Here is a 121,896-nt window from a genome sequence, read left to right as displayed (position 1 = left end):
GGACCCCATACTTCCATTGAAAGGGATAAGCGTGGTGTAATTCATTCCTGCAGCATATGAACAAGATTAATATGTTTTTGAATGTTGGAACCAACCTATTTTACACTTTTGTATACACCACATGAGCAGATAGCATCTCCCCATCTGAGTGAATATTTTTTCAGCAAAAACAAAAGCATTACTCATCTGCATTTACACAGCATGCATATCCAACCCTATACTTTGTAAATGCACAACGATGTTAGTCATATTTCTGCTTATCTCAGGTGTGTGACAGCTCACATTTTAGTATATAAACCAGCCCATTACTGCCTCTGTAAGTTATATGCAACAACACTGTTGAACCTGGAGCCAGCCAGCTGCTCGTATTAATCAAACAGCCCACTTCCATTTATGACACAAAGCAAATAGTCATAAATGCTTTTATCTGCCTTTCTAATAGTTTGGACGTTACAATCAGATTCATGGTGGCACAAACTATTACATTTCATCTTTATCATATCGAACAATCCTTCTTTATCATGAGCGTCGTTTATAACCGCCGGACAGCTTGTTGCGTAATGAAATTCAAAGCAGTCTATCGACTCTAGGGATCTCACGCTCTGTTTACTTATATTTACATATATTTATGTGGATTTTGTTGTTCCACAATAGGCAAACAGGCATGATGGATGTAGGGCTGTGGTCCCACTGGGACATGTGGCTCCCTGCAGAACTGATCTGTGGTCAGACAACATGCAGCTTCCCTGTGTAGTCTGGAGAACCTCAGTCTGGTTTTATTACAGTGAAGCCTCTTCATCATGTCAGCATATTGTACTGACAAATAATGACACAATATTTCCTCCACAGTAATGTAAATGAGACATTAATGTACAAATGATGTGTGTGAAAATATAGTATTATGTTACAAAATGAATATACTGAAAATAACTTTGTATTAATTTTATTTTAATATTCACAGTGAAAACTTCAGAATATATTTCACAAATATTTCAGTCAACAAGAAATTGTAGGATTTACGGGAAGCTGTCAGTTAGCAGTTCATTGTTTATTTTTGCATCCTGTGAAAAATGCTGCAGCATTCTTGAAAATCAAATGTGAGAGAAATGTGCTTTGTATACTCCCCCTTTAATTTGAAGCACTTTGATTAATCAATTAATATTCCTTTCTCAAGGTCTTTTTGTGAACCTCGTCATTAATAAAAGCAGACATTCAATTAGCAGCCAAATCTTGATTGCCAATTTTGTCATAACAGTCTCCCTTTCTATGCTTTTTTCTTTTCTTTTTTGTGGTTCGTTATAGTTGGGAGTATGGTGTGGGTAGGAAGAATTAACTAATTTCATTAATCTAATTGTCATGTCTTTCAACCATCCCACTAATAAGTACAAATTAATATGATTAATCAATTTGACGACATAAACTCATTCAATTACAGTTTTTCAAAGGCAAGTGGGTGTGTTGGGGTGATAGGGAGGTGGGCAGCCGAGCAGCTTGCTCTGTGAGGAGCCCAGCCCACAAAATTGAAGTCAAGTCAGGCAATTAGTCATTGTGAATGATAAATAAATAGTGATGAATTGTGGCGGGCTTATAACTGGGTTCCTATTTGATTCAGTGAAATGTGGTCCTTTTTATTCAGGAAACATAAAAACTATAGGCTTATAAATTATTACCTTTTTAGTTGTTCATACCAAACTATGCCATTGTTCTTTTATACCAAAACTAATGTGCTTTTAATATTAACACCATGGTGGTACAAAATTATATCTTTATAGATTTAATGTGTCTAACTCTATTCAAAATACATTTACAAATAACAACTGAGAAACTAAAACTATATTATGTGTTTTATTTTCTTTCCTTATTTGCTAAATCACCATTAGAGTTAGCTGTCATCGTCTAACTTAGAACCAGGGGCCACACAATATACATTAAAATGCAAGAAAAAACATAAACAATTTGTTATGCCGCAATGGACACACCATTTGTCTTTCCTATTTTATAGGAGTAGAGAATGCTGCTATTCAGCTAATGCTGACTATCATGTGCTGCATGCAGTGTATTATATTGCATTGTTATTCTTGGAGATCACAAAATGTTATTTGTGACATTTATCTCAAAACGCTTTATAGGTAAAACAACTGCACTAATAAATCTGTTTCTCTCTAATCCACTTAATTCAGTACTTAAAAAATAAAGATATTATAAGAATATTCTTCAGGTAATGGAAAATATGAACAATCTCTTTGTTGTCTAACAAGTACAATATATTGTCGTAAAGCCCAGTCCTTCTAATGATTGTAGAAAAGATGATGTTCAAAACAATAACTTTGGCTCTGTTTTATTAAAGTGTACCAGTAAGCCATGACAGTGTGACAGTGAGCCAGCATGTACCAGGACCCTGATCCTGAAGCAGCTAAATGAAACTCGGCTATTGTAAATGTTATTATATACACCTTTGCATTTTTATCTTTTTATGTGAAGGTGTTTCATGTGAAGAGGCTCCAGTATTTAGAAGACTGTTGATTATATTCTTAGCAACAATGTTACATAGAAAAACAATCACACATCTTAATACCAAACCTGATAACTACATGTTAGACATGACATACATAACCAGCATTTGAAGGTCATTGATTTAGATTTTTCCATTTGTGTTCCTCACTGTAATTGTCCTTATTTATATTAGGCTCATAACTAAGATTAAAATAGAATGAACCCCTGGATATTAACGAGTTTAGATTGACTTTGTATATTTCAGATCTACTGTACAGAGAGGAAGATGTGCTGGCTCAGCAGTTTCGGGTGATGCCCTTTAATGCGCTCTATCTTATCAGCCCAGAATCACCCTCTATTCAAACCAGTGTCTGATTGAGCTATGTGATTTTGTTTGGGTCTTACATTGGTAATAGTTTGTAGAGGCACCGTCTCTAATTTGTGAAGTGAGGTATTATAGAGGAGACAATTAGACCGAGATTCGATTGGCGTATGGAGGCTTGGATGCTGACAGTCAAGAGAAGGCTTTCAAATGTCATACCAATTAATCTATCCAGCCATCAAACAATATTCTGGAAACAAAGTCAGGGGGGGCGATCAATCCGCATCACTTTTCTCCTCACCGGGTTATGGGAAAATTGATTTGTCAAACAAAGCATTTTGGAAGCAGTGCATGGACTTGTTCGGGATCCATTAGCCTCCATTGAGCATTTTGTTTAACATAGGATTTTCATCACAGAGAAAATGCAGTGTCCTCAATACTGTGAGCTACAACTTTACGATTTCTGATTTCTTTGTTCTTGCTTAGAAAGCTTCAGAAAGTGCTGATGAGGATTGAAAAGGGCTCACTTCTAAAGCATTCAAGATACACTTGAAATTGTATTGTTATTAATTCACTACACAAATGAACAGTATAACAATCAGCCCTCTTCTCTCAAAAAAGCACCATGCATTAGTCCCAGTATCAGTGTTATTGTACATTGTGGGGCTATCCTGCCATCCTATACAGCGTGGCTGCCATAAGCTGTATCATGAATTCCCTGTGCAGTGTATTGTTCTAAGACAGAACTGTATCACATTGTGCCCGTCATGCTGTTTTAGAGGGGAGAGAGCTTCCTCTATGGGATTTCTCCCAGCCTCATCCCCTGATAATGTATCTCTCCCTAAAGGCTAGGCCTCCGTGACCTTGTCTTATTCATCGAGGGCGTCTTAAGCGAAAGAACTGAATCCTGAATGGGCCATTTCCCCTCTTTTAACACCCCTTTAATGTCATCAGTGAAATATGAAGTCATTAGGCGATATTAAAACACTGCTGACAAACTAATTAACGGGAGACATTAAACAGGACGGGCTTGATTAATCCGCTTTAACGATTCTTTTTAAGTGGTTCTGGTCAAAATTTATACAGATTTACTGGTGATCTTAAGAAAAAAATACTCTTATGTGTATCAGACCTCAAGGGCAACCTAAAGTTACTGGTCTTTTACCTCCCACTGCATGCCCTCCCACCCTACCCTCCCTGTTGCTAAACACAGTCTGAACTCACACAGTTGGTCTCTGACAACAAACTACTGGAGATTGTAATATCGTATTCATATGCATGCTGTAGGCCTAAAATAATTGTAATGATGTTTTCACTATTTTTCATAATGAATGTATTCTCTTCAGAGTAGTTACATTGTTGAAATCACGTTATTTACTTTCAATATAAGTCTGGCATTACCATTAAATTATTTTCAACAGTAGTAAATTCCAATAAACAAATAAAGTTATATATATTATTTCTAAGTTGTTTCACAGGAAGTATGGACCTTTACTGGGGTTTTTTTTATAGCCAAATGTTCCTTGCTGAGAAGAAATGTCTTTGAAAATGTCTCCCTCTTGTGGTAAAAGCACAATAGGCTTGTGCAGACGAGAACACCAAGTTGTGTATACTAAGAAGAATTCGTTTGACTAATAGTATACAATGATCACAACTATAAATTATTATAAATATAAAACATAATTCATCCTTTTTTTCTATTTTTGAGCGGAAATTAAAAAAAAAAGTCATTTTAATGTTATTTCATTTAAGAAACACGCTGATTATTTTAGCAAAACGATATGTGTTGTTTACATTTTCCATAATGTTAAGTCCATCGAACATTTGACAACATTTCATTGTATATTTGGAGCACTACCGGAAGTTGTTTTCTGATGACATGTGACGTATTTCCGTCATCAGTGAGTGCGCTGTAGCATCTCGTGTAGCATCAACCGCGGCTCAACGGTTTTGTAACTTAATTCACAAATATAGACGTGCTTATTACTTTTTCTAAATCATATAGTTTTTCTTGCTACAGCGCTGGCGTGTACACATTGTGTTTAATGCAGCCTAGGGTCGTCGAGAAAATAAAATGAAACGTTTTTTACCAGGTAGGTTAGCTTTTTTTTAGACACTGAGGACCTGCTGTGTGTGAGCACAAAGGCCGTGTTCATCGCCACGACTCAAAACAATGTATCCCTCCTGGGGTAATTATGGGGCACCCCAGTCGCAAAACTTTGCAGGGCCAGGGCCCAGTAAGCAGCCCGGTGGCGGAAACATCGGCCCTGTGGCACCAGGGTTCGGTGGCTACGAGGCCTCATCAGCCGGCTCCATGTTCTCCAGCCTCCAGGAGCAACACCTCCAGCAGATGCAGCAACTGCAGATGCTGCACCAGAAACAGCTCCAGTCAGTGCTTCATCACGGCAGTAATGCTAATGCCAATGCTTACAGTGGTAGTGGACAAAACGTTGGTTATTCAGGGTCATCGTGGCACCCGGAAGGTGCAGGACATTCAGACAGCAATGCTGGAGCTCAATCGTACTACCAACAGCACGAGGCGACCAGAGGTCCCAATGCACCTCAGCCGGGTCAGCCACAGCCTCCCCCACTGCCACCGCAACCCCATCCCAACGACACCAAACCGGTACCTCCCCCTCCAGAGCCACCGGAGAACATCGGTGCTCCCAAAGCAAAAGAGCCCATCAACAACGACCCACCCACACTAGAGGACGACAAATCTCTACCATTGCAGGTAATGCCTTGTGTTGTTGTTTTTTTGTAAACATGTTTTGTTGCAAAATCTCATTACTTTGGTGCCAGACTTCATGGCCTAAAGACACTGTAGCCACTGTTTCTGTTGATATTACTAGAAATGTGCCACCAATTTGTTGGCTGTCGGTCCACATGTCATCTTGTGGCATTTATCTAGCAGTAGACATTACATTTGTTGACTCTGTGACAGGATGTGTATTTCTTGTTGAAACTAATAAATCAATATATTGCATCCTAGCATCATACTTTACCTGTCAAATGTGGGAGATCAGTGAAAAAAACACTTACATGGAAATGCAGGCCACTTGACATTCATTGTGTTGCATTCAATAAAAGACAGAACCAGTACAACTAGTTTATTATTTTATATTTAAACCTGCCATTACAAGAGGGATGCCTGGCAAATTTGATGCAAGTTGTTAAATGTATTTAATGTTTGTTTAGACTTTAACATGTTGTGTTCTTTCTAATCAGAAACTACCAGCAGATAATTGTCAAAGCTCAAAGTATAACAAATGAAAGTACTTTGTTTGGCTGGATGAAAAGAATATGCATAATCCTCGATCCAGAAAACATTACTTTTCAGATATTTGAAATAACACAATTTAAAAAAAAATAGCTAGCGTCAAGGATTCAGAATATTAATCAGACAAACAATTGTCTGGCATATACATTTGATTCAGCAGTATAGCATGGTATTTAATGTGGTCAATATGAAAAGCTTTACGATTTGCAGTATTTGCATTGCCTCGACTCGTTTACTCTAATTTTAGTTTTAATAAAAGGGAACTATGGGCAATTAAACAGCATTTCATTATTTGAATGTTTTAAAGTGCATCCCAATGATTTAGGGCTTAACTAACAATTAATCTGAAGGCACTGTTTGTTTCAGGGTTTGCAAATACAATATGAAAATGTAATCCTGAGCGAGTTCCACACATATTTTCTGTGTCAAAGTGAGAACAAGGATACTTGTGTGCTTTCTGTGACATATGCGTTTGTTTCTTACAGGAGCAACAGCAACGTTGGTACAAACAGCATCTTCAAAATTTACAAAAGTTAAAACAAGAGAAAGCAAAGCAGAATCAGAAAGAGGGTGGTGGTCATGGCCCGCCACCCCCCTCTGGCCATGCAGTTCCTCCTCCTCCTCCATCAGAACCACCAAAAGGTGCACCTCCTCCACCCCCTCCTAAAGAGGAGCCTCCAGCACCCCCGCCACCGCCTGATGAGGCAAAGGTAAGCATCTTTATAATTTAGGGATAAAAAGATGGAACAATTCAAACCTTTCTTGGGTAAAGGGACACTCCCGACACTTCTTGCAATTCTACTCCGGTTTGGAGTACAAATGCAAAAGAAGTTGTCCCCTTTGCTGTTTCCTAATGAATGCACACAAGTAAATGTTTCAAATTGCAGTAACATTACACTCCATATGCAATACATACAAAAAAGATATAACCGTAGGAAAAATATTTTAAGATAACTTTGAAAAATTCTGCTGATGGATGTGGTTAGCATATCATAGCCAATCAAATTCATTAATCTATCCTTTCCATTATAAACTACCCTTAGATATGTTACAAATAGTCTTTGTGAGCTACATAAATACACTCAAATCTTGTTTTGTTTGTGTTTAAAGAGTGATGTTCCTAACGACCCAGAGGAGGCTGCCCGCCTCAAGGAGTTACAGGCTGCAGCTGCGCAGTGGCAAAAGGTGCAGCAAGAAAGAGCAGGCTTACAATACCAGGCTCTCATGCAACAACACGAAAAGCTTCAGCAGATCCTTGAAAAATACCAACAGCTGATTCAGCAACCTGCAAATCTAGCGGTAGGTAAATGGTGGTTTATTTGAAGCTACTATCCTTTTGAATATTTTCCACAGAAAAGGAAAGGTGAAGGTAATATTATGTAGGAACTCCAACAACTCTGTTCTGTTAGAAAAACAGGATCATCGTGGAGCCCAATTAGTTTACATCTAACATGTCATGACTCAGTTGTTTCTTTATTCTGTATGTACCAATAAGATAATTAACCGAAAAACTCAACCCCAAATATCCTTTGTTGCAGTCAATGTCTGCTGAAATGCAGCTCAGGCACTATGAAACGCAACGGCAGCAGTTCACCCCATTATTCCAAGAGTGGGATCACTCCTTCGTCCTGTGGTATGAACAGTTTAAGACCTATCCCCACAAAGATCAACTGCAGGACTATGAACGCCAATGGAAGCAGTGGCAGGAGCAGATGAACGCCACCAATGCCCACATTCAAGAAAGGGTGGCCACACTCACTGCCATGGTGCCATTCGCTTCAAGCCAGTATAGTAGTGGGATGATGGGACAGTTTGGTCATTACCCTGGACAAGACTTGCAAATGCAGCAGCACACCGCAATACCAGGTTTGCAGCATTCCCCAGCTGGTGTTGGTCCCAACTCTCAAGGGGCACATCCCACTGGCTTTATGCAACATTCAGAGTCACCTGCTGGACCCCCTGTAAGAGGCGCTTGCCCTGCTGGCATAGGAGTCAGACCCCCAGGTCCCACTGCTGTTCAGCCAACAAGCAACAACAGTGTCAGCGGTCCACGGTTAGTAAGGTTTGTTTTATAGTCTTGCAATTGGCTTTTTTTTTTGGGGTTAAATCCAGCCAAAATGTTTAATAAGATAATTTGATGATAATTAAATTTAATCGGACGATTTAAGTGTCCCCATGTTTATCAAGAATATGCTTGGATTTATTTTGTGAGGGTATCAGTGAATGTCTCTAAGAGAAAGAATTGTTAATAATAATGCGTTCTTGCTATTTCTGTAGTCCTGCTGTTCCCAGTGGAAACAACCCTAGATTTGACCAGCCACAGCACGGGTTTGATGGTCCTCCGAGATTTGACCAGCCAAACCGCTTTGATGGTCCCCCAAGGTTCGAACCACCGCAGCACCGCTTTGATGGTCCTCCAAGGTTCAACCAACCACAGCGGTTTGATGGCCCCCCAAGGTTCAACCAACAACAGCGGTTTGATGGCCCCCCAAGGTTCAACCAACAACAGCAGCGATTTGATGGCCCTCCTCGATTTGACCAGCAAAGACACCGCTTTGATGGTCCTCCAAGATTTGACCAACCACGGCAACGCTTTGATGGCCCCCCCAGATTTGGGCAGCCGTCTAGGTTTGACCAGCCCCAACGGCCTCCTGGCCCTACGCCTTTTGAACGCCCACCTGGGCCCCAGCAGCAGCAACAGCAAGTAGCCCAACCTAAGGGACAACCAGCCACCAAACCAGCTGCCTGTACAGACTTGAAGACTCCTGGAAAGACAGACGGGCAGTCACAGTCGGACAAAGAAAAAGGTAAATCAAAACCAGGTCATAAGGCCAATTCTGATGACTTGACAGATGACAACTTACTTGGAACTGAGGGCTTTTTTGTCCAGAATGACCCCATTCCTCAGACATTAAAAACCATCACAAAGCCTGATGAATCAGAGGACAAAAGCGAGAAACCCAAACCTGGTAACAGCAAACCTTCGGTAACTGATCCCTCTTCTTTCGCCTCAAAAATTCCTTCTGCACAAAGTTCGCTCAAACCAGATGGACCAGTGACAAAAACCGAAACCCCACAAGTTCCAAAGCCCTCAGGAATCCAACAGGAGCCTGGACAGATGCTGTCAAGACCAGATCAAGCAAGGCATCCCCCTGGAAGGGGACGAGGTCAGCCACCAGGAACTGTACAAGGTCGGGGACTCGGGCAAAGGGGCCGTGGAAATTTCAGGGGACCTAACTCTGTACCACTTGGGGGGGAAATTGAGGAAATGCCGTATGACTACATGACACTTGAAGAAAACTTGGGGATGCCAGAAGAACAAGAGGAGTATCATTGGCAAGATCCCTCATACGAGGAGTGTGGTGATGAGGAATCAGAGGAGCCCCCTGAAGAAATGTGGATGCAAGACGGATATCACTACCCAACAGAGGAAGAGTATTATGAAGAGCCAATTTGTGGACCCTCTATGGGGAGAGGAGGCCCGATGATGAGAGGAGGGCCCCATATGGGAAGAGGAGGACCGCCTATGGGGAGGGGAGGTCCACCTATGGGGAGGGGAGGTCCACCTATGGGGAGAGGGGGGCCGCCTATGGGGAGAGGGGGACCACCAATGGGAAGAGGGGGGCCACATATGGGGAGAGGAGGGCCACATATGGGTAGAATGGGACCGCCTTTCGGTAGAGGTGGACCGCCTTTTGGTAGAGGTGGACCGCCTTTTGGTAGAGGGGGACCCCCAATGGGTAGAGGTGGACCCCCGATGGGTAGAGGTGGACCCCATATGGGAAGAGGAGGGCCACCCATGGGAAGACGAGGACCAATGGACATGCACTGGGAAGACCCTGAGTCAGCAGAGTACTCTGAGGAAGGGGATCCTTACTGGGGAGAACGGAGACCTCCAATGAGAGGCATGAGACCCCCCTTTCCACCTGGCCGGGGCCGTCCCCCGCCTGGTCATCCCGGTTTCATGCACCAAGGACGAGGGCGCCCCCCTCATCCATCACATGGTCCAATGGATCATGAGGCGTTAGGCCAAGGACTAAACATGGATGATACCGAAATGGACCCAATGATGCCGCCCGGACATGACCCTCATAGCCACTCGATACATCCTGATGCAGGAAGAGGTAGGCATGGCGTGCCACCCCCACCTCACGAAGTGATTGATTCTATAGAGGACCCAATGTATAGTGAAGGCATGGAGAGAGATTTAGACTGGCAACCGCCTCATGGCAGAGGCCCTCCTCTGCCTCCACATGAGATCATTGATCCTGAAGGAATGAGGAGGAGATCTATGGGGAGAGGGATGGCCAGGGGCATGTGGCGGCCAGGTCCAGCACATGAGGAATATGAAGAGAGACATAAAGAGGGTTTTGTGGAGGATTATGGTCATGGTGAACACGGTCGCTGGCGTCCACCACAGGATCATCCTCCTGGCGACTATCGGCATGAGGCCAAGTACTATGAGTCTGAATGGGACAGAGACCGTGCTCCTCCTGAGAGGGATTATCCCCCCCGCATGCTACCAACAGAGCCCTACAGAGAAGAAAGAGAAAGAGGTCACCCACATTCTTATGATGAGCATGACAGGGGAAGAGGAGAACTTAGAATTCGGGAGTATCGAGATGAGCCAGCGTATCGCCAGGATGACCCACCATACCCGCCATCAGCTCCACCTTCAGAATGGGACAGGCCCTCAAGACTTCCTCCATCACCAGTGAGAGGGTATCCTGCTGAGTATGAGAATCGCAGAGCTCGCTATGAAGATCCCAGAGAAGAGACTCCCTTACCTGCTGCTGCACCCGTCACAAACTTGCCAGAGAGCTCAGTTGATCCGGATTCACAAGGATCGAGTGGATCAAATGTACTTGCCCTCTCCCAACGTCAACACGAGATCATCTTGAAAGCTGCTCAAGAGCTTAAACTTATAAGGTAGGCCTAATTTCTAGACCGTCATCATTAAATAATGCATTATGCTTCTTTTTATTTGCCTAAATATACACTTCTGAGTTTTCTGCCACCACACATAAACTGTGGAGGTGAACAGTATATGTTTAAAATCAAATCATTAAAATGTATTGTCAAGCTCGGCCAGCCTGCCTTTGCAAACTGCAGACCTCTGCCATTCAGTGTATTACCTCTGGACTTTGTGTTCAAATGGATTTAAGGGAGAACTTTTTGTTGAACTTAACTTATTTTGGGTCTACAGGGAATTGCAGGAGGGGAAGTCACCTGCTACTGCACCCCAGCCTGCATCGAGCGACATCACATCTGAGCTTCCTGCTGGACTTCTTGGTTTGGAGATCCCAGCAGACATCAGGAATGTTCTGAAGGTAATTTAATTCAACTAACACTTAACAATGGAAGCCCAAATCCAAAAAGTGCATTGCTGAAAAGATGTGGCATCACTGATTATGCAAGTTGGTTTAAACATTGTGGTCAAATGGCAAATCGGGAAAAGGGTTAGACCACTCGAAAGCGCAAATCTTTTAAATCATTTCTTATTGAATTGTTGGGTCTTTATCATGTTTAATCTTTTATCCTTAGGGCATGACTGCAGCCGCACAGACGACCTCAACCGAGCCTGTGTCTTGGGATAATAAACCTGCCACCACACGTTACCAGACATCTCTCTCCTCGGCCACACCTTCAGTGATTCCAAAGACTGTGGATTACGGGCATGGGCACGGTATGAGCAGCAAAGTTGAACATGTTTGCCCGTAAAAAGATAAAAGGTTACGTTTCAGTACTTTGTTGTTTACAAAAACACTCAAATGTTTCAGAGCCTGGAGCTACTGTCGAGCGGATCTCTTATGGTGAGAGGATTGTGTTGAGGCCTGACCCAGTTCTATCTGACCGGGGCTATGAAAAAGGTATGTCTCTTCAGGTTATCTTTCCCCACTTTTGGCTTTTGCAATGCTCTTACCACTGTTCATTGATAAACTCTTTCATTCTCCAAGAACCCCTTGGTCCCAGGGATCCTTACGGCAGAGATCCATATTATGATAGGAGATCAGACCCTTACATGGACCGCCGGGAGTACAGCAGAGAAAGGGAGTTATACAGAGAAAAGCTCCCATCTGAATATGAAAGAGAAAGATATGAGAGGGAGCGCTATCCACCACGAGAGAGAGATGACAGGTAACACATTTCCTCGTAGCGACAACAGCTCTTTTTACGAACTGTAGGGAAGTGAGCTGCTTCCGTACATATGTAATCATGTTTTGTATGTGTCTGCTCTGATTCAAGCACACAGTCGATGGTTGAAGAAAGGTACTATATCACATTGTTTCAATACATTGTGATTGGTAGTCAGTGTGTGTGCCTGTTTAGAGAAAGTCTGTTGACAAAACGTGCTCCTCCTCTGCGTAGATCCCCACTGGCACCTGCGTCCCGCTCAGGATACAGGGAGAGAGAGCGGGAACTTCGAGTGAGGGAGCGAAGTGACAGTCGAGACCGAGAGGAACATTACGGAAGGCCGGGCTATGACAGACCTCCATACGAGCGCAGCGGGCTCGACCGCGGAGGGCCAGAGCGTTACGGCCATAGTTCCTCACCATACGGTACGTTCAACCCTGCATCTGGTAACAGTAATCAATAATGGTTAAACAATTCCATTCAGAAATAACTTCAATTGAAATGACTGTCTTACAGGAGAAAGAAGAAGCTATCCAGAGGAAAGGGGGCCTCCCACTGCATCACCCCTCGCAGCTCCCCCACAGCCAGCCCCGCGCGTTGAGAAAAAGCCAGAAATCAAGAATATTGACGATATCCTCAAACCACCTGGCAGGTCATCTCGGCCTGAAAGGGTACTTATCAATGTCACAAAGCTTCCCGATGTACGATATCTCACCGTGTGATATCTAGTACTCATTTGTGTGAAATTCTTTTTAACAGATTGTCATCATAATGAGAGGGCTTCCAGGCAGCGGAAAAAGCCACGTGGCAAAGTTGATACGGGTGAGTAGTCATAACAGAAACTCATGTAATGTTATTCCTAATGTGATGTTATTTTAACGAAATGTAAATTAACCGCTAAACCACAATATCGGAATCAGAATACCTTTATTCGTCCCACAGGGGAAATGTGCATTTGTTACAGCAAGAAAAAGAGCCAAAAACAGCTTTATATTACCCAAGAAGCATGCATTAAAAAATGTAAATTAAAAAGAAAAAATGACACAATTTACAAAATACACATCCTGTAACAGTTCTGAGAATACTTGAAAAACCGGTTGATATGAATTTGCCATAAGATATTTAGTTTTACATAACCAATATTATTGCTTACTGCTCTTACAAACATTGCTATTTCATCTCGTAATGAAGGATAAAGAAGTGGACTGTGGCGGCGCACCTCCAAGAGTTCTCGTTTTGGACGATTATTTCATGACGGAGGTTGAGAAAGTAGAGAAAGACCCAGACACGGGGAGACGAGTGAAACGCAAGGTGAGTGCGACCTGCAGCGTAACCCCAGAGAACAGTATCGACCTGAAGACGTATTACAATCATCACTGTAAACATGAACTCTAATCCATCTAAATCTGTCTTGCAGATTCTTGAGTACGAATACGAGCCAGAGATGGAGGACACGTACCGGAACAGCATGCTGAAAACGTTTAAGAAAACTCTGGATGACGGCTTTTTCCCCTTCATCATTTTAGACACTATTAATGACAAGGTTAAACATTTTGATCAGTTCTGGAGCGCAGCCAAAACGAAAGGCTTTGAGGTGAGCTCTGTCGGTGAATTACTCGTTTTATTTGTTCCGTTTCGATCTGCCCTGTGCTGAAGAGGTTTTGTTTTTCCTATTTGAAGGTATACCTGGCTGAGATCACTACAGACACTCAGACTTGTGCAAAGAGAAACAACCATGGGCGCACACTAAAGGATATTTTGAAGGTCTGTGACATCAAATTACTTTTTAACACACGTTTTTAAACAAGAATAATGTCCACTGAGGGTCATGTAAATAGAGTACTCCTTTAAATAGATAATTCTGTACACAGATGTCCAACAACTGGGAGGCTTCACCCCGGCATATGGTGCGATTGGATGTCCGGTCCCTGCTTCAGGATGCAGCTATAGAGGAGGTGAGGTCTTCAAGACTTTGCTGTTCTAATGTTATAACCGCCTTTCTCATCAGCTGAGCTTAACTAACATGTGCTTGTGTTGTTAGGTCGAAATGGAAGACTTTAATCCCGATGACGAGCCCAAGGAGCCAAAGAGAGAGGAGGAAGAAGAGGGTGATAAGGTAGGACATGAAATCTTAAAACCTTTAGACACGTAGTTTTTAGAATCATTTTCACCTAATTGTATTCCCATCCACCACATAAGGTTAATCCAGTTATTTAACATGTAATGTAGCAGATATCAGGCTTTGGAAGGAAAACCAGAGAAAACTGTCAGATAAAATATAAGGAAGAGAGATATAGATACAGCCCCGGAAGAAATGAAGAGACCACTCAAAATCCATCTACATGTATGGCAGACAGTCCAGTGTCTGTTGAATTCCAACACCGATAAATGTTGTCAGTAGTTTATAGAATACAATATAAAAAATGTAACTCGTACAAACCTATAAATGAAACTGATAATGCTGCAGTGTTCCCTTAATTCTTTCGGGAGCTGTAAGTACCTCAAAGGAAATGGTGCAACAGTCCAATCACTACAGGAGCAGTTTCAGGGCCTCCTGTTCATTGATCAATATTTAGATTCATCCTTTTTATAAGTTACATTTGAAATAGTGCCACATTCATGCAAAACGGTTCGTTTAGTCTCTGTCAAATTGTAAGGCCGCTCTGCTTATCCAAGATTTTTATCGTGCAGAGAAACTTAAAACATTTTTGATCAACATTTCTTTATTTTTTTATTCAAAAATCAGAATTGAAAGAAAATGGACTAAAATCTTAAAATATCTTGTTGTGTGAAGGGTTCTAATAAATACAACTCAAACGACACAAATCAAATAATGACTGACATGTATGTGATTTTAATATGCATTTACAGAGATGACGTAAATGTTGCCTTAAATGTCGATGCATTCTAAAAGCAGACAAAAGTCGCTCTACAACTATTCTGGTAACGCTTAAACAAACTTTTTAAAAAACTCAAAATTAAGCCAGCCGTGCCCTCAGGCAGAGTCCTGCACGGGAGGCGGGTGCACGCATGTGTGAAAGCTACATCTACAGGGAAAATGAGTCTGCGTATGGGCTGAAAATAATTGCGGTAATGGTTGGTTACGTCCGGTTTGAAAAAAGTGCACATACCGTACTCTTCCATGAGGCATGATTTGATAGCATCACTAGCATGATATCCACTGGCATATAAAAACGCTGTAGTAACAAACAAAAATGTCTTCATAGACTATTTACTGTGAATATCACTTACTGAAGATCTGCACTGAATGTGCGTCTTCATGTTTAATGTATTTCTTTAAACCACTTTTTTAAACGTGTCCAGATTCCATACATTTACTTTGATTTGACTGTCATGTATGTAAATAACATTGTGTGGGATATAACAAGGCTTCATCTTTTTCAGATGTTCAAACATAAACAAACTTACTTGTGCAAAATAGAAAACGTAGGCTTATTAAAACAAGTATAATAATAGTAATTAGAGATATGTAGATATTGTCATTAAACAAACTTGAATTTGTGAATTTCACTACGTGAGGTGCTGACGTCTTGGTTTGACTGTTGATGCAGTTACAGTTAATTATATTCAAATAAATAGGTTTGATTAATAATGGTAATAACATTAATGTCCACAAAGCCCTGGTGAGGGCATTATACCAACAAAGTGTTTTCTTGTCTTGTGGTCTTTAATCAAAGTCAAGAAAAAGTCAAAAATATAAAACGTTCATTATTGAAACACTTGGTGATAATAGCTCGTGTTAGTTTTGGCTTCTCCTTTTGTTGTAAATCTTTCCTGCTGTCATAGATCAACTATTGTGACGGAAATTATGAAAATCTACAACAAAAGGACTCGCAGAAGTTACACTGATAAAATAGTGATCAAACGTGTCTCTGTGTCTCTACTGAAACTTCTATCACGTTTTCCCCAAAATGTTGTTTGTGATTCCCAAATGGATTTTTTGAATACAAAATCAATGTTGCTTGTTTTTCAGAAAGACACACAACATTTAGATTGATGCTTTTGGTGAGCATCAACTTATCGTATTGAGCTCAATCCAGTTAAAACAAGGAAGAATAGGTAACATTTCTTAAATCACTCAGCTTTATCCCTTTGTCTAAAGGGGCAAACATACCCTTGAGAACAAAGGGGTGCATGGTTGGTTTCCCCTGGACAAAGACTTGGTCTTCTAATTAGTTTTAGGTGACAAAATTTGCAAAAATTGCATTTTTATAGTTTTCTAATAATCCGACTACTTGAAGCCCTTTTACACCATATGTCAACGTTTACTCATCACGCACATCAACCGCTCTAACTCCTGAGCAAAGTCTCTAGGATTTCAACTCTTTATTTACTCCTGGATTCATATATCTATTGTCGTGTTATTATGGAAAAGTATTAAGTTATTCGTTATCAAGTTTATTATTATCATGAATAGATGAAAGGATCGCTTTTCAAATGGTCCTTCTCTTACATTCTTGTCTTGTTTTTAGTGGCTGGCGAAAATGTTAAAAATGCATTGGTTTTTTAAAGTAATTTATTTTGAGAGAATCCTTTTTTTAATTACGAACATGAGTCGTGATTAAAATGAACAGTCCATATTCATCGGCAATATTTTTTCCTACCATAAAGGTCACTAGTTGGTTTAGCCACTACACAAAACTAAAAATAGTACTTTCTAATTATTTTGTGAGCATCACAGTTGAATGTGGTCAGATATCGCTTGTTGCTAGGGATGCACCAATTTGACATTTTTCAGCCAATTCCGATGTTTACATTAACAATCTGCCTAAGTGTTACTGTTACTTAGAACAGTAGAGTAGTATATTGTGGACTAGGGCAGCCTATCCCTATAAGAGAGAGAGGGGGCGATATAAATATGTGGAATTTAAAGTTAAGGCAGAACCGCAGTCACTGTTCTAATCCTTCAAAATGATGTCCTGACTTCAGATTGTCCGTCAGATTTCGACTTCTCCCGGTCACCACCCCAAACATAAACATCGACCAAATTCACTGATGTTCCGACGGTGGTAAATAGGGCTAACATTGACCAATGCTGATGTCTTACCGGTGCATCCCTACTTGTTGCACCTGTGACCACATCCAACAGAGATGAAGTTTTGTGCTCTGAGGTACTCTACCGCCCGGTGTACAGCAGCAGCTTAATTTTATAACCGGGACATTGCACATCAATTAACATTTCAGTAAATGCGTGAGCTTTAGCCAAGAGGCTACATTTCATCTGTAGTCCCTGGACAGATATAAGTCACCCTGTTGGCAGTACAAGCTGGATATGCAGCCTGTTTCTAGGGGATTGTTTTAAGGGGGATATTGGAGTATGTTCCAGTAAAAGTCTGGAGAAGCAGTGGGTCTTCTTTATGCATAATTTATTCATGAATAGTTTTCTAAAGCTTCAATCAACAAGCTTTGGTTTGTCTTTTAATCTCTGAAAACTCAATCTCTGAGAGCGAAACTGCTGAGGATCAGTTTCCAGCAGCGTATTTTTATCATCAATGTTCTGTGTGTTTTGTCATTCCGAGTGTGCATAGAAATGATTGAAGGCTGGTATATTCATACAAAAAAATCACATTCTTTAAATATTGTTACTAAAAAACTTTTTAAAATGAGCAATTTTATTTCCACAAAGGACATGGACCTCTTTAAAGCTCCGCCCACAGGTGTTGTCACTTACTGTGTCTGATGAGACTTCTGTTCCTGTACAGCCTCTGCTTGATTGACATCTCTATCAAAGCTCCGCCCACCTTAAATCTGAGCAGAGGCCTGATCAGAACAAATCATCGAACACCTGTTAAATTTAACACTAAAAATAAAGGGGGAACACAAATGTATACTTTGACGGATGTGAATGCATCCTACTTGATAAAGAAAAACAAACCATAAAATAAACACATTTATTGTGGAATAAACATCTCACCAAATACTCTGTTAATAGATTTGTATATCCGGTGTTCATTTTTCTCCTAGAGCGGCAGGGTTAGACTAATGTTGGTATACTAAGAAATAAAAACGTGAAAAGATGCAGGCCTTCAGCGAAAAGCCTTTAGAATGATATAAATATATAAATTGACTCAACTATATATTGTAATTGGACATATTTAACCAGAAATCATATGGTTATGCATGCATGTTGACAGATATGTGCCACAGATGCAACTCTAGTCACTATTTTATTTCATAACTTTTTGCAGTCGCTCTTTAATCGATTTCAGTATTTTGTGAAAAGTTTGTGGTTAAAATTCCTAACATAAAGTATTTTAGGATTTTAAGTGATTTAATGAACCAGAACCTTACATGCTATCAAAATAGGAATATGCAATTGTCCGAGATAACATCCTCCATGATGAAAAAACAAACATCCTTCAATGTTTAATTGCACTTATTTCTTTAAATGATTTGGTGTAGTTGACGTTTTACCTCTCGAATTTCATTTTCAGCACCAATTAGGTTTTCTTAGGATATAAAAAAATGTTGTAGTCCGTCCCGAGTTAGGGTTCGACTGCTAGCCAACCAAACTGCCTCAGTGTAACTCGGCAGCTGAGAACAGGTTAGGAAAAGGTGATGCTTTATCAAAGAAAACTCAGTTTCTTTTTAACCAAGAAACCTTTCATGTTCAGTTAACACTTATTGTTGATCAAGCAGCACTGGAGACTCGGACACAAGGGCATTGTTCTTTGTAATGATGAATTAGTTGATCACATTATCACTACCTTAAACAGGAAAGCTGCAGGACTTCAGATTAAAGTGCTTGTTTTACATTAGGGTTAGCTTGATCACCTTTAGTTTTTAAAAGGAAAAGACCCGAATGTTTGCTCTTCAAAGCAGCACAGCTGTTGTGCATTCCTACTTGTCTTTTGCATGTGGCCAAGAAAAATGTCTAAGCCTAAAAACATAAGTGTCTTCTAACTTGCAAGATGAAGAATATTTGCATGCCCCTGTTACATTATGTGTCCTCACGCAGTCTCATCCTTCACTTTTGTTTGTCTTTTAAACTTCTGATAAACCAGTCTGCTCTCTTTTCAGCCGCCTCCCTGCTTTCTCTCTCCTTCTCCCCGTGTCACCCAGATGTTTAACCATTGAAGTGTTTCTTTATATAATATAGGGCTACATTCCAAAAAGCAAATGGGAGATGGACACGTCCGAAGCGAAACTTGGTAGGCATTCTTTTTTTCTTAGTCTTGTCAGTCTTTGTTTTGTGACTAAATTCTCAGTATTTGACCTTTTCGAGAGGCTTAAGAAATGATTGGTTTGATTTGTGATGTTTATGATGTTGTATGGCTGTGTATCTGTGCGCACAGAAGGACAACGACCTAAGCTATTCATGTTGTGTTTGACAAAGGCTTCACATTGAGCACAATTACTTTTGTCTGCATCTTAAGAGAACATGTCTAAATATCTGGCTGAACGTCCCGAGAGAATGAAAAGATAAGGTTCTTTTAACAAAGCCCAAAAGATGGAAAGTGGGCTTTCTTTTCCTTTTGAACTATTTTACAACAAGATTTCTTTGTAATATATACTCTAAAAATAATTTCTACAAATCCAAAGCTAGGCAGATAAGGGGGAAAGTAAATAAGACCCCCTCTTGAGTAGTGTCTATTGTGTGATGTGAAGCAGGATAACAGATAATGATGATCAACTATCTGTATTTATATAGACAAATAAATGTCAGGATGATACATTTTGAAAATGTTTATGTTGAAGGGGAACTGACCAGTGCAGTGATCTTTATACAGACAGGTTGGATGGTCTGGGGAGCGGTGGGAAAAGGAAACGTGAAGACATGTCCGGCCTGGAGGACTACCTTCAGCTGCCAGACGATTATGCCACTCGCAAGTCACAACCAGGAAAGAAAAGGGTAAATTGCCACAGAGCAGTGGCTTTGTAGATAAATGTGTTCGCTAATGACATTAACTATTAAAGGAAAAAATACAGGTAGTCCAGGGTGGCTTTCGGTGTGGGAAAAACACAACGTAAATATTGTACATAATTATCTCAAATGATCCACTTCCTGGTCATAACACCGTGGTTGTTTTGTCAAGGTTCGCTGGGCTGATCTCGAAGAGCAGAAAGAAGCAGATCGAAAGCGCGCTATTGGCTTTGTGGTGGGTCAAACGGACTGGGAGAGAATAACGGACGAGAGCGGCCAGCTGGCACAAAGAGCTCTTAACCGTACCAAGTATTTCTAAGAAGATAATCTGTTCCCCCTTTTTCCCCCTTCATTGAAAGGTATGTGTGTCACTTTTTCATATATTGTTGTTAGAATAACTATCTGATGGCTCTTGAAAGCCAGAAGAGTACCCATATCAGTGATTAGAAATGGATGTTTGTATTGGATTTATTTAATTTAATGACTTTATGACGACCTGTTTCGCCTTTTCTTATTCCCTACCCTCAAATGAAAACGTACTTTACAGATCAACTGTTTTTTAAATGCAATATCACTTAAATCAGGAAGCCAATTCTTCAAAAAGGCTTGTCTTACATCTCCGACCTTAAGCGCAGTAAATAGGGAATCAAATGCTATGAATAACTGAAGATTTATTATTACTATTTGGTACTGATAAAGCACCTGTACTGCCTTCTGTCGTGATACAAATACAGTTATTTCATCCTGTTTAATTTTCAAAGTTATCACGTATAAAAGTTTAACTTGATCTATAATAGATGTGTTTTTGACCAAGTCATCAATCATGTATTTTACTTTCTGCAGGTTTCAAGAATGTGAAAACACTGACACTCGCTTGTAGTGGAACAAGAGACTCATCGAGGTGGCAAGATCACCGATTGTTATCAAGTTATTAGTTATTTGATCGATAAGGATACAGGTCTTTTCCCCTTATTTTTAAACAGACACTCTGCTTATTTGCTGATGCATTTGTAGTTTATAACTGTTCATCATATGGTCATGGTCTGTATTCAGTTATGTTACTGTTTTATACTCTTCATGCTTTCTGTACTGTACCCCGGTTTTTTGGTCCATGGATACTTGAAAAACACAATAAAATGTTCACAAAATGACCAACCTGGGGAGTCTTTCTTGCCTAAGAGCCCGATGAACAACTGTTCAGTTGTTGAGGCTCATCATTCAAGAGGATTTCACTTGTTTCTTTCCTGTGACAGGGGCAGTGTGGAAGATATGGCCAGATCTTTTATTTAAAACATAAAAAAACACATGAAACTTCTGATATTATGTCAAAGTCTTCATGTGTTGTGTTGCAGATATTTATAATGAGCATGCTAACCAGCTAACCGCGGACAGTCAGTGCAGTCTGCGTAGGAATTGACCAAATGTGTCAATATTGCGTATCCTTGACTTATTTGACAGTTTGCTTCTTTACTCATTTTTAGTAACTGATGACTGTAAATGTTTATATGGGCCCAGTTATAGAGGTGAATTGTTGCCCCTATTCATTCATGCATGTGGCCAGATGTTACACATTGCCCTCTTTTTTTTTGTTATTAGGTTTCTCAGTGTGCATGGTTAAGTACGGAGAACAAAGGAAAGAAAGTTACAGGTGACATTCATAACGCAAAGCTCATCACTTTTACACCGTTGCTGGTGGCCTCTCAGTCCCTGAACCTGTGTGCATGTTACAGGTCAATACAAGTTCTATGTTTTTATGTTGAATTGGCCTAACTTGAGCTTCACTTGAGCTTGACCGGGTTTGCGAGTATCATAAAATAAAGAGTATTGAAAATGCACAATTGAGGGATTGAAAAGGGTCTTTTCTAACCTGTAAACATAACGTTGAATTATATTGGAAAACCTCAATGCTGTCAACAACTCAATTTCCAAAGAACCACAATTTGTCCTGATACTACTGGAACTACTGGGAATATTGTGGATCAAGTGTTTAAACCCTGGTTTCTTCAATCACAAGTCGAGCCCACAGTGACTTTTCATGACCAGAATAGTATTTTATTTGTTCTTAATTCAACAACAAAAACAACCTGTACCACATTCAGCTGATTTATATAGTTTATATTACACATGATTTTGATCAGAGCAATTACTTTTTAATACAGTGGCAACCTTTGACATTTATAAAAGCTTGCCCGTTTGACCCTTCTGCTCACTCACTGTTGACGACAAGATATCAAAGGTCCTCTATTATACTCCTCTTCAATATAGATCTCAGATATATACAAAACATGTCTCTGAAGTGTTTGGCTCGAAAAACCAAACGGATCATGCATTATAGCACGTGATAAACCCCTCTGTTTCAGCCCTGTTTCAAAAGTGCTGATTCTATGTCTGTAGCTTTAAATGCTAATGAGCTGCTAATGAGCTGCTAATGAGCTGCTCCTGGCTGCGCCCCTGATCACCTCATCTTCAGACAGGTTTTCTGTAGATGGATCAAGACAAAAAGAGAGAGAATCCTGGAACTTTCCGAATCTCTTAACACAGAAGGGCACAGCAATGTATAAAAGCCATGAATAGATGGATTTTGCATAATGGATGACCTTCAAAGACTTTATTTCGCATGCCTATGTCCAAACTGCTTATCAATATTAAGTGCCCAAATTCAGAGTGTCATTATCATGGTTAAAATGTAAGCAGTTGTATTCTGCTTTGAATATACATTTTGTTTCTACAAACGTTACACTTGTGAAGCAAAAAGGACAACCATTTTACCTGCTGAGAATCTTTTGACTGCCCTTTGGGAATGACTGAAGACAAAATATGGATCATCAATTATGAACAAACACACAGCACCGCCGATGAAGACCATGTTTGATTTTCCTGGGGACATCCAGCCTTAGTGTGCCATCTGGAAAGTGGATCGACGGATCTTCATAGTAAGTATGGAAGAAAGACGGAAACACTGCTATTTTGTAAATTACCAATTTTATCATTTTGGAATGTAACCTTAATATATTCTGTACACACTCATATTTTGACAATAAAGCACTGCTGTATAATAAATGTATTTTTTCACTTGTCTGGTGTGGACCCTTATTTGCACTTATTAAAGAAGAATGACTCTCAAAAATGTCACAGATTAAATAGTATGTATGTGTTATTGCTATAATATAAGGTTGATATAGCAAGATACTAATCATGTCAAATGACCTCATGGAAGAAAAAACAAACAGCCATTGAAGCCTTAATCAATCTGCTCTATATGTGGAGTCTCGATATGTGCAAGCGTGTACATAACGCACTTATGCAATACAACAGGTTCCTTATTATAAACTAAATAGTTTGGTGAGAGTAAGTCCACATTGTGACAGACTGTGGCACATGATGTCTTCTGCTTGGTTGTCATGCAGAGTGACGAGTTTTGAATTGAGCTGGTACGTCACTGTCCAGTTTACAGATCACCTTGTAGATCGCTTTCTTCCACGAGGGATCACGATCCTTGCCCATTGAAATGTAAATGTAAAATTCCCTTAATGTAATCTCTGCAACCTCCAGGAAACTGTCAGGGACCTGTGGTTTCACAGAAGAAGATAACATACCTTAAAACCTTTTGCACACATACTGTTTATATTGTAAAGAATCATAATGATGCCTGGAAATCCATAAGGTAAGTAACAAGTCAAAACACAACAAAACGCATTTGGTTCATTTAAAACGATATGTTCAACCAGTTCAAATGATCAATACACTTTTTCAACCAGAGAATGGATGATGTTGATCATTTTGTTTATTGACGAATGCAAATTCTGAAAATATCCCTGCTTATGAAATTGCCAATTCATCCAATTCCAAAATAATACTGATTATTGTCTGTTGTCAAATGTTAGCAAAATGAGTTAACACTGGATCTGAAGGCCCAACAATGAGCCTTTGCATTACTACAAGCTGGGTGTCTGTGGAGACATTGACGGGAAAAATCTAAAGTGGCCTTTTAATAGTTTGATCTAAAGCACATGTATTTATCACTCATTGCCATAGGTGCTGCAAAGGAGAGCAACATGGAAATATTCAAGATTGTAGCGTAATAAAACAAACCAATGCTTTGCTATTTTCTGCTTTTTCCTCACCACCATTTGGTCAAAAGACCTACTTGTACACATATCAGAGTTTAGAGAGTAAATGTACCATGACTTCTTGTGAGAACATTTGTGTTCCCCAGAGGATGGACCCTTTCTGTTCTGAAAATTCATCCTGGCAAACTTTTCAATTTTAGCACTACCGCTTCTATGAACTGCAGCATCTTCACTAATATGATGGTAAGTAATACTTGAGAGTTTAATTAACATTGGTCAAGCAATATTGCATTGCTTTATACTTTTGTATTGCATTATTAAAAATCAGCTAATGGTCACCAATGCTAAAATAATGACATGTTATTGCCCTTAACAGGTCACCTTAAACTCAAAATGAGGTCAGAGAAAGGGTTGCCTCTATGGTCATGTGATGTCAGTATTTACTATGTATGTGTGCATGTTGATGCCTTCGTTTGCAGTAAAGTGACAGTGTGTGGTTCATTAACGACCAACTGAGGTCCATCTCTAAAAGGAGATTTACTGTTTAAGTGGTGCGAAGCCAACCTATTAAATCAAAAAAGACAGTCTCTCTTTTCATTCCGTCTAACACGCACGTTTGATTTCAGCAGCCACACCCAACACCACTGCTGATACAACAAAACGGATAATCAGCTCACTTGTAATTCTGAAGAAAGAGAGAAAGTTAACATCATTTTGTTTCATGTCTCGAGGGATGAAGGTTGAGAGTCTGTCACTCATCAGAAAACAAACCAAAGCCAAACCTAAAAAACTAAAGGTGGAAAACGTTACGTCTTGTTGCTTTTCAATTGTTGTATTGTCCTTTGTATTATTCTCTTCCCTCTAATCTTTGACACTTCAAGATGAATGTATTCATATAATTATATCCATTACACTGGTTCCTTTTCACTCATTTTAATGAACTTGTTAAAAATACTTAATTTTAGAAATATCAAAGTAAATGTGATCCAAAAATCTTACACGCCTTAAATATTAAAATTGTACTTATAAGATATTCTGAGCATTGTGCAGCTATAACCAAGTACAGAACAGCACTCGGTGACTTATGATTGAGTGTTTTAAATAACTAAAGAATTTTTAAAAAACCATTAAAATAATGTTTCATTCATTGATCGATTCATTTGAATCATTTAATTTAATAACACATAATTCATTGTATTCTTAGTCATAGTTATGAATGATAAAGTAATAAATAATTGTAGGCCATATTGTCCTTAGCGGTTTTCTCATGTAGAAGTCCAAATGTGTGGTAGTAAAAACATCTCAAATGTAACCACTTGAACTCTACAAAACCCTTAAATGTGCAGTAAGGTTTTATTTACTACACATTTATGCATGGAAAATTTCACATTCAATATCAAAACTATTTGTATTGCTGGTTAAAATGTGCATAGATTTTTTATTTCTATATACCAGAAAAAGTAATATGATGTTAACATTTGTATAGCACATCGGCCACATTGTGAAATAGTTTTCAGTTGTAAATAATAAACTGAACACATAAATGTAACAAACTGAATGACTGAAATCTCCAAATCAAAAATGTGTTTATATTTAAACTTTACACTACAAAATAAAACAATATTATTTGGGACATTTACTTCACAGCATGCTTCTCCAGTAAACAGGCGGCCATTATTGTGTTTTAATCAGCTGTGCTCATTATCATAGCATTCACTCTTGTGAAATAAATTAAGTAAATGACTTCTAAAACTTGTTTCCTATAACTGTCCTTGATCCTTCTCACTGTTGCTTTAATATATTTGTAAAATAGTTGAGCTAATAAGAAGAAATAATATTAAAGCTATGTTAATGTTAAATATGTGACCGTCTGTGAACCCAACTGTGCTATAGTCATAAAGATTAGGACAATATAAATACGACCAAATAGAGTTAGCCGAACAATCCTTTCATTACAGCATTACTTGAATACCAAATAACTGTTTTTCTGCCTCGTGTGTACTTTATAAGTATGTATGTGTTTTGTATATGTTTTAGTAGTTTTATATGATACCATTTGAGTGTTGAAATAGCAAACATGAATGAATCAAATCTTATTTTGTGTGTATTTTACTTGGTGTGTATAATATAACTTACAAAAATACAAGAACACTTCAATGTAATTATTCTTGTAAGGGAACTATCATTTATGCAAATGAGATGCATCAAAGCAGACATGAGCAAGTTATGCTTTAAGACTATCAACAGTATTTTGAGCAACACGCACACGCTTCTAATAAAAGTAAATCATGCGTTGAACTGTACAAAAATAAGGCAGTGGCTTGATCCCCCTGGAAGCTCCCAAAGCAACAAAAACACAAATGACTGAGGGACAAATCAACGTGAGACAAATATGACCACTATGTAATGCTTTAAGGGTGATGAGAAATGAAGTTTACCAGCAGTTTACCTGGAAGTCATTGGCTTTGTTGTAGTGCATGTTGAGAGCTCTGAAAAGTTCTGATTGTCTACCCACAGTCAGCCCCCGCACATCGGAGACGCCTTCGATGAGAGCGTGTCGGGCAAACTTCTCCATCTGGATGTAGAAAAACTCCCTGAAGTTACTGAACCACTTGATGAGCTGAGAGGTGATGCAGCGCGAGAACTGAGGACAAAGCAGAGGGACAGGTGAGTGAAATGAAAGTGCATCGTTTAATACAGTGTAAACAATTCATTTCTATGTGGGGGAGAAGGTGATAAGCATTATTTACTGTATTCAAAATATTAATAAAACTTGACTAAAGTTTAAAGTATTTTTCCACATTGTTGCCATTTTTACAGTTTTTTAGATTTACAAAATTGCAATAGTGATGTTATGTTATAAATCCTGATCTGATTGCTTGATATTATTGACAAATAAAAAACAAATAGTATTTTCTTGTCTGGGACTGATTCTTTTTTCTGCGGTGACAGATACATTTTAATGGAATAAAAAATGGTTTGGTATCATAAAACAAGTCGCAGGTTAAAAAAAAGGACAATTTCCGACTGCTTAAAATGTATTATTTGTTAAGTTGTGTTTTGTAAAATGATCTGTTAAAATGACACGTGGAAGAATTGCACTGGTGATTAATATTTCTAGTGTTTCCTTACCTGCACATCATGGAAACACATCTTTAGCACCAGGGAGCTCGGGTAGCGCGTGTAGAAGAACATGAGCTTTGCTTTCTTCAGATGATTTGTGGTCAGACCCTCCTAAATGCACCAGTGTTAAGGTTAAACACACACACCCTAAACATAAGAAACATGTTGGTTTTGTTTAAGCAAGAAGAAAAGATACCGTGACAGAATGAGTTGGGATTTGGACCTCGTATAAGCAAATGAAAGGGTAAACTGGTATGTAAAGTCAGCTGCTTAAGAAGCTATAACAAGGGTAAAAAATAATCCTGTCACTGCTGACTGAGTGTTAAACCCACAAAAAACACAATAAAAGATCAAAAGTAAGACTCCTTCTTTAAGACGCATGTAAAGGATACATTCAGCATGTAAAGGTTGGTCTTCACAAGGCAGTCAGATTCTATCTTGACATGAGGGAGACACAGGCTTTCCATCAGCATGGGGTCAGCAGCCGCAGTGTGAGTCTGTGGGCTTCTCACAGACCTGGAGTTGACCTTCGACCTCACTTTGATTGAATTCCGATGTGTGTCAAACTTTGCTGGACCAACTCTGGAGCATGCATCCTGAGAACACCTGAGGGCCTGTTGACGGACGGTGTTGTGAATCCTCTCTGTTGGCTGATCTTCATGCAGAGCAGAGTCATGATTACTGAAGAGGATTGGAGGTTGAGGACGATGGTGGTGGACAAACTTGTTTTCCAGTCGAGGCTTTAGTACGACCAGAGACATAGCTTCAGTTTGAACATCTGGGACTTGCACCTCTGCATTTCCACAACAGGATAGTTCTAACTCATCTTGATCAACTGATGACTGAAGACGTATATCTGTCTCTGCATTCCCCTCAGTGTTTGTCTGAATAAGTGGCATGCTTTTGAAAATAGAGTCAACGCTCCTACTGACAGCTCTGGACAGCTCGTACTTTAAAACATCTGCTATCAGCTCTATCCTCTCCGGTTTGGATTGGAAGTAGTTCATCACCTTCTTCCGTGCTTGATATTCTTTACTTGAGCTGGTCTGAAAGTCACTGTATGAACCTGTGACCCTTGGAGATGTTTCAGGAGATTCATCCTCATCTTTGGTGTTGATTACTTCATCCGCACTGAGATGCTGATTCCACAGCTGCTTTCCTGCTCTCTGGCTGCCAAATCCACTTGTTCCCACATCCTCCTGATCATGTATCTTTTCCTGCATGCCGTCTGACTTCACGCACTGATTTGTGGTCACATTGTTGCAGTGCATACCTGGAGAGCTGGTCATGCCTTTAATGATATTTTCTACTCTGGCACGCTTTGCTTGATGGCCACTGTTTATGTTCCAATCATGGTGACCACAGAAACTGGATGGAGGAAACGGGTGCCTTGTTATGGGTGAATGTCCAGTGGTGCTGTCTTTAGATGGATTTGTCGAACTTGAAGCACCATCCCCACTTCTGTAATAAGCACTCTCCGATAGCATTTTTCTGTCCTCATTGTCTTGGTGTAATGACATAGAAATGCCTGACACATCTACATTTGACAGCACGGGGTCCGGTTGAAAAGAAGAAAGATGCTCTGCCTGAAAGCCGTCAAGGCCAATACTGCTAGAAGAATACATACCTTTGCTCCAAACACTCGGATTCATGCCTTAAGGTTTAAAAATGACAGCACTGTGAAGGAAAAAGGGTTGAAAAAGTTATTTCTAATGCAGATGCTGAGAGAAATTCCCAATCAACCTGCTTCTTTGAATTCTTGGAGGAGTCACAGCAACATGTGAAGATCTTGTTTTTGTAAAAAATAAAAAATCAACTTTAAAACATTAAACAACAATAATGAATTTAAATAAGAATTTGGTATATTGGCTACTTTTTAATTTAACTTTTTTTAATTTCAGACTTGATTCAAGTCTAAAATAGAGATAAGATAAGTTGAGGTATTAATTTTAGTTTTATATGGCATTAAAGAAATTGTAAAAACTAAATGAGAACCTTAGAAAAAATAAACAGCACATACACAGTATGATGAAACCCACCTGTTGCCTGTAGAAAGGACCCCAGAAGGCTGCAGGTCTGGAGCTTGCTTCTGGAGGAATGACTATTTGTAGTGGTCCAGCCGAAAGCCCCTCCAAAAAAAACAGGAGGTGTGGCCAAAATATGCCACCCTATCCCATCCCTATCTGCTCATAATTACATTACATTATTTATTGAGAATAAAGAAAACCCACTATATATATTTCCTTATCTTTTACTGTTGCAGTACATGAAAAGTGATATATTAGGCTACTGTCAAATGAGGTATCATCCCTTTTCTGTTTACAGCTGTCAATATTTGGGAATTCTACAGAGCAGCAGCTTTGATATATAAGCTATAATATTAAGGAATGTAACAATGCATGATAAAAACGGATAAAACATAAAACAACTGATATTTGAGTCGCAGAATCTGACGGGCCACAGGTTTTGGTTTAACCATAGACTGTACATAAAAAGGGTTTAACGCAGCCCAATTTATACACCCCTCCCCGGTCAACAGCAATGGTTCCTCCCACTCGGAGCTTCCGCACCGCTTCTTCAACTGCTGTCAGATAACAAGGATCACAGCCGCAAGTTAGCGCTATGTTATCACGATCCAGATGTGCATACAGGACGGTTGGTCGCTCCCTGTCAGCGGTGAGCCAGGTATGTTGGAAAGAAACCCTGAACTGATTCTGTGGAATAACTCTGAGACGATAAAAAACTTAAAAGAAGACACAGCTAGCTGTAAGCTACCGTTAGCATTCAACAGACGTTAGCTCATGAAGAGGCCTCACCTACCAAGGGCAGACACACACTGACAGCTTCAGAGGTAGCGAAGTCAAGTTTGAAGAAAACAGCATCCATATCTGACTATTTAAACAAGGTTTTTATCTAATGTCACTGTAAACTATATTGTTTTTATTTCAATACCTGGTTTACTGCTCTTAGTTATCTTGACAGGCTAACGTTAGCATGTTGTGGTGTCGTGTGTTTGCAAGACTGAGGTGTTTGTCTCAGCTGACCTTACAGAAATAGCCCATGTCCAGTTACATACACTTGACATGACATACATGTGTTGCCAAGGGGATAGCATGGCTCTGCCCTCACAAGCTTCAGCTGCCTTTTCAGTGCTTTGAGCAGGTATTGAACTGAAACCTGATCACCAGAGCAACAGCTTGTGTCTTGTCAGGGTTAAGTGCAGTTCTCCATACTTCAAGGAGAATTGTGCTATTGTTTACAGTGGACTATGGCCCACTGTGTGTTTTAACATGATAAGAGACGTATGTCACTCATTTTTGAGGCTGCAGTTTGTGAGTTTTATAATCTCATACTGAGGTGTTTCTATAAATGTGTCCACCCAATTTATACTTACAGTACACCACAAATTGGAATCAAGTTGAAATTGAAACTGAATCTTATCATAATAACCTTCATAAAGGAAGAATGTATTGCAGGGTGTTAATTTTGTGAGGTGTAGCCTAAGAAATAAAGTAGCAACTGAGCAAAAAAGAGTGAAGGTTAAGGGATATGGAATCAATGAATTTGTGCTTTAAAATGTACTTTTATTTGATGGATCAGATCTTGAAATCTTGAATCAAGAGTTGTTTTTGTGCTAGATATACCGGGAATTGTTTAATTAAAGTTATATTTATTGCTGGGTACATCTGTTATACGGCTTTCATTAGCTTTGCAAATGTGTGTCTGTAATTGCACAAACTATATTTTGGAAATAATAAAATAATCCTAGAGTTTGAGGGCAACAACTAAAGTAATAGAGATTGGAAAAAGTGAATACTTTAGCCTTTGTGGTTATTCTAGTGAGTCAGGGCAGTGAAAAATGTCTGCAAGCCTGCTTTGACCTACTGTAAATATTTCATTTCTGGCACCTCCACCCAGCTCCGGCATGCTACATCAGTTAGCTTAATGTCACAAACAATTCCACCAGATAAACATCAGTGGAGAAGCTAGAACTAGGCAGACTTCTTCACTAGAGGCACTGCCCTCAAATTACCCACAAACATGAGTCATACATAAAGCAATGTGATGCAGTCGACCTCTGTCAGCATTGAACAATCCAGATGTTTAACTCAAAGTAAAAGCTATGAATGTTTGCAGTTTACTGGGGAATGTATTTAGGAATCTTACAGCTTACCTAAGCTTGTTTCTGCAGCAGTTTAAGTAGACTCCATAACTCTTTAACCTCTGTGTTAGATTTATGGGGAAAGTTATGTATTGTTTTCAAAGCTTACTTTAAGCCAAATACAGGTTTTATCACAATCATAATCACATATGGGATTTAAAAAACTTCCCTTAAAGGCTGGAAGTATAATATGATCCATTTGAAACAGATTTTTACTGTTTTCTTTTTATCTTTTCAGGCCAATAATGTGCTGGTCCGACAAAGTGTATCAGGTAAGTGTGCTTCTAGACCTTTAGCTGGTTTTAGGACTCTTATCAGTAACTTCACATGAATAAACAAACTATATGAGTGGATTACCCAAAGCAGAGTAAGAGATGCTTGTTGAGTGACTAAGATGCCGATAAGTGGTTAATTTCCAGCTCCACTCACATCTCGTGGTAGAGCCTCAGGAGAACATCTGGTTGATTTTGTTTGTCTTCTTTCTTTTCCTCTGAAGGCCTACCTGTCTGCAGCCAGATAGTTTACAGGAATTCTCAGCCGTAAGTGCTCTCTCCCATTCTGTTGTCTGTCTTTGAATGCCTCTCCGTAACCACTACCACATGTTTCAAAAGTCTTTAGCATAGTCAGTGTTAGATCTATCTATTTATTCATGCATACAACTATCTTAAAGGGAATTTAAATGTAGTATAAAGGGGAAAAAAACACAAGAAGGTGCTGGTCAGTATTCTGTGTGTCTGTTTGAACACAATCATTTAGTTTGTCCAGAAATAAAAGTAATTGTTTTTCCTCTCGACATTTTAGATGTGAATTTCCATCATCGGGGAATGTCTTCCACATCAGATACTTCAAGACATCTGCTGTCCACAGTACGTGTTGCAACAACATCATGCATTGAAGACGACTCTGCTCTGCTCAGTTTAATTTATAGCAACTGTTGGGTTTTTTTTGTACAGGGGACGAGTTGGTCACAGTCAAAACTCCTGCGTTTGCAGAATCTGTTTCAGAGGGGGACGTGAGGTGGGAGAAAGGTTAGTATGTCAACATATCTTTGGTAAAGTCTCAGTATTTCAAAAGGTCTTAGTGTCCCATATTGTATTACCAATGAACCGGCCGAGTATCCATATATTTGAACATGATTTACATGGCATTGTATTGTTTGTGTTTTAGCTGTGGGCGACTCAGTGACAGAAGATGAAGTGGTGTGCGAAATTGAGACAGACAAGGTATGAAGAAGAAAAACCATCAACTGTTAATTCATCTTTATGATCTTTATTCATTTTTCCTTCGAACTGAGTACGAGAATTACTTCCTGAAACATTTCATATCACACTTCCAGACCTCAGTACAAGTCCCCGCTCCAGCATCTGGTGTCATTGAGGAACTGCTGGTGCCTGATGGAGGGAAAGTAGAAGGAGGGACGCCGCTCTTCACACTCCGGAAAGGAGGTAAGCCTAGTTAACCATCACTAAACAAACATTTTTAATATGTTAGAGTTCGGTAGAAAGGCAGTTTTAACTTTCCCTAGGTCATATGCAGTATACAATTATCGAAGTTGGTTAAAAATGGTCTAAATATTTTCCTCTGCCCTCATTGATTGTTAATTTTTCTCTCAGACCTAGCTAAATACAAGAGTGAGAAATCTTCAGAATTGGTTAGTTTCATTGTGTTTTGATACATTTTATTTATTGACTGCTGTAGCATTACATATGGTGCTGTGAATCTGCTGAATGTATTCAATTGTGCCATATCCAGGAAAAAAGTGTCCTACAGAATCGTTAGGCCCATACTACTTTGGTCCTAATTTACTTGTGTTTCCCCAGTCGTTGCTGCCAAAGCTGCTCCTGCCCCGGCTGCAGAGGCCCCGGCTGCAGCAGCCCCTCCAACCCCACCACCACCTCCAGCCCCCACTGCCATGCCTCCAGTGCCACCACAAGCTGCCCAAGCCAAACCTAGTGAGTTTCCTTCTGTAGCACTTAAATCCACATACATCAAGCATGTATTTTATTAAATGGTGTAAACCGGTATCTGATCACGCCACCAGCAAACTGTTAATATCTCATTCTGTCTTTCCTTCTTTATCAAGTTTCTGCCATCAAGCCCACAGTTGCAGCTCCAGCTCCACCTCTTCCAACACTAGGGGGCAGAGGAGAAAACAGGGTAACACACATGCTTATTAAACTCTCCTGATGTTAGTTCATTTGTTATGCTTCTTCTTTGACCTTATTATATAAACTAATGATGTCTTTTCTCTGTATGTACAGGTGAAGATGAACCGCATGAGGTTGAGGATCGCCCAGAGGTTAAAGGAGGCCCAGGACACCTGCGCCATGTTGACCACCTTCAACGAGGTGGACATGAGGTGAGCTGCTGGAGTTTATAGTATTTACAGTGGTCTAATCTAATCAACTTTTTCCTAATAACTCCTTTATTTTGCCTCAGCAACATTCAGGACATGAGGAAACTCCATAAGGATGCATTCTTGAAGAAGCACAACATCAAGCTGGGTTTCATGTCGGCGTTTGTGAAGGCTGCTGCACACGCTCTGTCTGACCAGCCTGCTGTCAATGCCGGTAACACAATGTGCTTCTCTCGCTTGACATTTTAACTTTCCCCAATGGAGTCAACTCCCTGCTAGCAAAGCCTAGAATAATACTTTAAATGTCTTTTTTTTTTGTCTTGTATCCCAAAATGCCTTTACTACAGTTATCGATGATTCTACCAAAGAGATCGTCTACAGGGAGTACGTAGACATTAGTGTCGCTGTGTCGACTCCAAAGGTATGACTTTTGACTCTTTAAAATATATATATATAATCCAATAATAAAATGAATAATCTTTTTAAATTGCAAAGCTGCTTAACGCTTCATACACCTGACTAACGTGTGTTTGTTTAGGGGCTTGTCGTACCGGTGATCCGGAATGTAGAGACCATGAACTTCGCTGACATTGAGAAAACCATTAATGCATTGGGAGAAAAGGTAAAAGTCTTCATGCAATAGAAATGTGTCATGTTAAAATGCTATGCAATAGTGATTGAAACCAATATCTTTTTAAATGTTTTAGAAAAAAATGTAAGTCATTTGTTGTTGTGTGCTTTAGGCTCGTGGCAATCAGCTAGCTGTTGAAGATATGGACGGAGGCACCTTCACCATCAGCAACGGCGGCGTGTTTGGCTCCATGTTTGGCACACCCATCATCAACCCCCCACAGTCTGCCATCCTCGGCATGCATGGCATCTTCGATCGCCCCGTGGCCATCAATGGCAAGGTGAGAGCTATGTGTCTGTAGCTGCAGATTATCATGTCCCTGTGTTTCAATAGAAACTGTTATATAAAGCACTACCAAATAGTTCAAAACTTCTCATACATAATGTTAACATTCTGATTTGATTTCCAGGCACGTTTTTTTAATATTCATTATGATTTATCCTGGTCTTATTGCATCCTGGTTACAGATACAAATTTGTCTACACTAATATAACTAGTATTTTTCTATTTGAAGAATTAGATTCCAGATTAGTAGGATTAATTATGACTTGGACATTTTTCAAATAATTCCAGAACATCAAAAGTCTAAAAATATGAAGGAAAATATATATGTTATTATTTATACATTTCACCACGCGTTTACATCTGATCACATGTTCATGGGGTACAGCCCTACAGTAACGTCTTGCTGTAAAAGTATGAAGAGTGACTTCAGTATACATACTTATTATGCGATAGTGTTACTGCTACAGTAAACTCAAACATAATCAATAAACGTCCTTTCTGCTCTGGCAGGTTGAGATCCGCCCCATGATGTACGTGGCTCTGACATACGACCACCGACTGGTCGACGGCAGAGAGGCGGTGACTTTCCTCCGCAAGATCAAAGCAGTGGTGGAAGACCCACGAGTGCTGCTTCTGGACATGTGATGTTCCTACAGCCACGTTACTCTTATTTAAAGCTGCATAAAATGAACTCCACCTCACAAAACACGCACAAATCGTACAAAATTGCCTACACAACTGTGGTTGTCCCTTTATCTGTTCAGAATGCAGGAGGATATCACACTAACACCCATACGGTTGTGAGATATATTGTACTATCTTAAGCAAGGAATACACTTCAATTGGAATCAGATTGGCGAACGCATGCTTAAAATGTTTAAGATACGGGTGTGTTATTATACCCATGTGCTCTTCAGATGAACATATGAAGCAGTAGAAACAAAATGGCTTGTCCTGGCAACAATTGTCTTCATGACTTTCTCCCCTTCTCGTTAGTCGGGAGTTCCTGAGCCACTTTTTCCACAGCAGGGCAAAGCGGAGCTCACTCAGATTAGTTCAAGATGTTTTTGAATGTTAACACAGGATTGAGAGAATTCCTTGGTTTCCGGTTTGAAACTGTTACTAGCAACAGTCTGGATTAAAGAATCAGCAACCATGGTTAAATCGCGCATATACCCGTGCCATGTCTGGAGGAGACTCCCGTTGTATTCCTGCTTCGCATATTCATCCATGTCTTGCATCCTTTTTCTTTACACCTGCATTGCAGATCCTTTGACCATTTAAGTCTAAAAATGTTGATCAAATTGTTACAAGCGTTTAGTAAAACAGACGTACAGGAACTCACTGTTCAGCCATACAAACACAATCTAAACTCTATGTTTTTTACAGTAAATTGTTAATTTTTGGGCAATATGTTGGGAGAAAGGTTCAAAACGCACAGTTTGGCAGCAGGTTTTTTATGTTTAGCTTCAATGTTGGATGAGATTTTCATTATGCTATCCTATATATAGAATACTTGTATCTATTTAAAGAAACAATTTTAAACATTAAACATCTCATGTTCTGAAATCTGTCTTTTTACATTTTACTACAAACATTGTTCATGCTGATTTTCAAGACGCTAAAACAATACGTACATTCAAATTCCCGTTAACTATATTATCCAGAGGTTTACAACAACTTTTGACAATCGGTTTGAAGTTTTTGGGTCACAGGCTCTCAAATGTGTTTCCTACAGTAGTGTGTATGATCGTAAGTTAAATGTCTTTGGTCTTTAAGTTTGTTTTTTGCGCACAAAACAATGGCCAAAAATGTCATATTGAGCTCTGGGAACTTGTGTTCGGCAATTTTGAATTTGTATAGCACCAGAGAAGCTGTTGACGGCACATTTTACATTGGGTCTCATCTCCTAAGAATGGACTTTGTTTATTTAAAAAGGACTCCGAATTATCACGATGGCAAAATAAAAGCCAGGGGCTGAGGCAGGAAATGTCTTCATGGCCGATCTTGGCTGAAGCATTTTATCTCGTGCCAAATCCATTTTGCTCCTGCGCATGAATTCTGTGGCGAAGAGCGATCTTCAAAGCCTCATTAGCCCGCCAACCGCTCGGCCCTTGAGAAGCTCCAAATAATGGGATCATCTCTGACAAAGTCTTAAGGGTTGCTTGGCCCTTTCTCCCACTTCACAAACACAGGCTCGAGTGTGTGCAGCTGTGTATGATACCCCTTCATATTTCTGTTTACTTTAATAATCACAAGGGGGACAATGGGTCCCAATGTACGTCTTTGTTTCTCTGCCAGCACCTACATAAATGTCTGAACAACACAGTTTGGAGAAAAAACACTGAATTCATTATGAGGACACAAAAAAGCCCCAACATTATATTACCATGAGAATACTGGAGCTCCTAATGGGCCTGAATACAGCAAACAATGACACAAGGGTTCCTCTAATTTAATTATTTACTTTTATTACCACTCAAGATTCCATTAGCGCTTTCGAGATCATGCTAATTGGCAGCGTGTGCCAGTGGGTGCATAGATATCTGAAGGGTTTGTTGGCAGGTTTTTGTTCCGTCTTCAAAATTTGGCCAAATCTGTGAATTTCCAATCGCACCGCTCAATAAGACGTGGGTTTTAAGTCTTTGTGTCCATTCACATGAAAGATGGCCCATTAGAAATTGGCAGCTAGCTGTTTGTTTTCATTAAGCCACATCAGAGAGATAATTTACCTAAATTATTCTGTTATTTTTTCTATCTTTTTAAATAGCTAATTATATCAATGTCATTGTAAAAAATGATTGTATTTTAGGCCTATTGTAAAAGTGTGTTTTGAGATTAAGGTGAGACTTTTATTACCAAGAAAAATGGACCATTTGCATTTTTATTCTCAAACACAAACTTTAGAGGGTGTACTCGATAAGTTTAGAGTCTGAAAAGGGCTTTTAAGTACTCTTAATTTTTTGGAACATCTTCACACATTTTGTCAAATGAATAATCTTTGTTCATGGACAAACTGATTCTGACTAACATCCTGCTGTGGTTTCACGTCTAACCCATAATCCTGTATTCCTTCCCTGTGAATGCAGTCGCTGACATCTTATATGTTTCATTTGAGCTTGTTTAAAACATTTTAAAAACCTGTTTTAAATATAATTTGAATCTAATCTGAAACGGAGATAGAAAGTGTGTTTAAAAACTTGGAGCAATACAACCCATGTTTTTTTTGTAGCTTTTGTGTTTTCTACATTACGACATAAATCTAATGAACACGCTAAAGTCGGAAGAACCACTCCCAAACTCAGGTAAGTTCAACCATCGTGATGCACCTGAATGCAGCGTGGCATTGGTGAGAGTCTGTGCTCTCAAAGCAGCATTGTAGTTGCACTGTGACGGAAATCTTTTGAGTACTTGCCAGAAGAGACTAATCCAAATAAGGTAAGTTTACAGGCCTTAATAATTGTATACTTTACGAAGATGTCCAGTTCTAAAATAACTTTGTTGGAGTTGGAATTGTTAAAAACACTGTGACGGTTGACTTTTGTATATGAGGCACATTACTAATATTTTTTCCAGTTTCTTAACAATTTCAATTTTACAATTTGTTTTTAAAGGGATGAAGAGAGAGAAGAGACACTGTGTGCGCAGAGGAAGTGGAAACAGAAACATTGAGGGAGTAAAGGTGACTTTGGTTTAGGATTTAAAGTAGACCATGTCTATAGAATCAGAAAAATGTAGATTATTGTTTCCCAAAGCCCAAGATGACATTCTCATGTCTTGTTATGTCCACGACTGAATGGAAGTAGTCATCATCAAGAGTGGGAAAAATATTCACATTTAAAAAGCTAGGATCGGAAATGTTTGACTCCTTAAAATAATAACAAACCGATTAATAGGGTATCAAAATAGTTCGCCACTCATTTAATAATCAACATTTAATTTAATAATCGTTGGATTTCTATTTGAAATATGATATAAGTTTAAAAGGGTTGTCCTGTATTCTCACGACCCATAATATTAGGTGTCAAGCCGTTTCCATGAGTTAATACAGAGGTGCTTCCTGTCATGGTCTCTATCACTGAAGCCATCAGACAGAACTGATTGTCGGATATCACACCTTGAGACAACCCACCTTTAATAATCCCGCCGTGCCGGCCCTGCATAAGTAATGCTGCACATCCATATTCATAGACGTGCCGTTTCCTTTACAGGCTGTTTCATTCAAAGCTAACCAATGTGGGCGAGACAACTAGCTTCCATCTGGCTCTATTCTTTCTCTCCTCTCGGTCCTTTGATATGGATGCCAGCTCCTTTTCTTCCTCCTATGTTCTGTTGTCATACCTGAAGATTATTTTTGGATGGAGAGAATGAGGTGGAGGACCCTGTGTCCCAGCCGCAGACACAGCTGGCAGCGCTCAGGTGGGTGCAGCTGGTTGGTGTCAGCGGTTCAAGTATTCACACTGGACAGAATTGGGTTGAGCTAAGGACTGCAGCGGGTGGACAGAGGAGGGGGAGCTATTAGGATACACCTGTTGGCTGTTGTGTGTCAGTTCCGCTTCCTTATCTCTATATTTCACAAAAATGTGACATTATGAAACTTGTATGGCAACGTCACATTATGAAATAACTGACTCCGTTAAATTTTATTTTCAGATGTCTTCCTTATCCTCATCCTAGTTGTGTCTCTGTTTCTAGGACAGCTCAGCAAACTGACTGCAACAAAAAGAGACCGCTGAGTTCACCCAGTGTTAAAAGTGAAGGATCGCGAGAAGAGGGTTATTTCATCCAAATTAAAACCTCCTTCACGACCAAACTCTAGACAAATCTTGCAAATTGACCATGAACTGAGATTATTATTATTATGTCAGACTATTTTACAATAAAGCCAGTTTTTCCACTAAACAAGAGGGATTGTATATATGTCTCAAAACAGGGCAAATAAATGTTCGACGTTCTAAACTTCTGCTTGTTTGACCTGATGACTAAGGAAAATTGTCTAAAATGGGACTATTTTTCTTTAAAAAGGTTACTGATTTATTCTTGACTATAAAATATTGGATAAGAATCAAATTCCTACTTTCACCTTCACTGACTGACCTGTAGATAATGGTGGCGGTGCAGCTCTTGTCAAACTTCCTGATCAACCACTCGAGCTGCTGCTGATCCAGAGGTATGTTAGCCGCCTGCGTGCATGACAACATCATTTTCTCTAATGCACATCCATGAAATAGTTGATATCTGAATACTAGTTAAATACTTTTCTTTGATAGATTTGTTCAATGTGTGAGAAAGCAAGCCAGACCTTCACAGCCTTCCTGAAGTCAGAGGTGGAGACCTTGGTTGTTCCTTCTTTATCCAAGGCTTCGAAGAAATCCAGAATGCTCTCATTTCGCTCTGATAGAGATTTCTATAAAAGATAATACATTCAAAGAAAATATCTCTTTTAGGATGCTATTTTTGTAAGATCATGAACAATTTAATCCTGGTTATGAAACTTTCCCCTAGATTTCCGTGCTTTCCTGACCACTGACCCGTAGGATCCGGAGGGCAGATAGGTTCCTGGTGACAGAGCTCATGGTGGTGTGCCGAACACCCAGAGCAGGACGCCTCTGACGGACCTCTTCCAGCAGCTCCACAAACTCCTCATTCACAAACACTGTCTGCACATACACACTCAGAGCTTAGAAGAAGCTCTAAAGGCGTACATTCAATACAAGATACTTTTTATTCTTCATATGCACTTACAGAAATATCTATCTCCTCCAAGGCTGATTTCATGTTGTTTTGGACTGTTTTTAGCAGCGTGAGAGCTCCGGTATTCGTCATGGGGTTATGTGAGAGCTTAACGAAATGCAAATACACCAAACCTTCCAGTTAGAGTGCCATGATTCTGCGTAATAAACACCAGTGATCCAGGATCCACCAGTTTGTCGACTCACCTTGAGGACCCCGAGGGTGTCGTTGGTGTTCAGGCCCTGGCAGAGCAGTGTCACAGCCTGATCGTCTAAATAGTTACCGCTGAGGTCCAGCAGCACCAGCGTTCTGTTGTGTTTCAGTGCCTGACCCAGGGACTCCGCCTCCATTTGGCCAAAAGAGTTCCACGACAGATCGAGCTGCTTCAGAGTCGAGTTTTCCTGAGGAAACAAAATGTGAGTGAGAACATCGATGATAGGAAAACTCCGTTATTTATTCACTAAGAGCTTATGAGTGTGTTGTTTCGGTCACCTTCAGCCCTGCACTAACAGCCATAGCACCACCCATACGAAGGGGGTTCCAGCTCAGATTTAGGACTTCAATACCTACATTTGCAGCTTTATGAAAGGGGAAACAAATGTCAAAGTACAAAATATAAATATTCATGAAGTCTTTTAAAGTTAAATCAATTATATATTTCATTTTTGCATTGAAATATATAGGTTGTAAAGTATATATCCTCAGTGTTAAGTATAATAACATTTTGAGTATTTTTGGTATTGACTGACACTGTACTGCAGTATTTGAATGGGCAGTCTTTAACAGATTGTTTTATATATTAGTTTAATTCCTATTTCTGCCAGGCAAGTAACAAACTGAAGGGCCAATATGGGAAGCTGTGGTTAAGCCCCTTCTATAATTTAGGTGAAGGACTATAATAAGTCTGAAAGTTGGCAACCGGGCTTTGCAATATCGCATCACATTATGTCCAGAAAATAGTTTTATCGACGTTTGAATGGAAAAAATATGCAAAAAAAAAAGAAGGTTTAATATAGTTAAATCTATATGTATTACATTATTTGAAAATAACAAAAAGGCGGACCTTTTTGTGATATATGTGTGAGTTTTGTGATTGAAATGACATGTTATTTATTCAAAGTATTTGGCATCAGCAGTGACATTCTCCTCATACAGTCAGAAATAAACTGCTGTACCTAACATATGGCCCAGGTGTTCTCCTCCTGTTATACTGAACATGTTGTGGCTGAGGTCCAGCTCTTTCATCACATAGTCACCCTAAAAAGAAAGAACATGTTGAAGTGTAAAGTAAATTTTAGATGACATATTTATGAAAATTGTGAATCATTTGTACTAACCTTTAAAGCATCAGCTAAATATTTTGCTGCAGAAACATCAAAACCATTTCCTAGAGAAGAAGGGGAAATTAATGTACTTATTCGTGTAAAACTCCACTTATTTCCATTGAGTTACAGTCAGAGGTATGCAGAGGTCTCAATAACAACATAAAGGTTAAATACTCTGTTAATTACCTGAAAGTTTGATGGATTTGACATAGTAATTGTCAGACAGCATTTTGGAGATGATGTACGCTCCTTCTTGGCCAAGCTGGTTGTTGGAAAGATTCTGAAAATAAAACAGTTTGTCATTTTTTTAGATTAAACAAGCATTTGTGTATTCTTAATATTTATTTTAAACATCTATCTTTCCTCTTGCAGTTTAGAATAGATGAGTACCAGACATATTTGTTATAACTGATTTAATGTGATAGTTATACAATATTTACCAGACTTTCGATGGTGATGTTAGTTTGAAGCATCTCCGTCAGGTAGCGCGTCCCCTCTGGCCCAAGGGAATTTTCCTCCATCTCAAGGTTGGTGATAATATTGTCGGTCTGACTCGTGAAAAAAACAATAAAATTACCGAAGCAATGATTATTTTCACTATCTATATTTGAAGACTGCATTGAAAAGGAAAGGATTCATCAACCTACACTTACACAGACCCACCATCACCTTACTTTATACAAAATAGTATATATTTCATAATATAGTTAAAGGTTATGAAGCCCCCCTACTTTCAGAACTATGGCCAGAGCTTTGGCACCCAAAGGTCCCACACCATAGTGGTTTAGGTTGAGATTGGTGTCAGCCAAGTTATGGAGAAAGGAGGATACAGGAACTGATCCCGTCCTCTGACAGGCCTGAAGGTACAGCTCTGCACGGGACAAACTCTGCTTCGGATCGGTGGCACCTGGAAGGAACAACACAGGAGAACACAGGAAGAGAGAAGAGGTGAGGGCATTGAAGACTATCATTTTTATAAGCTGTATGGTCACTTTAACCTACTGTCTGTTTCCAGATCAGTGTCCCACTCATCGCCACTGTTGCTCTCTTGACCCTGGGTTGGCGTCTCCTGGTCCTCCACCTGCTCCTGGCTTCCTGTGAGCAGGACCGATTGATCAGATGGCTGCTGCTCTTCCTCTTCCTCACACTGATCCATCATCACACCACAGGTCCGCTTCACCTGTAAGAACAGGTGAGCTATTGTTAAAGATTGTCCTTAGCTGTATAAGTTGAACAAGCGTGGAAATACGATATTGAACAGATTAAATTCAATGTATACAGAGGGAAAAAGTGTATGTTTAGTTAACCTGTCTTGGCTGAAGACGTTGGGTGACAAAAAAATAATCGTATCTAGCTAGCGTTAGCTTTTAGCTCTCCAGTGTTTATCAGGTGTGTTCATTCAAAAAAGCGACGGTTAGAGCAGAAAACGACCCAATTAAACCTAATTACTGTACACAAACATTCCTCTCTGTTTGAAACCAACGTAAAGTCAATTTCTTATTCACAGTAAAGAACACTACAGCTTACCTGAACCAGTTTTGACAGTTTTGAAAGTGAAGCCTCACCGAAATAAAAGATGATTTAACCGCAGGGAATCCACGGCTGTTGCCATGGAGTTCATACTCTCAATTGAAATTCGATTGAAAATAAAGGTTTAAATAAATATTAATATTATTCTATCTTTACGTTTAGCCTCTCTGACCATATATCGGTCAATAGTGTGAATTGATTTGTCGGGTCTAAAGCAAATATGCAGTTAATGAAACCTACCACTAGATGGAGCTGTTGACCGCATCTGAGCCGAGGCACGAGTAGGCTTTAGTTGATGTAGAAAACAACACACATTTAACAATTAACTTTGTTTGCTTTTAGAGTGTACTTTCTCCCACATAATAAGTGTAAATAGTCTCAAATGGAGACGTTTTTTCTGCTGTTTTACAATGTAGTGTAGAGAGATTATGCTGTCCTCCTTCATCAACAAATAGACTAGTCTTGAAATAATATAGTTGTTAGTATACAATTTCACAAAAAAAAGCAGTGCTACTGACTGTTCTTTTAAAAAACCCAATTAAGAAAACACATGTGAGGGGGTTAAACAAAGTGTCAAATATTATAATTCAAAACATATTTAAAACAATTAAGTCATTTCTTTATGCTTTAAAGAAAGCAATACAATCATAAGATGCATTCTAAAATATTGCAATAATGTGTCAATAATCATGTCTGGAAGAAATAAAAGTGTGATCGATCTTTACTGAGTTTTGCAAATGAAAGTAAAGCCCTGCATTTGGCAATGTGCCTCAACCGAAGAAAACATGATTTCACAACCTTCGTCATTTGGTAGTTCAAGTGTCATGATTTGGAGGAACTAAGAATTGTCACTGAAAATCATTTGAAATGTTGCATGTCTGATGGTGGGGTAATAGCAAATAACAAGACATGCTCTTTCTTGTAGTTTAGAAAATAAAATTTAATCTATTCAGGGTAACAGAGTCATACATAGCAGATACAGGTCCAGAACAGACATTGAAATACTGCTCAGCTGAAAAGAGTTCTGCTTGTTTTCACAGCTGTTTGACAGCACAACATGACAGACAAGGACTGGAAAAGATTGAAAAGACAAATCACATCAAGTGATTAACAAGCATTTCATATATGTTTATGTATACAAAGCAGTATAAAACAAGTAGATAACGGACAGACAACAAGTCCTAAAAACACGGGTGTAAACATTTTGTGTATATGTGCTTTTCATGACGCCAGCGTCACCACAAATCGGATCAACCGGTAACTGCCATCGTCGAGGCAGGGCAAAGAAATCAACATTACAAAAAAAAAACTCTACTCTGTTTGGTGTACTTGTATTGAGTATTGTATCCTAAAAACTCTACACCTGTATATTTCGGCTAGCATACAAAGGGAAGCCGCAGAAGCCTTTTTGGGTATCTGCATTAAAACAATGCCACACATCTACTCAGGGCTTTTGTAACAGAGCACCATTTTAATATTAGTGTGTTTCCTCTGCGTTGTTTCCAGTCGTACTCTACTTTTTCCATTGGTCCCTTTTATGTAGAGATGGTTGAAGTAACATTAGGCACAGCGGGTGTCAACAACAACACTTAATGTGGAGATGAAACTGGATATTTCCAGTTTTCCAATGGACAGAGCCAGCTCATGTAGCAGTACTAAGGAAGCCCTACAACCTCAGGTCTTTGGGCAGAGTCTCCAAAAGTCTTCAGCTTGGAGCACAAGTGCTTGTTTAGATTTTGCCAGTTATGTTTTTCATTTTCAATGGCTACCACCATAGTGCTAGTTTGGGCGTCAGGGACTCCTGCATCCCTGGTTTCCTGGTTTCACTTGGCGTCGGCGGACAGCTGCTCCAGAAGGGGGTTGGCCTCGCTCTCGGGAGTTTTGACGCTGTCGGTCCTCACGATGCAGGTGGGCCGGTGGAGATTGAGCATCACCATTAGCTGCTGCCTCTCCACACGAAGCTCCTCGATCTGGGCCTTCAGGTCGGAGTTCACCACCTCCAGACGCTCCGATTCCTGGACAAAGATGTTGAAATGTGAGATACTACCAAAGAAACACAATGTTCAGAAGACTTTCATCAGCTGTTCAGTTAACTTAAGTCACGTTCTTAGCCTCCACTCTTCGCTGCTCTGCAATGCTGTGTCATGAACTCACCCTTTGAAGGAAGTCAGTCCGTTCCTTCTTTTTGTTTCGGCATCGTGCTGCTGCTACTTTATTTTTCTCTCTTCTCCGTTTTCTCCTTTCTTCATCTTCATCCATCTGCAAACATAGGTTTTAATGTGAAAAATGGTCATTACATGATTGTGTTTAATATGAAAATTACTTTCTCAATAAACATAGACCTACAAACAATAGTAGTCATTGCCTCACCAAAACAAAATGCATGTTGTGCAACCTCTAAAGGTAATATTGTTGTGAGCACTAGAGGGGCAAAATTCAATGTATAATCAAAACCAGCTCAGACATGTGCACTACTACTGACAATTACATTTTATTAATATTATACAAACTTACTGTATATATTAAGCTTAATGTCAGCACATTAACTTGTACCAGAATATAAAATCATTTCCTTCAATAAACCTCTCCTTTTGTATTCTTTACATTGTTTCATTATTTTTATTTTAATGACTACTCCTGTCTCTCCCTCCTTACCTCTGTCTTGATGGCCAGCGGCCTTTTCCCCAGCCGCCCCAGGAAATGCAGTGGGGACAGCATGGTGCCTAGCTGGCGGAAGTCGGCTAGCTTGAGTTGATCAGTGAGTGTGGTGGCCGAGATGCCCGCCAGCGGGCCCAGGCAGGGCAGGGAGCCCGCCGCCATCGAAGGGTCAGGTATCTGTCCTGGCATCATGTCCGACCCGGCCACCACCGCCGCTACGGTAGAGAGAAAAAAGGGAGGTAACGATTAGGATGAGAGAAGTAAGCCTTAAAACAAGAAGAAAATGACCTCTTTTTTGAATATGCAGTGGAAAGCAAGGACAGACATGTTATAAATATTCTACTTCTTATTGCCTTAAATTACAGATCATTCTTCTGTATTTTGAAGAGGAAATATACCTTTTGTGTTTCTATTCTGGTCGTGAGCCATACGTTTATATCAAATTGCCATCTATTATCTTTGTTGTAATCTTGTAGTATTAGCATTCCATCCAAAACAAGTTTAATTTATTGTCGTCTCTCCTTTTCATCAAAACATTTTTTAGATAGGTTGCTGTTTCCGAGAATGCATTCAAACATTGACAGCTTTGACAGCTGTGTTATCTTCTTAGTCAGCAGTCAGTGAAACAACAAACTCCACACCGTTGACAGCTTCACACTCATCTCTGTAGTTTCACAAGCAGAGGGAAGCCGTTTGTACGATCACACTTATAAAAGGACCATCTACACTTACGCAACTAATAATTAACCGAGTGGTTTTCCTCTTGAATGTTTTTAGCTTTCGCAAGAGGGAATTGGAAAGATAATAAAAGCTCTCGTGTAACGCTCATGCATTCCTAAACACTTTCAACAACTTTGGGACGTTTTAAAGGGGTTGACCACAGCCCTTTTTTAATGTAATCAGGGAGGAATGAGGGACAGCGGGGAGAAAAAGGAGAACTTGTGCAGGCTCAAAGGAAGTGGCTAGAGAATTAAGACGTCTCTCTAATTACTTTAAGAACAAGAGTTGGAAAACTTCTGATGGCCAAATAAAAAACAAATGTTACAGATGGGAGCAGTGAAACATGAGCCGACCGTACCCAGCCCATCCCTGCAATCTCCGAGGAGACCAGTGGATTTTAGTAAAGATCTGACAAGAACCACTCCTACAGTTCAGTAGTTATAAAGGAAAAAATATCCAGAATCTAAAGATGAGTAATGGTGGCAAACATTAAGCTATTATTAATCATATTCTGATGATGAAATGATACTTTTGTGGATACAATTTTGCAACAAAAAAAAAAGACGTGTACATCTGAACAACTCATACTTCGATAACTTTGGCATGCTGACACAATGGCAGCTGGGATTACCCGCCGAACCTAAAGCAACGAGGCGTTTTTAAAGATGAATGTTATCAGTGTGACTTTTACTAACAGCTTAATTCGCCTGCAGAGTATGAAACTGAACCTCTACATGTTGGGCACAAACCGAACAAAGCTCCTCTCATATGGAACCAACAAAGACGAGTATTGTGGGGCGCTGCGGAAACAGCTGACTCTGCTGGTGGGTGACTAGCTGACAGGCCGACTGTATTGTAAGTTAAACCAAGTTTTTCTTTCTTTGCTACTTTTTTTTTTCTTTTTCTGCAGGGCTGAAAGACTCACTCTATTACAAAAGTCATAGAGGAGGCTAATGACCAAAAAAACAAGGTTATGTAACTCTATTCTAATGTACTCCACCCTGGTTATGGGCTGGTCTCAAAGTGTTTTTACAGTTGGAGTTAACTGTCGAGCATGGCTGAAACCAAATCAGCTTACTTTTGGAGAGAGGGAATCAATCCTGAAGCACAAACGTGTTGCATCTGTCACATAATACTTTAAATGTATTTTTCCTTCTGTCTCGTCAACATCATAAGTAGTTTAACAATCAGTAGGCACAAAGTGATGGGTATTGTTGGTGGGAGATTCCTGTAGCAACCAAAATACCTTCATTAGTACCTAAAATATTAAGTGTTGCAGTTCATGGACAGTCAAAAGTCACATGTCAACACTATTTTGACCCGTTCTCCAGCACCACCAGTCTGTGTGATTTATTCCCTCCAAGGACAAGTTGGTGTGTGGAGCCAGTGTCCAATGAGGCATTTTATTATTTAAATCCTGACTGCCCCCCACCCTCTCTCTCCCTCTGTATGTATACTCCCATTTACACTGTACTTGGCAGGAGCCTGTTGTTTTTGCTGGAGAGGAAAAGAACAAGACAGCCCTGGTAAAAATCTCTCTCAGACAGAATTCCCTCTCTTTTAAACTCCCAGGAGAGGTGGAGCACTGGAAGGTGCCAAGGCCTTTCTGCAGAGAGGCTGTCTAAGAACAAGACAAACCATATGGCAGCTAATGCACGGGTGATGAGAGGGAAAGAACTCTTCATGGGCTGAATTGACTTCATTCACCATGAATTGTTCGGTCCATCAGATCTGATGACTTGTGACAAAAGAGTAAGCCCTGCTTTTTCTTACATTGCTCATTGCTGACCAATAACTGCTGGAATTCAAAAGATGCAATGAAAAGTAACCCCTGGGCCGGGAGAAAAGCCACAGGAACTGAAGCGCCCATTAGGAATGACAGCGAATCGCTTTCAGAGCCAAAATAGAGTCCAATATCCAAGTTGGCCAGACACTCAGGACAAGTTTACAGACTCAGATTTGGTTCTATCCTTGCCAAAAACCTTTTTCAGTGGAATTCACTCAAAAGAAATAAGGAATAATCATCTATTATGTCAATCAGGTCGAATCGAATGCAGTACATTGTAATGCAAGCCTCCTAAGTCAGACATTTTGCAAGGAAAGCCCCTAGTCAATGCCGTGGCCTGTTGAAGCATGCAGCGGAGACCAGACTTCCACACATACAAATACTTGAGTATAAACATAGATAAACCTCATATCTGTCTGCATGACATCAGATCACACTAAAACCCTAAGGGGTGGTTTTTCCAGCAGCCTCCGAAACAAAGGTGATTTGATGTCTGATGCAAGACACCTTTAATTATGAGACATGGAAGTGAGTAACACACCGTTCAATTCATGTTACTGTTGTAAACTCAAACAGACTCTGTTATAAAAGTTAGTTTTTATGTTAAAGCTGTTCCGTCTCTTTCAACCTGCCTTCAAGTATCTCAAAATCCCCCTTGCAAATTCAACAGCCCGGCAAGCCCCGAGACATGAAAACCTTAAGAAGTCTCATCTCTACACGGGGAAATTTTGCTGATGCATGTCTCACACTGCGTAATTATAACAAAAAGCATGAGTCAAAGTGATTTTTAATTTTTTCCAAACATAGGTATTTCTCTCTTTTTTGAGAGAGCCTGCAGCTGAGGATTAGCAGTCAGCGTTCGATGATGCAACGTCGTTACTGTGCTTTTGCAGTGGAGCAGAAAAGCCAGTGCCACAGCTTTTAGGCCCACACTGGCCTCAAACAAAGACACCTACACAGTCCGGCACCGCTGACTCTCAGGGTTAACCGAGAGGAGAAGAGCTAAAGCCAAGGGCGGGGAGCGGAAATGTCATGTATTAGGTATGAAATATAGGAACGTACACAACGTGAATTCTGGCTCCGATCCAAAACGAATCTAACTTCATGTGAGCCGTAGATAGCTGGAGGTGTGTGTGAGGGTTCCTATATGTAAGCGCGTCCTATACTGTGTCTACAATCTGCTGCTTTCTCTGCTCACACACTCGATCTGTCTTCAACTCGACCAAATGTGTCCATTTCCTGAGTCATTCCTGAGAGCAATTAGCAGTGCTGAGGAATTCAGTCCTTTACCAATAGCTAGCAGCACGACTGGAGGCCCTATTATCCTCATCCCCTATAGAGGCGGTGGTGGGGTAACAGGGGGGTTTCAAATGTTACTCATTACCTTTATATACTGCTGCTTTTTAAATAAGGAGCCCACTAACAGCTAACCTCTACCACTTCATTTTGGTGGCTGAATGCAGCAGTTGAAGGTATTTGCTCGCTAATTTATCTTTTCCTGAGACACAAAGTGAAATCTTGTGCTGCCAGACTACTTAACTTTAAATCAGTGGATTCTTGCATTACGGGAAATACATGCACACTTCCAAGATTCTATTTGAACTCTTTTTCTGTCAGCACACTTTATTAAAGTCTAATTTTGGACTAATAAGGCATTGAACGGCGCACATACCACCAGCATCTTGCAAAGCTCTTGCAAACAACTTCCACAGCCCTCGACTCCACACGAGCGCTGAAAGTGAACAATGAGCGCTAAGGCTCGGGCCAAGGCATGCTCTCTAAATCTGTGGCCAAGGTCTGAGCGATCATCATTATCGTCTGCACTCAGTCAGGCTGTGTGTTGAGTTACAGCCTTTCGCAATCCTCAGAGGAAACCAGGGAATTTGGCACAGACTTTCCTCGAGGACGGGACAGTCCAAATATACATTATCAACATTCCCCCAACCCCTCATTATACTTACATGGGAGGGACAAGACACAGACACTCGTAATAATGCCTGTTGTTCTGATTGTTCCGAGGTCATCTCTGGCCATTAAACTCAGAACGACGGTGTGTGGGAGTAGAAGTGATTATCACAACAGAAAATAGGATCCCTTTTTTGTATAAGCTTTCATTTCTCTTTTGGCCAGTCTTCCAGGCTAAAGATTGAACCTACCTAAAGAAATTCAATGCAATTTTGAACATTCAACCTTTATATTGTGAATGATGATGAGAAGATCAGCCGCAAAGGTAATGAGTGAGCTTAATTTCTCCTCACATTTGCGATCTGGAGTCCAGTGCATGCAGAGGTCACCAATGAAAAAGCACAAGAGCAGGTCGTTTAGCCATTGCATTTAATTTTAGACTGCAGCCTTATAATGAAAACAATATTCAGTCAAATGGAAACACAAAGCACCTGCAGATATGCACAAGGCATGAGGACTGTGGCTGCCTTCATTCGAACATTACTATGTGATCGTTGGCTGGATTCCTGCTCGGCCTGCTTCATGCCATGCAAACAGTCACACATCTATATTCTGCCTCTGGGTGGTCCTGGTTGAATTATTATATTGTTACTATTTTTCTCCATGCTGTAAGTCAGGATTAGACTACGCATGGCACTAAGCTTTGGCTTGGCTCAGACATGGATTAAATTAATCAAAATACAAAAAGCAGGCAAAAGCCATTTCAAACTTATGGATTTTTGCGTCAATGACAAATCCAAGGCCAGTCATCTCTGACAATAAGATATTGACAAAGTCAAGAAAATCTGCTTAAATAGCCTGTTGAAGCAATCACCATCATGATGTAACACGTGGTTGTCACTTTAATGCCGCTTCAGGTTTTTTCCTCCAATATTTCCTCATCTGCCGCAATCGAGCACACGCCTGCTCTGACTAAACAAGACTCACTGCCTTCACTGAGCTTTGCGTTCACTGCCTTTGTTCATCTCAGAGGCATCAAGCCAAATGTCAATGTTTAGGTCGACATTTTGAGTCTGGAGTGCTGACTTCAAGTCCAAAAGAAATACAAGAAAACTCGAAACCATAACTATTTCAATGAGCCTTTTACTGTGCTCTTTTCTTTAAAACAACACTGGCTTTAATGTCTCTCGGTTACAGCTTTGGACATTTGGGTGTTTGCTTCCATAGTGCAAAGCTAGTCTGTCCTGACACTGTTTTTACAGACCATGTGGAAAGGCTTATGGAGACTACAATGTGATACTGATAATGTGATACAGTGAATAGCTGCCCACCCCCCCCAGCATTAGTATTAGTATCATTGAGCCTGGCTGTTACATAGTTGGCTCGCTCGCCTGCAATGCGTCTGCTGTCTATTCAGTGTACTGGGGTGCAGCTCGGCAATTCCTGCTCTCCAGAGACGCACTGGAAGGCATTTCTACTTAAAATAAACCCTGTGCGCCCACGTCCAGTCTCTCAGCCCTGTCGGCCCTGCGCTGCTTGTTGGCTCGCCAGCCCTTCCCCATTAATCCACTGCAGCGTTCCATTTATGCAGAAACCATCCTATGGAGCTGCCCAGGCAGGAGCTGGGGCATTTAAACCCTCTGTAACACACGCTCCTTCACTTAGACACAGATAAAGACACAAGTGAAATGCATAAACAAAGAACACAAAAATAGTTTCCCCTGCATGGCATGTAGTTGTATGAGCGTGCACAGCACCAGCTGGAGAACATGCACTTGCTCCATAGGAAAACATTGAACCTATGAACTTGCAAGTCACATACCCACACACACGCACATGATCCGCCCCCACCATCATATTTCCCATTCCATGATTGGCCTTTAACCCTCAGGCCAACAAGGGCAGATAACCATTGCTACCTCTGGCCTGGATAGAGTTACTGATACACAGTCAAGTGTAAATCTTTTAAAAGACCCTCATGTGGACAAGAGGATAATATTTACCGGCTCATCAAAGCAACAACAACAGTGGGAGAGCAAAGGATCAATGTGGTGATCTAGGAGAAGCTTAATATTGGAGTCTGTTATTAGAATGCTTATTCACACGAGAGGCCTGCGAGCCATTACTCTCTCACACTCACGCGCACAGACACACACACACACACACACACACACACACACAATTTCCCTTATCCAGTGCAGTTAGACATAAAAAGCATGTGCACTACGATCGGCCAAAGCAAAGATTACAAATCAGAACTCAGATTCTTTGCTTTAATCACATGCTGCCAAATAAACTTCACACTTTGTTTACATTACTTATGTTCCAAGGTGAAGCAGCTTTGCCAAGAAGGTTTTTTTTCTGTTCAAAAGTAAAAACTCAAAAGAGCATCCCTGGATAATTTAATCCTAAACTAATCTGAAAGCTTGATACTTACTCAGAGAAAACTTGTCAGGTGTCTTCTGTCAATGATGCAACTGTGTTTGGACGCTGTAGAAAGGTGATAAGATATGTATTAACAAGTGTGAGTACTGTTTTAAGAGCAGTAAAAAAAAAGCTATTTTCAGAATTGATTAAAAGTATAAGTGAATTACCGAGCAACAGAGCCAAACATTTTCTTTTTCCTTTTTCTATGTTATGTCATGGTTAATGTAATCTCTCTGTGGTTGATCTGATCTTACCTTAGGCTCTGGGAAATGTGATTATGCAGGTTTTGTGTTTACTGACTGAATAATAAGTAAACAAAAAAATATTCATAATTTAATTGATAATAAAAGAAAATCATTACTTGAAACCCCAATTTTTATTTCCCAGTCCATAACAGCAGAGACATACTGGTGTACAGATTGTTTTTCAAATCTGGTATTATTAGCAATACATCTTGCAGCGGCATGCAAAGTGTTGAGTCGCAAGATAAGAGTTAGATGAACAGTACGAGCAAGCCGATAATAGTGTTACATCATAACACGCACATGGCATGATTATACAGCATTAATGCAATTTCATGTACATATTTCTTCAATTAAAGGTATAAAAGCGTGCAGACTCAGTGCAGTTTGGTGCAGCAGACTAGCTTAGCCTGCAGTTACGTAGAAACCCCACAGTGTGTGTAGCGTTACATAATCGTCTTCACAAGGCTAACCGACTCTCCTGTTTAGCAACACTGAAATTAAAACTCCCCAGATGAAAATACCTCCAGTTCGACACAAGCTGGTGTTTAATTTAGAAAACACGTCTGCAAATAACGAGCTGCAACGCAACGGTTGCTACAACAGTGATAACTACAACGTATTAGAAAAAAAAAGATCTGCGGTAAGACCATGGAAAACTTTAAAACTATTAAAACTGTTTTAGTTTTTATTGCCGAAATAAGTCAACGTACATCCTCATGTAATTATTAATATTTCATATTTTAAAAAAGCATACATGTAACAAACCACATCCAGCGTGTCTCTAACAACGTGGTGGGAAAAGTGTAGAAAATGTGCAATAATGTCAAGCCTGGACAAACGTATAGAGCTAACTATTAGCACCAAACCAAAAAAGGGGATAAAACAATAGCGATGGTTCTCAATCCTACCTGTTGTGCGTCCAAAAATCCGCAGTAATATTGGGATGTTGTTGGGAGTCGGATGCAGGTTTTGGGACTAAAGTGGGGCCGTTGCATCAGCCCGTTTAAGTACTGTGTGATCTTGTCTGAGGGCTCAGGAATGCGGAACTGCTGTCCCAGACGTAAGCATGGATGAAAATAATGTAAGAGGAGGGCTGATGAACAGAGGTTTGTTTGCTCCACCCCTAGCAACCAAATAACATACACAGACTGCAGGAAAGGAAACTTTCAGATAGAGGCAGACAGGGAGAGTGAATGCACGCCTACAGCCATAAAACCAGTCAATAATAGTGTTATGGCTGTAAACATCAACACACTCGTGTTGGCTGCAGGTGTTTTATTATTTGGGTTGACATGGTCCTAGTCTAGAGCTAACATTACCTATATAAGTCCAATTGGTGACTTATTTACAGTTCTGGAAAGTAAATGTAATCAAGTATTAAACTACTACTTCACTACAAGGCAAATACTACAACTACCTGCATCAATTATTGCCAGTTACCAAAAGTTATTTGATAACTCTACATTTTTGTATAACTTTAGTTTCTTTGCAGATTCAGATGAATTACAAAAAAATAGAATCAACAAAGAAAACAGGGCATATTATTATATCAAATCAAAATAAAATCAATATCACAAAACACGTGTGTCTCAGTGGACTTTACAGAAACAACATTTTAAACAATAAAATTCTAAAGGAACACACAGGACATAATCTGAAACCAGCTCTAACTACAGGCTTTGCTAAAAAGAAAGGTCTAAAAAACATTAGAATGATGAATGGACTGATGAATCAATGTGAATAATTCAATAATATACAATGTAACATTCTTCAATGAGACATTCTGCATAATGAGTACTTTTGTTATAGTATATTTAACAATGAGATCAACGGTATTTATTTTTCTTTGTAATAAAGTTGCAGATTATTTAAACATGGGGAAAGATGTTGCTTTGAGCTTGATTATTTTCAGATGTTGTTGTCCAATGATGTTAAATGACTGTGAAACCCCAAAATAGAGTAATTTGCCATTAAGCTCTTACAGGGAAATGAGAGTTTGTCAACAACCCCAGAATGACTCCTTCAAGTACTCCAAAATAAGTGACAAAATCAAACCAATTTAAGACTTACTGTAAGAGTCCAAATACAAGGGTATACATTTTTATCTGATGACATTTTTGGGAAGAGAATAGTCATCACTCTTATATCCCTGTTAAATCAAACAGGGTCAATAACAAAAGTATTTCACATTGTTTGTCTTTCTGTACCAAGAAGTCATTGTGCTTTCAAAGTAGCATTTTGCTTTTGAGAAGATTTATTGTGTCTGCGTCTTAAATCAATTATAAAACTGAAAAGGAAACACACCATTACTTTTCTCAGATAAATTCACAGAGAGCCGAACTCTTATTATTTCAGGTGGAGGAAGTTTAATACCCAAGTAATGCAGTAAATCTTGAGGAGTTTTTGCACATGTAGCTTTAGCTGCTTTTATTTGCTCAACTTAATAAAGCGGTTACTTGATTCATAACACACACTTAACACGTGCTGTATAACTATTTCTGATGGAGGCTCCAGAAAGTTCCAGAAAGCTGAATCTGAACGTCTCCCTCTGATGCTTCCCTCTAGTGTGGCTGGATGTCACTACATCCTGCTGCTCTGCTTTTATTGAAAAAAAACGTGTCTGTTTATAGCATATTATGGGGACATGAAGTTATACTCATTAAGCACTAAAAGAAAATCTCTGAAAACAATGCTTGATTGATTTTGGCTATTTCTCTTGCGTATTTTTCTATTTTAATGTTGAAAGTTCTGCACACTTATGATGGGTTTTTTTTAATATAGCCATCTTTATAGCCACATAGCTGTATAAATGGTGCAAAACTGCAAATAAAAACTACCTGGGCATTACTTTACGAATATTAAAGTCACATCTGAGCTGCATATCCATTTCAGAGAAAAATATAAAGTTAGGTGTGTTAATCCTCCAGTTGCATGAAGCAAATGGTGTGTTTTAGTATCATTTAGATCCAAAACATCATGTGCAACTTTTATTACGTTTCAGGTTTGGATCATCAGAGGCTCAGACGCGCTTTTTACACGCTGCCATCTCAACTGTTCCTCCGAGAACAAGCCTCTGAGTTATTAGAGGCTCACCAAAATACCCCACTCTGTTCCTTTTTTAAGATTCTAATTTGGTTCTGCTGTGATTTATGTCTCGCATCTGAGGGGAGGTCGGGGGGTCTGTGCGTCACCGTCTCTTAACATGGATGACAAATTCTAAGGAGGGGGGCATTTGGGGTAAATAAAGCAGAACTAAACCAACGAGCAGACATATTTCATAAAACAGGAGGGTCCCTTAAAATCTGCATCTGTAGACGGTTTTGAGGTTTTCCTGTCGCAGGTGTAGACTTTCAGCTGAATTCCTCTTCGCCTGCAGGAGGCAATCTTTGCTCAAGCCAATGCAACCCAAACCTACTTATGGCAAGTGAACAAAAGTGTACAGTAAAACTTCAAGTCAGATATATATTTACACTTATGGACTCCTCTAAATACTTAAAATAAATGATCTAAGTGATGAGGCGCTGCACTGATTTGCTTCTTATTACTGTCGAGAATTAACTTTTGTTTTAGGTATTTTGTTCAATTGATTGATTTCATTGTATTTCTTTTCTTTTTGAGACCCTTTTCAATATGAATACAAATGACGCCAAGATTCATTTTAATGTTTGTTTGCCAATAGGTGCTAAGTTATATATATATATTTTATCCCGACAAAGCAGCTGTGTATAGTTCCAATGTTTAAAAACTATGAATTGACGTTTTGTTTTTGTCTGTTCTGAGCATCCAGAAAGCCTTTGCATTAAAACGTATTCTTCATTGCACTTTCCTTCAGCTGCCTCCATGATGAAAGGAGACGGAGAGCAGTTTGTGGTTTTGCAGTTTTGCCAAACTGTTGCAGAGTTCTTACTATGTGGGCGTCTCAAGGCAAGGTAAAAACAATCAAACAGCTTTTTTGTACAACTAAGAATTGTGTGTTTCTGTCTCTCTGACTTTTTATGACAGATATTTACACACATATTTGTAATTGTTTGTGATGCATAAATATCAGCGTATCCTTAAAATGTTATAGTCCTGTTAACGAGTTAAAGATGTAAACAAGTCAGGCATATTTTTTTGTTTTTCTACTTGATATATATCTGCAGGTTAAGTTAGATGTTTTTGTCCAGAATCACATCTTTGGGAAATACCCACAAAAACCAGACAGTCTTGACTCATCGTTCACCACAATCCAGATGGCACTATAGAAAAACGTTATTTTTACCACCGCTCCAATGAATCCACTTCCCTCCTTCCCTTTTTCTTTTAAAATAATCTCTGACATGCGTCGAAATGTGTCTACAAATTTGTAATTATGCAGGTTTTAAAAAACCTGTTCTACATCTTGGAAATAGTGCATTATGATGTTTCCCTTTTTCTGACAACAATGGTAAAGAGGATTAAATATGATATAATTTAAGTTGGTGAGTGTCAACATTTTGCAAATAGTGTTAATGGCCTAAACATACTTAACATTATATATACAACTAGTGCCTTGATTAAAAAGTATTTTCAATATAAAAGCTCCTCTTTTTCAAGAATAAACAAACACTCTACATGAGACTCCTGCCTACTCAGATAGAAAACAGGCCCTCCTTAATGGATTGAATTGTGATGCTGCAGCAGACTCACATCCACTCCATTCAAAGATACCAAATCAATCACTTAGTGCACCAATTGTGTGCAAGCGTAGACTTTAAACCCTCTTCATCTTCGTCCCTCTCAGATAAACAGGCTACATTTTTTGTAAAAAGCTCCCATTGTTATTACTGCTCGGATCTATGTTCACTGGTATCATGTAGAAGAAAACAATAAATACAACCTCTTGCAGTTTGTCAGGAACTAAATGAGATTACATGGAATCATTTCTAAATAAAGTACCCAATCATCACAAGATCCTGTTTTTCCTATTGTACCCTTAACATATTGCGTCTCCCGCTGGAACATTTATTTTTTGTTTGACTTCATGTTCACATCAGCAACACCATCTATGGCTCTGTTACAACGGTGCTCTCTCATAGCCTTCCTCATGTCAGGTGACCCAGTCTCGCCAAACTCGTATGACATTGATTTATTCCTGTAAATATAGCACTTCCTTGGGAATATCACAGCCAGCAGGAAGCAGAGTAGTCAGGAGGTGTATGAGGATGAGATAACAGAGGTGGAAACAGTGAGCTGACAACAAATAATAGAAAGATAGAGATCTGTAACCAGGCTATGTGAGACATATTACAGAGTGCTGATGTTGCTGCCAGCAATCCCATCCTAAACGGTCACTGCAGTAAGCCCACTTCTCCATGTTTGCTACCTTATTTAAATGTCAGGGCAAGTCCGTGCTTAACAATGTACAGTTCATATTGTCCAATGTGCAATATAAAATCATACAAACATACCAATATACACCGATATAGACTCTGTTTACAAAGAAGTTCAGTCAAAAGACAAAACAAAAAGTACATGATTTACCCAAAAACTGCACTATAGTACAATTATGAGATACTTGTTAATTTCTTTACCTGCAATACATTTCTATCTTACTCTACTTTGTACTTTATTACATTTAAACTTTGAGAGATGTAACGCTGTTTTGATGCTCCACTACATTTATTTGAAAGCTATGCTGTTTACTGTGCAGATTCAGATTCATAATGAGTTTACTAAAGATGTTGCACAATTATATTAAGTTATACCTAGTTGTACTTTTCAATTTTTTTTTTTTGTTTCTTTGCCCGCTACAACATTTAAACTGTGCTTAAATAATACATTGTGCATGCACATAATACATTAAAAGAATTGCAATGATCTAACCAAGGGTGGAAGTAGTGCTCACATCTTCTACTGTAGTAAAAGTAAAATAAATACTCTGTTCTTAGTCAAATTCCTTCTTTAAGTGAATGTACAAAGGTATTCGAACCAAGCTATACTTAAAGCACAAAACGTAAATTCACATTAGGTCGTTAGGACCATTTCATAAAAATCTTTGATACAGGCATTGGAGGACACTGCACTCCTTTACACACAGTTTGGTGGAACAAATGAACAAAGAGTGAGTCAGTAGACAGATATTAACAGGCTTATCCATCACCGCTCAAAAATAGTCGGTCATCTCACGATATTGTGTACACAACCAAAATATTTTCCATTTAATAGGCTTTTTTAGCCAGACTTTAATTACTCCTTTGTTATTATAATAATAAAGATATCTAGTACGGATAAAAGGATATCTAATAAGATACACATAACAGATAAATGGAAGTAACAGGCTACCAACACCTGTGACTTATAGATAAGCAATAAAAGTAATTGTGTAACGTTACAACAGCAAGTGAGGAAAATACCTTTAAAGTAGGATACATATATATACTATATAGATACTATATATATATATTAAAATAAGTAGACTAAGATAGAAAAGTAATATTGCCCACAGTGTTTTAAAAAGAATGAAACATGAGATTGTATCATGCAATTGAATGAGCTGCCCTTTATTGTCAACGTCTACTTTTTCTGTGGTTTCGAAGTCTGGTGGGGCAAAGTATGTTTTTAGTTTATTACATGCAGTTGCTGAAATCAAGAGAAGCTCACAGTTGTAGCTCCCCCTACTGATGAAAAGGAAAGACTGCATTTTTCACAAACAACAACATGGAAACATGGCAGATGTTGCCATGCCTTCTGACAAGCGTACATTTATTAAATAAAGGCTTATTGGTTTGGTCTGACTGTGGTTACATTAAGTGCATCCACTGTTATGGCCTTGCTACCGTGAGGACCGAAACAAAACAGGCAGTGGTCATTAAATTCCATGTTTACTATTCCCAGAAAGGCTTTGGCAGCGTTAAATTACTAACTAGACCCCTTATCACCAAGCACGTGATGCCCGCTCTGTAATTGATGAGAAAGTCTCGTCTTCCGCTCGCTCCTGCTTCGAGCTTTTCCGGTAACCCTCTCCGAGCGGCCCCGAAATATGACACCCCTTCACCATGGAAACAAAACAACTGCTATTACCCAAACATGGTCAACGGAAGTGAAACGTAAATGACGTAAACGTAAAGTGCGTCCTGACGTCACGTGTAGCACGCACTGCGCCGCTGTTTATGATTCGGATTCCCTTGACCCTGAAAATAGTGGAGCTGAGAACGAGCTATGAATAAATAATGAACCTGCTGCTGCTTCTGCTGCTCCCATTCATTTTAAACACGATTCAATGGTGGTTGTACTTTATGTAATACTGAATCCAAAAATAGATTCACTGACATCTGTATGGACACAGCTGAAATTATTAATATTCCTGAGTATTATTTTTCCGTCTTTTTGACGCAATAAAGTAACCTAAGTTTTCTATATCATTGAATGTAAATGTAGTTTATGAGCAGATGGAAATTAAACAGTGATAATTGTAATGTAGATGCTCAGGATCAATTCTTTTTGCTCTTAGCTTATAAACTGAGCTTGACCTTGGAAATGTCATAAAGCAGCCACAATGTCCATTAAGTAGCTGTTCTGTAGCTTTTGAAAATAGTTCATAATAATCTTTAATCTTTAACAAATGTAGTTTGCTTAATTAATTAAAATGATGCTAATGTTTCCCTTTTTTTTCTCTAGTGCTTGTGATTTTCTTGTCTATGATTGCTTAAAAAGTTGAGGTTCGAATTAATAAATGACTGAGATAAGAAAGCATTTCACTATAAGGTCCATAAGGTACCTGAGCGTTTATTCATAAACCATTATTTTCTTGAGATTAAGAGACAAGTTGATCACCATTTTAGACATTTTAAAGAGAAGAAACCCTTAAAATGCCCTGAAAAACATCTACAATTTGATCACTACTAGCATGACTATGATGAAAAACTGAATGAATGATAACAAAAGCAGGTGATTGGTCGTGGTTGTTTTATTTTAATTCCAGCGTTATACAATTTTTGCATCTGATCATATTTGATAAGTAAAAAAATAAACTATGTCATAAAATACATCTCGATAAAATACATTAAGTGATTTTTTTTAATGGAAAAACTTGAAAGGAAATGTCATGTTAGGGGACACCTTACAGCAAGATGTGACACCTTCACACTACACATTAGTAACCCTGCTATTTCACTTGTTACAACACAACTTTTTCAACAGCATTACACATACATTAGTCTATTAAACATGATCTAACTTCACATCACATTTAGAAACACAAGATACCACCTCTTCTTGGATTACCGATGACTTGTATTTGCATGCATTTTTGTCACCAGCACAAAGTCTCACCACAGAGAATTGCACCAGCAGTATGGAAGAAGTCAACCCTGTTACAGTCACATTGAACATGTCATGTACACAACCTTTGATGTTTAGATTTACACAACATCAAAACTCACACTACAAAACATTGTTTTTCAACGGAGATATCATAGCTTGCTCGCTGGTTAGAACTTTGCATAATTTGTTTTGCATTCACAAGGCCAGAAGTGTCGGAGAGTTAAGACTATCTTTCATTGACTCAGAAGCACCCAGGCTGCCTTTGAGGCTCTCGAAGCCCTCGGCGAAGGAATCAATCTCAGAGTAATTAAAGGAGAACATTGTGCGGTAATTGCTACAAGTGGGACTGGAAGACATGACTGGAGAGCTCAAACATTCAAGGTCATTCGCCACAGACTTGTACAGCGTCTCCCAGTCTGAGAGGCAGAATGGGCCCCTCAGGTCAATGTCAGGAACTGATGCAGCCATCTCTGGAGTCACTGCCATCTCCAGACTGGGCACCAAGTCATCTAGGTCGTCTCCTTTTAAATCCTCCAGATCCTCCTCCTCTGCACTTGAACACAGCAGGATGTCTGAGTTCCCCAAGATGGCTGCAGCAGGGATGCAAGGGACACTGTCCATGTCTTGGCCAATAGGGGCTTCTCCGATGGCTACGCTGCTCTCTGAGCTTTTTTCACTCTCTAAGATGGACAGGAGCTGTGGGGAAGCCGGAGGATCCTGCAGCATTGTGTTAACATCATCTTCATTATCTTTCTCCTCATCATCTTCATCCTCATTGTCATTTGCAGGGAGCTTGCAGGATGGTTGGTGTGAGATCAAGACTTGCTCCAGTCTCTCCTTCTCCTTCATCAGGTCTGCTATCTCCGTCTGGAGGGCAGACTTCTCGTCTTCGAGATTGTCCGTTTCCTGAGGTGAGGAGGAACAAATCAGAAAAAAAATAGTTGTCATGGGGGAGGCTGCTGCTCTTGGTTGCTCCGCTTTAATCCCTGCCATAATGACTACTGACATGAAGTGTTGTAGGTCCCTGTGTGCAGATATATGATGGCATAAAACAGCATACTTACAGCTTGCAGAGTGTCTATCAGCTCCCTCCGCCTGTTACGACACTTTGCTGCAGCAATTTTGTTCCTCTCCCTCCTGATCCTCCTCCTTTCCTCTTCCTCTTTGGACGGCTGAAATCAATCAGAAATAGCCTATTTAATCGACATCCTGTTGAGGGTTGCCATATCAGCAGTTGGCTCTCCAGTACCATTTTGTTTGGCAAAAAAAGAAAAAAAAAGATGTTCGCTGCAGTGTATGCTGGGAATACTGATCTGCTCGAGCAGACGCTGCTCCAGTTCAGGCGTTAAAATGCTGCACCACTGGCACGGTCTAGTCGACCACGTGAACGCGCAGTTTTATGCAATTTCCCATCCCATTCATAAACAGCGCTGTGTGCTCGTTATTCCATGAGTGATTACTCGCTGCACCAATTAGACTTATTCCAATCACCTCATGTGCTATTCCCGGCAGTCATTCATTTACACTCTCCGTTAATTTTACTTTAACAGTAAAAAAGAAAAAACTATTATCCCTTTTCACGTTCTTTTTAAAATATCGCCATAACTACATTTTTCATATACAATTCTTTCAGTGGAGAGGAGGTATATGATGGGATATCATTGAAGAAAAATACGGATTTTTGTAGTGATTGTTTGGTTGATTGATTGGCTAACCTGTACCGTTATCTCTGAAACTCACATTTTAGTAGCCCCTCCCCATCCTGCTTTCTTGCATACCTTGTCTTTCAGCCCTTTCCTGTTGGAGGGCTTTGTCTTTTTTGCACCTGCCGGGGAAGATGACTTGGACGAGCCGTGAGTTTTGGTCTTTGCGCGGCTGACCGAGGGCGAGACAGATGTGATGACTGTCGGCTGCACCATCCACCTTAGATCCGGCGAGGTTGAGATTGCAGTCACAGTCGGAACAAAGGAGTCTGGTCCACTGGTCTCAGTATCCTGGAAAACCCCACATCAGAGAGACATGTATATGCGTGCAGTCAAACACCAATTTAGCTTATCTGATGAGTGAGGAACCACGCTCGTGGCTGACCTTTTAGATGTACCTAAATGGTACATCAATCATTTGGCAGAGGGACGCCAAAACATAAAACCAATTTAATCTATCAAAATCAGATGCATGACTTGTCGTCACGTCCTAATCACTCGCTTTCTTCATCGCCATCATCATCCTCAATCAAATGAAAGGTCATGAACAAAACGTGTCTTTTCAAAGTATCCCTTTTACAAACAATTCCCTTCAAATAATAATAATGATGCTTGTGGTGTCTTTGCAGATATCCTACATATAGAACATATAGATTGCCTATGTGTCAGTACAGAATCGTTTTCAGCACGGGACAGAAAAAGGCTGTCTATGAAATGTTCTTTGATATGTGTGAACATCCTGTACCTTGACGACTTTTGCAACCTAAATTAGCCGTATATGCATAAATGATCTTGCAAGATAAGTCAGGATACATTTTTGAATGATCAGATATGCGTCTACCTTTGCGCTGTCCACTGATGATGAAAGCGAGTCAGGAGGATGCTGGCTGCACCCAGGGGTGTCCCCGCCAGGCGATGCTGTGCTACAGCTGGACGATGAGTCGAACTCAGTGCTGGAGTCTGGATGCATCTTCTCGTCTAAAAATCACTGCATAAAAAGATAAAATAGTTTATCTGATCTAAGTAGAAAACAGTCGCCTAATTGTGTCCCATTTGCAACGTTCATAAATGGTAGGTAACTGTGCAGATAGTGGAGAGGCCCTGCCTTTTATAGTGAGCTGGAATTTTATGAATGAAATCTGTGTGGTGCGACTGAACCATTGCACAGAGAGAGAGGTAGAAAAACAGGGGGGGAAAAGCGAGCAGATGTTTTAACAGTTTTACAATTAAATCCCTGGAATGTCTGAACAACAACATCCCCATGCCTTTTATTTTTACCGATGTTATTATGTCATGTATCAACAAATGTCGAGCCTATATTAAGTGACACCCCCGCCTGCATGAGGTGCCTATCGCCTTGAATGAACTACGTCATTTTATGTATGCAGCATCTGCATCATATACATTATGTTCCCTATACATCCACATATTTACACGAGAAGCATACAAATCATATTGTTCTATTCATGTGAGTTGTTCTTGCTGGTTAAGGGATGGCAATAATACAGAGTTTAAAAGATTTGCGTCTTTATTAGATAAGAACACTTGATCAAAATCAGTGCATTATTGAAGGTATCCTTACACATTATTTGGACCAATATTACAACACCCAGCATGATTTAATTAATATACTCAGCTTTAAGCACATCAGCTCATTATTTATGAGCTGCTTAATGAAGTGGATCCATATATCACACTGTCTTTTTTTCCCTACCTGCCTCTGCATATGAATAGAGCTCCAGCAACAGAATTGTCGCTTTAGTGAAGCAGCCAATCGCCGTCTGGACCCACCGAGCCATATATGGTGTTTCCGGTAGGCAGGGGGCGCGCTGTGGCGTACAGAGAACGCGCAGACGGACGTGTGGCTGTGTGTGGCCCACTCACTCACAGTTACAAAAAGAAAGTGAAACATGCACTAAAAGTCGTGTCATGCATTGTACCTGATACAAGCGTCATTTCACTTAATTTAGGACATGGAGGCGAGGGAAGCCCACTGCACTTGACCCACCGCTTTAATCTAAAAATGAATATAACCCGCATATTTACGCAGAAAGGCTATGTAATGCATTTATAAATACACAGCATTAGCGTGTTCTTGCAGAGATTTACAAAATATTAAGCATCTGTTTTTGTATCACTAATTGAGTGGTGGCTGATTTCCTCGCAATGTGCACGGTTTCTTTCCCTAATGCAATTTATCGAAACCAATAATGGAAGCCTTATTCCCGCACAGCCTAAACACGCTCCTATAACAACAGGATTGTGTAGTATGCTATATTTAGCTTTGAGATGACTTCACAGATCCTCTGAAAGGGATAGTGAATAGAGGGGGCCTCTCAAAGTTCATAGAGGGGCTGCGCTCCCGGCTGCTTCCCGGCAGTCACAGCCCCCTTTGGGCTTATTTACCGGCACATCATTAGGTGGTCGGCTTGAGCCCATTCATGCGCCGGCGGTTTAAGACTAGAAAGGGTTCAAAGGTCGGATATTACTGCAGACACCTCTCACTTCAGCTCAAAGTCTTGTTTTCATCAAAGTAACTTGAGCGTGAACGCGTGAGGGTATTTACTCTGTGACAGCAACAGCGTTCAAAGATTATGTAATTTAGCCAAATAGATCATTAACTGTGATACTGGATGACAGTTGCTGCTACGTAAGGGAATGTAGCCTCAAATTAAAAGGTACATACTAATATATTAATATAAGGAATAAAAAGACAATAAAACAGTATAGGAGTAACTGAACTATTTCCCTAAATATTGTCTTTTTTAATAAAACTCTAGCTGCAGGCTTATTTTTTAAATTTGATCATGTTTGGGGAATATGTGTTTTATGTCACATTCTTATTGGTAATCCACATTTGAATTCTAAAGGATATTACGTTTTATTTCTAAATAACTTAAACATTGTTACTTAAAGTAACACAAAGTCTAGCCCAGAATTGCTAATTTGAAAGCTGCTGCTCTTGCCAACCAGTCAAACAAAAATACTGGAACAGTCCTGAAGGTAACCGCCCGGGTTGATCGGAGTCCTCTTTCATTCCGCTACTTGCTTGTCTGTCTGAGAGCCTCCACATAGACAGAGCTCTCACTCTGACGCTGTTCTCCGGAACCTGGAGTGCCATTACGTGTGTTACGAGTTCTTTCTGCAGACGCTGCTGAAGAGCCGGTTTCTGTTTTTCTCTGTTGAGTGAGCCATCATAACAACATAAACGATTGTTGTTGCTATGCTAAATGAGCACGTCACTGACGCGAATGGGTGGAGTGTTGCTAGGACAACAAGGAATGTTCAACAAAACATGAGCGCGGGAAACAAAACTGCTTTAGCCTACATTGATCGATGCACTTTGACCCAATTAAACCAAAACACATTATCAACACTTTATACCTTTATTATATTAACACTAATTCACACTTTCTTTTTTTAAACTCAGCCAGTTTGTACACTGTTTAGAGAGGGACATTCCTAGTAAGATTTAATTTATAATGCACCCTTCACTGACACAAGTCACAAAGTGCTACAAATAAATGTAATGACTTAAACAAAGCTACAACGCCATTAGGACAAAGAATCAGAATCAGAATAATAAATAAGATAAATAAGAATTCAAAGACAGATGAAAGCCTAATGCAACTGCTGTGTTTGTATACATTATTTATTGTGGCCAAAGCTTATGCTGTCTGCTCATTCTTAACTTTCTATAAATGCTTATTCAACAAAAGATTAACTGCAGAATATTGCTGACACTAAGAAAATTAAAGTCAATGCCCTACCTACTTTTAAGGGCTAGAACTTGAATTAAAACCAGTTGTAAAGAGTAATTAAGTTAAACACTTAATGTGAAGAGCAATAAAGTCCAAATGTTGGCTCCATGCCTATACCTGCATTTAGTGATTCATGTCGCTCATTATGCAAATCATGAGGATTCCCTTTAACACAGTTGTAGGGAAGACCTTTATGATCACGCCTGTAACAAAGTCCTTGAGAAAGGCAAACTGCTGTTGTGGAAAAGTACACACACCAAACCAGTTATCAGCTTGCTCTGCAGCCAAACACACCCTTGAGAAGATTGCATGCACAATGTACAAGCATTGCCTGAGGGCAGAGCACACGCAATCACCTCTGCTCTGACATGTTTTAGTGATGTTCCTGCCATTTGTTTAGATAGCCTAGTTGTTTTGAATTTGATTCAAATGATGTGCTTACCTTTATCCCATTCAAATTAAAACATTTTACTTCAACTCGGATAAGCATTATGATAATCTAACCCTTAAAAATTACAGGAAGGAGAGCACATTTACATAATACATTTGTTTTATTTTTTCTGCAAAGTGGTCTAAGCATTCCTGTAAAATGGACAGTGTGACAGTTTTTACAATCATATTCAATTTGTTTAGTTATTTATATGACAAAAAGCTTATATTGGTTTACATAGGTTAAAAAAGGTGAATATGTTCTACAGCATACTGGCACTGATTCTCAGATTACTGCTTGCTAAGAAGATAAGACAAGTGTTGTGAGTCTGGATGAGCTGCGATGTCCACAGGTAGCAGGTATTTTCAGAGGAAGAAGCTTGAGTTAGTGGTTGGTTGTATAATTGGTGTCAAACACACTGGTGGTGGTAACCTAACAGAGGATAGAAAACATGTCAGCAGCCGCCCTGTTTTTCAACTAATCCTATATATTGTATCTGAGAATGTGTAAATAAAACTCTTGGTATTATAGATGCTGATATAAAAAACACTGTATGATAGATCCTCCAAGTGATTTATTCGTAAAGGAAATAAGAATGTAAATTTGTTTTCAATTAAGTCATGCCCCTTGAGTTATAAAAATGCATTAAAGGCTATTTTAAGAGACGTTATATAGAAACAAAAAAGGACACTACTCTCCTATATTTATTTCAATTGAATAAATCTAATAACATGCTGTTCAAATTGACGGTGTTAAAATACACCAGTTGTGGGTTTTTTTTATATTTGTTTGACAAATATAAATGTTCAAATATATATTTGATTAACTTTTCTGTGTAGGATGTCTGAACATTTGTTCTTCGGTTCTAACAACAGCCGCTGTGTTTGTTGTCTTACATAACGTCATGTCGCTCTCTGCCAATCTCACATGGTGTAGCATACTTCCCATCAGGCCCGCCCCTTTTTTACAGGATGCACCATATATGGCAAATTACGTATCGGGGATCCCTGGAATATTCCATTTCTCGAGGCTGACTTTACAAAATATGTCTAAATGTTACGTTTAAACTCCAAATAAAACACTGATAGGCATTGTCTATTCACGTGTTAGTGTTTTAAAAACAATGTTTAAGCAATATATGGCTTTATTTTTAGCGTTGTTATGTGTGTGTTCGTCTGTTTTTTTTCCTCCCGGTGTCAAGTAAATAGCGCGCCCCTTTGCCAACGTCATCAGCCGGTCCTTCTCAGGCTATAAAAAGCTCCGAGCTCTCTCAGTTGGCATTCAAACTTTCAGTAGCAGAACAACGAGAGGTGCAAGAGTTTTTCTCAAACCTACAAAGGGATTTCCTCAACTCAAAGTTTACATTTGTTTGGATCTTCCTACTTGTTTTTTGGGGAAAGATGATGTTTACCGGTTTCAACACGGAGTGCGATTCCTCCTCCCGCTGCAGCACTGCTTCCCCATCCGGGGACGCCGTGGGATATTATCCCTCCCCAGCAGGATCTTACTCCAGCATGGGATCTCCCCAGTCTCAGGTATGTCCAGTTCAAGTTTATTCAACTTTTATTACAATGTAACCTATTTGTTTGCATGCAAGTTAGAAAGCTAAAACTCATCATAGTTCACTACAATATTCTCATGAAGCTGAACGGTTTTTTAAAAAATGAACACAAGCTTACTTACAAATTAAGATAGCCTATGCTACGTTGTGCTTGAAACAGCCCATTGACCTGCACTTCACACAGTGCAAGACAGGTTTATTCATCCACCTGGAAACCCCATAGGGAGAGTGTAACGTCATGGTTGACATCATATGGATATCTTTAAACCAGCTGGCTTTTTATAGACCATCCTGCAACACTGTATCCCTCCTCCTGAAAGTATATCAGATGTACTCATGATCTTCTTTCTTATTTCCTACAGGATTTCACTGACTTGACAGCATCAAGTGCCTCCTTCATCCCCACCGTCACAGCTATTTCGACAAGCCCGGATCTGCAGTGGATGGTCCAGCCTTTGATCTCCTCGGTGGCCCCTTCTCACAGAGCCCCCCCCTACAGCTCTAGACCCAGCCCCGCATACACCAGACCAGGCATGAGGTCTGCTTCCAGGGTTCATACCTCTAACAAGAGAAGAATGGAACAGGTAATTACGATCTTACCATCACGTGTTACATAACATATGGCAACTTCTAAGTTAAACTGTATTGATTATCACAGAGCTGGAGATTTAACTTTTTTCTTGTGTTCTGTGCAGGTGACACCTGAGGAGGAAGAGAAGAAGAGAGTTCGCAGAGAGAGAAATAAGCAGGCAGCAGCAAAATGCCGCAACAGGAGGAGAGAGCTTACAGATACACTGCAAGCTGTAAGTATGCCATAGATTTACCATCATTCTTGAAAATGTATTTCTTGTCGCAGCTTATAGCAGTGTAACCCAGTGAAGCTAATTCCTCTTTTTCTTTCCCCTTTGCAGGAAACTGATGAGCTTGAGGATGAAAAATCCCTCCTGCAGAATGATATTGCTAATCTTATGAAGGAGAAGGAAAGGCTTGAGTTCATTCTGGCTGCCCATCAACCCATCTGCAAAATCCCCTCAGACCTGGACTCAGACTTCAACATGGTCTCCATTTCTGCTTCTCATCCCTGCCTCTCCGGCACGGTGTCCTCCAGGCCAGAAACCATTATCCCAAAGGCAACCACTATCGCTTCCAGCCAGCCCACCTTCACCACCACCTGTAACTCCATCTTCTCCAGCAGCTCCATCCTTTCCACTGCCACCAGCTCCAGCAGTGCGGTCAAGATGATGGACCTGGACTCCTCTGTCCTTGAGGAGTCTCTGGATCTGCTGGCGAAGACAGAGATGGAGACGGCGCGATCGGTGCCAGAGGTTGACCTGTCCAACTCCCTGTACACAACCCAAGACTGGGAGCCCCTTCACGCCTCAGCCAATAGCAGTGACTTTGAGCCTCTTTGCACGCCTGTGGTGACCTGCACTCCGGCCTGCACCACCTACACATCGTCTTTTGTCTTCTCCTTTCCAGAGGCGGAGACCTTCCCCACTTGCGGTGTTGCCCACAGGAGAGGAAGCAACAGCAACGACCAGTCCTCCGATTCCCTCAGCTCCCCAACACTACTGGCCCTTTAAAGACTCTTCCACAAAAGACAATCGTACTTCCTATTAAGCACATCTTCTTGATTTATGAGATGTACAGATCCCAGGGCTATGGAATGGACTATACCAGGAAGCAAATTATTTATGAATTTATTTGCCTTTATCTATACTTGCCTATACCAACAATGTAGCAAGTTAAAAAGCATGTTTCAACTTATATCACCTAGTCGTTTTATGAATTCATATATGATTTTACGGTGCTATAGATAACAAAACTTGTTGTAGTGTTGATGTGTTTTCAGAGCAATAGTTATTATTGATCCAGTTTCTTTCTGGTTGATGGAATGTGAGAGTAATGTGAACTGTCTGTGAAAAACTTAAAAACTGACGTGCTTTTTGTCCTAACCATGATAGTCTGAGTAGTCTATCTTGAAGTTTTCTGTGAAAACATTAGTAGATATAATTTATGAAATTTCCATTTATTTTTTTACAGAGAGAATTGAGATGAATGTTGTTTTAAAGTATGTAATTAAAAAATAGTGATATTTAAATTGAACCATCTGTCTGGTTGAATCAGTTGCACATACAGTCTATGGTTGCACACTTCTTATTATATGCACACACATACATTAACATTTCCCTTTGAGTGAGATACATTAGCACTGGTATTCAGTAGATAATTAAAATCATGTCTAATTTTAGCCTCCATAAGGGATAGCAATATTTTTCCTGCAGCTCCACTGGCTCTATTTATTGTTCCGTCTGTTGCCAAGGTTAACTATACGTCAGGGCTCCGACGTCACTGCGTGTTTTTCCGGTTTTTTTTTTTATTTGCAAGCGCGTTGACGTTTTACTTCCGTGCCCAAATATAGCACAACACGAAGCCTCGCTGCTGCTGTCTGCAAGGAGAATGTAGACGGGCTTTTTCCACTAAAACATTTAAATACCCGTCTCTGGGTTCCTCTCTAAAGATAAATTACACTTGATTTTTGGAATAGGGGAACGAGCAAAAACTGATGATGCCATGCTTCCCTAATCGAAATGTATTCAGTCGTGCTCGTTGAAACTGCAGCACACGTATGGTTATACGACACAAATCGCAAGAAGATCCGAAAGCAACGTTTTAACCACGATCTGCGTTGGTAGATCCCCGTATTCCGTGGTCTCTGATCCTTGCAAAAATAAGTAATCCCACAGCTAAAGACGCACGTTGTGAGTTACAGCGTAATGCAAGAAAAGACTCTTCAGGAATAATTCATAAAGGCACAGACAGTAGTTTTAATTTATTTCAGTTGTGTTTTGCAAATAGACTGGGGCATACAGACAGTTGGACATCAGTTAAAGTGTCTGTCTGCTCTGCAATGTGGTGCTTTTTTCACAATTCTTCATTCCTACTAGATTCTTGATGCATCTCTTGAAGCATAGCTTGGCCACAATGAATACTGAGGTGCCATGAATGATGAGCAGGTCACACCTAGTTTGGAGAAGGGTTATTCAGAAACTTCACTTACAAATAGCCTAGCAAATATTTTCTCCCCATGTGTTGTTAATGCACTCACTGACGTTCTGCATATTGACTCAAGAAGTGCAATAGGTATGAATACAAACCTTTTACCGAAGTGACCCAAAACGTTTGGTTTATGGATCATGTGCATAAAGTGGAAAGTAAATTCATCTGTTTGGCTCTGTATCTTTTCTCAATAATTCCTAATATAGAAAATTCTGGTTAAATCTATCTAGAAAGACGAAGACAGCAAATTACCCCAAACTAAAGAGTCAGTAAGGACTCTTGGGGTTGGTTATATTGCGCTTGTGTGCTTCTTATCTGCTGACGTTTTGCAACTTGTCAATTCATTCCATGGTAATTGTTAGACAGTTGGTCATCAAACCTTTTCCACCGCTCCCTTTTACTTGTCATTCTTTCACCCAACTTGCCCTAAATCAATATTTCACCATGTATAAAATCATCGGAAGGTGGATTGCCTAATGTCTTTTCACAGGAAACTGGTGGTGTGTGAAAGTGAGGGACATGCCAGGTTTAAACTATCAGCACACAATAACTTACTTACTCTGACGTATGTGGCCTTAAAGTGTAGACACATTTTTATTTTTATTTTTGCAACACATGCTTGCTCCACAAAAGTACAACATCCAAGAAATAAAAGACATATCATTGAAAGAACGAATGTTTCGAAAGGACAATAATACTTCCTTAATTGTTGCTTTCCCATCACATTTGGATTGAAACTGCTTTTTACAAAGCTTCTTGTTTTTTTAGCTTTGTGCTGTTGTGTAACAGCTCCTTCTGAGTACCTATCTGTTTTCCTTAGCACAGAAGCAGAGCCCCTTTTTCCTCAATAAAGCCTCTATGTGCGATGATGCAGCCCCTAATAACTCTGTCTATTAATACCTCTTTGCCAACCCCAGGGAGAAGGGTAGCAGCAGAAATAGCAGGTGCCTATTGCTTCTTTTAACATCAGCATCAACAGCAGTAAAATTAGACCACTATGACGCCAACCTGCGTCGGTGCTGCAACTCAGGGGAGGAACCAGGCAGCGTAAGCATGATAGAAAGAGAGGAGGGGAAGTAAGAGTGAGGAGAGGGGATGAGGAGGAGATATGAATATGATGAGGAGACAGACGCAGATCCCTGCCTGGGTGTGAGTGTGAGCAAAGCAGCGTAGATGATGAAACAGCAGAGCTCGCTTACGTGCCACAATGACAAGAGCTGAGTTTGGCTCAGCTCCATATTCACATAAACCCATCCTCTGATTCCCTTTCTTTGTCCAGAGAGGATATGAAACCTTACAAAACCACAAATACATAAGCGTCTTCCCTGTGTGGCTAAAAGTCTGTCTAGATAACATTTGTTATGACACTAAATTACACTTTTACTTAAGAAAATTATTCTCTGCTCCTGACATGTATTTGTTTTACTTTCAACAGAGTGAGACAAACCTGTCTGACACACTGCCAAAAGTCTTTATTATGACATTTCTCTGACTTTTCATCCAAGATTTAGATTTGAACTCAGTTTGGATTCTTTGTACTTATCAGTATGGTCTGATTTTTGTTTGCATAGTGAGCAATTCATTAAAGGGTGTGTAGACACTTGCGTCAGCATGCATGCAGATTTAGGGAAGTGTTCCTCTCTGTAGAGAAGGTCTTTCATTATGACATGCAATTCTGAACCAGTGCCCAGAGGTGATAAGAGGTTACTCAATAGATAATCATTGACGTATCCATAAAACTAAACCTCATCCTAGAAATATGTAGTCCACAATAAATGTTTATCAGAATATACTTTGGGATTAAAAATCACTGAAAGTGGCAGGAGATGTTAAAGTGTCAAAATAGTCAAATGTATGAAACTTTAATTTGTAGCCTAAAAGCACCGTTGTATGGAGGCGAGTGTGATGTGCTATTCTTAGCAGTTATTTGACGCACTAAGCTACAATACTGGAGGGATTTCTCTATCCAATAATTGCTGTTCACTTAGTGCCAGACTCCACACACACAGCAGCGAGTCCACGTCTCGCCTCGTGGGATCAGTAAAGGATGTTTCCCTGGAAACTGGACAACTCTATCATATGTAATTGGGTAATCCCTGAGCTTCAGACAGAAAAATAATAGCTTTAGGGATTTTCAAAATACCCCAGCCAACAACGAGCATGATATGTCTGTTTTTTCTCATTTAAGATTCACCATAATACCACATGCAGTACGGCTTATTCAGCTATTGCTGTGATGTTAAAGACAGCAGTGAAAGTCTGTAAATAACAATGAGCTTATAGTGAACATTTAGAAGGTGAGGCCAACAACATGAATAGACAATTTATAATCTTAATACTCCATGGTAACAGGTTTAAAATACTGTAAGTACAATGACAGAAGTATATCACTTATTATTCATTCAGCTTCAGCATGATAGTTTACATGTTATTCTAAAACAGGTTTACACTTAATTTTGACTTAATCTCTTGTTGATTGCAGTGCAACCAGAACAGACTTGCAAAGGGGAATTTGTGTCGTTTTAAAAGTAATACATTAAAAACTCTCATCTAAGATTATTATTTTCTTTAAATAAGCAAAAGCCCCTAAATATATAGTGTGTTTCAGGATTTTCACCATCAACTTAACATGTCCGTACATGTCTTCTGACACTTTGCAACTCTCATAATTATTCTAAGGAATAGCGCCTTTTTGACCCACTAGGGGCTCAATATCCTAAAATCCTTTGGTTTTGTCAAAGTGTTTTCCTGTTAATATGTTATATTGTAAGAGCATCTGTTAGTTTTTTATTCCAACCATACAGTCTATACATAATGGTGGGACATATTCGTACCTTACCGTCGTTATCCTCATCCATACTGACAATATGTTGTCTTCTGTCCATCCCTCCTCCAAACTCAGCCACATAGGACCACTTGTTTAATGTGTCATCATGTGATATCACTTGAGCCAGCTTTACTGATAAAAACATTGAGATGGGATTGAAATGTAAAAAAGAGCTCTCATACTTATAGGCCTAATATTTTACTGAAGTGGAAGTTTTATTACAGCAGTTTAGAAATGCTCTGTTACAAAGTACAGCCCTGTATTCAAATTGTAGTACAAACTATACAAAATCAAAGTCAATATATTGGGCTATGATAATGGATTACAATTCATGATGAATTTATGTGTTCACCACTAATGTTGCATTCACTAAATGTAGTGAATTAAAAAGTAGCCTTAAATATTTATGTAGCCATACAATCAAAGTACTAACTTTGTATGGTGCAGCTAATGCATTTTAGTCCAGTTGTAACTAAATTCTTATTTAAGTGTTGATTATATTTTTACATCAATATTCCAAATCTCCAAAGTAAGAAAAGGTATTACACCAATTTAGTGCAGTGAAAGTATTTATCTCTGAATTGTTTTGGGGTAGAAATACAGTTGCAAAACATTGAAATTCTCAAGTAAAGTACAAGTCCCTTGAAATGGAAGTAGTCAAAAGAACCCTACTGCAAAGTTGTACTTTAGGTCTCAATAGCATTGAGTGCTAAAAAATCACTAAAACGTGAGGCTGCTGGATTACAATTGACCATACAATGCATTGCTCGTAATCTTTGAACTCACTGTAACCTTAAATAGGGAGAAGGAGAGTTGTTAGTTAGATGGTACTTCGTCCTCCGGGCCAGTAGCGGCGCTGCAGAGCTCCATCAGGCCGGCTATGTGAGCTGGAACTCCGCGTTAAACTGTTTGGCTGGCACGGGCTGGTTGGTCGGTTGGTTGAGCGGTAGCCATGGCTCGACTCGCTGCTCTACTGTTGTTACCGGTTCTTATTGAATCGGTATTCTCCATTTCTTTCTTTTTACCGGTCAACTCGAGAAAATGTTTACGGGAGGAGATCCACAAAGACGTCCTCGTCACGGGGGAGTATGAAATAAGCGAACAGGCGAACACCAAAACTAATCTGAAGGTAAGCAGAGAGCTGCGGCTAGTCAACGTAACCACCCTGTGCTGAGGCCGAAATGACGCCAGTGTGTTTAAGTCTATGTTTTATTACGCTAGTCGTTACAAGCACTATCCATATATTATTTAAAAATAGTCTTAAGTGTCGATAGAGGTCGGCTGAAGTGTGTGCAACTGTTGTTAGCATTGTAGCTAACCAAGGCCCCGAAAAACACGTCTTCCTGGTTTTAGCTGCTAATACGCTAGCCAACGTCAGGGTTCGCAAACATTATCCTTTAGGAATTCATCCTGACACAAAGTTAAATAACTCTGGTGCTAATTAACGTCCGCTTAATCACACATTGTACGTGTATGTGACAGTAATTGTGCGTTTTGTCATGTGAAGTATTCCCGTCACTGTCTCTGCTGCTGTTACACGTCAGTCTTTACTGGCCATTCAGCTAATGCAGTCACAAGCTAGCGACATTAGCACATTAGCCACCTCAGCTACAATGACAGCCTGAATGGACTCTTGTGTATCAATTAAAATGCCTTACGTCTCAAGATTTCTTCAATTTATGATACAAGTGCATACAGCCTAACTTAATTATAAACCCGTTAAATCCTCGTAATATTATTCCTGATGTGGCTCTGTAAAATAGTCTCCATGTTCTAACAGCTGTGATATCCACATTACAGAATTTCCTCTTTTCAGTTTTACAATTGTTTTATGCAGCTTATTTGTGCTGCAAGTGAGTTATATTTGGTATGATTTGTATTGATAGTTTCATCTAAATTGAAGCGTTTTTAACTTAATGCCCAAAACTATTTAAAAGAATTGAAGAGGAACTCCTTCAATTGTTATTTTTATGCAGTCACCTCACGTTAACCTTGTATAAATTGAAGATCAGTTAATCCCCAGTTTATAGAGAGTGACCTGTATTTTAGATTATTTTAATTTTAATTGATTTCAGCAATGCAGTTTATTTATGTACATGTTTTCCCTTACTTTCAAGATCACAGATTCCTCCAGCCACACTCTTTACTCCAAGGAAGATGCAATTAAAGGAAAGTTTGCATTCACCACAGAGGACTATGACATGTTTGAGGTGTGCTTCGAGAGCAAGTCACCCATGGGTAAGTACCATGAGAACCAGGTGGCTTATTTGCACAGAATTCAAAAAATGTAATGACAGATACTCATACTACAACTGTTAAGATCTCACACATATTGTGACATTTAACCCATGGGTGATATTTCTATGGATAGATTTGATTGAAATTAACAATTTTGGCATGTTTTATGTATGGTTTACATCTGCACAGTAGTTAGGAAATTTAGAAAATCTTTGCAATTTAAATGTTCGATGTAACTTGATTACATGTGATGCTTAAATGTCTGCTCTTTTAATCAGGGACTGGAAGAGTGCCTGACCAGCTGGTCAATCTGGACATGAAGCATGGTGTGGAAGCCAAAAACTATGAAGAGGTAAGTGTTAGGTTCAAAACTATTTGCTGTCTTTTGTTAATACAATGCAAACATAAAGCAGATAAAGACATTCTGTCTGCAGCTACTGGACTGCGGTAGAATAGTCAAAATAATTACATCCCTTTTTATTTTTCCGAACCACTTTACCTTGACCTTGATGTAAAAAACATTCCACTTCATATATCTGGGTCATTTCAGTCAGTTAGAACAGTCCTTTCGACCGCAACCTATGTTTCACTGCACATTAAGGTTTGAAAATCGAAAAACTATAGGTGCATTTAAACAACTGGCCAGCATTTTTGAGCCTGTGTTAGAATGCACCCAAATATTGTAAATACAAAAGTTGCAGACTGACCCACGTAGTTCCATTTGCGATTACATCCCTGGTCAGGATAGAAGCAGTCATTCATCAAACTAATATGACATACAAAATATATTCCCAGATGCGAGAGACATACAATCCTTTTACTGCTTCCTTGTTACTGTTGCTCAACATCAAACTAAGCAATAAGGTTAGTAAATTAAGTTGAGGGGTGGAAACGAGAACATACTTTTGCGTACCTTTTGGCCAAATTAAATACTTGTGGCTGATGACATGCATTTGTGCCGTTGGCATGCGTCTATTCTCAAAACACGATAATGACGTCAACAGATCCCTGTGTATAAAAAAGGAACATCAGTGGAGGAGGTTTTGCCAGAAAATAATTTCATATTTCCCTAAATATACAAATGTTGTGCATTATCATCATCATTTCTTCAGAGAATAGATTTCACTTTCCACTGTGGCTGTAAGGCAACACTTACTACGTAGAAAAGTGATTAAAAGCACTGTGCTGAGAATTGCCTCTTCCCGCACATGGTGCACGAACATGACGTTCTTTCACACTCAGTGAGCGAGTGTGTAGGAGGAGGATGTTCAGGGAAGCTCAAGTGGGCTTTCCTGTCTGTGGGCAAGAGGGTGGAGCTGAGATTGTATTCTCCTACGTAGGAGAGTGTGTTACTTTTGAGCACATTTGCAAGCTGGCCAGTACACGGTGTCTTGGTATTTGGTAAATTTACTGAAAGAGTTCCTGCCTGTTATGCAATGTGTTTGCATGTGTTCATTGGCAGATGCATGCTCCATATCAGGCAGATTTCCCTATATCCATATCTGCTGCTATTGCACAATTCAAGGCTAGTCAGGTACATTTAGTCCAGGGAAGAGAGACCAATGTGGTGTTTCTGTTTTTGGTTTCTGTACGTTTACGCTCCGCACACAAAGTGTCACACGTTGACATAAGTCACATGGACTGACAGGTAAACTAGTCCCTGAACAGGTTTTGTAACTGTTCCTGCATATCAACACTTCACAGAAGACAAGTTCATAAATGAAGGAAAATATTTGCCATAACCACCCAATTTTTTTTTTAACATTAGATTTGTACATGTCACACATTCATCAGTATCTCATAATGCTTTGGTTGGTCTGTTCTGTGCTCCACCTTCTCTCTGGGTGCAGCTGCTCAGTTCACACCAGAGTTCAAAGGCGGCCTTCCACCAGCGTAAATAAACAGGGGAAAACCAACGTTTGTTTTAACACCCCTAGGTGTGTACATTTTCCCCGAGTCACATTTTTGATGTACGGTATTTGTCTGTACAAATGCAATTGAATTGACTACAAAGCCCAAGAGCGACGCCTGCTGGACAAAGTATATAATGACAGTGCTTGAAAACGTTTTAACCATCGAGTTCTCTGGCATCACCCTGCTGAATCCTCCCACTTCTGTTTTGTCCATCCAGATTGCCAAGGTGGAGAAGCTGAAGCCTCTCGAGGTGGAGCTTAGGCGACTGGAGGACCTGTCGGAGTCTATCGTCAATGACTTTGCTTACATGAAGAAGAGAGAGGAGGAGATGCGGGACACTAATGGTAACAAAACAATACAATTAGTCATGAAATTAGCCAACACTTCAAAACCTTTTAGATTAGGCCTGATTTTTACTCTGTATGGCTTGCCCACAACTACCTGTAACATCCTGCCAAATTTCTGCCAGATTGCTGGTTGTTGTTTGATGTGCAGATAAAGAGGGGTCACATATTTTTATTTTTTCCTTTTGATGTTGATTTCTAGCATGTTACAGTTTGTGGTTGACGGTCTTGCTGTTTGATAATGCTTTCCTCAAATTGCTGCCGTCAAATCATCTGCTTGTTTTAATATTATTGTAGGAGTATTTTACATTCAGCTTGACTTTTGAACAAGTACTAATGCTAAATATAACATTGATTAAAAACGAAGTGTCTGTCCAGTGTTGACAAGTATCAGGTTTTAGGGATTGAGACTTAAATGTTTTGTTTGTTGGTTCACTGAAACTACGAAGTATTTGTCCCAAAACAATAATACTGATACTTATTCCTCCCCCCTCCCTCTCCAGAGTCCACCAACACACGTGTGCTGTACTTCAGCATATTCTCCATGTGCTGTCTCATTGGCCTGGCCACATGGCAGGTCTTCTACTTGCGGCGCTTCTTCAAGGCAAAGAAGCTGATCGAGTAAAGCGGCTTGTGGCTCCTTACATCGCGGGAAGCTGCCTGCCAGTCAGTCAACACATCCCAACATCCACCCTCCTTGGACTAGCTTCAGCAAACAACAGCGAGTGGGGTTGAGGGGCTCAAATTCTAGTTTTCAAGGCTGTAAGAGAAACCAAGGTTTTCCTCTGAAAAAATAAATCACCTGCTTATTTAGTGTTTTGAAACATGAAAAGCACTGTAGGGAGAAATGCACTGTGAGACCAGGCAGGCGTATGTCACTGCACTAGTGAGAAACGTCCATCTCATGGTACTTCAATTTTCTGTCTGCACTGTTTTGAATGTTGCATTCTACTGAATAAGAACTTGTTCCTTCAACCAGTTGAAGAGTTGTTTGATTTTGAGCTCAGTTTGAATGGATGTGCCATGAGTGAATGTCCTTTTCCCTTCTGTTAATGTTCACATTCTTTGCCATGCCAAGCAAACTACACCCTTGCTACCCTTTTATCAAGTGAAGGCTATTTGAAAAAGCTGTGTGTTGTTACTTTGATGAAAAAATTAGCAACCACTGAACTTCTGTGTTATGTCACTTAATTTGCAAACTTGTTTGGTAGCTAAATTTAACTGTCTTTAGTTCGTTTTCATATTGTAAATGCTATTTAGTTGCTTCTACAGGTATATTTTGGGAGGTGGGGGCAGTTTGTGACTTGTCAGCAATATTCTCATTTATAAATTAGGTCACTTCTATGATCTCTTGCACGTTGTAGTTTTGTTTTTGAAACACCTGATCATTAATTTGTCACCAATCAAAAGTAAACATACCATGACCCTAGGATGAGGTGGCAGCATTATACTGTATGCATGGCTATAAATAATTTAATTCTATGACACAATTCATATATAGTTGTGCAAGTTTCTTTTGTCAGAGTGCAGAAAAGCAGCTTTTGACAGGAAATGTAAAGTTGGCAATCCAAACACTTTATAAAATCCCCTTTCAGTCATGTGCCCCTTTTTATTTACACACTGGTAAATTTAATTATCTAGCATTCTGTGAAATATCACTTCCGAATTAGAGCAGCGATCCATCCAGCGTGCTTCTTTTCTTTAGAATACTTTTGAGGCTTGGGTTACAGGAGAAGGTGGGTGGTTGCAAATATTCAGATTGTTTTTGAAAGGGGTTAATTGAGGCATCTGTCATGGGTACATTTTTAACAATGAACATGCGCATTGTGCGCAATCAGTGATTTTTATGTTGACTGATACATTTTGTAAATTTTTGTTGGGCTTTTATTCAATAAAATATTGGATGGATTTACATTAGTAATGGTGTGGTCTAACATGTATATCCCACATGGCAAGGCAAGTTCATTTATATAGCACATTTCAACACGAGGCAATCCAAAGTGCTTTACAAAAATAAAAGATTTTAAAAGCATTAAGAAAAAGTGTAGTGGAAAAACACATCAAAGCATTTAAAAACAGTTGGCTGTAATATCACATTGTGAATGAAAGTTAAAAATATTAACCAAATATTAATCCAATACATTAAGACACAAAGTGTTGGCTGTTCCGCTGCACATATTGGTTACCTATTAAACTTATTGAAGTGTAAATGTATCATTTTAAATTATAACTTTTTTAATCAGTTATGTGTTAGTGTGTAATTCTTGATCAACAAATTGGAAAACGTTTCACCTGTGTGTCTCGACCATTGATGCTGATCTTGCTGATTTTAAAGACAGGAGGAAGTCCTTACATTCACGCTTTTCTCCACAGCAACTTCAAATACGTGCATTTAAACTCCATAGCAGCAAGACAAAATTGAAGCAGAACTTTAATTACATTATTTGATGGCACTACATTACAGGGGCTCATTGTTGCCCACATTTAATAATAGCTACACAATACATGGTGAGTGAGTTTATTTTCTTACTCTGATACTTCAAAGCTTTGTCATTTGGTATTTACTTAATAAATACCAAATGACAAAATGAATGAATAAATAACAGCTATCCATGTAGATGTTTGTAAGAAAAGTAACTAGGGACCAAACAGACAATTGGGTATATATTTCCAATATGTTTTATTTCCCATCAATTTAGATTAGAGGCCATTTTGCTCATCCTGTCTCAAGATGAACCCTCAAAGGAACATTGGAACATGGGGTTAGGTTTAGGAATGGGTAAACCTGACATTTAATTCCATTATAAATGACTGACTCATCATTACTTTCTCAATTTGCCAGCAATTCTTTGGATTCAACAAACCATGAAGTTATTTGATTGAGGAGGATTATTGTTTGACGAACAAGACACTTATAATTACCTTACCTGTTACAACAACTCTGCCTTAATCCTACAATGAGTTATCTGGTTATAAAACCCACCACAGCCCTGCCTGTCAATAGATTAAACCACAATGCCCTGGTGCTAAACGTGACAATGAAATCCTTTCTGATACAAATAGATTATGTTGAACGTTACTAGAACATCACTTCACAAAATAACTGGATTATTGGGGAAAAGACCCCTATAGAAACCTCAACTGGACTCCATAACGAGCACAACCAAACCAAAGGAGTTTCAGAATTGGATGTTACAGTGTATGGTTCTCATTGTATTCTCTGCTTGCTTTGAATAGCATGGACGCGTCAAACACGACACATTAAACTTACAGCAACAACATACTGTTATGGACATTGAACTGTAACGAAGGTAGTGTAAATAACTCGTTAAACACTTTAAAACTGTTCAGAATTTCTTGTTTGCTAACACACAGAATTGATGCAATGTGTCGTGCAGCGGTCCACCAATCAGATGAAAGCGCAGCTGTAGTCACCCGGATGTACTCCAGAAGTACTTCCTCATGGTCAAAACATTGCATGGTACAAATATTTCAGTTGTCGATCCTTTAAACTGTCAGCAAGCCTTTTATATCATCAAGCATCAACTATGCCGGGAACAGACAAAGACATAGACCTGACGGAGAGAATTGAAGCGTTCCTGTCCGACTTGAAGCGTGGAGGCTGCGGGACTGGACCGCTGCGGGGCTCGGCGGAGACAGCCCGAGAAACGACGTCCCTGCTCCGCAGAATCACAGCGCAGGCTCGGTGGAGCAACGCAGGTGCTTCATGCTACTCCCTTCGTTGATTCACTGTTTAGCTCAACGTTAAAGCGAGCTAACGTTTTTGCTGTCGTTGTAGCTGAACAGCGACGACTTCTGTCAAACCTGTTGTAGCTGTCAACAATGTGGTTGCTTTTTTTTAGTAGATGTTCAATGTTTAGCAACTGCTGATTTAGCAAACACACGTAGCTATATTTTGAATTTTCAGATAGATAGATAGATAGATCATTGGTGAATCCATTTGTTCTCAGTTCCATATTCATAAACGTGATAACAATGTAATAAGTATGTGTCCACTATTTCTAATACTTGTCCCTTTACAATGAAAAATAAAGTGGTAGATAAAAGATTAACACGGAATTTAAGAACAATATGGTGTTGGTCATCATACCCTTCTCATAGTAAACAATGACAGGTTCTATGACCCATAATAGGTGAATTCTCAGAAGTTTTAACATTTCAAGATACAATTTTCCAAACTAATTTCTCTGTTACAGGCAGTCTGATGGACTTAATCCGTATAGACGGGAGGAGAATGACTGCCGCCCAGCCGTCAGAGACCACTGTTGGAAACATGATCAGACGGGTGTTAAAAATCATCAGAGAGGAATATGCCAGGTGAGGATTAAACAGTATGACGGCTGTTAAACCAGTCACTGTGCTGAAGAGGTTAAAGAAGTCATTGGTTATACACATTCACATGGCCTGCTAATATTATAATATATATCTGAGTTAATTGCACATAGGAGGCACCTGCACTCAAGATCGAAGTGAGGCCCATTATTCTGCTTTTATTATGGTTTCTCCTTTTTCTGATTTGAATTTTAACACAAGTTGTTTGGTTTCCATGACATCAGTCCTGATCAATTTCATTTTCCTAAGAGGATATTTAACAGAGAAAATGACTGTTGAAAGATCACATTTTTTAGTAAGAGATATAAGTAATTTTTAAAATATATTGAATCATGTCTTGCAGATCTCGAGGCAGCAGTGAAGAAACGGACCAGCAGGAATCTCTTCACAAGCTGCTGACGTCTGGAGGACTAATCAAGGAGAACTTCGAGCAGCCTTTCTCCGCCCTCAAAGCAAACGTCATCGAGGCCATCAATGAGCTGCTGACCGAGCTGGGTATGGTATTTAATTTAGAGAATCAGGTCACTTATCTGTGAGCTGGTTTTCGTAAATGAAATGGAAATGATGTCTGTATTAATTCTGTGAGGATAAAAACTTTTGCTGCTTCACCACTTTCTTTTTAAGAGGGAACCACTGACAACATTGCGATGCAGGCCCTGGAGCACATCCACTCTAACGAGGTCATCATGACTATCGGCCGCTCTCGCACAGTGGAGGCCTTCCTGAAGGACGCTGCTCGCAAACGCAAGTTCCACGTCATTGTGGCAGAGTGCGCCCCGTTCTGTCAGGTTTGAAAAACAAGAAATTATGTTTATCGTAGAGGAACAAATGTTTTTTTGAGATTAGGGATTGTTATATTTTGTATCCTATTTGTTCACTTCTTACCAGGGACATGAGATGGCAACCAGTCTCTCAAAGGCTGGCATCGAAACAACCGTCATCACAGACGCTGCCATATTTGCAGTCATGTCTCGAGTTAATAAGGTATTTAACACCAAAGAAGCCTTTAAAAAAGTCATGTCAGAGCATGTGGGTTAACCTGCGTGGAAATCTGCTTACAGGTCATCATCGGTACGCAGACAGTTCTGGCCAACGGAGGTCTGAGGGCCGTCAACGGGACACACACCCTGGCCCTCGCCGCCAAGCACCACTCCACACCGCTGATTGTTTGTGCTCCCATGTTCAAGCTCTCACCTCAGGTACGACATTAGGCTGACAGATGTTTGTAATTTCTGCTGACGGAGAAATTATGACAACACTTTTTTTTTTCCTTAGTTCCCGAATGAAGAAGATACCTTCCATAAGTTTGTATCTCCACAGGAAGTGCTTCCTTTCACTGAAGGTAACTGACATTTCTTACAAAGTGCTTATTAACAGTCGGTTAATAATAAACTCTTCGTCTTTAGATAATAAACTTTTAAATCTTGAAAATGTACCTCTTTTGGTTAATTTTCTGGCGAATTCACTGTTAACAATTGGTATTGCAGGTGAGATTCTCTCTAAGGTGAACGTGCACTGTCCGGTGTTTGACTATGTCCCCCCTGAGCTCATCACACTGTTCATCTCTAACATTGGAGGACATGCACCGTCGTACATCTACCGTCTGATGAGCGAACTTTACCACCCAGAAGACCATGAACTTTAACCATTGTAATTTATCAAATCAATTAAATAATGATTGATGCAGTCTTTGTGTCTCTTGATGAGGAACAGTATGCTCTACCACATGAAGTGGGAGTGGGAGAGTTTCTGAAACTAGATCAGATTTTGTAATACTTTCAGGACATTTTGTGACAAAATAGTTTTTCTTCTATATTGCCATTCATATCATACTGCATCATACTGCTATATAAAAAATGACTTGCTTTAAAAGTAATGCAATTATAAACCATTACAATATTGAACTACAATCAAATATGTATATTTATTCCCCCCCCCCCTTTCCAGCTAATCAATTGTTCAATAGTTTATTTATCTGAAGGAGCAGGAGCAGTTTCACAACCCGTGAAAGAACACCTAACATTCAGTTTATCAGAAGAAAAAAAAAACACAATGTGGAGATATATTGTTTTCACTATGTATGAAAAAAAAAGAATATATTCCTATATGAACAACATTTTATTTTTGAAATGTATTTAAATAAATATAAAGTTGGACATTATTTTAAAGAAAACTGCCTAGAGTTGTCTTTTAGGCATAGTTCTTGCCTGGGTAAATCTAGTTTTCTACATGCCACCACTGATAGTAAGACGTTTTTTCATATTTAGTGTGAACGTCATATCCAAACTATGATCAAGAACAGGATAAGACTCAAAACCAGGATACTAAAGCGCACGTAGCTTAAGGGGATGGGTGGAAAAAACTCATCTCCGACAGGAAGCTTTGTTCCTGAGTAATGCGTCATGTCAAATGTATAATGTGGCTGATGTAGTTACAGCTGTGTTCCAGCTGGAGGCAGTGTAGAACACGCAGATCAGCTGCTTCTTGGGTCTTTTCCATGAGAATGGGAAGATAAAAAGGCAGTGATGAAGCTGCTGTGTGGTGAAATAATATAATGTTTGAGTGTCTTTGTTGTTGTAGTATTTTAATTTTTAGTTAAAAAGTCTGGGTCCCGCTGTATTACTCAGGCTGCACTACAGCGTCTATTCACAGGCGCGATCCCACTACTGAGCGGCACGGGGGCTTTGGCCTGCTCCGTTCCCGGCCTGGGCCGTTGCACCCCTCCTTAGACGACCTGGTGGTCCTGAGCTCCCCCAGGAGCACCATATCGATACCGAACTTAGTGCGGACACCCGATCGGCATAGTCCGCTGCAGCTCAGATCTCCTGAGCTCAAACGCTCCGCCAGACTCAGCCTCCCAGTAACTTGGATTACAGGCGCGCGCCACCGCACCCGGCGAGAAATAGACTCGCTCATAGGGGTTTTGACTTCGACAAACGTGACGTCATCAAACAGCTCGCTGCAGTGGTGTCTAGTGGCGAGAAATTAAACTGCAGTTGCCAAAAAATATGTTTATACTTTTGAGTAATTTCTCACTCGTTTACTTAAATCTGAACACAGCACTATGTCAGCCTAAACCAAAAAAGAAGGAAGGAAGTTTGTAAAAAAACGAACAGGTGCATTCTGCGTGTAGCTACAATGCTAACTTGATTGGTGGATCTCAGGTGTCTCCTGTGTTCATTGACAAACATTCCCTTCAGAGAGGTGTGTGAGGACATCCGGTGTGTGTGACTGCAGAGATTCATTCCGCTCAAAATGATTGAAAAACTCGAGAAAACCGACATGGCTGATCCTGGAGCAGACTGAGGAGGACTTCCTGATTCATACATTTAAAAACGTGCGGTTCAGACAGGTGAGTACAACAAACACATTGGGATGGACGTAGGCTAACCTTTGGCTGCAATAAGCCCACTGTGGAGTGAGCTGTGAATGTGTCTGATCGTCTGACCTGCCTGGGGATTATTTTTTCTGCTGCTGAAATATGAAGTTTATTAATAATGCCGCCGCTGTCTTTTAATTGTTTTATTATCCGAGTTGTGTCCTCACTTCTTGTTGACTCCGGTAAAGAAACTATGAATCAGTTTTATGCACACAGGCTGCACAGGGTGGTCTGTAGAAAATGGAGATTGTTTGTTTGGGATCCGTGGTCAGTGAGTATACATTTAAAATATTTTGAAGCAATCTAATTGTGTAGCCAAATGTGTTGTTTAATTTAATAGGACTATCATTTCACCTTGTATATTTTCTTTGTTTACTCTACTTCCCCTTTCCCTTTTAAAAAAATGGCCATTGAAGTACATTTGAATGACCCATCTGTACATCTTTACACAAGTAGCAATACATTCACTTGAGTATATAATTGTTGCACTGTAGATCATGCTGTAAAATGTATTAGTTTGAAAATCTCAGTCAACTGAACAATTGATTTGTAAATGTTCTTTTTATGAACCAAAATGTAGGCTTATACTGTTTAAACTCCTGTTGAAGTGGGGTAATATTTTAAAATGCCTGCTTATAAAACCAGCCTATAAAATATTAATTATGTGTCATTTTTTAATCATGGGAGGTAACTCAGTTCATGAGACCCCCATATTCCCACAAACACAATGAAAAGACTTGACTTAAGCATCTGCAGAAAGATAGATAGTGTAGTTGTGATATCCCACCACCAGGTGCCTCCCCACCCTGCTTTATTCAAAAGTCTGAAACATCTCTCCCAACTAAAATCAACAGGGTGTTTTCATGTGTCTGCCAAGTGTAACGTTGTGTTGAGTGGTTGGATGTGAAGGCTTGGGGGTCAGAGGGGAGCATGAGAGGGTCTCTGGCACCCTGCTACGGTCTAACAGAGAGAGTGCATTGTTCTCTGACCTAAATTTCTTGACCTGGAACTGCATGAAAAAGGTCAGAATGAATGGGTCGCAGCAACATGTCTTCACTCTCCACTGCCCCACACTCGCTGGACAGACCATGACATCATCCAACTGTCAAACAACATTCTCTCACAATTAGCCCCTCTGAAAAGATTAATAACCAGACCTGCATCCAGCATTGAAACATATCTGGTGTCTTTTTAAAATAGATAATCATAATAATGATTCATCCGACTGGTGTTGATAGGTTGTGGCTGTGACTCCACAGTTATTGGTGGAATGTCCAAAGAGAGATACAATCTGGCTCTTAATGCAGAACTTTCATCATTGACATCTTGTTTTATCAGACTATATAGATTGTTATTTATTACTCTTGGTTGAAGTGACAATTATTTAGATTTCTTCACAGATTAAATGAAAATACATATAAAGAATTATTTACAAAAGGACCTTTCATACACCTGACAAAGGAAAAGCAACAGGGGGGGGGGGGGCTGTTCACATTGGAAAATAAAAATGTTGCAGTGTGATCAATCAAAAATAATCTTATCTGGCGCAGATGTATGAAATGAGATTCAGGTACCTGATAAATGGTCAGCAATCATCATTTAGGTGTGTTTTGAAAACATTCATATAGCAAAAAAAAGTCTCTCAGTATCTAAATTAAAACAAGCTAAAAGTGATGACACCATTTCATAAAAATCTTTGCTTTTGCGTGTTTTTTTCTTTATTTGGTAAAACAGTCGGAGGGAGGAGAAGACATGCAGCGAAACCGAGCCCCTAAGGACTCACTCACAGAAGGACACCGAGCACAGACGAAACCAGGTGAGCTGCTGTGATGAAGAAATTCATCCATCAGGATAACATTTGTGTGAATCACTACATGTATTAGACAAGGTGCCCCTACTACAGTAAATGCAAACTTTGAAGGAAGAATACAAATTTCCAGTTGTCTCCTAGAATAACATTTTCTTAAAGGCTATTAAGGTAGTCTTTGCAGATAATACATGTCATAATAAGGACATACAGACTAGTAAATAAATAATACACAGCAAAGTGTACAAAATTACAATTGTGAAATGATGTACTTAAGCCAGCCGTCCAAGTGCTTCAAGATAGTGGGTCTTGGATTTGTTTTCTGGTAAAACAATGGATATTGGGATACAGTATATAAACATATAACGGTCCACAAACACTAGTTTTCTGAGTCAATGTAGCTTCATATTTGTGCTGCAACCACATGATACGTTTGGCAACAGCCTGTCTCTTGCTTCCTCCTGGCCTAAACAGACAAAGTAAACCTCACTTGTGTCTTTCTTCCTCTGCTTGTAGTCCCTGCTCTTGAGTCCTCACTTTACTCACTCAAATCACATTTCGATGTGGCAGAAAGACACACTGATGTTACTGTTTTTGGCCAGCAGCTGCAGCATCGACAACTAAAACGCATCCAGTGGCATCATCACATTTACGGGTGTTTCTCGGCGAGATCCCACTTGTCATTTTTTCTGCACTCACAAGCTCGTCTTGGTGCGTTGAAGATGAGGCACAGGAGGAGGAGGAGGAGGAGGAGGAGGATGAGGAGGGAGGCAGATAAATCTCATTCTCTTTTTCATCACACTGACTTCATTCTTCACAGCCCTTTTGATGAGACAGAGGAGCAAACCTGGGTGGAGTCTTGGAGATTTACGGCCGACAGAAGCGTGCGGGCCATTAAAGCCCAGCGTCCTGCTAATGAACAGTCAGTGCAATCACACTGCGAGGAGTACAGTATGTACAGAGCTCATCGATCCACTGCCATCCTTAGGGACATGTAGGCTGTAAGCTGACCCTGTCATGTGAAAGGACAACAAGATTCATCTTTATTTTCCAATCAAAACTCATGTTGGATTACATGATGTGGTATGGAGTCCCAGCAGCAATAAATCCCAACAGATTGAGAAAAAATTAGGGCTGCCCTCTACTTAAAGAAATCTAATTTGTCTAACACTTATACCATTTTGTTGACCAATGGTTGTCAGTCCAATTTGAGTTTAACATAGATGTGGTATTGTGTTTCTTTTAAATAAGTCAAAAAGTGTTCCAAAAAAAAGTGAACTTGTCTAACACCAAAGAACCAATTACTTGCCTAATCATCAGAGAGTGGGCAGCATAGTAGCAATAAGTAGATCAGAGTTATCCGCAAAAAGCAGCAAAATCATCCCTGCATGGTGTGAATGAATACATCAGGGTTCCCCCAACATACAAACATACTGTCATTATGCTCGCCCCCACCCCCCCACCCCCGGGTATTGACGTGCAGCCAGCGGCCCCAGCTGTAGCCCCATTGATGCAGAGCTGCAAACTGTGCAGCGTCTTGTCATCAGAGTGGCGGCGTCTCATGGGAGCACAGAGATGAGTGCTGTAATTAGCGGGGGAACGAGGCCAGCAGCAAAGCGAGGCTCCCTTGGGGCTCCCGGAGGCATCAGGGGACTTTCAGACGCGTGGCTAACCTGTGGGGCTACCTGTAGCTTTCAGTGCTGAGACAAACGCTGATGAGCTAAAGCTAGAGCAATAAAAAAACTGTTTTCCCTTAAAAACATTTGGAGACGAATTAGGTTTTAATAGATTTTCTATTTATCTATTATCACAGCAGGGGGAGATAACCATAGAGTCGATTTTAATAACATGTAACGAATTAATTCATAATGTATGTCAAGGCTACCTACATGTGCCAGAGGTGCGCCCAGGTCAAACATTTGTAGTGTTTTCATTAGATATAATATAATGTATGGACTAGTTAGAAACGGGGTGTAATGTTCTAATATAAAGTAAATGTAGTCGTGGTTATTTTTCTTACATTGCCCAAAATTACAAATTTCCTTTTCATGATGGACAGACGTCCAAGACCTATCATATAGTCTATAAAGAACAAAAATAGAGCACAAACATGTGAAGAGTATGAATAAGAGAAGACCTGTAAATTGGTCAAATACATACTGTAATTGAACATCATTGGTCAGTGAAACCCTTAGATTTAAAGACTGACACCTGATGTTTATTCTAGAAAAAATACGCCCCTTTTTAAATAAAACATGTTCCTGCTGTGGGTTAATTGTTGTGAGGTTATATTATTTTATATGAATCCATTTTTTAAAATATTATTTTATTTATTTCATTTTATTTTTTCAAAGGCCATTTTCTTGACTATGAGATAGCCCAGACTCTGAAACTGTCAGCATGTACAATAATAAATAAGGTTTGTGTGTTAGTCTGTGTGTGTGTGTGTGTGTCTGCGTGCGCTGGTGTGTGCAGGTGGATGACTGCTGCTTCTGCTCCATCTGTGTCGGCCGCTGATGAGTAAAACCATGAAATAGATCCAGCTGGAGATGTGTGGAGCAGACTGAGGCCTCCTGGGAAATCATCCACACCTCCACCAGCACCGTGTCCACTTCTTTAGCACCCCTGAGAGCTATCAATAAGTGGGTAATTGAATTTTAAGCACAAACACTGCCGTCAAATGAGCGTCGCCACGTGTCTGTGTGAGTGGGGGGGGTGTTTAGTGGTGTGAACACGGTGGGGCTGTCATCGGGCCCTCTGGGGGTTTGCACAGGAAGGATGAATGTTTAATCCATTAAATAACAATTACTGCCTGTAATGGTCCAGAGTGGCTGCTGGAGGGAGGGAGGCAACGTGGCTGAACTGCCCACGTGCCTGAAATGAGTTTGCTTCTTCATGACACAAAGCATCCTCACATCAGGGTAGCAGCTTCCAACTCAATGAGGCTTTGTGATCACGGTTGAAAATGTGAGGGGTTTTGGTATGGAGGGAATATTTGGATGTTCTGCAGTGTAAAAAGGTGACTTAGGATGATTGTTAGGCTTATTCCAGTATATTTTATCTCGATAATGTTGAATTTGACTATTTTAGGTCAGCTTATGTTATTCCTGGCTGTGTGGAGAGGGCTTTTAAAATGTTTTTTTGACATGCTTGGATTGCACAATTTTAATAATTCCCAACTAGAAACTAGCTTGATTACTCATGCAACAGGAAATATAACAAACCAGTCACATCGGTAACTGTTGCAACACTAACATGCAAACCGAAGTGCCAGATACGCCAAGAGGACGTTAGCTCAGGATCCTGCCTAACTTATACATTTAAAAAACAATGACAGTTACCAAGTAAAATTTCATTGTCATGTCAAGTGAAGCATCTACAAACAAAATCCATAAATGAAAAAGGGGAAATGCATGTGGAAAGCTTTTATACATGCAATACTAAAAACGGTTATAACATAGTCAGCCAGTGTTTCCTGTGAACTCCTGATTACATCTTACCAAACCGTTTTTCAAAGATTTGAATCAACTTGGACTCAAACCAACTAAGCAGCTTTTCAACTTTCTTTTACTGTATGCAGGTAAACATTTTCTTTTAATTTCCTTCAAAGAATGATATACTTTACTAATGAAAGGCAGTTATTCGATGATATAGAACTGGGCTGTTGATTTTGAGCAAATCAAGGTGAGAAAAATCCTGCCCAATTTCAATAAAATGTGTAAAAGAAAAATGTAACAACTAAATCTAATAAGTGATTCAAAATATTTTCAACAATTTATTTTCCTCGTCTTGGGTGGCCTCCCCTCATGACCTCAGCATGTATTACCTCTGGCTGTACAGCTTTTCATCCTTTCCCAAATAAACATTTGGTTTATTTTTACATCTAATGTTTTACTAATTGGTTCATCGCTGTAGTAACTGTTCGGGTCTCAAATGCAGCTCATGCTCTTTACACAAAGAAAAAAGCACAGTGAGGTGCAGATCGATTAATTAGCAGCCCACATGACCTTTTGCAACACCTTAGCAGATTCATTCATCTATTGTGATTGTCTTTGTATGATTGAAAAAAAGTGCGTCCCCTTCAAGTGAAAATTAGATTTATTTTGTGGTTATAAATCCATCCTCGTTAATAAAGCAACCATGAAAAATAACTGAATAAATAAAAAATGTAGGAAACAAATTCAATGATCTCATTTGTAAACAAAGTGCTGATCGATAAATCATGTCAGAATTTATTTATTCAGGCAACAGAAAGAATAAAATCTCTCTTAAGAATAACATATAATCAGGCTCTTGCCTTGAGCGTCAGAAGTGAACAGATGTTTGTAGAGATTACATTTAACCTCTGACTGTAAATGAGCAACTTCCCTTCTGTAGTCTGACTGGGAGCAAAACAAAGGGTATTAATCCAAGGAAAGTCATAAACATTCAGATTAAATTCAGATTACGAATAACAACTCTGATCAGTGTCAAAAATAACCCTTTCACATGAGGAAAAAAAGTTGTCTAACAAGGAAGAAGGTTACATATAAAGATGTAATGTTTTGTATTCATGTCACCAGGAGAACAAATATTATAGGCAAAGGTGGAAAATCATGCAGAAAATACTTGGGATTGAATTTAAAGTATACATTTAAAATTGAATACAGTGACAGTTTGAATAATCCGGCATGGGATGGCTGACAGCTTTAGTGAAAGTAAGTCTTCCCAGTAGAGGACGAACTGTTACATTCACAGAGCAGCCATGGGAGTCAGACATGAAACTCTTTGGGAAATTAGAAGATAAGAAACATTAAAAGCAGTTAAGTGCTTATGTGTTGGAGTTTGTTTTTAGTTCTTTGTATGCGTGTCCTTTTTATATGTGAAAGTGGGTTAAAAATAATACTTACATTTTGCATTTTTAAAAGGTTCACTTGGGCCGTTTAAATGGTAAAGACAGCAACAGTTTGAGCGTAATTTAGAAAAGAAAAATGTTTAGTATTTACAAAGGATTTGGCTTTAAGTGAAGCTCATGCAGTAGCACTTAATCTGGTTGGGTTTATAGATGGGAAATGTACCTGTATGATTCTTGCTTTTGAGTTTGTTTCAATGCACCTATTGTAAGTCGCTTTGGATGAAAGCGTCCGCCAAATGAAGTGTATTGTAATGTAAAAAAAAGGGGAGTGAGGGGAAATCTGTCTGACGTGTTGGGGAGAGAGTATCAGAGGGAGGAGTCAGTAAAGGAGAAGACACTCTCCCCCACATTCGGGGTGGGAAAGGGGTGAGAGGTGTGTGGAGGTTGGCGTCGGATGATCTAAAGTTGACATATGTCTGAGTAGGAAGTCCGAAAGGTCAGAGCGGGCAAGGTTATTCAGGCTTAGTACGTCCTTATTTTTTGTTTTGTTTGAATGGAGACGTGTTGTATGAAAAAAAAAGGCTGTGGGCGAAAAAGTATTCAGATCTCTTTTTTGGGGCAAAGTAGCAATACTATAGTATAGAAATACCCTGTTAAAGGTCCTGAACTTAAAATTCCAAAAGTAAAAAATATATGTTCAACAAGTAAATATAATTTAAATTAAACAAATATAGGTTATACTAAACACTCAATTAGATTAAATAAGAGTTATAGGAAATGGATTAATGTGATCACCCTTTGGCTCATTTCAGCGAATCTGTTAGGTTAGTTGAAAGCAATGATATTAAGTTGAACCTAATATAATAAACTCAATGTTATTTATTTTAATTAACCTAATACAGTTGTGTGAAATTTGTTGACATAATAAATTTGATTAAAGTCCACATCTCAGTTTCTTCATTGTATATACCAACACAATTCCTAATAAAACAATGTATTTAACTATAAATACAAATTATAAATGAATAATTATATACTTTTATAAATATAATATACTATTATTTTGAATGTCCTAATTAACAGAAGCTGGACGTAGATGTAGTGAAGTTAAAAGAACAATATTTCACTCTTTTTTTAAAAACTTTTCAGAAATCTACTGTAGTTCAGGTATAAAGCTTAAAAAAATCAAGGAAAGTACAAATACTGCAAACTGCACTCAAGTAGATTACACCACAGAAAATACAAAAGAGTGTGGACTAAAGCTATCATGATGCTCAAGGTGCGCAAAATAACTCAACATGATTTCTGAGAAATAATTCAGCTCTACCAGGTCTTTGTGGCAAAGATTGTGTAACTACACACACACACACACACACACACACACACACACACACACACACACACACACACACACACACACACACACACACACACACACTGCTCGCTGCACACAGTGTGTCAGTGTGATCGTTAAGTTGCACTCGTGATCCAAAGCGAGTTTGCTAGCTGTGGTTTTCTCATGCTGCCACACAATGGCCTGTATCTGGGAGCTGCCTGGTGGCATTGCTTAATTAGGCGAACAGTTGATTCATTTGAACTAATTGACAGCTAATTAAAGGAGTGAGGGCACATCGGATTGACGTTCCTCTGAGCAGAGAGTCCTTGACTGCAGGGGATGTTAGAGGGAGGTAATGATAAAATATTGAGTCTTCTGGACACCACCTGCCATTTGAAGAGGCCTCAAACATATGGTGTGTGTGTGTTTGGTTAAACACTCTGTGATGAAATGCAGCCTGTAGAGTCAAGCTGCTTGTGGTTAAGTGTTTTCTTAAGCTGCAAGGAAAAAAGAAAGTGAATCACCTGTAAAAAAGAAAGTGAAGATCTGGATTACAAAAGAAAGTATTTAAATGAAGTTAATATTGTTAAAATGCTTAAAAAACTGAAAGACCTTATAAGCTCTAATTGCCCGGCACTAAACAGCAGACTGGCAAATAGCTTTGGATCACAGTGAAGCATTTACAAGCTAAGAGACAGATATTTCTTGAGGAGTTGGAGGAAACTAAAACAAAACTTAAAAAATACTTCAATATTATTGGGAGTTTAAAATAGAAGTTGTTTATGCTCATTGTCTGCTGGATGTGTAAGGTGTAAAAATCTGCCTGACCTTTATCAAGTCTTGTTTGTGATTCCAAGACCTACTATATTCAGATGATTATAAACCCAAAGTGATCGCACACAGTTATCAAGGCTAACCAAAGATCGGAACATTATTTTCTTAGCCTCTATTAAACCAGAAAAAGAATCTGACATTTTTCTTAGGACACCCCATGGCTGCCTGGGAATTAACATAGCTGCCCCTGCGTCTCTGTCTTCAACATGTTGGCAGCTCTCCAGGTTTGGGACGCTGTCACAGGACGTTAACACAAGTTATCCTGAGTTTGAGGGCCAAACAGTGAAGGTCCTGAGAGAGTCAACTCAAATCTCTCCAGTCCTGCAGGACGAGGGAAACACTCTCTGCAGGAGACCAAGAGTGGGCTGTCTTCATGTCTGCCAATGCTGCCCCTGTGAATCACAAAAAGACAATTAGGGGCTTATTAGGGTCTCTAGGAGACGTTGCTCACGGGGCGTCCGCTCGCCTGCTCGGCCCCAGCTCTGAGCCCAGCCATAGCTCAAAACAGTCAGGGGCATTGTCTCACCTAATTACGCTGAAACCAGAGGCCCCTTTTTGTGTTGCTACCGCTATGCCTGTCCGATTCCCTTCTCCTGCTCGGCCCTGTCCGCTGTGGAAGTCTGCTAATTAGACAAGAAATGGGCCCGCGTAATTATGTCAATTCTCGTTAAGAGTAACCACAATGAGGAATATTATTTTGTCAGGAAAGTTTGGGGGTTTCGGGGCCTCTCTCCCACGTTTTCTCAAAGTATTTTCCTCATTACGCCAATAACACATCTGCACATGGGACAAGGGAATGTGGCACACTCGGCAAGTCAGAGTCCCCGACAAACTTCAGAGCCCAAATAGATGCACTCATACAGAAATGGAGACTATAGAACGGCAATGGCATGAAGTTATTGCCCTAATTAATGCTTTGTGGCCAGGGAGCAAACTGTTGAATCACCAGTGGCACATTGTTCGGATTGTGAGAGCCTTTTGTTTCTTCACCTTAATAGGATGTTTTGATCAACGGCTGTTTGGTGACCCAGCTCTTCTTCTTAAATGGGAATGCTCTGGGAAACGGCAATTAGCTAGATTAGAAGAGCCATTTCTGGAGCCTCAAACAAAGAGCAAGATGGATCGGACAGAAAGAGCTGAACCGCAGCAGAACCCCAGCCCTGACCCAGACTGATACTACCTCAAATATGTTTTTGAATAGTTGTAGGGAATACATTTTCACTTGTGATGTGTTTAGTTGTAAATCATTCATACATGTAACCAGAGGTGGAAGAATAACTCGCTTTAATGAAGTTAAAGTAGCAATTATGCAATGTCAAAATACTCAGGTACTAGTAAAAGTAGGCAGAGTAGAAAGATGAAGTAGCATAATGTGAAAATACTCAAGTGAAGTACAAATATCTCAATTTTTTCACTTGAGTAAATGTACTTAGTAATACTGCAACAAATAATGTGGATACACACTCTGCTGGGGTATTGGATCTCCATGAACTCAGGTGTCCTGGTTTTCCTTCATGAATTTAGCTCATCCGGGTGTTACCTGTGTTTTCTTTCTTTATTGTGTTTGTTATCAGCAGGCGAAAAGTCAGTGAACAGCAGTACAGCAGTTTATGTTCACCTCGGTCATGGGGCTTTGGTTTTGTCATTTGTACAACATTTTGTATGGATGGCAATGACAGAAGCTTTTAGTCCCTCACTATCAGATTTTCAAGCAAAGATTACCCTGGCCAAAATAAATCACAATAATAAGATAATCACAATTTAATTATAGAAAATGTAAAAAAATAATGATGCTATCAGCCAAATTCATGTTCAACATATTTCATTAAAACGTATAACAATTCACAAACGTTCACAAAGCACATTATTCTCACACATTTTAAACTTAAAAACGCATTGTTAGATGACCAGACAGTAAATAAATGTATGTTTTCACACAATTGAATTCAAGTTACATGAAAAAAAACATTTAATCAAAATTCTTTGTTAGCGTTTGCATTCAAAACCCTTTTTAAATCTGATGATCAATGCTATTTATACTTCCTCTCGCTTTTGATTTCTGATTTAGTTTTATTTCCTATATAGACAGATTTGTAATGAGATGGAGATGAACCTTGCTGAGAAGCTGTATTTTGTTTAGAAGCCGTGAGATGTGATGCTGCAAATACCTGTTTCTAGCTGTGTGTGTGTGTGTGTGTGTGTGTGTGTGTGTGTGTGTGTATGTACCTCATTAGCATAGCTGTTGGTATGGCATTGATCTCTTCATTCACCTCTAATGAAATGTCTCTCTAATAGCTTCTCATGAGAAGCTGAAGGTAATTTAAGTCGCTTCACTCCTCTCTCTTTCTCTCCCTCTAGTTTTTAACATCTGGATCATTTTATTTGCAGTAATTAATTTTTGGAGCACATCAAATAGGTGACACAATTTTATTTTCCATCACGGTGAAGATTTCAATCTATATAACTCTTGCCAAAAAAGTAAAAGACTCCATTATTATTGAAGCAATGTCTTAAACTACATGATAAATAATATTTTATTTTGTTAAATAAGGCAGCATTTTAACGTTCAAGCCTGTGTTTTTTATCCCCCTAAATATATGGCATGCAGTCTCTTTCCCTGCAAGGTGATGCAGTGCCACACAAAGCAACATGGAGACTCATAATTGACTTGACCGGGTGAAGCTGCATCTCTTGATCACATCTCAGATTACAAACCAGCAGTAAATCTGTTGTGGGTTTGACCGTCACTGACAGCCTGACGCATGGCCGCCAAACAGCCACCTCTTTATTTATTCATCACCACATGTCCCATTGATGGAAACTGTATCTGCGCTTCCATCGCAGGCGTCCTCTCATCTCCATAAACTCTCCTCTGCGTAATTATCCGTCCAGATGTCCAAAAGTGTGCCGCACATTATCCCCGAACGATTGGAACTCCGCAATAATTGAATAACAGCTGATTAGGGAGGATTAGGTTTGCGGTAACAGGGAGAAAATGAAAGTATTTTTACTTCATTTCACATTTCAGTGCGTTTGAATTTGATCTGAGCTTTAATAAACGAGTGAAAAGGATGATTTCCCCTGACATCCCAACATGTCTTTGCTCACTTTCACTCAGATTATTGCGTTTAAACTTTTTATAATGTTTCAATCTGGGTCCCAGCTTTTTGTGTTTGAGATCAGTCTCAAAAAGATGAACCAGGAGGTAAACAAATCTGTTGTTGTTTCGTGTTCTGGCATTTACTCCCGTGTTACTGTTTGTCTCATATTTAATTGCCACCCTGGTGTGTCCTAAATACCCTGAACTGGGATATTGTTTTTCTTATCCTGTGACCCGTCAGAGAATAAAACACGCTTAATAACCTATCAACAGATGCGCAGACTGTCACCAAAGACAAAACGTTTAGTGCGCAAACCTAATTAGAATATGCAAATCACAGCGAGGGTTATATGGGACGTTAGGGAGGAGGCTAACGGATCAATCAGTGGGCAGTATTCCTAATAACAAGCTGAATTGATTAATTAACTGTTAGAGAAATTGGCTAATGTGAGTTTATGATTGTTTATTTTAATTTGACCACTGAAAATAACGTGAGCTGTGTTTAATGTAGCCTATATGTTTTTTCACGAATGCGCTGTGGTGTAATCCGATTACTCCTCCTTTAAATAGCATAACCGTAGGTCTCATTGACATGTCATAATAGATTAGTTTAGTGGAATCATTTTTTGAATGCTGATATTATTAATGAGACTATTCCTTTGTCATCAAAATCCAAACAATTTGAACATGGTTTTTTTTTATCTGCTATACTGTATATTAAGTAAGAATTAGCCCACTTGTTTCGGCTTCAGTATTTGTGGTCCATAAATCTGGTTTCTCACTGTCTTCATTTTAATAGGCAGTGTTTACATGGGGACAAACGTGCTGCAAATTAAGCTGATTCTCCTCGTTTGGGGGGTTTACCCGGCTGATTGGATCTGTTATACCGCAGCAGATGATCGGAAACACGAAGAGTTACAGTGAAAGTAAAACCTTTCATTTTTTATTCTATGGTGACTTTATGTTAATATAGCCCATAGATCACTTTAAAGCACCTTCACCTCCAAAAACAAAACTCCTCTTCAAAAATCCCCTTCCTGAGCTTTCGGATTTAAAAAACCCCATGATCTTAATGTTTTCGATTTGTGTTTGCTGACTTTACATGCACATGACTTTATGATATCAGTCTGAAAAAAAACCAAAGACAACAAAGGCCTAAGGATTCTGCTATCACTATAGCCTGAAGAGGATACTATCTACCATTTTTTTGTTGGATAATACCCACATCCTCATCAATATTCTTGCAAAAATATAAATATTATCTATATTTTTTCACATTTAATTTAAGAGAAATTGTGTTTTCTACTTTAATAAACCTTCATGGGGGCTCGTGCAAACTTCAGCGTGGAGTCTCTCCCTCCTGTGATTGGCTGCCGCCTGTTGCCTACTGGTTAAAAAGCGCAGCAGAGAGGAGGGCAGGGAGATAAAGAAGCAGCATCACTGGGCTGATTGCATCTGGGACTCTTATTTTTGGAGCGAGAGGAAAACAAAAAGTAAAATATCCAACGTCATGACAGGGAAGGATGGAGTGGTGCTCTCTGACACTGAGAATAAACAGAAACCAGCCTCACACACCAGCGTGAACCACGGGCTATCCCAGCATCCACTTCCAGCCTGGAAGATGGCCCCCACGGTGCACCGGCGCACCGGCTTCGGGATTCAGGAGCTGCTCGGCCTCAACAAGGATCCGCCGGCGGTGTCCAGGAGGCCGCTGGAGGCTCTGCCGCACACTGCGCACGTCCTGGCAGCCAGGTCGGCCCTCGGACACGGGGGTCTCGGGGTCGGAATGGGTTTGCTCGGACCAGAGGGAATACACTCGTTTTATAGCCAGCCTGCTTTCCTGGAGGTGCTGGCAGAGGCGCAGCATGTGCACCTGCAACCGCTGCACCGTGCGCCGCGCATGGACACACAGATGGACGCGCATCACTCCGCCAGCTCCGGTGAGTCCTGAACACACACTACTGAAGGCCCGATCACTCTGGGACATAATGCAGGTTTCTGGTGGGGTATCAATATTCCATATTAGTCATCATGTGTTTATGATGAACAGACTAAGTCAATCGGATAGCAGACCTTTCTTGCAAATAAAAAAAGGCAAGCATCGAAGCCTTTGCGCAATGTGATCGAGTGATAACGAATGCTGAGACTGAAAGTTAATTTCACCAGGAATAAAAACGAATCTTTTTATTTATTTTTAAATGCATCTTATAAGAATCGTTTGTTTTCAAAATAGGGACTATATGGAAATAATGTGTAGAGTAATTTCTGAAATTGTTTTGTCAATTTTAAGGTTAAATTGTTCCAATAAATAGGGAAAATACGCGATGGAGAACCAATATGTGGAAATACTTTTAAAGCAGGAAAGCTTTATTTTTTTTCAAATACCATTTTGTAATTAAAATGCAATCTAGTTTATTATTATTCTGTTATTATTTTTATTATTATTATTATTGCTGCTGTATTTTGAGTTGCTCTCTAATGTGTTTCCTCGCAGATTCCGATGACATGAGTCTCTCCTCCGGCGATCAGAAGTTCTCTAAATCATCAATGAGTCAGAGCAAGAAACGAAAGAAAAGACGACACAGGTAGCCTACAGTAAAACCTAATTGAAAACAAAGTAATGAAGTGTATATTTTTGGGACTTCCTATGTTAAATATACGTTTTTTTTGTGAAATCATTTGACTATTTTCTTATGGTGTCACATTTAAGACCACCAACAAACAACAAACACGAGGCCCATTTAAATCCTATTAAGAGTGTGTGTGATTTAAATAATACGCTTTTAGCCTATTTTTTAAATGGCATTAGCCTATTTTTAATATGGTATTAGCCCTAAATTCCTATAGCAATAACACAATCATCTTGATTTTATCTCAGTTGCCATTTATTTCGTTAAAGATAATAACAAAAAGACCTAAATATGATGGGAGGAAATTCAAATGCATGTATTGCTGTTTTTCTCTATGCCTCCTTTAAACAAAGAAGAAACACTATTTCTGGACATTACCTTTTCTGACTTCTGCATTTCTACTTCTAATAGTATTCCACAAAATAATCTTTATTTCATTTTACATTTCAGGGGAAGTATTGTTTCGTTTTTATATCTCCTTTCAGCTCTAGACTGATATTTAAATATAGGCATCAAAATTGAAGTAAGAAGTTACAGAGAAATCCGAATTACAAAGGGTCTAAATAATAATATATTATTTTTTGTTTTGTCTGCAGAACCATTTTCACCTCCTATCAACTGGAAGAGCTGGAGAAAGCTTTCAATGAAGCCCACTATCCAGATGTGTACGCCCGAGAAATGCTCTCCATGAAGACCGAGCTACCAGAGGACAGAATACAGGTGTGTAATAATAACTGGGTAGTATGCAGACATACATGGTTTTGTATCTTACAGTTCACATTCTAAAGATGCTTTCATTGATATTCAATAGAAGCAGTAAGAGAGAGAAAATAAAAAGGTTCCATAAAAAGTGTATTTAGTCAAATAGTAAATAAAAATTCTAAGATGGCTAAGATGACATGCAGTCAGTGTGAATGCCACATTCAGGTTAGGAAATGTGGGAGAAAGCAGATCTTCAGGTAGAGTCAGCAGCCAGCCTGTCCATCATCATCCTCATGCAGCCTTTTGCTTTCACATTAGCAGCCAATTCACCCTCTCAGTGTAATTAGTTAATTGAGGAGAACTTATCACCCCTCTCCCTGTGAGAGACGGGCCCTGAGATGAAATGATAACTACATAGAAATTAATTAGCAGGGGTCAGCGGCTGAGCAGAGGGCCCTGCCTCGCTGCTATGAGCGTTTTAATTTCCCGTGATATTTGAGCGCCTGTCTCCCATCGATCGGCCCTGGAAATTAACTTATTTTTCAATCAGCCTCTTCGCCCCCGGGGTCACCTCTCTCAGGAAGCACTTCAAACACACACACACACACACACTGCCGTGCACAGTCACACTGTTGCTGTCAGAAAGCATGATTGCTCATCTGAGGCCCATCTTTTTATGAGATGGAGGTTATCATCAGATCTACCTGAATAGCTTTCCAGGCTCGGCTTTGATCGTTTTTAATTCCAGGACTGTGAAACACACACACACACACACACACACACACACACACACACACACACACACACACACACACACACACACACACACACACACACACACACACACACACACACACACACACACACACACACACACACACACACACATTTACCACCACAAACCATTCCCGACAATCTCATCCTGCCTCCTCGCCCATTTTAGGATGCTCATTTTTTTCCTGTTGTCCTCATCCATATTCACAAGCTTGCTGAGGCAGTTGCGAGGCCCGGCTTGGTGGAAATCAATTTAGGCACTTGAGGAGGCAGGAGGAGAATAATGCACAGGGATGCACCCAAACAACTGACAAAAGAAAACATGTTGTTGTTATACTGTATGAAGCAATGAAGTATTTAACTGTAAATATCAGAGCTTTTGTGAAAAACCTATGTCATACAGCATTCTGACTCTATAATATAAATACAGGTTATTCTCAGGAAATCTGATTCAAAGAAAATGTCAAAATCAGTCTACTTCATCAAAAGCCTCTTTCATGAAAAGCATCCAGCAGATGTCATTGTTACACTGACATTTATTTCCTTGTCCAGACAGTAAAATATTCCTTCTTTGAGACAGCAGTGACTCTGTATTGTTACAGCGTCAAGTAAGAATTAAGAAATGTTTACAAAGATATTACAAAAGGCAAAGGTGATGTTGAGGTAGGTAGGTAGGACTGAGAAATTAAAACAATACATTATAGAAACAAATGTGCATTTAATAATAATTTGTCTGATTTAGCTCTGTACTCAAAAAATGCCATTAGTTGTTAAAAAATCTGCTTCTTCTCTCTCATTGAATAAAATCCAGAGGCTATAAATATGTTACGTCTATAATACTACATTTTCAACATTATCAAACACAAATATTTAAGACAAGAAACAAGGACTTTTATTCTTTTAGCTTGATCACAAGATATCTCCCATACTTTGCTGAGACATACATTATTTGTTTAAAGCTGGAGGTTTTCTTTCTGGTACAAACACATTGTAAACTGTGAAAGGTTTAAGGGGAGCAGAAAAGCTCTCTCCCTTCAGAGGTGTAACGTTAGAACAGCGTTCAACTCTGCACATACATCTTTCTGCACAGTGTAGCTCAAACGGGGAGTTTATTCCATGCAAGGTTGTTTATTATATGGTTCTTGTTTGAATTATAAATGTTGATGCATAGATATATTATTGACAGAATAAAGAAATAGAATACAACTGCAAACATTACGGTTGTAAACTAAACTCGTTCTTTCTCTTCCCCAGGTGTGGTTTCAGAACCGCAGGGCCAAGTGGAGGAAAAGGGAGAAGTGTTGGGGTCGCAGCAGCGTGATGGCGGAGTACGGGCTGTACGGCGCCATGGTGCGTCACTCCATCCCCCTCCCCGAGTCCATCCTCAAGTCCGCCAAGGAGGGAGTCACAGACTCGTATGCTCCGTGGTTACTAGGTAAATATAATTGTGTAACATGTCCACTGGGAGAATTTCAGATAGCCATTGTCCTTTCATCATGACACAGTAACAAAACCACAGGAATAATACTAGATCTACTAATATTATATAATATAACCTCTGCAGAGATTGCCCAGAAACTCCTATTCCCAGATAAATGGTAGTCATTCTCAATGGTAGTTACAGCCCTGCATAAAAGTATGTTAAAGTAAAAGTAAGTTTGCTTTGTGTATTACACAGATTAAAGAAGTTACCTTAGTGTCCTCAGTTTTTCTGATATATATTTTTGTTACTTTTTTTGATACCCATTTACTGTTTGCCCATTTTTTGGGGTCAAAAATGAGAGCGTATCCTCTGGAGAAGACTTGCTCTTGTTGACATAAACATCATTTTTCTATATTAGTTTGTCTCGTCCTGTTTGATGCAGGGTTTATGATTCGCTCTAACAGGAAGAGGGAGCTGAGCCTGGCTCATGTTAGGAGCCAATAAAAGTGTCAGCATGTCAATAAAGGGTCGATACAGTGATAATCCCACATAATCAGGACAGATTAGACCAAATGTCCTCGCTCCCCTCGTGTCAATTGATTGGTTTTAATCAATTAGCTGCCTCTAATTGAATAAGAGGTTCCATTCACTGATCCTCTTTCTCTTTCACACTTTATTCCAATGTCAAACACATCCGTACATACAAAATCAACCAAAAGCATCAGAACACTTAAACTGCATAAGGAAACACTCCGTTATCTAAACCTGCTCTTTAAACTCTAATTGAAATGAATGTCTTTTCCCTTCAGGTATGCACAAGAAGTCAGTTGATACCCCACACACTTCTCCTCGAAATCCCTGCAGCCTGACACCGCCACCACCACCTCCATCTCAGGAGAAACCAATGGACACAGTGATGGAGGAAGAGGCGGAGAAAAGGATGAAAGACACAACTAACGCACCAATTTCTAAAGAATTACTGAGGGAGAACAGTATTGCTGCGCTGCGAGCCAAGGCGCAGGAGCACAGCGCCAAAGTGCTCGGGACAGTTTCCGAAAGAACAAATGTAACGCACAAAGAACAAGCTGAGGACAATGTGACGAAGCAGGAGACGGCAGAGGTAGAGAAGTGTGACTGAAATAAACTGCAGGAAACAGTCTGATGGTGAAAATACCTGCAGAGCGGAGATTGCAATTCAGAGGCAGAAATCTTGTTGTATTGGTTGAGTTTGACCTTGATGCATGTGGAGTCGCTGATAAGCTACGGTTGATTAGACCTGCAGATCAAACATCATAATCATAGATAAATAAATCAAAATGTATTTTTTTTTTCTTGATCTTATCAGGTTGTTAAAGGTTATTTAGCTACAACAATTGCAGTTTCCTAACTCAACCAATTGCATTGTTACGGCTCTAAGGAATATTTGAGCGCGGAAATGTTTCCTTAACATTAACTGCAAATGTTCTGGAGCCACGTTAAAAATATATATATTTATTTTCTTTAAAATAGATCATTAACATTAGAGTTCTGTGACATGGCAGCTACTTTTATGCAACATTGTGGTTCTTTCAACAAGCATCTTAAGCAAGAAACTGACTAACTGCTCAAAAGTTGCTAATAAGATGATGATTGTGACCTCTGACCTCCCTGTGATTTCAGCTGGGTGACTGAAAAGCAGTCCTGTGAAAAAATTACAAGATGAAATCTTTGTTTTGTTAAAGCTGTTGCAGCTCTTGTGACGCACATACTGAACATATTGTCCAATAGTACTGTTATCTACAGTCAACAATAATTATCTGTGTCTGTATAAATGTAACTGTAGCCTGAATAAAATGTACTGATATTTAAAGCCCCTCCTCTGCTCAAAAATGGGTTTCGATTTGATGTGTCTTCTCCTGGGTGTTTGAGCTTCACTGTGCAGGGTGATGTATAAAACTGTCTACACATTCATCTGTTGACGGGAGTGTCTCCCTCCATGCTCACTGTTAATCTGAGTTTAACACTTGTTCCTGCGCATGCCTTTGACATCTGAATCTTGGAAAGCAATCTTGTGTGCAGCACTCAAACTTCAGAAATGTTTCACCAATGGATATTTTCGTACATTTAAACAAAGGGCAAATCGTGAGCTCGTACACAGCCGTATTGTTATGCATCAGACACACATCAGTACCGAGCCACTGAACAAAATCCACCATGTTGCACAAAAAGAGCCTTTCCTTTATTTTGCAACTGATTATGCAACTGGCTGCAGCTCAAGGGAAAAGAAAGTGTCGGCATATTGGGTTTTGTACCGCCCTTTAACGCATCACTCCTCCTGCCCTTCCTCTACGGAGTTTCCCAAGTTTTCCCTCAGTAAAGTTGAGCAGAGTAACTTCCAAAACTGCGTAAAAAGGAACTTCAGTTCACTCTGACGCAGATTCTTTGCAAACACAATATAGCCGCAGATTGCACAGGATACGTTCACTGTCAGTATGTGGCTCCCATGCGGATGCACTTCAAAGGCCATCGTTACTTCCTCTGCTTGTCCGGTCTTTAAGTCGTATTTCCGTGTTTTTGGTCGATGGAAATGTAATGTAGCGGCGTTTATGCCTGAGGCTGCGGGGTTTGAAGGTGTGAAGGACTTCTCATCTCTGCAAGAGTTTTCCGTCTCCAACAGCGAGAGCTTCTGGGCCGCAGCCGCGCGCAGCAGGCTGAGCTGGATCAGACCCTTCCACACTGTGCAGCACTGTGACCTGAGCCGGGGGAAGATCAAGTGGTTTGAGGGAGGACAGCTCAATGTGTCCGGTAAGATGATAATATTGAATAAGAATAGGACCAATAATTAGACTCATAGAAATGGATTTGATCGTTAGAATAAACTGATCGATGAAGTGAAGTCATAATCGGAGGCAGTTAGGCCTACATGCCAACAGTGGAGTAATGTAACTACATTTACTCAAGCACTCTACTTAAGTAAAAAAATATAGGTACTTGCACTTTACTGGAGTATTTTTACATTGTTATATACTTTTAATTCACTACATTTTGCAGGGAAATGCTTTACCTTGTAATCCACTACATGAGGTTTATTTTACATATTTAGTTACTAGTTACTTTGCAGATTCAAAGTGCAACATTAAAGTGATGAACAGATTACTGCCCCAATGAATTCAATCATTTAAAAATATGTGTTGTTTAACATTTACATAATGCATACTTTTACTTTTGGTACTTACATTACTACTACTTTCACTTAAGTAAATAATCTGAGTACTTCTTCCACCCCTGCTTGCCAAACTTCGAAACATGAGACAGCGAAGGTATCATTATGCAAACCGTTTGGATCAGCACCTATAATTAAAGTACTCCTTGAACACACCACGATGACATGGCAGATAATGTGACATATACTATCTGTGTGTGTATCTGGTTTATTATTGGCACTTGCAGTGAACTGCTTGGACCGCCATGTGCACACCTCTCCTGAGAGAGTGGCCCTGATCTGGGAGAGAGATGAACCGGGATCAGAGGTCAAGGTCACCTACAGGTCAGCAGCTTGGATTTAATACATGTGTGTTGATCGTGGACCTCTCGCTTCATGTGGGTTAGGACTTCATTTATAATCTCTTTACAGGGAGCTACTGGAGACGACATGTCGCCTTGGCAACCTTTTGAGACGGCGTGGTGTGAAGAAGGGGGATTGTGTCACTATCTACATGCCCCCCTGCCCTCTGGCTGTGGCATCCATGTTGGCCTGTGCCCGTATCGGTGCGGCTCACAACGTGGTGTTTGCAGGGTTCAGCGCCGAAGCCCTTGCAGAGCGAATCAGAGATGGTGAGAAGATGTCCCATTTTGAAGCTGAACTAATCCACTTTTTAGCAAGGGACCAATAGACTGTTACGTCAGAGTAGTTGCTTGTATTGAATAACCAACAGAGAACAATCTCTTTTAATTCACATGCAGTTTAGTGTTTTCTTTCAGCTCTTTGTTTTGGTTTTAAAGACTGCACGCTCGCTGGTAGAGTCTCGCTGCTCTCATTAACCCTGATTTCAGCAGTAGGCAGTTTTTCTGACGGAAAAAGGAAATAAACCCACTGTACACACTACCTGCCCACCACCACCAACAGACAGTCAGAGTTTACACAACATTCAAAGTCAGCATGTCCTCCATTCTCAACAAGGTTACGGTGACAGCATGACATGTTATTTTCCTCCTAGAAATGTCTCAAACACTGGAAATTATGGGAAGATACAGGCAATAGGTCACACGGTCTCAACAGATACAGACACTTCTACTGGTTAGTAAGTGCTGATTGAGATGGATTATTTGGCATGAATCTATTTATTGCTTTTTAGTAACACCATACTCATTTAGCCTTTTAAAGACTATATATAGTGTATGTTATGTAAAATTAAGCAGCTTGATAGACTGTCGACCTATGTGATTTGTGGTTTAACACCACAAGGTTTAGTTTAGTTTATTTTAGTCATTTGTAGTCTATTTTTGATTTTATTTTTACCTCAATTGCAAAAAAAATAGGCTTCGTCTGACCTAGCAATAAACAACTGACAATGGCAATACAATCCATTCAATATGCACCCAATTTTTTCAGCCGAGTCCAGCACTGTGATCACAGTGAACCAGGGCGTGAGAGCGGGGAAGGTGACGGAGCTGAAGAGGACGGTGGACGCGGCCGTGCAGGACTGCCCCACTGTACAGCAGGTGTTGGTTGCCATGAGAACAGAGAATCCGGTCGCTATGACAGCCAAGGACGTCGACATGGAGGAGGTGAGAGAGCACAGAGCCAATCAGGAGCTGATTGAGATATTGATGCCAACACTGTGTGACTTTCTCCTGGATTCAGAAAAAGATATTCAATATCAAAACACCACTACAGCTACTGATTGTACTTTGGTTGTTAGGTCAGGAAGTCCTTTAAACACTGATCCTTATTCTCATATACCTATTCGACTGTACTCTTGTTGCATCACAACAATTAAGAGTGCATGTATTCGCACCATGTTTTAAACAGAGATGGGATGATAAACAATGTTATTGCAACCTGAGAAAACTAGTCAGCGGAACAAAAAACGTGATTTAAAAAATCCAGGCATCATCACCTTAAAGAAGCACATAATTTACCTAATTTATATTTATGCTTTTATTAATTTATTCATTAATACATGTATTTATTTATTCACACATCAGGATTTATGATAACTTCATATAAGATGGAGCCGTTGCCATTTTAAGAATTTTAGGCATATTCTGATTATCATCTGGATAATATCGAGAATCCAAATGATTTTGACCAGGATAACCATGACATGATATATTTAAACCATCCAATGCAGAGTTATACCATTATAATATAGTTCTCCTATTGCTCTACTACCTTTTTTATGTTTGATAGGAATGACAAAGAAACCCTTTTATGTCATTGTGTCCTGCAGGAGATGCTGAAGGAGGATGTGGTGTGTGAGCCGGCAGCCATGAACAGTGAGGACGTTTTGTTCCTGCTCTACACATCGGGCAGCACGGGGAAGCCCAAAGGAGTCGTCCACACTCAGGCTGGATACCTGCTGTACGCTGCCCTCACACACAGGGTAAACCGCAAACACCACCCGCATCTGCACTATCACACACGTAGAGCGAGAAGTATTTCATGACTTTGGCCTTGGACAGCCAAAATATGACATTTTATTAATTGTTTGACCATTTGTTTGGTAGCAAGTGCGTCTGAGTTTTCTTCCCAAAAATCACTGATGTATTGAAAGAATAGACCACATGAAGAAAGTGGATACCTTCTGTTGGTGTTGCTACAGTGTTTACTGGTATATGTGCATGCTGCAAATATGGGATCTGGTTTTATTTATTATAATAATAATAATTTAACCGGTTTTATTTATTATCTACAATAAAACAATTTAACTCTCCACAAATTCTACGTGATCTTATTTTTTACTTTTATTAAGTGTGTTTAAAAATATACAGTATATATTTTCTATTTCTTTGGCACTCAATCCTTGTCCTTCATGTTCCTTAAATGTATATTTGTGTTTTTGAACGAAAGAAGTGTTGAGTTACACTAGTATAAGCATTATTTTATTAAGTTGTTTATGTATGTAAATGTTCAAGATATAGTAATTCCCCTTGAGATTAAATGTTTTTCAAAACTACAGTATCTTATTCTCTTTTTATCCGATCATCCCATCAGTCTCCCTTGTCATCACCAGTATGTCTTCAGCTACCAGGACGGAGATGTGTTTGGCTGTGTGGCAGATATCGGATGGATAACAGGACACAGTTACAGTGTCTATGGGCCGCTGGCTAACGGGGGAACCACGGTCCTGTTTGAAAGCACTCCCATTTACCCCGACCCTGGTACGAAAATCAGCAAACAAATGACTGGTTGTGTAATTCATAATGAAAGGGAAACTCATCCAAAAGTATAGTTGTAAAACTTGACACGTTTACCATTTTCATTCGCTTTTTTAAGGCCATTGTATGATAAAAGTACTATAAATGTCTCTGTAGAGGTGGTTGATATTTTTATTATTCCTGTCCTTTGTTCCTTTTGTACCCTGTGTCTTTGTCTATGAATAACTGCTGACAGTTAGATTTGAACTTGGACGTATCACCCACACTAAAATTAGGACATTCACGGTTTCCATGTGTCTCACCTTGTTATTGTCAAGGCAGAAACAACAACAGGAGTAAAGATGAGGAGTCTTTAGTTATCACGCCTCTGCTTTACCATTACGAATTTCCAATGCAGTATCTTCTTAACACAATATATAATATCTCTCTGGACCATGCTAACTTACAAATGTTTTGTTGTTTCTTTTAGGAAGGTACTGGGAAATGGTTCAGAGACTTAAGATAAACCAGTTTTACGGAGCTCCCACAGCAATCCGCCTGCTGCTGAAGTACGGAGACCAGTGGGTGCAGAAATATGACCGCTCAACCCTCAAAACCCTCGGCTCTGGTATGCCAAACACGATGCTTAGAAATTCTATCATGTACACAAGAGCTCAGCATTAAAGGAACATTTACTTTGAGCAACCAACACCATCACACACACAAACACACATAAGAACTCACTGCTGAGTTACCATACAAATCCCTTTCCTTTAAGCACACACATGTTACACAATGTAAGGATATTGAAAGTCAAGCCTGGCTGGTATGTGAGCATGCCATAGCAAAGCCCAGCCTGCCAGGAGATCTCTCACGCACGCACACGCACACGCACACACACACACACCTGTTCCCCCAAGTCATGAAGCTTAAAGCTAAATCACATACAATAATACACTGCCCGGCCAAAAAAAAAGGTCACACACTCTAATATTCGTTGGACCGCCTTTAGCTTTGACTACGGCACACATTCGCTATGGCAGTGTTTCCAGAAGCTTCTGCAATGTCACAACATTTATTTCTGTCCAGAGTTGCAATCATTTTTTTTTAATCTTGTGTTGATGATGGGAGATTCGGACCACCACAAACAAGTGTTCTCCAGCACATCCCAAAGATTCTCAATCGGGTTCAGGTCTGGACTCTGTGGCCACTCCATGTGTGAAAATGATGTCTCATGCTCCCTGAACCACTCTTTCACAATTCGAGCCCGATGGATCCTGGCATTGTCATCTTGGAACATGCCCGTGCCATCAGGGAAGAAAAATCCATTGATGGAATAACCTGGTCATTCAGTATCAGGTAGTCAGCTGACCTCATTCTTTGGGCACGTTGCTGAAACTAGACCACAGCAACTGCAGCAACCCCAGATCATAGCACTGCCCCCCACAGGCTTGTGACCTTTTTTTTGGCCGTGCAGTGTATATTGTAATGCATAATGATGGAAGTTGTCCCTGTCTATCTGCAGTTGGTGAGCCCATCAACACTGAAGCGTGGGAGTGGTACTACCGAGTGGTGGGGGACGGACGCTGCCCTGTGGTGGACACTTGGTGGCAAACAGGTAACAGGAATACCCTCAAGTGTGGGATTTATCTGCTTTTTGATGTCACTTTTTTGTTGATACATTTAAACCTCATGTTGTTGTTCTGGGTCTTTTTATCATTGTGTTTTTTCATACAGCCTTTTTGCTTTCTTAACATCTTCTTCTTTCCAACTAGTGCAAAGAAAACTTCTAATATACACATTTAGATTTACTTCTTGTGTCTGTAGTTTACTCCTAAATTCAACAAAAAACTATCATTAAATAAAGCCTCATATGTTTTACAGTATATAACTTCTAACCAGCAACTTAAATTAACTAAATGTATTGTGTTGACATTGAGCTTGGTTTTTTTCTCATGCTCTGAGTCTTACAGTAGCATTTCATTGCTTGCTCAGGTGGTTAGGTTCACAAATTCTTCCTCAAACAAAGCCACGTATGCGGGCCCTAAAATGGACCGTCAGCCACTCTTAAAGGGGAGAGCTCTGTCTTTCCAGCTGCTTATATATACACACATTACTACAGTACAGTGTGTGGGCGTGTACAGTCACACATACATAAAAAAAGGAAAAGAGTTCCCATTTCCATCTGGACTCTTGATTTGAGCCAGTTGTTTTTCTTTTAATAATAGAAGATCAGATTTGGTAGCAAAGGCATGAAGTACATTCAACTTGTGGAGAAATGCGTGGGGAATTCATCGCTGAATTATTTTGTCGCAAAGCTTCCATAAACAAGTTGAACTTTGGATAAACTCTGACCAGAGGAATGTGGATTTTATGGGTACCATAAAAACCGCACCACAAAAAGTGCTGATTTTGCTAATAAATTCGATTTTGCGGCTAAACAAACGACCCGACTGACACTGTGTTTTATCCTCAGTCCTTCCAAATTAGACTGAGTGATGACCAAATGGAGCAGAGCTGTGCTAATTACCATACAAATGGCAAAAATCTATAATTAATGGATGATAATTAAACATTAGAACATCATGAGCTTGAGAATTACAGACACAGATATGACCCAAATACCCTACTTCAGTAAAAAGGATTATATTATATTATTTTCCTGCACCAGTTTTTCCAATAAGGACTAAGTGGCATTATTCATAAATGCCATTTGGTTGATCTGGGAGCAAGTAGCCTGTTTAGAGAGAACATTTGATTTTTGATCCGCTGTTGGCATACGGCCTCCATGTTGGTTCACAGTATGGAGTATGGAGGCGGAAACGACACTGTACTATGTTGTTTGTTTCTCATATTTCCGATATACTCTACCATGTCGTTTTTTCACATATTTTTCACATACTATACTATGTTGTTTTTTCCTCATATTTTCAAAACACTATACCATGTCATTTTTTAGGATATTTTCAGTACACTAGTTTATAGAATAGTTTCTTGAAAAATTCAGAAAAAACAACATAGTATGGTATGATGTAAAATTGGGGGGAAAACTAAGAAGTACATGTATAGTAAGTCTAAAAACAAAGGTATATTTGTCGAAAAACCGAAGAAAAAAAGGTACATTTGAGAAAAAACGACACAGTATAGTTTGTTGAAATATTTGGAAAACACAACATTGTATATTATTTCGAAAATATATTCAAAACACATGTTATAGTTTGTTAATAAAAATCAACGTACCATGGTTAGTATAGTTGTTATACTATGTTGTTCTTTCTCATATTTTTAATGTGCTATACTATTACTTTTCTCATATTTTTAAACTGATATAATGCAAATGATTACCTCTTGGTTCATTACATATTATTACAGGAATTACAGTCAAATTTGATCTTAATATGATCTGTTCATGAAGGATAGTAGCAGTTGTTTTCAGATCCCAAGAATAAAAAGCGTTTCATTTCCTACCATTCCCTGTACAACGTCATCTGACACACTGAGAAGCATAAGCTGAAAATAAAAAATAGTAATAAAGAGATCCTTTGCAGATCTTCAACCCACTCAGTTGCATCACAGTGTGGGTACTGTTCGCAAATGAAGGGCCCTTCCGATCAAAATCCCAGGGAGAAAGGGGGCCTCCTTTAGGGGACTGTTTACTGCACACAAGGCTCACACTGCACTGAAACAGAGCCAGTTAAAATTGGCGAGCAAAATGTGTTGCCGTGGAGCCCAGCAACTAACAGTCCTGTCAAGCCAAACTCGTGGTCTTGTTATCAGATCCTGCAGAGTAAGCAAATAGAAAGTTAAAGGATAGTCATAGGATAGCAAGCCATAAAAAGCAATAGTATTCTATGTCCCTAAAATGCCATAAAAATGTAAAACAAGCCAGTATAGTTTGTTATTCAAGATAAGTCATATCTTGCCATATAAGTTGTAAAAGACTGAATGGTCATAGTACTGTATAGTAAGCCCTCAAAATTTTACGACTCATGTCATTTTATAGAAGGCTATATAAAATAACTTGCAGTAAAATGTAGTAAACCAACAAAATCATAGTATTGTTAAATTTTCCCAGTTGTCCAGGGCCAATTTGAACAGGATGTTAGTTGCTAATGCTACTGTGGGATCATCTGTTGTGTCCTACTTTATAACGGGTCCCCTCTGCTCTATCCGGCACTGTTGCAACCAACACCACCAGGCGGATTACTAGGGTCCCTGAGGTTTAGGCAAACCTAATTTCATTTAATTTACTTAGTATGGCTGTAATTCCAAAATATAAATCTGAAGCAATGAGACAGGTTTATGCCAGATTTACAAACTGTTAGTTGGTTCTGTCATGTATACTTTCCTTCTGTCGGCTTTTTCATTTTTACACTCTGCTTCGGCCCATCGTCAGTGCTGTAGAACATTTATTTGATAACATTTTGATTGTATGTATTTGTTTCCAAATAGATTAGTCTTTATATACCGAATACCCTTGATATACCAATTATTCTGGAAAGCTTTTTAATATATTTGTTGATAAATAAATATCATAATTGTAACGTTTACATTTAGTAATTGACAGCTGGTTTATAATCTGCCTTGTGTTGCTCTGTGTTCTCAGAGACAGGTGGCATCTGCATCACCCCACGGCCATCCGACCCAGACGCAGAGATTGTCCCAGGAATGGCTATGAGACCTTTCTTTGGCATTAAGCCCATTCTGATGGACACTAAGGTGTGTGAGTTTGTGTGTGTGTGTGTGTGTGTGTGTGTGCGTTTGTGTGTGCGTGAGGCATGTCGTCCCTGAAAATGTTTTATGGCTGGGAACGGCCTGAGGGAGGGTCAGATTAGGATTATAAAATACTCACCAGCTGTGTCACTTTTGATACCCGCTCTGCTCCCACCCGTCAGGCCCAATCTGTGCGTGCCAAACTCCCTATTAAAAAATCTGTCATTGTGTGGCTATTGCGGTCGCTTTTGAAACGCACAGATTGTGCAGACAGTTGGGAGTGCTGAGCTCATCATGCTTCCTCTCTAACGAAAACACAGCATTTGGAAAGTTGTTTCGTAGGCCTCACATTCTTTTTGTGCCTGTTTTCCTAATTTAAGAGGATTATTCTGTAGGTTTTGTTCCCGTTTTGTTTAGCTTTTACATCAATCACAAGTCATTTTGTGGATACAACACATATTTTGTAGTCATTTATCACCCTTTATAAATGATCCTCAGGGAAAAGTGGTGACGTCCAACCCCGCATCTGGAGCTCTGTGTATAGCTAAGCCTTGGCCTGGGATGGCCCGCAGCATTCACAACAACCACCAGAGATTCATCGAGACTTACTGTCAGCCTCATCCTGGTAAACCATCTCTATTTTAAAAGTGTTGCTCAATTCTTATGATGTCTTTTCAGTCTCTTCACCTATAACTTTTTGTGCCAATAGGCTATTTCTTTACTGGAGATGGCGCCTATCGCTCTAAGGAGGGGTATTACCAGATCACTGGACGCCTTGATGATGTCATCAATGTGAGCGGTCACAGGATTGGGACGGCAGAGATAGAGGATGTGGTGGTAGGTCCGTCAGGGATAAACACGTGGTTTTTGGCTTTGAGCATCCATTGCTACATTCACATAATTATAATGTTTTTCAACATACTATACTATGACTTTTAAATATTACATTGTAACTTTTTTAAATATAGGGTAACCCTATTTCAACATACTTAACATATGGATGTCTGGATGAAATTTAAGATACTTTTATGCTATTAGCAGCGATGTGTACAGACTAGTTTCTGTTTCTGAAACAGAATCAGTGCAATGCAGTGGCCGAGTCTGCTGTCATAGGATACTCGCATGACATCAAAGGACAAGGTGGGCAGAAAATCTTTCTTTTAAGTAGAAAGAAAGACTATATGAAAAAAATGTCCATCATAGTAAGGATTTTTCTCTGTTGTCAGGTGTGTATGCCTTTGTGGTGCTAAAAAAGGGCGTGGACGATCAAGAAGCGGATCTGTCTCAGCAGCTAAACATCATGGTGTCTAAAAAGATCGCCAAGTACGCCTGTCCAGATTTCATCCAGGTAACGCTCTCTCACTGACATTCAGACGTAAAGTTCAGATGGTTTGAAATTGGGTTTTATTTAGAGTAGACGGTGGTCGGTGTTAGGGAATTTTTGGCTTAGGTAGTTAAACTTTGAGACAGCTCATCACTTTCTCCTTCCTCTGTCTCCGTTCCCAAGGTGTAGGTCTATCGGCCTTGGGGTGCTGTAATCAGGGGGGGCAGCTTGGGCGCATGAGATAGTTATTGTTCAGGGACATCTAGACGCCCTTCTTATCTGGAACGTAGGTTCACTGGCGCATATTCTTTTCCATGGCAACAGCTTTAGTTCAATACAAGGTCCATATTTCTCTGGTCTCGCTGATGAGGAATGTTGATTACACTCTGACTGGTAAACTGGACTTAGTAAGTCTTCAGTCGGCACACACCCAGTTTAGAGAAGCAAACAGGTGTACCTGCACAGGAGCAGACTATGTAATGCTGTGGAAGACAGCAACAGCAAAATGTTTAAGCCGCTTGTTTTTTTGAATACTTTCAATGCTTGTATCTTGCTACTGTATAGTCCTAGAGGAACTGAAGCTATGCTAACTACAAAGTTAATAAGAGAAATAAACTAACCAATCCATGCATCAATAGACAAGCAACTCATGTGTCCTGAGTCCGGTTGCTTTAAAGAGAGCATAGAAAACGGTTCAGTTCCTTTTTGGAAAGGGCTGTCTCGTGTTAATGTCTTGAAAATATGCGTACACTTAAAACTGGCTTGTGTTTTCTTTGGGTAGCCGATATACGTTAAGTTGCTGTAAACGTCCACAACAGTAGATCGTTTTTCTCCTGTGCTGGTGCTTCTGTCTTTCTTTAAACTGCAACCATTATTAACTGCAGGTTAAACATTAAGTGTATGAGTTACTAATCCAAAGTCAAACAATCCAAACTATTTCCTATATACTAACTGATACCCAGTTTCTTTATGTCACTCTCACAGTTCGTCCAGCGGCTCCCCAAGACGCGCTCAGGGAAGATAATGCGGCGGGTGTTGCGCAAAGTGGTGGAGCGAGACTTGAACGGGTTGGGTGACCTCAGCACGCTGGACGATCCCTCAACAGTTCAGGAAATCATCCAAGGTCACCGTGAGCTGTTTAGTAAACAAAAGCCATCATGAAGGGTTCCCAGAAAACATTCCACTCTAATGAAGAATATATGAGGCGTCCAAGTCACTTAACCAGGCGTTTGCAATTGTATAAAAAAATATTAGAGGCCAAACATTTTCTTTGCTTTTATTGTAAATATGTCATTTTTATGAAATCAGGTATTCACAGAATTAATCTTGAAAGGAGTCACATAATTGGAACTCATTTCCCAATGTAGTGATTGTAAACACAAGACAATAAACACATTTAAAAAGCACACAAGATGAAGTGTAAAGTGTCTCTCTTCCTTCCCCGTCTGTTTTATGATATGGGAATTTACTCAGAGCGCTCCCTAACCCGAAAGGTTTTTGGAAGTGAACACAAACGGGAAGAGCACAGTTATCCAAGTCTACTGCAGGATTTGTTTTTTTAAAGTACCTTACTTCAAAGAACGTGAGTGTTTCTAACAGGAATTCAGGAGTGTGTCTGTCCTTGTCTCCCACACTGAAGATGGCTTTGCACATTAAAGGGCTTCTTCTCTGAGACTCCCACTGCCTCCCTTTAGCTTGGTTAGCTCCCACTGGCCTCCCCCACATAGTTTCAGCTGGACATCATGGTACTGTCAGAAACAGAGAGAAAGACAGAATTAATTTCTTTTGTAGATTAAGACAATGTGAGAACAAAGCAAGACAAGGTTAGTCTTGAAAAGTAAGGCAATTGACATAATGGATCCAAATAATCTGACAAAGAAGGGAAAAAAAACATTCAATAGCAATACATCAAATATAAATACATGTTCACAAACTCATTCCTGTTACATCCTACGAGTCTAATGTTGTAGTTTTTTCATAATTGGTTAAATAAATAACATTTGATATTAAGAATTGTAGCTAATTTTTCGGGAGTTTCCATATTTCTTCCTGTTTATTCTCCAAATTGCTGATTTTTTGGTGCAGAATCCACCAACATAGTATGTGTGTGTGTGTGTGTGTGTGTTGAGTCTACCTTCTCCAGGCTGCTGCGGTGCCCCAGACTGATCAGAGTCATGCCGAGCTGTTTACAGGTGCGGTACAGCTGAGCTTCTGCCTCCTCCGTCAGAGCACTGGTGGCCTCATCCAACACTGAAAAGAATAGTCGTTTAATAAAATTGTCATTTTTAGAAAAGCCTTGGTCCCAGACACCTAACAGATGTCAGAATGAAAACATAAAAGTGAACATCTGAAATACTCGATTTAGGTGCTAGATCACAGGCAGTGGGCTGAAACCAGGTCTTGAAACCAAGAAGAACACACCTGCATATTTTGGCTGCAGGTAGAAGAGTCGTGCAAAGCAAAGGCGCTGCATTTCCCCTGGAGACAGACTATCATACCTGCAGAGAGAAACTAGTTCAGATTCTGCATCACATTGTGGCACGTTTGGGGAAGTACTACACATCTATTGTTTCACTTAGTCAGTTTTTTCCCTCTCTTACCAGTTCCAGTCCACCTTTGCATCGAGCCCACCTGTCCGCTCCAGGAGACTGGGCTGGAGCACAGATAGAAGTTGGATTCAGGATTCATGTTTGTTTTAATTCAAATTCAAAAGCATTTTAACCTTGGTCAATTCAGCAAGTTTTTTGTCTGTCTTTCGGAGGCTGTAGTGGAGGAAGGCTATAATAACTGATCCAAAGTTAGATACATTTTGAAGTTGTATGCTAAGAGGGACTAACTCACCACTCCAGCAAGTTCCAAGAACTGTATGATTCTGTCATCGTCCACCGACCCTAAAGAAAGAAAAGTCACTTTATGAATATCAATCAATGTTACTTAGATTACCAAACATTTGTCAAGACTCAAATACAAAGATAAACGTATTATTATTATTATTGTCTCAAGTAGCTGCTTTCTTCAAACACCCTTTTGCTATCGGAAAACATTTCGGTAGTTTAAAAAATACAACGCCTTTGATTTGTTCACTGTTAAACAGGATACCTGATGCAGGGTAGATATCTTTCAACGGGTAGATCACCTGTCCGAGAAAAGAGTTCCAGTGAGTCGATTTTGGTAGATTTAAGTCCCTAAGTAACAAGCACTTGTACTTTAAGTGTTCAACATGTTGCAGGCTTAATCGACACACCACACAGAAGACGAGACAGCTACCTGTTCCCGCAGCGTGCCATCAGTCAGGTACGGTTTCTGCGGCAGGAAGAGGGTTCCTCTGGGCCCGAAACACGTGGTCATCTGGACAAAACCTGAGGGGGAAAGGAGGCAGGTGTCATGAGGCTTCTGATGTTTGCAGATGTCAAATGGCTATTGGGGCTGCTGTGGAGAAGTAGATGGCTGTCCTCCTATTGGTAGCGTAACCCCAGTTTTCTCCAGGTAGCTTGGTGTTCGGAGTTTGTGTGCGAGTGCTTCTGTCTCTGTATGAATGTGTGTGTGGGTTAATGCTGAACTTTGAGGGGTTGTAAAGCCAGGAAATGCTCTATACATGCAGTCCATTTACTATAATGTGCAACACTTTAATAACAAAATGACCACAGCCTGGGTCTCGCAGCTCTCTCACCGCTCTCTGCCTCCCAAAGTCGGTTGAGGACCCTCAGGAGTGACGTCTTGCCTGTGCCTGTGTTCCCCACCACAAGCAGGTTTGATCCCTGGCTGATTTTCAGACTCAGATCCTCCACCAGCAGCTTGTCGAGAACGGAGATTTGTACGAAAGGTGTTCGAGGATGAAGGCGGTGTCCACAGGGCCTGCATGGACGTTGAAGTCACTGTGTGGACAAATAAATAAATGGTGTAGGCTGAAAAGCTTTATTACAAACACCTTATATTTATTTTGTCATCCTATTTGCTTTTTTTTAAATCTAATTTTAGCCATGTGTCTCTTAACATGCATCTGTTCCTGTACTCTGGTCTTTATGGCAGCAGAGATTGAAGTAAAAGTGCTCACACAAACCTGTCAAAGTCGTAGCTCTCCCCTGATGCCGGGTCATAGTCACACTGTGTGTGAAGTATGTCATCCATCACCTCTCTCAGCTCCCCAATCCTGACCAGAACACACACACACACACACACACACACACACACACACACACACCTTCAGTGATAGAAAGGTGGATGGCAGGCACAAACGCTGCTGTCATCATCTGTCCTCCAGGAAGTGAATTTAGGCATGCAGTGTGATACCTGTGGGTGTATCCAGCCACGTCTGTCAGAGTGGTTGACAGGTCTATTAGCTGCGTGAAGCCATTTATCAGGTAGATGCACACAAAGGCGTTCTGAATATGAACAAGGAGAGGGAGAACCGGAGCACAGAGTAAATAAGACAAGATCATTTAAAGAGTGTTCAGACGAGGAACAAAGGGGAGAAACAATGAGGACGACAGCATGAAAGGAGCTTTATACTGGCTCATGATAACACTTAAATGTGCTCGTCTACATGTTCTTGGGACAGATTGGAGCTACACTATATATTTTATTATTTAGAACTGAAATCTATGTTTAACAGGCATTCAAATTCAGTGACTTTTTTATCAGGAGAAAGCTTTTGCTGCCACCTAGTGGTTAACTTAGCAACATGTTTGTTAGCTTTTAGCTATATTTGCTATTATGTGATGGCAGACCTTTCACACACTCTCAACTAAACCTAAGGGTAAAAGGAGCATATGAATGTATTTCAATTTTCCATTTCAAAAACATTTTTTATATACACAACTTTTTTATTTTGAAACTAGTGTACTCTTTTTCCATTTATTTTCTTTAGGTCGCTGAGGACAAACTAAGACAGATTAAATAACATTGATTGAAACTGAGAGCAGAATTCACAAACCTACTGACTGCACGAAAATAAAACCACTATTTGTTTGTTGTCTTATTTTTGTAAGTGTCAAAGTTTAACTTCTTAAGAGCTGCTGGTTCTGAGAAGACACATGCTTACCTTACTGATGAGTGCACTGAGCTCTCCTGGAGTGAGCCCATCATAGACACCGGTGAAGATGGGAATGGCAATTATAATGTAGCTGAGGAAACCTCCGAGGTAGTCGAAGGTGTTT

The 121,896-nt window shown here is 39.7% G+C and overlaps 12 protein-coding genes across 15 annotated transcripts in view; 7 read left to right on the top strand and 5 right to left on the bottom strand.

The window, feature by feature from the left end:
• The first annotated feature begins 4,726 nt into the window (after positions 1–4,726).
• ylpm1 (YLP motif containing 1) lies at positions 4,727–21,266 on the top strand. 2 transcript variants are annotated; one of them, XM_063901990.1, is made up of 22 exons: positions 4,727–5,549; positions 6,581–6,805; positions 7,206–7,394; positions 7,634–8,148; positions 8,373–11,024; positions 11,302–11,425; positions 11,640–11,781; positions 11,876–11,965; positions 12,053–12,233; positions 12,342–12,365; positions 12,465–12,655; positions 12,747–12,901; positions 12,990–13,052; positions 13,422–13,541; positions 13,648–13,824; positions 13,911–13,994; positions 14,102–14,185; positions 14,272–14,346; positions 19,351–19,402; positions 19,982–20,103; positions 20,288–20,474; positions 20,959–21,266. In XM_063901990.1, exons 1-21 carry the CDS (start codon positions 4,989–4,991, stop codon positions 20,432–20,434), a joined length of 5,973 nt encoding a protein of 1,990 aa, XP_063758060.1. In that variant the 5' UTR covers positions 4,727–4,988; the 3' UTR covers positions 20,435–20,474; positions 20,959–21,266. The 2 variants fall into 2 exon arrangements, with proteins under 2 accessions (XP_063758060.1, XP_063758061.1); XM_063901991.1 differs by lacking the exon at positions 12,342–12,365.
• A 2,107-nt stretch (positions 21,267–23,373) lies between these two features.
• On the bottom strand, positions 23,374–28,597 carry LOC134877220 (prospero homeobox protein 1-like). The gene is made up of 4 exons (XM_063902640.1): positions 27,701–28,597; positions 27,318–27,419; positions 26,635–26,829; positions 23,374–23,682 (listed from the first exon to the last, which is right to left on the bottom strand). The coding sequence occupies exons 1-4, from the start codon at positions 28,595–28,597 to the stop codon at positions 23,515–23,517; spliced, it is 1,362 nt and encodes a 453-aa protein (XP_063758710.1). The 3' UTR covers positions 23,374–23,514.
• A 1,246-nt stretch (positions 28,598–29,843) lies between these two features.
• LOC134877050 (dihydrolipoyllysine-residue succinyltransferase component of 2-oxoglutarate dehydrogenase complex, mitochondrial-like) lies at positions 29,844–36,311 on the top strand. The gene is made up of 15 exons (XM_063902407.1): positions 29,844–29,993; positions 31,709–31,742; positions 31,967–32,009; positions 32,272–32,336; positions 32,424–32,498; positions 32,638–32,693; positions 32,807–32,915; positions 33,291–33,422; positions 33,554–33,627; positions 33,732–33,829; positions 33,910–34,040; positions 34,174–34,247; positions 34,365–34,448; positions 34,570–34,737; positions 35,253–36,311. Exons 1-15 carry the CDS (start codon positions 29,931–29,933, stop codon positions 35,385–35,387), a joined length of 1,341 nt encoding a protein of 446 aa, XP_063758477.1. The 5' UTR covers positions 29,844–29,930; the 3' UTR covers positions 35,388–36,311.
• Positions 36,312–39,422: 3,111 nt separating this feature from the next.
• On the bottom strand, positions 39,423–43,403 carry LOC134877320 (leucine-rich repeat-containing protein 74A-like). The gene is made up of 14 exons (XM_063902786.1): positions 43,328–43,403; positions 42,803–42,980; positions 42,532–42,707; positions 42,241–42,348; positions 41,987–42,080; positions 41,813–41,862; positions 41,651–41,732; positions 40,968–41,053; positions 40,682–40,876; positions 40,488–40,583; positions 40,274–40,402; positions 40,045–40,149; positions 39,840–39,925; positions 39,423–39,455 (listed from the first exon to the last, which is right to left on the bottom strand). Exons 2-14 carry the CDS (start codon positions 42,957–42,959, stop codon positions 39,434–39,436), a joined length of 1,386 nt encoding a protein of 461 aa, XP_063758856.1. The 5' UTR covers positions 42,960–42,980; positions 43,328–43,403; the 3' UTR covers positions 39,423–39,433.
• Positions 43,404–44,245: 842 nt separating this feature from the next.
• LOC134876929 (jun dimerization protein 2-like) lies at positions 44,246–54,146 on the bottom strand. Of its 2 annotated transcripts, XM_063902190.1 has the most exons (5): positions 53,980–54,146; positions 52,837–52,889; positions 45,986–46,203; positions 45,485–45,589; positions 44,246–45,345 (listed from the first exon to the last, which is right to left on the bottom strand). In XM_063902190.1, exons 3-5 carry the CDS (start codon positions 46,178–46,180, stop codon positions 45,154–45,156), a joined length of 492 nt encoding a protein of 163 aa, XP_063758260.1. In that variant the 5' UTR covers positions 46,181–46,203; positions 52,837–52,889; positions 53,980–54,146; the 3' UTR covers positions 44,246–45,153. The 2 variants fall into 2 exon arrangements, with proteins under 2 accessions (XP_063758260.1, XP_063758261.1); XM_063902191.1 differs by lacking the exon at positions 52,837–52,889 and having other exon boundaries at positions 53,980–54,106.
• Positions 54,147–60,992: 6,846 nt separating this feature from the next.
• On the bottom strand, positions 60,993–64,903 carry LOC134876857 (protein c-Fos-like). Of its 2 annotated transcripts, XM_063902034.1 has the most exons (5): positions 64,772–64,903; positions 63,899–64,045; positions 63,133–63,348; positions 62,419–62,526; positions 60,993–62,260 (listed from the first exon to the last, which is right to left on the bottom strand). In XM_063902034.1, exons 2-5 carry the CDS (start codon positions 64,025–64,027, stop codon positions 61,550–61,552), a joined length of 1,164 nt encoding a protein of 387 aa, XP_063758104.1. In that variant the 5' UTR covers positions 64,028–64,045; positions 64,772–64,903; the 3' UTR covers positions 60,993–61,549. The 2 variants fall into 2 exon arrangements, with proteins under 2 accessions (XP_063758104.1, XP_063758103.1); XM_063902033.1 differs by lacking the exon at positions 64,772–64,903 and having other exon boundaries at positions 63,899–64,147.
• A 3,619-nt stretch (positions 64,904–68,522) lies between these two features.
• On the top strand, positions 68,523–70,915 carry fosab (v-fos FBJ murine osteosarcoma viral oncogene homolog Ab). Its single transcript, XM_063902035.1, has 4 exons — positions 68,523–68,783; positions 69,172–69,393; positions 69,505–69,612; positions 69,721–70,915. Exons 1-4 carry the CDS (start codon positions 68,649–68,651, stop codon positions 70,390–70,392), a joined length of 1,137 nt encoding a protein of 378 aa, XP_063758105.1. The 5' UTR covers positions 68,523–68,648; the 3' UTR covers positions 70,393–70,915.
• A 4,651-nt stretch (positions 70,916–75,566) lies between these two features.
• On the top strand, positions 75,567–80,057 carry tmed10 (transmembrane p24 trafficking protein 10). The gene is made up of 5 exons (XM_063901961.1): positions 75,567–75,825; positions 76,814–76,934; positions 77,213–77,286; positions 79,066–79,192; positions 79,696–80,057. The coding sequence occupies exons 1-5, from the start codon at positions 75,649–75,651 to the stop codon at positions 79,815–79,817; spliced, it is 621 nt and encodes a 206-aa protein (XP_063758031.1). The 5' UTR covers positions 75,567–75,648; the 3' UTR covers positions 79,818–80,057.
• Positions 80,058–82,624: 2,567 nt separating this feature from the next.
• eif2b2 (eukaryotic translation initiation factor 2B, subunit 2 beta) lies at positions 82,625–85,232 on the top strand. The gene is made up of 8 exons (XM_063902226.1): positions 82,625–82,912; positions 83,410–83,530; positions 83,889–84,040; positions 84,170–84,333; positions 84,434–84,529; positions 84,607–84,744; positions 84,821–84,887; positions 85,033–85,232. The coding sequence occupies exons 1-8, from the start codon at positions 82,741–82,743 to the stop codon at positions 85,188–85,190; spliced, it is 1,068 nt and encodes a 355-aa protein (XP_063758296.1). The 5' UTR covers positions 82,625–82,740; the 3' UTR covers positions 85,191–85,232.
• Positions 85,233–86,643: 1,411 nt separating this feature from the next.
• LOC134877140 (visual system homeobox 2-like) lies at positions 86,644–106,221 on the top strand. The gene is made up of 7 exons (XM_063902534.1): positions 86,644–86,897; positions 88,659–88,740; positions 100,353–100,775; positions 101,330–101,420; positions 102,062–102,185; positions 104,196–104,376; positions 105,174–106,221. The coding sequence occupies exons 2-7, from the start codon at positions 88,677–88,679 to the stop codon at positions 105,500–105,502; spliced, it is 1,212 nt and encodes a 403-aa protein (XP_063758604.1). The 5' UTR covers positions 86,644–86,897; positions 88,659–88,676; the 3' UTR covers positions 105,503–106,221.
• A 449-nt stretch (positions 106,222–106,670) lies between these two features.
• Positions 106,671–118,151, top strand: acss1 (acyl-CoA synthetase short chain family member 1). Its single transcript, XM_063902531.1, has 14 exons — positions 106,671–107,148; positions 107,794–107,890; positions 107,978–108,177; positions 108,956–109,131; positions 109,797–109,949; positions 110,580–110,727; positions 111,194–111,331; positions 112,229–112,321; positions 115,310–115,422; positions 115,915–116,041; positions 116,126–116,253; positions 116,493–116,556; positions 116,643–116,764; positions 117,725–118,151. The coding sequence occupies exons 1-14, from the start codon at positions 106,836–106,838 to the stop codon at positions 117,899–117,901; spliced, it is 2,049 nt and encodes a 682-aa protein (XP_063758601.1). The 5' UTR covers positions 106,671–106,835; the 3' UTR covers positions 117,902–118,151.
• Positions 118,003–121,896, bottom strand: part of abcd4 (ATP-binding cassette, sub-family D (ALD), member 4) — an 8,039-nt gene continuing 4,145 nt past the window's right edge. Inside the window, 12 exon segments of the mRNA XM_063902532.1 lie at positions 118,003–118,488; positions 118,875–118,990; positions 119,162–119,238; positions 119,341–119,393; positions 119,582–119,631; positions 119,840–119,876; positions 120,008–120,099; positions 120,411–120,539; positions 120,542–120,615; positions 120,801–120,890; positions 121,031–121,122; positions 121,782–121,896. The exon segment at positions 121,782–121,896 is cut by the window's right edge and continues 7 nt beyond it. Of these exon segments, the coding sequence (XP_063758602.1) occupies positions 118,393–118,488; positions 118,875–118,990; positions 119,162–119,238; positions 119,341–119,393; positions 119,582–119,631; positions 119,840–119,876; positions 120,008–120,099; positions 120,411–120,539; positions 120,542–120,615; positions 120,801–120,890; positions 121,031–121,122; positions 121,782–121,896 (1,021 nt within the window). The 3' untranslated portion in view covers positions 118,003–118,392.

Source organism: Eleginops maclovinus, chromosome 15 (assembly GCF_036324505.1).
Source record: "Eleginops maclovinus isolate JMC-PN-2008 ecotype Puerto Natales chromosome 15, JC_Emac_rtc_rv5, whole genome shotgun sequence".
In the NCBI taxonomy this organism is placed as follows: domain Eukaryota; kingdom Metazoa; phylum Chordata; class Actinopteri; order Perciformes; family Eleginopidae; genus Eleginops; species Eleginops maclovinus.
Note: the sequence above shows the minus strand (reverse complement) of the source record. Positions and strands in the feature narration are given on the sequence as shown.

Bases quoted from the DNA above. Each gene is read 5' to 3' on its own strand.
- LOC134877220 (XM_063902640.1), bottom strand. From the start codon at position 28,597: ATGACCAGCTCTCCAGGTATGCACTGCAACAATGTGACCACAAATCAG. The intron at 26,830-27,317 runs GTAAGGAAACAC...CTTTGTCCTCAG, and splicing joins TGTGTTTCCATGATGTGCAG to TTCTCGCGCTGCATCACCTC. The intron at 23,683-26,634 runs GTAAACTGCTGG...GTGAAACCACAG, and splicing joins ACAAAGCCAATGACTTCCAG to GTCCCTGACAGTTTCCTGGA.
- LOC134876857 (XM_063902034.1), bottom strand. From the start codon at position 64,027: ATGCATCCAGACTCCAGCACTGAGTTCGACTCATCGTCCAGCTGTAGC. The intron at 63,349-63,898 runs GTAGACGCATAT...GGGGTTTTCCAG, and splicing joins CATCAGTGGACAGCGCAAAG to GATACTGAGACCAGTGGACC. The intron at 62,527-63,132 runs GTATGCAAGAAA...GATTGATTTCAG, and splicing joins GGAAAGGGCTGAAAGACAAG to CCGTCCAAAGAGGAAGAGGA.
- LOC134877140 (XM_063902534.1), top strand. From the start codon at position 88,677: ATGCAGCGAAACCGAGCCCCTAAGGACTCACTCACAGAAGGACACCGA. The intron at 88,741-100,352 runs GTGAGCTGCTGT...ACGTCATGACAG, and splicing joins CCGAGCACAGACGAAACCAG to GGAAGGATGGAGTGGTGCTC. The intron at 104,377-105,173 runs GTAAATATAATT...TTTTCCCTTCAG, and splicing joins GTATGCTCCGTGGTTACTAG to GTATGCACAAGAAGTCAGTT.
- eif2b2 (XM_063902226.1), top strand. From the start codon at position 82,741: ATGCCGGGAACAGACAAAGACATAGACCTGACGGAGAGAATTGAAGCG. The intron at 84,041-84,169 runs GTATGGTATTTA...TTTCTTTTTAAG, and splicing joins TGAGCTGCTGACCGAGCTGG to AGGGAACCACTGACAACATT. The intron at 84,530-84,606 runs GTATTTAACACC...ATCTGCTTACAG, and splicing joins TCATGTCTCGAGTTAATAAG to GTCATCATCGGTACGCAGAC.
- LOC134876929 (XM_063902190.1), bottom strand. From the start codon at position 46,180: ATGATGCCAGGACAGATACCTGACCCTTCGATGGCGGCGGGCTCCCTG. The intron at 45,590-45,985 runs GTAAGGAGGGAG...CTATGTTTGCAG, and splicing joins CGCTGGCCATCAAGACAGAG to ATGGATGAAGATGAAGAAAG. The intron at 45,346-45,484 runs GTGAGTTCATGA...ATCTTTGTCCAG, and splicing joins GGACTGACTTCCTTCAAAGG to GAATCGGAGCGTCTGGAGGT.
- acss1 (XM_063902531.1), top strand. From the start codon at position 106,836: ATGTGGCTCCCATGCGGATGCACTTCAAAGGCCATCGTTACTTCCTCT. The intron at 110,728-111,193 runs GTACGAAAATCA...TGTTTCTTTTAG, and splicing joins TCCCATTTACCCCGACCCTG to GAAGGTACTGGGAAATGGTT. The intron at 116,042-116,125 runs GTAAACCATCTC...TTGTGCCAATAG, and splicing joins TTACTGTCAGCCTCATCCTG to GCTATTTCTTTACTGGAGAT.
- ylpm1 (XM_063901990.1), top strand. From the start codon at position 4,989: ATGTATCCCTCCTGGGGTAATTATGGGGCACCCCAGTCGCAAAACTTT. The intron at 8,149-8,372 runs GTTAGTAAGGTT...CTATTTCTGTAG, and splicing joins AACAGTGTCAGCGGTCCACG to TCCTGCTGTTCCCAGTGGAA. The intron at 13,995-14,101 runs GTCTGTGACATC...TTCTGTACACAG, and splicing joins CACTAAAGGATATTTTGAAG to ATGTCCAACAACTGGGAGGC.
- LOC134877050 (XM_063902407.1), top strand. From the start codon at position 29,931: ATGTTATCACGATCCAGATGTGCATACAGGACGGTTGGTCGCTCCCTG. The intron at 32,010-32,271 runs GTAAGTGCTCTC...TCGACATTTTAG, and splicing joins GTTTACAGGAATTCTCAGCC to ATGTGAATTTCCATCATCGG. The intron at 32,499-32,637 runs GTTAGTATGTCA...TTTGTGTTTTAG, and splicing joins GGACGTGAGGTGGGAGAAAG to CTGTGGGCGACTCAGTGACA.
- fosab (XM_063902035.1), top strand. From the start codon at position 68,649: ATGATGTTTACCGGTTTCAACACGGAGTGCGATTCCTCCTCCCGCTGC. The intron at 68,784-69,171 runs GTATGTCCAGTT...TATTTCCTACAG, and splicing joins TGGGATCTCCCCAGTCTCAG to GATTTCACTGACTTGACAGC. The intron at 69,613-69,720 runs GTAAGTATGCCA...TCCCCTTTGCAG, and splicing joins TTACAGATACACTGCAAGCT to GAAACTGATGAGCTTGAGGA.
- tmed10 (XM_063901961.1), top strand. From the start codon at position 75,649: ATGGCTCGACTCGCTGCTCTACTGTTGTTACCGGTTCTTATTGAATCG. The intron at 76,935-77,212 runs GTAAGTACCATG...TCTTTTAATCAG, and splicing joins CGAGAGCAAGTCACCCATGG to GGACTGGAAGAGTGCCTGAC. The intron at 79,193-79,695 runs GTAACAAAACAA...CTCCCTCTCCAG, and splicing joins GGAGATGCGGGACACTAATG to AGTCCACCAACACACGTGTG.
- LOC134877320 (XM_063902786.1), bottom strand. From the start codon at position 42,959: ATGATGGATCAGTGTGAGGAAGAGGAAGAGCAGCAGCCATCTGATCAA. The intron at 41,733-41,812 runs GTTAGTACAAAT...CTTTCTTTTTAG, and splicing joins ATTTAGCTGATGCTTTAAAG to GGTGACTATGTGATGAAAGA. The intron at 40,877-40,967 runs GTGACCGAAACA...TTGTTTCCTCAG, and splicing joins CTGTTAGTGCAGGGCTGAAG to GAAAACTCGACTCTGAAGCA.